Raw genomic sequence first — 144179 nt, 5'->3', positions numbered from 1 at the left:
GCACTGGGCAAAGTAATCACACTACTGTTTCACCTCTGCTAAATTTTATAAGGCTCCTCTGATATACATTCTCATCTCATCATGCCATTACATAGCCTAAATTGCACAGCCAGCTCAGTGCATGCAATTACATGCTAACTCTCATCCATGCCAGCCTGTGATGAGACCGTCAAATGGACCAGCTTCTTATATCTCAGGACATATGTAGCTATGCATCAACTATGTTTGCAGTGGCGTTTAAAAAAAAAAATCTGTTCAACCCATGGAGAAAGACACACTCGCTTTGCTAGGGGCCGATGCAGTAGAAGTCAGAATGCTGAAGTGCTCATGAGAATAGATCCATAGTTCAATTGTGTATGCAGGCAACAGGAAAGTATTTGGACTTTGGTAGTTTGTGGACTGGACTTCAGGACTTACACTATAGGTAGGGTTGCCAGCTCTTGGGGGTGGAGCCTGAGGAGGGTGGGGTAAGGAGAGGGGTGGACTTCAATGCCGTTGAATCCAATTGCCAAAGCAGCCATTTTCTCTAGGGGAACTGATCTCTGTTGCCTGGAGATCAGTTGTAATAGCAGGAGAGCTCCAGCCACCACCTGGAGGTTGGCAACCCTAACTATAAGATCTACATTGCTGGCCTAATAGTATGTACTGCTGCTGGTTCCTGAAAATGACATTACCATTATCAAAAGACGCCAGTAGTTCATTCATTCAACACTGGGAATTATAAACATCAGGATTATATTACTGAAACTTTTTATAGCGCTTTCAACCTCAGCCATTTCTGACTATAAATGTGTTTGTGATTTGACTTTGTTCAATGACACAAATTCCGTAACTTTTGAAAGTCTCATTGAAATGCATATAGATGAATCCCTCATCACACAAGAGAGGGAATGAAAACCTTACAATGAATCCCAGAAGCAGGGAATCCCTCTGTATAAAAGGGCTAGTTTTGGGCATCTTGGTCATGCCCTTTATTAAAGTGAACCATCCACTTTCAAAGCAGAGTTCAAATAGTTTTGTATGAAATTAACAACACACAAGTATGTGCCCTGCGGACAGACCCTACTCCACACCCATTTCTGTAAAAAGCAGTGGCATGCAGTGGGTTTGTCCTGCTTGCACTCAATGCTTTGATCACTTTAACAATACAGAATGGACTCGCCCCACACTTAGATTAAATTGATGACAGATGAAGTACACACAAACAGCACATCACGCATGCAGCCAGCAGGCACACAGAGAAAGCCATATGTGCCAGGGATACAGACATTGTGCGCTTCATGTCTAGATGAGACGGATTCAGTCTTGGTAGAGAACACCTTCATAGATACATCAGAAGTGCAGCTCAATTTTATAGAATTGCAGCCTTTAAGTATGATGGGTTTGACTGTTTGGTTTCCTATTTCTTTCTTAGTTTTTGTGCTAGAGATTGCTGACACAGCAAGCCAGTTGAAACTGGATTTTGACAATTGTTTAACTGTTCATTACACCAACATGTGTTTTAAAGACCTCCGATGGTCTTGCACATGGTTACACATGGTTACACAGAAACCCAGCCTCCTTATGGGAAGAAAGCTAAGACAATATTTCCTTTACATTTCTTGCAGTAACAGGAAAATCTTCATCTCAAGAACTTTATTCTGCTTTGTAGTACAGAAAAGCTGGAAACCCTCGGGACTACAGAAATAAGGCACTTGTTCTTGAAGAACCTCTACGAAACATTAGTATAGTAGGTTGATGTCAGCACAACCTTGTGTATTGATAGAGAGAACTTTTCCTTCTCCCACAATAAAAGAATTCAAGGCAGGCCACTGAAACTGATCAGTCATAGATTCAGGAGAGACAAAAAACACACACCAAAAAAACAAAAACAAAAAACCACAATACATTTGTGGGATTTGCTGGCACAACATACAGTGATGGCTACTATCTTTGAGGCTTTAAAAGATAAATTAATGGAGTGTTTTTGATTGCTAAGGAGAGCCTTCACTTGCAACAGAGGCCTGTTGCCTTTTTATCTGGTTTCTGGGCTTCCCAAGGGGCATCTGATTGGCCCCTGTGGGTAACAGGATGATAGAGAAGACAGTCCTGTGGTTTAATCCAGCATGGCTTCTTATGTTTTATGGGGCATCTGAAATGGATCATCCTCCTAAAAGAAATTTCATGGAGACAGGTTTCTCCCTCTTTACCCATCCTACCTGATTCTCATACAGCGAAATCCTGCTTGGGATCACAACAAAGTTTCCCGTGACACGGTATCTTGAAAATATGCCAGCATAACATCACTGAGATGCCAGAGGAATGTCACACCAGTGTAATCTCTTTGTCAGTGCAGAATCAGTGCAATGATACTGGGTAGGGTTGCCAACCTCCAGGTACTTGGAGCAACCCAAAACAGCACTATACTACGTTGCTAATGCAAAAAATGGTGAATTTAATAATAGTGAAAAAGTGCAAAATATATATATACAAAATGTACAACTTGAAGATACAACAGGATACAATATAATTCAAAGAAAATGACCATAGAAAGGATATAATAATCCTAATTATACAGGTAAGTCAATAATACACGTTCCATTCAGGTATTGTTTGAGAAAAAGTCTCTGGTTATTGCAAAATTTTCTTTCAGGTTGTAAATGGTTTTTTTTTGCATTAGCAACATAGTATAGTGCTGTTTTGGGTTGCTCCAATTATCCTTACAGCACTGAGCCTTATTTTTGTGGAACCTCCAGGTACTAGCTGGAGATCTCCTGCTATTTCAACTGATCTCCAGACAATTGAGATTAGTTCACCTGGAGAAAATGGCTGCTTTGGCAATTGGACTCTATGGCATTAAAGTCCCTCTCCTCCCCAAACCCTGCTCACCTCAGGCTCCACCCAAAAAATCTCCAGGTATTTCCCAATCCAGAGCTGGCAACCCTAATACTGGGTGTCACTGGAAGAAGAGTGGGGGAGAAGCAGGATACCAAGCAATCCCAGCCCCTGAAATGAGCACAATATTACACTAGCAAAAGATATGAAGCCAACCTGACCCCTCTCCCACACCAGATTCCATGCTTGCTTCTGCCATCCTTCCAGAGGATCCAAGCAGATAGTACATAAGCCCCATAGGACTTGCAGGACTCTGGTCCAATGAATGAAAAACACCTTTATGTTGAAGTACCCTTGGTTTATTGTTGTATTTATTTCTTACCATCCCTCCAAGTGACTTGGTCACTGACCACCACTCAGATATATGAATGAAACAGTTTTGCATGTGCAGAAACAGTCATTTCAGTCTTGTCCTCCTAATGAGTACCCCATTGGCAGGAAGGGTATCAATTTTGTGGGAAAGACCTATTCATGTGGTTGTTTAATTCCTAGACAGTATTCTCCTTTGTGGAATCATACTAGGAGAAACCAGATTCCACCATGTTCTGCTACAGTGTTCTGCCTCAGTGTGAAGGGGTTTTGGGAATGCAACTGTTGGAAAGCCGTCTGCATCTTGCTCCATCTCTCATTCTATATGTAAAATCACACCACTGAGCAATGGCTTCCACACTGCGTTTCCATAGGTATCAACTACAATCTGTGCCTTGTAAACAGCCAAATTTCAAGATGGTCAGGAGCTGCAGGAGATGTGGCAGGTATGGTGGAAGAGCCAGCCAGTGGAGCAGAGTGAGGCTGGTGGAGAGAGTCCGATGGAGATTGAATCCCAGGCCCTGGGCCTGTCCCAGAAGCTTCAAGTTATCTGCCAGAACCTCCTGGCTAATGTCCACATTACTTTTCTAAACATTGTCCATGGAGGGCAGCAGCCAGTTTCCATGATCAGAAAAACTGCATTTTTTTTCTAAGTAAGAAATTGGCTCTTGTGAGCTGCTATGAATCCTTGCTTCTGTTCAACTAGCCTATGGTTGGGCAATGGGGACTAGCAGTCAGTTGTGGTAACATCAGCACTATAGCTTTAATCTTAAAGGGACTACATCAGGTGACTTCAGGCTATGGCTCTTTTGTTGTAAACCAGCTTCTGTGTGTAACATCTGCTCAGTCCCGCCTTTCTGCCTGTGATTTGTGCTCTGTCTGCCTAACGAACTTGCCATCGGCCTCCCGTTTAATTGCAAACATATACAGGGTCAACTTGAACTTTCCACTACTATAGACACTTGCATGCTAGGAAATCCTAACATGCTCAGTGAGGCTTAAAGGGCAAAAATGCATGGGAGGTTTTGCCTTGGATTTTGCCTCTAAATGCACATTTCCCCCCAGCCAAATTCTCAAAACTCAAAAATGAGCCCCCATGCAGAGTTTTGAGAATTCAGATGGGGGGAAATGTGCATCTGTGTGTGTGTGTGTGTTAAGTGCCGTCAAGTCGCTTCCGACTCATGGTGACCCTATGAATCAATGTCCTCCAAAATGTCCTATCTTTGAAAGCCTTGCTCAGGTCTTGCAAATTGAGGGCTGTGGCTTCCTTTATTGAGTCAATCCAGCTCTTGTTGGGTCTTCCTCTTTTCCTGCTGCCCTCAACTTTTCCTAGCATGCCTGTCTTTTCTAGTGACTCTTGCCTTCTCATGTGACCAAAATACGATAGCCTCAGTTTAGTCATTTTAGCTTCTAGGGTCAGTCCAGGCTTGATTTGATCTATAACCCACTGATTTGTTTTTGGAGGTCCACGGTATCCGTAACACTCTCCTCCAACGCCCCATTTCAAAGGAATCGATTTTCTTCCCATCAGCTTTCTTCATTGTCCAGCTCTCACACCCATACATAGTAATAGGGAATATGATGGCATGAATTAACTTGATCTTGGTTGCCAGTGACACATCCTTACACTTTAGAATCTTTTCCAGCTCCTTCATGGCTGCCCTTCCCAGGCTCAACGTCCTTCGGATTTCTTGGCTGCCGTCTCCCTTTTGGTTGATGGGTAGAAAAGGGCAAGAGCCCAGTAGCACCTTAAAGCCTAACAAAAATATTTTCTGGTAGGGTATGAGCTTTCTGAAGAAGTGAGCTGTGGCTCACGAAAGCTCATGAGCTCACTTCTTCAGAAAGCTCATACCCTACCAGAAAATATTCTTGTTAGGCTTTAAGGTGCTCCTGGACTCTTGCCCTTTTCTACCCATCAACCGAAAGGGAGACTGCAGCCAGAAAATAGTTTTGTTAGTCTTTAAGGTGCTCCTGGACTCTTGCCCTTTTCTACTACTGTAGACAGACTAACACGGCGACCCACTGGGAATTATCAACAGGAATATGGGAATATTGCTACTGGACTCTTGCCCTTTTCTGCCACTGCAGACAGACTCACGCGGCTACCCACTGGGAATTATTTGGGTTGATGGCGGAGCCTTGGATTGGCCTCTCTCTCTCTCTTTTTTTAAATATTTTTATTGGTTTCTAAAATTATCAGGGGATACAGGAAAGGAAGAAAGGTGGGGGAAGTTTTTAACATTGTCCTCTCTCTAAATGCCCATTCCCCCCAGCCAAATTCGCAAAGCTCCAAACCCCACGCAGAATTTGGAGAATTCCGATGGGGGGGGGGGAAATGCGCAACCGGAGCGCGGCCAACCCAAGCCCAACCCTCCTCCCTCTTCCGAGCCAGCCTCCGCCAACGCGGGCTGCGCGCCCGGAGGCGAAGAGGCGCTTCCCGGGGCGGGGCGGGGCGGGGCGGGGCGGCGGCCGAGCGCGCGCAAAGGCCGCGCGGCTCCCGCGCTCCCCTCGGCGTTTCCTCGTCCTTTTCCCCGCGGCTCCGCCTCCGCCGGGCGTCATTTCCCCGGGAGCGGCGGAGCCGGAGCGAAGATGGCGGCGCTGGGGGAGCCTGTGCGGCTGGAGAGAGGTGAAGGCGGGGTGGGGGGCGGCCGGCCGGCCGGGGGCCCAAAGCTCTCGCCCAGAAGCGGCCCCGGAGAAGAAGAGGGGCGCGGCGCGCCTGCCCGGCCGGGAGGCGCCTCACCCGCGCGCCAGGGCCGGCTCGACCGAGGCTGCAGCGCCCGCCCCTCTTCTGGGGCTGGGGCGGCCCCACTGACTGGCCTGAGTGGCCATTCGGCTCCTGGCGCTGGGAAAGCCCCCCGGCCGAAGGGGGCAGTCCCTGGCACGCTTGTCCACATGCGCGCGCGCCTCCCTTTCCCCACGGTTCCTAATCGTCTTGCGCCATTTGCGCACGGGAGGTCTGGGCTTGGGTTTGCCGCTCTCTAGATCAGGAGTTCCCAACCTGGGGGGTTGGGGACCCCTGGGGGGCGCGGAGATATTGCAGGGGCTCCGCGAGTCCCTGTGCGCACTGACACGTTGATCTTTTTGCCGTTGCATATTTTTTACATGAACAGATACGAATAGTACAACTGCTATCATATGACGGGCGTGCAAGTTTTTTTTTTTTTTTGATGTTTTTAAAAACTCCATTAATTGTAGTCCTCCTATTTGAAAAAGATGATGTTGCAAGCGGTCCTCGCGCTTGGACGGGTTGGGAGGCTCTGCTCTAGATGCACGCCTTCCTCATCCGAATTCCCAAAACTCCACCCGAAGCCCCCCGTGCAGAGTTTTGAGCACTGGGATGGGGAAAATGTGCATCGAGAGAGAGGCAAATCCAAGGCGAAACCCACCCACCCCCCCGTGCGTAAATGGCCTTTGTGTCTTGCTTTTTCTGCGCTCCTGTCAAAACGACCCTCTCCTCCCCAGTTTCGCTTCTGTGCCTTGCCAGGGGTCGGAGCCAGCCCTTGTCAAGAGCGGGCATTCATAAGAAGGCGAAAGGACAGCGCTAAGCTTTTTGAAGCCGTTGCACATCTTTGAAACGATTTAGCAATGCTTCTAATTCCTTTGGACCCTGAACTCCAAATCTGGATTGAAAACAATGCATTTCAAATCAAATGTTTACGTACAGGTTGGTGGAGTTTATTGGGAAGGCTTTAAGAGGGGAGTGGACATGTTCGTGGAGGAAAGGGGTATTCGTGACTGCTAGTTAAAATGGATGGGCCAGCCCTGGTTAGTATTTGGATGGGGGCCCACCAAGGAATACCAGAGTTGCTGTGCAGGGGAAGGCACTGGCGAACCACCTCTGTTAAGTCTCTTGCCATGAAAACCCCAAAAGGGGTCGCCATAAGTCGGCTGCTACGTGAGGGCACTTGACACACACAGTTAAAATGGATACTAGTCATGATGCGTACCTATTCTCTCCAGGATCAGAGGAGCCTGCCTATTACATTAGGTGCTGTGGAACACAGGCAGGATGGTGCTGCTGCCGTTGTCTTGTTTGGGGGCTTCCTAGAGGCACCTGGTTGGCCACTGTGTGAACAGACTGCTGGACTTGATGGGCCTTGGTCTGATCCAGCAGGGCTTTTCTTATGTTCTTATGTAAAACTGATACGCATGGAAAACTAATTTGTATTGGTGCATATATGTACTTGTGGTTTTTTGTTTTGTTTTTTTAAAATCTAACCCTATGCAGATTTTAAGCTTACAAATTTTTAAGCATTGGCATCAAATTTGTGGGTAGCTTGTAATTTTTATAATCTTCTGAATGACATATATTTTAGTTTATGAACATGTGAAACCATCTCAAGCTGGGTCAGACCATTGGCCCGTCCAGTCCACAGCTATGTACTCTAAATGGCAACAGCTCTCCAGGATCTCAGGCAGAAGCCTTTCCCTTGGGAAAGTGTGTGACCTGTGGTGCTTTTCTCTGAGTTTGCACTTATTTAAGGAAAGCATATACTTTTCTCAAACTTTAGTTCAATGAGTGAGATTCATTTTCAGTACTATGACACCTCCCCCTGTTTTTATAGACTTTAACCTTTTACTTTTGCGTTATCATAAACTGAGGTGCAGATAGTTCAGCATTAACGGCACTGATTTTACTGGGAAATGCTTTTGAAGGTTGCTTGAAGTTATTGAACCGGTCCTGGTGGAAACCATTAAGCCTTTGCTTTGGCTCCTGCACTCTTGTAAAGTGGAAATATCAAAAACATGTTTCACGGTGTTACAGACATTTAGAGATTTATGCTCTGCTTTTTTCCCTAGCGGGGACCCGAAGCAATTTATGACATTGTTTCCAATGAGCCAGCGTGGTGTAGTGGTTAAGAGCGGTGGTTTGGAGCGGTGGATTCTAGTCTGGAGAACCGGGTTTGATTCCCCACTCCTCCACATGAGCGGCAGATACTAATCTGGTGAACCGGGTTGTTTTCCCCACTTCTACACATGAAGCCAGCTGGGTGACCTTGGGCTAGTCACAGCTCTCTCAGTTCCGCCTACCTCACGGGGTGTCTGTTGTGAGGAGGGGAGGGGAAGGTGATTGTAAGCCGGTTTGATTCTCCCTTAGGTGGTAGAGAAAGTCAGCATATAAAAACCAACTCTTCTTCTTTTTAACATACAATGCAACACATTCCAACAACCGGAAATGTGATGCTGGAGTAATGTAGGAGAACAGAAATTGACTGTAGGCCCAATACCGGTTGTAAATAGCAATTTGGAAACTTTCACAGCAGAGAAGCTGCCTGTTCTTGTTTTCCTCCTGAATCACAGGTAATACAGCAGTAGTTCAATTTGCAAATTTGCTCTGAGGAGGGGAAGGGAAGGTGATTGTAAGCTGGTTTGATTCTCCCTGAAGTGGTAGAGAAAGTTGGCATATAAAAACCAACTCTTCTTCTTCCCCCTCTTCCATGTTATCTGACAGCAACAACCCCGTAGGTTAGGCTAAGAGAGAATGACTGGTCCAGCCTCACCCAGTCAATGTCCATAACAGAGTGGAGATTCATACCTGGGACTCCGAGATCCTAGTTTGACATTCTAACCACTAAACTGCAGACAAGTTAATGCTTGTAAAAGTTCTGAATGAGTTACTTTAGTCTAAGACCATTGAGATCAGTGGGAATAGACTGGAGTAACTGCTCAGGATTGTACTGTCAGTGAGTTTGGCCCAGTTTAAATATCAGGCTGGCAAAGCAGAATAACTTCCTTGTGTTCAGGCTTATTTAAACTATTTTGTGACTTGTACAAAGCAGCCACATGTGCTTAGTGTGCATGCCATAGATCTGTAGGCCTTGTGGATTTGCTGGTGTGCTACATAAGAGCACACAGTTTCAATGAGACCTAGAGCCTGTGCACAAGGAAGTCCTGTGCTTTCCGAGTTTGTCATTTACACTAGGGATTATTAATATATGAAACCAAGAGGGACATTGTTTTCCAAGTCATTTTTTCCCCAACTTAACTCTCCTCTTCAGCTTCTTTAATTCAAACTATTGATATGTCAGCTCTGATCTTGATGTGAGTATTTCTTGTGCTTTCCTGGGGGAGGGGTGTCTCCAAGACAAAGGATTTACCTTCTGATGGGCAGAATCACAAGTCATGGTATTTGTATGCATAATGGAAACTAGACAGCGAAACAATTAAGCTGGAGTGTTGGATTTAATAGTGCTTACGGTGCAATTCTATGCATGTTAGGACCACCAATTTCAGTGTAGGACCACCAATTTCAGTGTGTTTAGACTGAAGTTATCTGCATAGGTTTGCGTTATTAGTTCTGCTGAAGTTACTGCAACGGAGTTGGCTTAAATTCAAGCCATTAGCAAAACACTGAGTTAGATCTAGTTTCACAAGTCAAGGCAAGTATAGAAGAGAACAGCTGAATAGAGACTAGGAGGAAATACTGGATGTTTTTTTGTTATAATTTTGCATTTTTAAAAAATTTCAGTTGACAAGGCCTTCATAGGTACTAGTTTGGAAAACAAGACTACATTTGTGTTTCCTGATTACTTCTTTGTAATTAAGATCTAATGCTTTGGTTTGTACTAAATTTAAAAAAGATCTTGCATGGAGGAAGGTGCTGCCTAAGTAAAAATGTGTTTCAGGGCTTTGATGCCTGAACCAACACGTGAACTGTTAAGTTTTCTTCATTGTGTTATTCTGTCCCTCTTGAAAACAAATCTATCAAAGTAGTTTTGTTCTTTGGGAAAAGACAGTGTTACTGTGTTAATCCAAAATGCAGGGTGGAAAACCTGTCTTTCAGGGAGAAAATTCTAAAGAAGTCTTCTTAAACTGTATGTTGATTCTTGGCTAAGGTTTCTGGGGTGTTTTCATGTAGAATTGTTGCTGCATTTATGTGGGCAATTCCTTTATTATATTAACTTTTTCTGGTATTCTTCTTTGGGGTTCTGAGGTTAGTATCTTACAAGTTTGTGATAGAAAGCTGTCTCTCAGTGTCCTATATATAGCCCAACTTGTTTGTGCTGACAGCTGCCCTTCCTTGGTCAGCCTAGTTGACATGATGTCATATTGTTTTTGAGGCTGTTTATTGTATCCCTTTCTGCATGGTTGAGATTTTAAGTAATGATGTTGGCTGATTATTTCAGCCTGGGTATGGCAATGAGAACATTATGTATAAAAAACCAATTATTCACAATGGCTGTTCCACTCACAACCCCTTTTTGCCTGATAAATGTTTACGGGATCCCAGGTATATAGGTATATAAAATAGGTATACAAATCACACATTTACTGATAATAAATCATTAAGAAATGTATTTTAAAATTATTTTTTTTCGTGACCTTCACATTCGGTTACACAACCCCACATGGGGTCACAACCTACAGTTTAAGAAGCTTTGGTATATATCGCTTTGGAGGATGAACAAGTAAATGAGACCCTAATGTTATTAGGTCCTTTAATAGTGTTTCCTGGTTGGTATGGGGATAACGTTGGTATTTGGACTTGTAGCAAGGTCCGCTGTCTGGGCTAAAACTGTTGCCGATGGGTGACTGTTGTAGACTGAGAACCGATCTATAAAGAAGCAATCCGTAAAGAGGCATCTATAAAGTTCTGTGAATGAAATGATTCAATTTTGGAAATTTGCATTTGGTTTGTATTTAGAATATGCATTCTTAAATACCTCAAAGAATTAAAGTGGCTTACGGTCATAGAGTCTCCATTCCAAAAGGTGATTGTTTGGAAGATAGAATAAGTGGTACTCATAAGTGATGGTGAAGAATTGTAATACAAAATACAGGATATCGTCACTTAAGCCCTGTTTGAAAAACAGTTATTGGTGAAGAAATGGATGACTGAGTAGATTAGAATGGATCTAAGTTTTTATAGAGCTGACGTCTCTAACTCAATGACTTTTACAGAAGAGCTGCTGTTCTAATGAAAAGCTGGTAGCTGATTAAAATGTCCTTTTTTACAGCTACGAAAAAGGCTTGGTAGCAGTGTTTACTGACCTCTTTATTAGCTGTGGAATGAGGTCAAACAGCATCAGCCATGTTGCTTGTATGGATCTTTAGCTTTAGCGTTGCCACTTGCCTAAGGTTTCCAGCCTGGCCTATACACCCTAGAAGGAACATTTAACTTATTTCCGCCAAACATGCATCATAGTGGTGGTAATAGCCTTGTAATCACTCGTATGTGAAATACCAAGCCCCTTAGCCGTGCACTGAATAAGGTAAAAAAATGTAATAAGACTTAATGTGTTCTTGAAGCCTGGGGCTGTTCTTCAAGATGGTTCAGAAGCTAATATAAAATGCAGCCGTCAGAGTCCTCACTGGATCCTGTCAGAATGAACACATAGCACCTATTCTTCTTTATGACATTGGCTTCTGGTTTGTTTCTAGACTCTTTTAAAGTCTAGAAATATTAAATCCCAAAATAGCTTGGGTCAAAAGTACCTGAAGGACTGACTCTTTATAAAATCATCCATAGGATACAATAAGAATGAGACATTAATATTATTTTAATTACTGTTGTCAGTCACATTGGGGGGGGGCTCCAGACAGGGTTGAAAGGTGGCATGCAAATCACCTAAATAATTACAAATGCTGTAGCAAATGCTCCCCCTGAAAATTTAAATGTCCCCTGAGAAGTTCTGCTGATCTCAGACTTTGCCCAATTAAGTACTTACGTAAGGGGTTGGACTAGATGACCCTGGTGGTCCCTTCCAACTCTATGATACTTGTAAATTTCTCTCAACATTTTGTTGTAGGCAGAGTTCAATGGCAATTATAAATGACAGCTCATTCTCCCCCTCCCCCATCAATGGTTGTCGCTGCAAAATGCTCACCGTGTAGTTGTGATGGTATGGGTTAGATAGCTTAAGTCCTAATCATTTTATTTTATGGAAGTACTTTTGTTTATGTCTGGTAGAAAGTGATGTAGTAATTCAGTCCAACAGCTCTTTCTTGAGCTCGGGGGCCAAATGGGCTTAGGAGGTGCCTTGACCCCTATGCCAGCGTCTGTGCCACTTGTGCCATAAAAACTGGCACGGATGCCGGCATAGTGCCGCTTGCGACGTCCACGGCGGCAGCGTGACCATTGGACACTAATGCGTCCTTCCGCCAACGTCCCGGGAGGCAGTCCAGGGAGCAGAGCTGCCTTTAGGCAGCCTCCAAACCCCTTTGAGCCCAAGAACGCCCCCTGAAGCAACAGTGGTGTTGCGCCACCTTTTTGTTGGCATGGCATCTCTGTTTTCAATGGAGCTTCCCCCCCTTTTTCAAAAAAAAAAAATTATTTCACCTTTTTTATCCTTGCAACAGCTGGGAAACCTCATTGGTAGTTCCACAGCAGTGCCGTGGCCACTCCATCCTTGACTGCTGCAGGGCTCAGGAATGAGCTGTTAATCACCCAAGAGTAATTGTCTTGCTTAAAATATAAAAATGTAAAGAGTATAACATAAAAACAGCAGTAAAACATAAAGGCAACAATGAAAAAGTCAGCAGGATACAATGTTGATTGATCTTCCACCAAAGGCCCTCTATAAAAGTGAAGTCTTTACAGATATTTAGAAGGCTAAGAGCGAAAGGGCCAGACAGGTTTCTGGGGCAGGAAGTTCTAAAAGTGGGGGCGGGGGGAGACTACTGAAAGAACCAGCGTGGTGTAGTGGTTACGAACGGTGGTTTGGAGTGGTGGAGTCTGATCTGGAGAACAGGGTTTAATTCCCCACTTCTCCACGTGAGCTGCGGAGGCTAATCTGGTGAACTGGATTTGTTTCCCCACTCCTACACACGAAGCCACCTGGGTGACCTTGGGCTAGTCTCACTCTCTCAGCCCCACCTACCTCACAGGGTGTCTGTTGTGAGGAGGAGAAGGGAAGGCGACTGTAAGCTGGTTTGATTCTTCCTTGAGTGGTTAGAGAAAGTTGTAATATAAAAACCAACTCTTTTTCTTCCTCTTTATTTAATGTGGGCACACAGAGTAGGCCACCAGTGACTGATCTTATAAACCTGCCAATCACCTATGCTCAAAGGTGGTCCCTCAGATGCCTGGTCCAAGCCCATTTAGGGTCAACATCTTTATTATGTATTTTCTGAGCTCCTGGTAGTCATTATAGTAACTTACAGTAATTCCATATTTATTTTGGGCATCGTCGTATTCTTTGTTCCTCAGTCACTCAAGGCGAAGTCAACAATACTTGCAAGAATGACAGCCTGACACTTGGACTCAGCTGCTGGCTCTGCTGCTTGTCATGCAAAGCCTCTTGTGTTTTGATTTCTAATCTTCAAAGCCTAAGCATTGGGATATATTATTTTTTTTCTCAGTTCTTTTGATGGATAACAGAAGCAATGACAGAAGACTTAATTACTTCCTTGCCCAGTGGTAAAACGTTTGGCAATTGCTTGCTAACTCAATGCTGGATCCAATGATAGATCCTGACTGTGGAATGCAGCAGAAGAAATAAGAGTTCTGTTATGTAAGACCTCTTGCCAAGCCATTTTTCTACCCATAAGCCTATTTCCAGCGCTGAGACCCTGTAGAGCCACTGCCGGTCAGAGTAGACAATACTGACTTTGATGGACCAAGGGTCTCATTCAGTATAAGGCAGCTTCATGTGTTCATGTGTGTTCAAGACTGCCATAGAAATTAATAATGGCTATTGAGTAGTAAAATGTCATCCTTCATATTATGCCCCCTTCTTATCTTTCTCCAGACATTTGTCGGGCTATTGAGTTGCTGGAAAAGCTACAAAGGAGTGGAGAGGTACCACCACAGAAACTGCAGGCTTTGCAAAGAGTCCTTCAAAGTGAGTTCTGTAACGCAGTGAGGGAGGTAAGTTTTATTTCAGAATACACACAAGTGAATGGCACAAGATATTTCCTGACTTAAAATATAACACAAGCAGGTTGTATACATGTATTTATTTAGGGAAGGGACATATTGCAGAAAGGTTGTAGCTACTGAGCAGAAAGATGTTCAGCAGCTGCAGAAGTTCAGCTAGGATCCAGGTTGGCTGGTCTCAGAGTTACGGTCAATCCACAAGTTTGTTTAAAAATGTTAATTTGACAGCTTTACGGTTTACAGTAAACTGATTTACACCTTTCTAAATCTGTTGAAAGTCAAGGGGCTTAGAACGGTGTAACTCTGCTGAGGATTGTACTGTTAGTCACACGCATACTTGCACTGAAAGCAGCCATGTATCTGAATAATTTTGTTTCCTAAAGGTATACGAGCATGTGTATGAAACTGTGGACATCAGCAGTAGCCCAGAAGTACGAGCTAATGCAACAGCCAAGGTAAGAACCCAGTTCAAGCTGACGGAAGGAAGTTTATATAGTCAGGGTAGCTTTATGAAAATATTCTGGCCTGTGGTAGCTTCAAATTAGGAATGGTATTACTGTGCGTCTTAACAGGTACACCAGGATTTACCTATTATTTAGAAAAAACATTGGGGTCAGATGAGAAGGCTGCTTGTAGAGTGTTGCTATTAATACAGAACAAAGAATGGAAAGACTTGTAGGCCTCTAGATGGAGCAGGGAAGAGGATTTCTTCGCAAAAGAAAAAGGTCTCCTAGTGTATCTTGTGTGTAATCCATGCACGGTAGCAGCTGTTCTTTACCAAGACATTCACACAGCAGCAGTAAGTGTTTGGCTAGCTCCTTACCCCATGCGGATGGGATGCTAACATGGCATTCTTGCCTGGGCTCAGGGCCAAACTAGACGTCACGGTGGCCCACACGTCCAACCCGTGGCCACCGACAGCATTTTAGAAAGAATTTGGCCATTCAAAATGCTGCAAGGGCCCAATCCTGATAGGGCCCGCTGCTCAGCTCAGCACTTGAAAAGGCATGGGGAGGGGCCAAGATCACCTGGCTTCACTGCACCATGGGCCCTATCAGATTTGGGCCCTTGCCACATTTTTAAATGGCCAGATTCTTCACCAAAATGGCATCCACAGACACGGGTCAGACACATGGCCACCGTAACGTGTAGTTTGACTCTTAGCATATTGTCTAGTGGCTGATATCCCTGAAAGTTGGAAATAGAGAGGAGCAAATATGCTGAGAAGCTTGGGGGTTGTCAGATGCAGAGTTACATAAATGTGCCTGTCCCTAGGTGATTTCTGAGGATTTTGAAGGGAGTGAAGGGCATGGTGTGGTATACTACTAGTCAGGGCCAGTGCCAGTCTTTTTTGTGCCCTAAGCAAGGCTAACTACTTGTGTCTTCCCATTGCTAACCAATTTTCAAAAACAAATGTCTTGTAGAAAAAATAAAAGCCTGAAGCATTCCTACAAAACTTTTTATAAGATGTTATAATTATTTTCCATAGCACTGTTGTGGTACTTCTCTTAAAATAAAAAATAAAAATTGGCAGTTGCATTTTCCCAAGAAACGGATCTGTTTAAAAATGTGCTCCTCAGGCCAGTTCTGCACCCCTCTGAGGTCTGTGCCCTAGGCGACCGCCTGGTTCGCCTTAATGGTAGCACCGGCCCTGCTGCTTGACCTTAATAATGATTTCAGAGGGGTAGTTGTATTAGCCTGTTGCAGCATAATAAAAGAGTCTCAGTGGCACCTTTTAGACTAATGAAGTGTATTCCAGAATAAGTTTTGTGAGTCAGAGTTCACCTCATTAGATGGAAGATCCAAAAATCCTGGGTTTTTTACAGTATTTACGCTAATCTACGCCCTGACCTGGATGGCTCAGGCTAGCCTGATCTCGTCAGATCTCAGAAGTTAAGCAGGGTCAGCCCTGGTTAGTATTTGGATGGGAGACCACCAAGGAGTACCAGGGTTGCTGTGCAGAGGAAGGCACTGGCAAACCACCTCTGTTAGTCTCTTGCCATGAAAACCCCCCCAAAAAGGGTCGCTATAAGTTGGCTGTGACTTGACGGCACTTTATACACACACACACACACACTAATCCACAGCACCATTCACAGCCCTCCCATTTGGGGCTGCTTTTTATAAAACGTTTGTACTTGTTTTCTTGTGCCAGAGTTAAAAATATATGGTATTGTGTCTTAACACATGTGTGTGTGTTAATTGTAGTCTTTGCTTTAAACACGCATGCCAGTGGGAACAAGCACTCCCCTCTGTTCATGCATCTTGAAAAGAATACATTTATAGTATGTGTTTGTGGTTTCAACTGGATAATCCGAGTCAGAGTACAAAATGTCTCCTGAAAAGCAGTGATGAGATTAAGATAAATTCTGCCAAAGCAAAAAGGCTTTTAACTTTTGGCAAGAACTGATGTTACCCATTTCGGCTGGCCTTCCAACTAGCCAAAGATCCACACAAATAAAGATAATACTTTCAGACAAGAATAGTGAGACAACCCACAACGTCGCCAAGTATGCAAGGCTAGGTATTAAGCTCAGAAGTTCTTGGTCTAACTCCGATAAGGGAAATGGAACGGGTAACTGAATGGGTACTATTAATGTAAATATTCAATTTTATTGTCAGTATTTTAATTCTAATCAATGTTTTTTAAGTATAGATATTGTTATATTTTTATACCTTTTAATCAAACCTTAATTCTTTTGAATATCTTATGAATAGGTATATTGTTAGATTCTACTTTTTAAAATCAATGTTAATTTCTTGAATGTTTGCTTTGCTGGTCAATGACCGTAATAAATTGAAATTGAATTGAACCGGCTTTTAACAAGATACTTTGAAACGCTTTGGGGTTAAAAGGGACAGTACGAAGTGTTTGAAAAAAACAAGGATTTCTATTTTCCAGGCCACTGTAGCAGCCTTTGCTGCTAGCGAAGGTCATTCCCACCCCAGAGTCGTTGAGCTGCCAAAAACGGAAGAAGGGCTTGGATTCAACATCATGGGCGGCAAAGAGCAAAATTCTCCAATCTATATATCCCGAATTATCCCAGGTGGTATTGCTGATAGACACGGGGGATTGAAGCGTGGAGACCAGCTTCTTTCTGTAAACGGAGTGGTAGGGATGGAATTTAACTTCCACTTGTAGTAGCTACTTCTGGCCACTTGGGGGCACTGTTTGTTTGGTCTTGGTGGCGGGGAAAATGCGGTTCAATTCTTTGCAAAGGATGACAGGATAAAAAATGATGTTGGAATGTATTTTTAGACTTGCGTGTATACATTGATTCACTAGTGCTAATGGCACGCTTGTATTCCATGAGGGAAGTATTCTGAATTAGCAAGGCAGATGGATTGGATATTCTGAGGAGAATTAGATCACGGGTTTATAGATTCAGTGCTAGCAAGAGCACTAGAGAGCCAGCGTGGTGTCGTGGTTAAGAGCGGTGGTTTGGAGCAGTGGAGCCTGATCTGGAGAACTGGGTTTGATTCCCCACTCCTCCACATGAGCGGCGGAGGCTAATCTGGTGAACTGGATTTGTTTCCCCACGCTTACACACAAAGCCAGCTGGGTGACCTTGGGCCAGTCACAGCTCTCTCAGCTCCACCTACCTCACAGGGTGTCTGTTGTGGGGAAGGGAAGGTGATTGTAAGCCGGTTTGATTCTCCCATAAGTGGCAGAGAAAGTCGGCTTATAAAAACTAACTCTTCTTCTTCTTCTTCTATAGGGCTGTATTCACATATAGTGAACAGGCAGACTGTTGTTCGTGACTGGTACAAAGCCTGCTGCTACTTCTGTCTGAATGCTTGCTCCCTTCCTGAGCACATGAAGCTGCCTTATACTGAATCAGACCCTTGGTCCATCAAAGTCAGTATTGTCTACTCAGACTGGCAGTGGCTCTCCAGGGTCTCAGGTGGAGGTCTTTCACATCACCTACTTGCCTAGTCCCTTAACTGTAGATGCCAGGGATTGAACCTGGGACCTCCTGCATGCCAAGCAGATGCTCTACCACTGAGCCACAGCCCCTCCTGTGTTTGGAAACCTCAAATTTAACTCCAGCTTGCTGTGGCTTCCAAGTGCAGGTGTCTGATCAAACTGCAGCTTGAGCTGAAGTTTCCAAAATGAGGAGTTGTACTCCATGCCTGAGGGAGGAGCATGACAATCAGCAGAGTTTGTGCTAATCATTACAGAGGTTTGCTTGGGGTGTATAAATGCAGACTATTCCAGCTATGAGCAAAGATATTTTGTCTCCTGCAAAGCTTTAAATGAAGGCAGTGCAGTGTTTCATTTTCCCATATCCTTTCCCCAATTTCTACCCTCTGGCCCATTCTCCTCCCGCCCAACCTAACCTACCTTGCTGGGTTGATGTGAGAATGAAATGGGTTGACCTCATATATGCCACCCTGTATCTGTGGGGGTTTGTTTATTCGGTAACATCTCTGTTTTACTGAATCAAGGCTGAAACTATAGAGAAGGTTTTCTGAAAGGTTGGTTTAGGCTGTGTGTCCTTGACTACTGTATGCAACATCACCTCTGCGTAACAGCATCCAACTGAAGCTGTTCTTCTCGTACAATACTGTTTACACGTGTATCTCCTTATTTCTTAAATACATCTGCTCCTGGCTTTAGTCTCCCAGTGGCAATTGGAAGAGCTCAGTCACAGCAACTCAAGGCCTTTCCGCATGATCTGCTTTGGCTAACCAAAGCAGTCTCTCCTATAAGATTCTGATGACCAGTTTTCCACACAGCATTGTGGGAGGGGTTTCCCCAGCTCTGCTCTTCTTAACGCTCATCCACCTGTGGGAGTTACTGTTTTCCATCGTGGACATTAGGTTGCTAGACATCCCGGCTAAGTACTGATAAAGTCAGGGGACGGATATTTATTGGAGAGTTGTATCCTACCTCTCAACCACGTTCTTCAAGGATAACGAAATATCCGTAAAAATACAGTGCAGCATTATCAGCGTTAAAACGAGCTTGTTTTAATATTGATAATTATGACTTTATTGCATTTTCTCTATTTTGTGAGCTGCTTTGATCAGGCCTGTGGAGAGGTTGCATGTAAATATTTGAAGTAATGAAATTTCAGTAGGATCCCAACCAGTGAGGAGGCAGGCTTGTTTAAATTTAATGGGGGGAGGCACGGGAGCAGACTCCAGTTTGCCAGATGGACAAAGGGTTAAACGCCCAAGAGGCAAAGGAAGACAACACGAGCTCTGGGCTGAGGAAATGAAGCAAAGCATGGTAAGGGAAGAGTAGCCGGCAACTAATGAGTCTTTTCTGAACAGGATCCATCAGTACAGTTTTAAGGTGTTTTTTTCCCCCACAGCTAATACTGTGGAAGAGAACTGAGGATTAATCTGTTGATCAGAAGTCATTCATGTTTCTCCATAACATTTGTGCCCTGCCTTTCTTCCGGAGAGTTCAAGGCACCGTACCTGTTCTCTCATTTTATCCTTGTAACTGTCTTGTGAAGTAGGGTAAGCCGAGAGAGAGTGACTGGTGTGAGCTCAAGGTGTTCATAGCCGCATTGATTCAAAAGGAGGGGATGAGCTGTGGCTCTGTGGTAGAGCATCTGCTTGGCATGCAGAAGGTCCCAGGTTCAATCCCCGGCATCTACAGTTAAAGGGACTAGGCAAGTAGGTGATGTGAAAGACCTCTGTGTGAGACCCTGGAGAGCCGCTGCCGGTCTGAGTAGACAATGCTGACTTTGACGGACCAAAGGTCTGATTCAGTATAAGGCAGCTGCATGTGTTCAAAAGTAGGATCCAAAAACGCTTAGGAACACGAGCCATGTTATCCACCTTTATTAGGACCAATCCAATGACACTTAACAGTGTGCAAGCTTTTGAGTTCAGCTAGGTCTTTGCAGATCAAGTTCTGGGTGTACAACAGTGAGTTTGTTGTTCAGTGACCTTTATAGCTGCCCATGGAAATATGTTGCTTAATTATGAAGTCACTGTATATTAACCAAAACAGAGGCTAGTTGCAGTTTTATCATAGTTATCCTTTTTAATCATGAAAGCCATCCATTGTGTGAAAGCGATACGATAAAGCAAACAGGAAATTTGGCTTGTTAAACGTTTTTGGTCTATATCCAGCACACACTATTTGAAATCTGTTTTAAGGTCATTGCTATGAATAATAAAGGCACTGCAATATGAGAAGTTGGTATTTACTAATAGGATTGTCTTTTGTGTGTGTGTGTGTATTCATTCCAGAGTGTTGAAGGGGAGCATCATGAGAAAGCGGTAGAACTGCTGAAAGCGGCTCAAGGAAAAGTTAAGCTGGTTGTCCGATACACACCCAAAGTCTTGGAAGAGATGGAGTCACGATTTGAAAAAATGAGATCAGCAAAACGCAGGCAGCAGAATTAATACGGCGCATACAACCTACGGAGAAGCATGACCTTTGCTTGTCTGATGTACCCATAGAAACTTCATCTGGTGCTGGAAAAAAAAATGTTAATTTTTTAATGCTTCCATCTTTTTACAGATCTCTTTTTCTATCACACTCTAATGCTTCCTGAGAAGAAAAGTTTACACTGGCATTTCTGTTTCTGAGATCTGACAGATCTTTGTAAAATTAAAGCCTGTAACCATCAAAACAAATTTGTAGACTTTTTAAAGTACATTTTAATAAGCTGTTTTCAACATTGGTTGCATCTGTTTTTTCTAATGACTTTTTTCCATTTGACATTGTTTAAAACAGAAAATCTTTATTTTGGATACCGATTTGCAGCCTGTCTTAAACCTTTTGGCACTGTGTGTGTGTTACTCACATGAAGTGATTCACAACTGTGTAGTTAAGTTCAGGATTTGTACTTTTGATGAACACATTTCTATGCATGTTCTAGATCATAACTTTATAAGATTAATGACATCTTGGACACTTTGTTCCTTTTTTGTAAATAATTTGTAACAAGCAGTCTCTTATGGTAATATCTTAATCGACTTGCTAAAATGTAGCTGCAAATCATTCCTATAATTTATATACTTTTGTACTAGTCACAGAACATCTGGTGAAATTGGAAGACGTACCTGTATTTATATTCAGTAAGGTAAATCATGCAGTCAGTGCGGAGAGAAAAAAAATCTATATGCCCGTTTTCTCATGTAAGTTAACTACTTTTGAATGTATTTGCTTGTAGGACCTCTTGCAAACAGGCTTGTCTGTGGTTTGCTGTTCCTTCCCAGAGCGTAAACGTTGTATGCTTGTTTGCTGTTCCCACAGTGAAATGGAAAAGCTAAAATGTTTCAGAGAGTACTGAGCAAAAAAACAGTACTCTGTCTTAGCAGGGCAGTGCTACTGTGTGTTAATGAACATCATTGCAGAACGTGCATATAGTTCTTTTAAGCTCTGGACAGTTCTTACCACTTTCATTTAAAGGGTGCACCAATTCTGATCCAGAGCCGTTACAGAGGCTTAGACTGGGTGATGAGAGAGATCAGGTATACGCACAAGAGCTGAAGGAGGCCATGCTGCTATTTTTAAGCTAAATTTTGGAGTTACTACCCTTCACGAGGAGGGCTTGTACTGAGCAATTTGTCAATAAAGCTTACAGACCGATCCTATTTCTGATGACTCAGAAATAAGAACCTCCTTGAAAATAGGGGCAAGAGAGTAAGATCCAAAGCTTGTCTTGGTCTTTACAACCTGTTTCAAATGTGTCACCTTCCCTTCTACCAGTCTCTCATTGGTACCATCCCTTGCCTGAGCCTTGGCTGTTACTTTGACTTTTCTTGCCCTCAGAATCCCATTTATCCTATGGTAGGGCGGGGCAGCACCACCACATGGAGAGCCCGCTGGTCCCTGGAGACCTTTTTAAAATGCTTTATTCACGCAGAGTTAATAATTCCACAGTTTCGCCATTTTCTCCCCCACTTCACGTCCTGCCTCAGATTTAAATTACTGGTTGTACTTCTCCTTTAAAGAGCTAAAAGGTGTTCTTTGAGTAAACTGGTTTGGTATATCTAGCGTTAGCTTGACTGTCCACTAGATGGCAGTGTGCGGCTACAGCTACCATGTCCTTTCTCTTCTCTGACTAGAACTACCTGCAGTCAAATTATATTTCCAGCATGAAAAGTCGTAAGAGTAGGGTTTTTTATGACACCATAAACATTATGCATATCTAGATGTCTTGTTGTAAAAAATCATTTTGACATCACGAGTCTGTAATAATGGGATTGTAGTGGCTGAAACCCTACACGCATGTGAATATTTTGTCATTTAGATAAAAGACTGAGCACTGAATTGCATGGTTTAAGTGTACAGCCTGCTGCAGAAAGCAACTGGTAGAATCATATTTTACGCTGTATATTTTTATGAAGCAGTTTGTATTTAAGTATTGAGACCAAAATAGGTGGTTAGGCCAATCATGACATATTTTAATTTAATTGTATAATACTAGATTTGTGTTGAAACTTTCTATATTAAAGATGGAAATAGGATTGAAGTAAAGATTATAAAATTAGCTCACCTGATGTTACCGGCATAGCAATGTGTTTTTTGATTCTAAGAAGAGTTAGTGGGGAGTAGCTAGAGCTGCTTTAGGAAAATGCTTTTGAGATATTTTAATGTTGGCTTTTGGAATTCATAGGCCTGTTATTCCAAAACCTTTTGGGCTAAAGAATGTAAAAGGCAGAGCAGATTGGATTCCTGGCAGTAAAAAAAATCAAAAGCAGTGGGTGGGGTTTAAAACCCATTTAATGCCCCAGAGCAATCTCCAGAATCACCTGGATGTAGATCTAATCTTTTTTTGATAGACCCAAAGGTTTTTAAATGGGATTCAGAGCCAAGGCTGAAAGCCAGTTTTTTAAAGTAAAGTTAGACTAGATGGAAAGCAAATAAATAAATACTACTGAATGGGTGCAGTGACTATATTGTATTGGTGAGTCTACATATGCAATAATTTAATAACCAGCACAGATTAAAGATAGACAATACTGTGTAGTCTTCATGTACTTACTGCTGCTCAACAGGTCCTTGATTTTTTTTAGGAACATAAGAATAAAGGATTTCATATTTCTTGATGTGAGAGTGTCCCATAGTTCCTTGTTGTTATATTACATCTAGCAAAAAGGTTTTCAGACTTTCTCATTATTACATGTATTACGGGGTCTTCATTTTTCCTGCAAAATACAGTTTGAAGATGATCCAATAAAGTACACACATGGAGCTGCCTTCTACTGAATCAGACCCTTGGTCCATTAAAGTCAGTATCGTCTACTCAGACCGGCAGCGACTCTCCAGAGTCTCAGGCAGGGATCTTTCACATGTCCTACTTGCCTAGTCCCGTTAACTGGAGGTGCCAGGGATTGAACCCGCTACTTTCTGCATGCCATGCAGATGCTCTACCACTGAGCCACAGCCCCTCCCCAATTGGTTTGCTTTTCACAGCCTCATAAAGTCATGCTTTGTTCTGCAGCTTTAGTTGTAGTTAAATGAGATGCCAGAAGAAAGTGTAGTGGTATCCTATAGTAGTGGCCTGCTGAAGCATAAAACCAATACTGCAGGAAGATTGCTGCTAAAGTGGAAACTTTGCTCAAGATTAGCAAACACTTTGTGCTCTTTGTTCTGTTTGCACGTAATCCACAGTGCGAGGTCCCCCCCCCGAGACGAGCACCCAGCCTTCTGCCATCCCACCAATAAAAGAGGGCATTTGGCCCAGTGACCTCAGAATTGGGATGAGGAGGGGGTTCTGGCACTCAGGTTCTCTTCCTTCCCCACACTGGCTCTCTACCGCTTCCAAATGTATTTATTTAGTCATATTTGTGTGTGTGTAAATTGCCTTCAAGTCGCAGTCGACTTATGGCGACCCCTTTTGGGGTTTTCATGGCAAGAGACTAACCGAGGTGGTTTGCCAGTGCCTTCCTCTGCACAGCAACCCTGGTATTACTTGATGGTCTCCCATCCAAATACTAACCAGGGCTGACCCTGCTTAGCTTCTGAGATCTGATGAGATCAGGCTAGCCTGGCCCATCCAGGTCAGGGATAGTCATATTTATAGCCCGCCCTCAATTCCCTGCCAAGCCTGGCTCAGAGCAGGTTACACTAAAAACACATAAGACATCAACTAAAAACATTAATTAACAAAGATGGCAGTTCATCATCATCATCATCCCTTTATTGGCAGCTAAAAACCCCAGTTGCCACTGTGGGAATGGATTACAGCAGATCACCCCCACAGATGGCAGAGTGGGGGGTGGGAGGATGGGGATGCCAGCAACAGTGGATAACTTGCGGCTGCCCTCAGTTGTAGGCCTGGGGGAATAGTTCTGTTTTACAGGCCCTACCGAACTCCTTAAGGTCTCGCAGGGCCCGGATGTCACTGGGAAGACTATTCCCTGGGGCCGTAAAGGCCCTGGTCCTTGTAGAGGACAGCTGCACATCCTTCGGGCCGGGGACCACCAGTAAATTGTTCATGTTCTCGCTCTTTCAGTGTTTGGTCAATCTGTTGCTTGCTCTCTGGCCAGGTGTGGTACTTTCCCTTTTATGGCATTCCTTGGCCCCACCCAGCCTGTATCCAATCCCCTTCCACCTGGGATACTAAATGAAAAAGGAAACCTTTCTTGCCTTTCCCCCCTGCTGCCTGTCTCCCTGCCTTGGGCCATCCTTGCTGCTCAGGGCTGCCTCTTAGCCTCTCCCATCCTGGCCTTCCCCAAGTGCGGGCTTGGCCTTGCCTTCCAACCACGCCCCTCCCTGTTGCTGCCTGGATCCCAGCCTTGTTCTCAGCTGTGTTGGTTCTGCCTGGGCCCCGACCACAACCCTCTCCCAGCCTTCCTCGCATGGGTGAGTCAGGCCATTGGCTGTCCTCAGCTCAGGTACCGAGGGTGGGGTTGGGGCTGGGCTGGCCATGGGCTCTTGACACCTGGTCTCCTGGCTACGGCTTTACTCTTTCTGTCAAAACAGGATAGCTGGGAATCACACAGACGCCTTGGCTAGTTAGATTTCAGCCAAGTAGCACCTTTTTAGACCAACAAGATTTTCAGGGTATACACTTTTGAGAGTCAGTGCTTCCCCTCGTCAGATGACTAGCGATTCTCAAAATGTAGACTAGGACCCAAAAGCGGGTAATAACTCTTCTTCAGGTAGATTGTGAGGCCAGGAGGAAAGAGGAGGAAACAGGGAGTTCAGTGGTAAATTTGAGCTTGCCTCTGCAAAATGGCCATCAACTACCCCCTGCTGGTTAATAATGCTATATGTTAATATATACTAAACATAAAATAGAAACTTGTTCAGTGTTAACTGATAAGAGATTCCTGCATTTAATTTTAGGGAGAGGGAAAGTGGGGTTGGTTGTACCAGAACTTCTCAGGGAGTGGATTTCTGCCCATGGAACATGACTTTCTCACTTCCACTGTCCTGAAGCTGGGAATGCTGCTCCTAGGGGGGAAAGGGACCCCCTTTCCAGGAGTGCATGGGGTGGGTGGGATTTCAGCTAGCAGTGTGATGGTGGAGGCAAGAAAGTTGTCTCTGCAGCTGAAAGTCTACCCACATAAAAGCTGTAGTGGATTGTTATGGTCATTGTGTGTGTGTGTGTGTGTGTGTGTGTGTATAAAGTGCCTTCAAGTTGCAGCAGACTTATGGCGACCCCTTTTGGGGTTTTCATGGCAAGAGACTAACAGAGGTGGTTTGCCAGTGCCTTCCTCTGCACAGCAACCCTGGTATTCCTTGGTGGACTCCCATCCAAGTACTAACCAGGGCTTAGCTTCTGAGATCTGATGAGATCAGGCTAGCCTGGGCCATCCAGGTCAGGGCATTGTCATTGTTACATATATATTTTTCTTCTCTTTTTCTTTTGATGAACTGTAATTGTTGTGATATGGTTTCTATTCTTTCTTTTTTTAATATTCTGTTTATAAGAAAATAAAATCTTAATAAAACAAAAAGATACCCCGACTGCCTCAGCAGTCTACTTACCAAACAGCAGTGCTGGCTTCAAACTGCAAAACCGATCCTGCAGAGTGAGTGTAACCCAATCCAGAACAGGTTGCGTATCTGTTTCTAAATCAGCTTTACAGTACTTAGGTTTGGTCTGAATTTAGCTTCAGCTCATTTACCTACATCCAGCTCTTCAGATACACAACAGTTCAGGATGTCCAGCGTGTCCCTGGAATGAGATGGAAAGGAGAGATAGGTCTGAGTATTCTCTGCCTATTGGTTTCGCACCAGATGGCCTCTCCCCAGTTTGTCGTAGTTAAACAGCATGGGAAACAAGCTGTAGCTCTGCACTATCGCATAAATAGGTACAGTAAAGCTTCTTTCTGAGAGCTGTCTTCCAGGAGGAACGGAGCTGCTACAAAACAAAGGTTCCTGGATAGGGTTGCCGGATCCTCCCTCTCCTACAGCGGGAGATTTTTGTGTGTGGGGATAACACATGCCCGACCACGAGTGACGGGATCTTGTCACTCCTGGTTTACTTCCTGAAGCACTGCAGTGCAACGGGACAATTTACCACTCAAACCCCCATTTGAGCGGTAAAACGTCCCTTCGCACTGTGGTGCTTCTGGAAGTAAACCCAAAGTGACATAATCGCATTGCTCACGGCCATGCGCGTGCACAATCCTAGCTGTAACCCAGCCAATAGATTGGTGGGCAATTCCCCGCCATTCTAGGCCACCTGGCAACCCTATTCCTGGATCTATCCTGGCAGTTTAGATGGATAGTATAGATAGTGGTATTGAAAGCTACTGAAAAGTGTTGCCTTGACCCATGAGAAAAGGCAGGGTATAAAGAGTTTTATAAATAATTTTTTTAAAAGGTCTAGAACCATGAAGGATACACTCAGCGGCAGGTAAGCGTAAGATCTCTTCCAATGGTGACTAAGGTAATTTCTTAGTCACTTCCTGAAGCACTGCAGTGACTAAGGTAATTTCTGTCCTATATCAAGGCCTGAAGCCAAATTAAATGGTATGTGGACTATCTGGATACACCCAGAGTTGAGATGCTACCCCTCTCTCAAGCACATTGTCCGAAAAAGACACTGACTGGTCATTTTTAATTTTCTTCATTCCAATGCTTTCATTTAAAAAAAAAAATCTTACAATGGCATATTTTAAGGCCAGAGGTGCAGAACCCTCCATTAGAAAAGCATTAATTGTCTGACACATCCACTAAGCCAGCCATTTGGTCACAGGACAGACAGAAGTGGAGTACATAAATGATGGGTCTCATGTCCAAATGCTACCAGACTGAATTTTCCTTCCCTTAAAATACATACACACACCTTTTTTAACATCCGGGGGAAAAATGGAGTCAGTAGGAACGTGTTGTATGTGTATCTGCCTCACTAGGGTTGCCAGCTCCTATTTCGCCACTGGCGGGAGGATTTCGGGGTGGAGCCTGAGGAGGGCGGGGTTTGGGGAGGGGAGGGACTTCAGTTCTATAGAGTCCAATGGCCAAGGCAGCCATTTTCTCCAGGTGAACTGATCTCTGTCGCCTGGAGATCAGTTGTAATAGCAGGAGATCTAGCCTTGTAAACTAGCCTTGTGAAGGCAGGAGGACTTGTTGCTACCCATGGGGAGTATGTATATTTGGAGTGCTTAGGACAAGAAACTGGTACTAACTAGAGAAATTAAGGTGTCAGAAGAGGAACTGAAGAAGAACCAGAAATGGCCGTCTTCCTCTTCTGTCTGACATCTGTGAGACACATGGATTATTAATCCTGTTATAAGACTATGATATAGGATTAGAACATATAGGTTAACATTGAGATTATATAACATGCTATTATGACTGTAATTATACTTACCTGGGTAGAGACTGGTGGAACTAGATTTGGTGGTTTATATAATATGTCACTGGTTGGTGTATGTCAATGATATATGTATATGTATGTTAATTGAGAAACTGAGAAGATAATTGATGAAAGAATATTGTTTGTGTTTATTTGGATATAACTATACTGTACACAGAAGTGTCTATTTTTTGCTAAGTACCTGGAGGTTGGCAACCCTAGGGTTGCCAGGTCCCTCTTTGCCACCGGTGGGAGATTTTTGGGGCGGAGCCTGAGGAGGGCGTGGTTTGGGGAGGGGAGGGACTTCAATGCCATAGAGTTCAATTGCCAAAGTGGCCATTTTTCTCCAGGCGATCTGATCTCTATCGGCTGGAGATCAGTTGAATTAGTAGGAGATCTCCTGCTACTACCTGGCAGTTGGCAACCCTACCTAGCCTCCACAGAACAAAGAACAGAAAACTGAATGTTACAGAGAGGTACAAAAGAAAGAGGTTAATTTATAAGTAAAACAAATTGCATTGGGCTAACTTTTAACGGAAGTTTAGCCTACGTCTAGTGAAGCTGCTCCTGGCACTAAGTGAAGCATTTTCACCACCTGCTAATGACTGCAGGCCAAACTGCTCTTTGGAGGGACACCTACCGTGACTGGTTCAAAGGTTGGCAGGGAAGCAAACAAAACATGAAGGGCTGTGACCCATCGTCACTGCCGTGGTACAAAAATGGGACCTGCTTGCTTGGCAATGAGCTTTTGATTGGAAAAACCAGACATTTTCAGAAGGGTTAGGAACACGGAGGCATTACAGCCTTGTTTTTGGGAACTCCTGTTACAGAGATGGAAGCAGGTGCTCTTACTTATCTAATCAGAGCTCGGTTTCACCTTGGATATGGAGTCAGTGTGTCTGAGGACTAGTAATAAATCACTTATTTGTTCTCCTGCCTCCAGACTCATGAATAAAGGTGCAGCTAATCATTTATCAGGGGCCAAAATAAGTAAAGTGGCTTCTGAATGGCCCATTAAAAAACCAAAAATGACCCTGAGCTATGCTGTCCTGCTCCCCAGTCACACAGTAAAGGAAGTGGTGGGGTCTGGCTACCAGGACTGACTAGTTCCTGCTATTGTATGTGTGGCTTCTTGTGATAGTGTGGCAGCAACCAAATATACTTTGGCAGCAATCAAATATACTTTGAGAATGCAAACAGATTTATAAATGCTGGAAAGTAAGAGTCAATGAAATCAATGAGAATTATGCACACTGGAATGTATTGAATACATTTATCTCACACTCCTAGCCAGAAAACCAATTTAAACAATACTATCGCTTTTAAGCCAACAGCATTAAATCCTAGCAGTAAAAGCTAGCAGCAAAAGCGCTATATGAACAATAAAATAATACCAGTGGTAAAATCAGGACATTAGAGCCAACCAGCCAGAATGATCTGTCATCAGAAGCCTGGGGGAATTTGAGGGGGGTGGAATCTTTACCTGGTGCCTAAAATTAAAAAGGGTAGCTGAGCAGGTGGTTGCAAACTGAGATGCAGTGCCTCAATGCACATGATTCATTATGCTATGGTCTGGGAATGAGTCCTTAGTGCATACACCACTAGGTGCTGCTAAAGTGCTATTACACATTTACCAAGCTACTTCCAAATGCAGATTTGTTGTTTGTATTCATATTGAATTTTTGTGACCATCCTTGAATCCTCTTTGGGGGATATAGTGCAGGGTACAATATTGAATAAATAAATGTTGGGGTGGCAGAGAGAAAGGTACTGGCTGGATATTCGGGAAACAAGTTTTTATAGTAAGAGCTGTTCAACAGTAGAATCAGCTCCCTAGGGAGATGGTGAGCTCCCCCCTCACTGGCTGTTTTAAAGCAGAGGCTGAACAAACACTTGTCAGGGATAATAGGCTGGTCCTGAATTAAGCAGGGGGTTGGACTAGATGGCCTGTATGGCCCCTTCCAACTATATGATTCTATTCTAAAGGACACACTGGAATATTTTGGACTGGACAAGAGAATTCCTATTATACTTCTGTTGTTTTCTTTTATCAAAGCATTACCCTAGAAAAATTAATTTAAGAGGGCAAAGCCATAGAAAAATCATTGTTCAGAGATAAAGTAAGCCCATATTCTGCATTTTTCACACAATACATTTTCCTTAAGTAGCTGTTATAATTAGCCATCATTGTCTTTGAATTTCGCATTCCTAGGCCTATTGGTCTGTTCATCATATTTTTTCTCTCTTTACATTTTCTCTCTCTTTACAATCCACCTTGTATCTCAGTGAGAAAGGCAGGCTATGAATAAGATAAATAAATGAATTGTTTCACATATTGGATACATACCGTATTTTTCGCTCTATAAGACGCACCTGACCATAAGACGCACCTATTTTTTAGAGGAGGAAAAAGAAGAAAAAATATATTTTTCTTCTTTTTCCTCCTTTTTCCTCCTCTTTCCCCACCGCCTCCCTTCCCAACCAACTATTTTTAACTGATGTAAAGCAAATACTTTTTTAAAAAAACCATGAAGGCTACCTACTATCTGCAGGGGGTGGGGAGGCCCCTGTGAGCTGCCGAGCCGGCCAACACTCCAGCCAGCTGGGGGTGGGAGGCCCCTGCGCCCAGGCGCCGCACCAGCAAAGGAGGGAGAGGGAGAGAGCGAGGGCGCCCGCGCCTGGAATGACAAAGGACCGCTGGCGCTGGAAACCTCCTGCTCCGCTTCCCCCTCCCCGGAAGGAGTCTTGGCTGGCTCCCGGGGCGGCCCGGCCCCGCTGCGCTCGGCAGCTCATAGGGGCTTCCCACCCCCAGCTGGCTGGAGCCTTGGCCGGCTCCCAGGGCGGCCCGGCCCCGCTGCCGCTGCGCTGGGTGGCTGGGAGGGGCCTCCCGCCCCCCAGCTGGCTGGCGGCTTCCTAGCCGGCTCCTGGGCGCTCCGGCTCTGCGCTGGGCTGCCACGGCCGGGCCTCTCCGCAGCTTTGCCCTTCTCCCCGGGGATCGGATTCCCCCACATTCGCTCCATAAGACGCACAGAGATTTCCCCTCACTTTTGAGGAGTAAAAAAGTGCGTCTTATGGAGCAAAAAATATGGTACTTCATGAAACAGAGGTAAATAAAATGTTGTTTACATTAAAAAGGTAAAGTTCCCCTGTGCAAGCATTGGATCATTCCTGACCCATGGGGTGAAATCACATCCCAACGTTTACTAGGCAGACTTTGTTTACGGGGTGGTTTGCCGGTGTCTTCCCCAGTCCTCTTCCCTTTACCCCCAGCAAGCTGGGTACTCATGTTACCGACCTCAGAAGGATGGAAGGCTGAGTCAACCTTGAGCCAGATACCTGAAACCAACTTCCGTTGGGATCTAACTCAGGTTGTGAGCAAAGCTTTTGACTGCAGTACTGCAGCTTACCACTCTGTGCCACGGGGCTCCTTATATTACAGGATCTTAAATACATTGTGACTAAATGTTGGGGAACCAAAAGAAGAAACAAAAAATATTCAGGGGAATAACTCATTATCTCTTCTTGCTCTATGGAATCAGTCTTATATTTTATCTTGCCTTATGGTGGACTCAAATTAATGATATTTTAAATAGAGCATTTTCATGGATTGTTGATAGCTAGATGCCTATGCTCTATAATCCACAAGAAAAAAAGTTCCCCTATGTGTTCCTCTGTGATTGCTATTACAACTGATCTCCAGCCGATAGAGATCAGTTCACCTGGAGAAAATGGCCGCGTTGGCAATTGGACTCTATGGCATGAAGTCCCTCCCCTCCCCAAACCACGCCCTCCTCAATCTCCACCCTCAGAATCTGGCAACCCTACTGATTCATGCTCTAGACCAGGGATCTGCAAACTGCGGCTCCCGAGCCGCATGCAGCTCTTTGGCCCGTTGAGTGCGGCTCTCCGAACTTGGTTCGGAGCCCCTGCTCTCGCACCCACTCGCGCCGGCAGCCGGGCTGCAGAGCCGGCGCGCCTGAGAGAGAGAGAGAGAGAGCAGGCGAGCGGGCGCGCTGTCTCTCTCCCCCCCCCCCCCGCCATGGAGAATGGTCGGGTCCCCCTTTCCTTTGCCCTCAATGGTTGAGAGGCTAAAGCCTTCCCTCCCCTCTAGCCGCGCGATTGCTGGGCGGGTGGCTTGGCAGTTCCTGCCCCCGCCCGCCCGCCTATCAGCTGTTGGGGGAGGCGGGCTTCCTTTGGTAGACCTGGCCTCCGGCTGAGTCCCATTGGGAGGCCAGGTCTACCCATTGGCTTTCTTGGCGGTAGACCTGGACTCCGAGGAGGGGAAAAAGTCCCCCTTCAGAGGCCAGGTCTACCAATTGGCTTCTATGGGCCTCCGGAGGCCAGATCTACTGCCAGGAAAGCCAATGGGTAGACCTGGCCTCCCAATGGGGACTCAGCCGGCTTTTATGGCGGTAGACCAGGCCTCCAGACAAGGACTCCTGACGGGGAGGGGGAAATGGCAGGGACTTACAATTTAATTTTTATCAATAAATAAGATCACTATTAAGTATGATATCAAGTTTTATTCAGTGTACCTATAGTTTAATTAAGACTTAAAACTTTAATTAAAGTTTATTAAGTTAATAAACAGTGTACCTACCTATATAGTTTAAGTTTAAGAAATTTGGCTCTCAAAAGAAATCTAAATCGTTGTACTGTTGATATTTGGCTCTTTTGACTAATGAGTTTGCCAACCCCTGCTCTAGACATTAACTCCTAGCTAGGCTGAGACCTTTGGGTTGTTGACTTGACTTCCTAACCCAGTCTCTGGCTCTGTTCTTTGGCATTCAATACATGATGCTTTCGTAGTTCATGATACACTGAGACTCCTGGACTTGGGCTGGACAGCCTGCTCATTGCTCCTGTGCCAATGCCCATCTCCTGTTTACTTGCTTGGCTTCACCCCAGCTTTGGCTTCAGACCCATCCTGGGCCCTTATTTTTAAACTGCTGTAACTTAATAGGCTTTAGCACTGATTGCTCTGAGCTTGACACTTTAGTGATGTTTGTATTTCCAGTAAAGTAACATTTACAGTTCTCTGCAATTCAAAAATCTTTTTTGCCATGTTGGCTAAAGTCAATATTAACATTACCTACTTGGTTATGAAGACTCCATCAGATGTCACTTGTGTTTTTTCTGCAAAACTGTACAGCGCAGGTCCATCTTTTCTACGTTCTCAGACTGAAATGGTCTTTTAATAGAAGTTGGGCACTTGCCCTGATCAGTGTCAAAGCTAAACGATCAGAAAGACACATGCTGAGCATGACTCTAAGGGTTTCTTGACTATCCTTATAGGCTAACAGATCAGTTCAGGTTGTTGCCCCTTCAAGGGGAGCTGCTACTACTATTTGCTACGCTTAGTGCCTCCAATGGGAGAAAGCGAGCCGGTCCTCCTCTTTGGGATTTTCAAAAGTTAATGGATATAGTGAAAAATTATTCCAATCTATATGAGATCCTGCTACAAAAACCTTATGGTCTGAATTCTCACATTATAGCAGCCAAAATTCCAAGGTCCTGTAGGCTCAGAATTGGGTTGCACTGTAGAAGAAGAAGAGGAGTTGGTTTTTATATGCTGACTTTCTCTACCATTTAAGAGAGACTCAAACCGGCTTACAATCCCCTTCCCTTCCTCTCCCCACAACAAACACCCAGTGAGGTGGGTGGGGCTGAGAGACCAGTAACTTGCCCAAGGTCACCCAGCTTGGCTTCATGTGTAGGAGTGGGGAAACTAATCAAGTTCACCAGATTAGCCTCCGTTGCTCATGTGGAGGAGCGGGGAATCAAACCCGGTTCTCCAGATCAGAGTCCACCACTCCAAACCACCACTCTGAACCACTACACCACACCTACTTGGCATGCATAGGAAGTGATGATGAGTAGCATCTCATCAAATTATGATGCAACTGCAGATTAGTCCCATCTAGGACCATCGATATTAATGGGCTTAGACTAGAGTAACTGCATAGGGTTTCACTGTTAATACTGTAAATCCTTGGGTATAATCAGTCTCTTCTACCTTTATCAATAAGTTCTCAGAAAAAACGAATGTAGCTTATATTTAGTCCTTCCCTTGCAAGTCTATAAACTGCTTGCAGTGGGACATTTACACCGCCACTGAGCCCAAATAAATGAACATTTTAAAGCTAAGCTTTAACATGCTCCAGGAAGTGGTTTGTTGCTGTAGAGGTTGTGGTAGGAGAAGAAGACTTTCATTTGCAGATTTTTGTCATTTTTTCCCTTAATATTTTTTCCTTTTGATGGCTTCCAAATTCAGCAAGACTTTCTTTGCTTTATGTGGGGAAAATGCCTTCTGACATATTTTCATAACAACATTCAAAACCTGAGGAATAACTCTTCTGACAGGATCTTAGAGCTCTTTTCTAAATTTGTCAAAGTTTTGTTGGGAATTATCACATAAACAGTGTTGAAACTTGCCCAGATATTTTCTCCTTACAAATAATAATACCTTAGTAGTCGTTGTCATATGCCTGTCTTATTACCTATGTTTCCTTATATGATGTAGACAGCTCCATGGAATATTTTATTAGGCATTGCTGTCTTTTGACTACAAATCATCCAATCCAGCTTTTTAAGGGCATTTAAGTGGTTTATTTAGATTACAGTATCAGCAGATTTACTCAACCTTCTACTTGAAGAAGAGAATCATGTCTTGGCTTGCTTTCACATAGACAAAGGTTGAATATGTTACTTGTGTTATTTTTCCACTGTTGGCACAATCCAAGCCAAGTTCCATTGATTTTATTGAGTCAAAGTTAAGCATGTGCTTAACTGTTCTACCGAAGTCAATGACTGGGTGATGTCTTTTCCCTTATGAAGGCTGTAGACTAGATTTGACTGATCTATGTGCTCAGTTAAAACTTTAATTAAATATTAACATTTGCTTACCTAATTTGTTGACTGAGTTGACAAGAGAAGATAGTGAATCAGGACTTAAGGGACTTCTGTAAGGTAGTCCATGCTGATCAGTCAGCTCATAGTCATGTATGTTATGCACACCATCTTATATTCTAATAGTGAAGTTGGCCAAATCTTTGGATACTTAAATCCAGCGAATGTAGTTGTGAATGGACAAGGCAGACCTTTCTACAAACTTGAAAAGGGCCCCAGGATTTCAGGGAGATTTGGGGGTGGAGCCTGGGGAGGGTGGGGTTTGAGGAGGGGAGATACCTCAGAAGGATATAATGCCATAGACTCCACCCTCCAAAGCAGCCATTTCCACCAGGGGAACTAGCATTGCCAACTTCCATGTGAGGACTGGAAATCACATGGAATTACAACTGATCTCCAGATGACAGGGATCAGTTCCCCTGGAGAAAATGGCTGCTTTGGCGGGTGGACTCTATGGCATTATACCCTGCTGAGGATGCCTTGCTCCTCAAACCTCACCCTTCCAAGGTTCCACGCTACTTGGAGCTGGCAATCTTAAGGGGAACTGATCTCTGTAGTTGGGAGATCCCTTGTGATGCCGGGAGTGCTGCTGCCACCACTTCTGCTGGGGGGGCGGTGGTGGAAACAGGTGGGTGGCTGGGAGTTCTGCTGCAACTGTTGCTGCTGTGGGGGTGAGAGGAAGCAGGTGGGAGGTCGGGATGATGATGGGGGAGCAGAAAGAGAGAGTGATGGGGTGGAGGGCAGAAAGAGAGACAAAGAATGATGGGTGTGGGCAGAGAGAGAAAATGGTGGGGTGGGGGCAGAGAGAGTGAGAGAAAGTGACAGGCATGGAGGTGAGAGAAAGTATGAAAAGGGTTGGCAGGAGGGAGGGAGAAAGAGTGAGAAACTTTCAGCTGAGGGAGAGGGCAGGAAACAAAGATGGGGGGATGAGATAGTCGCTCCCGAAAGTTTCTCGTGGGTCCCCACTTGTTTATTTATATTTTTTAATTTACTGAGACATTATTTTTGTTTTGTACGGCATATGTAAGTATGAAATAATAAAAAAGTTTACATAAAAGTAGCAGATAGTGTACATTTTTTTCCTGTGTGGTGTGTGTGTGTGTGTGGGGGGGGGGCTTTCTACCAACAGAAACCACAGCAGGCTGAAACTAATGCCAATCCGTCTTTTAAACCAGGACCTTTTCTTATTCTGAAAGGAAGACAGTTTAGTTTTGATTTTAATGTAATAATATTTCACGTTCCCACATACAGTAACAAATATTCAAGATGGACTTTACTTCTTGTAGTTCGACCTTGGAAATACTCCCGAGAATGAATTTGCTCCCCCTGTTGCACTTGCTTTGGCAGAGTGCATAGAAAAGTGTCTGTACAACTTTGCCCTCTTAGATCATTGTTGCTTGTACAGTAGTAAAGTATATCCCGAAAGTATAGCCAGTTACCACTTACAGTTTGCTTTCTGTAAACAAAAAGCAGCCAGGATACAAAACAACCTCAGAAAGTCACATTTTGCTATTGGAGTACTTCTTTTACCCCAAGTCCATTTAACATATTGGTGTAAAAAAAAAAAAAGCCCCATATGTTTATTAAGAAAACATGGATCCGGTGAACCATTTTAAGTGCTCTGAAGAGGTACAGATCTCCATGGCAACCTGATGACCTTAGGATTGCCAGGCGTGGCCTAGCAACTGGCAGGAGTCCAGGGGAGGGAACATAGCGGGACGTTTTGGGGCAACAGCATGGCATCTCTTCTCAGGAAAACTCAGAACTGAAGTCATGCCCCTCTGAAAGGATTGCTGGAAACTCTGTGGCAAAACTAGAGCTTCCAGAGGTACCTAGAGTAAAGTGATAGAGTCGAGTCCAGTAGCATCTTAAAGACCTACAAGACCTACAAGATTTTCAGGGTACAAACATTTCAGAGTCAAAGCTCCCTTTGTCAGTTACAAATATCTGCTCTTATGATCCACTGATATCTCTGAACCCCCATTCTCCCACCCGATATTGCAGCCGTTTCCTTCAACAGTCTAAGCTTGCCCACTCCTTGCCCTTTTGAATATTCATGGTATTTATCAAAGGTCCTTTTTCCCTCCATGTGATTAATTTTTAAAACTACTCAGTAAACTTGTGAGCATTTGCTAATAGACCATGGTTTATGGCTCCCCAAACTGCTAACAGTTTGTGGGTTAAAATATAGGAAACACTGAGTTGACCCATAACCCACAATAATGGGGAAAATGTGACACTAGAAAAATAGTAATATATTCTCTGCTACTATCCTCACCTCACCAGTACAAAAATGTCCACCAGTACAAAAATATCATTAACATATACAGATATTTTATCAGATAGGCTTCTCTCTCCCATGTGTCTGTCCCCTTCATTCAATGCTGGAATACCATGAGACTGCTTATTTGGTAAGTTTCACATTGAGTGTGGGTCAGTTTCAGACTATTGATGGAATGATGAAATGGTCACAAAAAACATTTGAATGTTTTTATTTATTTAATCCAATACTAAGCAAACTTCTTAGCCAAAATGCTCGAGAGATAGCTTGCACAGAAGCATTAAAAACAACAGCATTGATAAAACAAAATTGTCTGCAAAATTGCAATCACAACACAAGAGAATCAAATAATAAGAAGTACAAGTGCTATTAGCATATCATTCTTGGATAATGTAACAGAGCCATTGTTTCATCAGCAGCAGCTACTTACTCAATAGTAAAAACATTGCTTGCATGTTATCCAGGAAGCATCAGTAAATGTAAGATACATGTTCTGGTGTTGTACAAACCAAATTGTCTTTGGGATGACAGCCATGAGCCACCTTCTGAAAAGCTGTGCAAATAGCACCTTATGATGAAAATCTTTCCCAGAGAGGTTAAATAAGCGTCTGGCTGACTCATCATTTTCACTCCAGCAAGGTTACAAAAAGGCCCTTTGTTGGTCTTTGGTTGCTGGACAGCTTGAATCTGTTCACAAGAATGTTCTACATGTATCTGCTATGTAATGTCAATGCCAAAAAGTCACCACAAGGTGCAAAAACGTTGTTTTTATTTTTAAAGAAAATCTAGGCTGCTAGTTTCACAGAGGGAGGCTGCCTCAAACCATCTGTTTCTTCAGTTTGAGAGGCTCAAAGTTTGGAAAAGAACTGATGTTTAGGGTTGCCAGGACCCTCTTCTCTACCGGTGGGAGGTTTTTGGAGCAGAGCCTAAGGAGGGTGGAGTTTGGGGTGGGGAGGGACTTCAATGCCGTAGAGTCCAATTGCCAAAGTGGCCATCTTCTCCAAGTGAACTGATCTCTATTGGCCGGAGATCCGTTGTAATAGCAGGAGATCTCCAGCTAGTATCTGGAGGTTGGCAACCCTACTGATGTACAAAAACATCAGTGTGACATGGGGGGGGGGTATATTGGCTTACATCAAAGTAATATACACTTCAATAAACAATCTTAAAAGCAAAAATAATAATAATAATAATAAATATATAACACAGTTTAAAACCAACTACGTATATAAATCTTCTGTTGCACATGGCTGCCTCCAACAACGCAATGGTAAAATGATCCAGTGGAAACAATACCAGAATTGCAAGAAATATGCAATAACTAATTAAAAGCCTGTTGGGAAAGCTCTGTCTTGCAAGCCCTGCAGAAGCTCACAAGGTCCCGTAGGGCACACATGTCCTCTGATAACGTATTCCACCAAAATGAGGTCACCACTGAGAACGCCTTCACCCTTGTAGAGGAGAGGCAAGCCACTCGAGGACCGGGCACCACCAAAAGATTGTGTGATGAAGAACATAGGCAACGTGGGGGATCATAGCCAGAGATGTAGTCTTTCATGTATGGTGGTCCAAAACCATTTAGCACTTTGAAGGTTAAAACCATCACCTTTGATCCGGAAACCAATTAGCAACCAGTGCAGTTGCCTCAGTATTGGCTGTATGTGCGTAGACCAAGATGCACCAGTCAGAAGCCTAGTGGCTGCATTCTAGATAACCTGAAGCTTCTGGAGCATCTCCAAGGGTAGCCCTGAACAGAGCAAATTGCATATAGTCCAATCTGGAGGTGACCGTTGCATGAATCACTGAGGCCAGATCCAACAGACAGATGGGGGGTGGCAGCTGATGGGCCTCGTGAAGATAGAAAAACACAGACCTCGCCACTGTGGTGAGTAGACCCGCTTAGCTTTGCTCCCTCTCTTCTTCTGAAGAAGGAAAACAAAACAAACAAACAAAAGAACAGCGAGAGAAGCTAATTGTGGCTAACTTCAGTCCCACTGATTCAATGGGATTTATGTGACTACAGGTTGAGTATCTCTTATCCTGACTGCTTGGGACCAGAAGTGTTCCATATTTCGGATCTTTCTGTATTTTCGAATATTTGCATATACATAATGAGATATCTTGGGGATGGGACCCAACTCTAAACATGAAATTAATTTATGTTTTATATACATTTTATATGCACTTTATACACATTGCCTGAATGTAATTTTAAACAATATTTTTAATAATGTTGTGTACATTGAACCTTCAGAAGGCACCTGGTTGGCCACTGGATGAACAGACTGCTGGACTTGATGGGCCTTGGTCTGATCCAGCATGGCCTTTCTTATGTTCAAACTGGCATGCCCGTGAGGGCCTGTAAGGCCTGCATGCAGGCTCAAAAAGTCTGATTTTCGGGTCAGTCCAGATAAGGGATACTCAACCTGTCCTTTATATTGCTGTGTCTGTTTGTTATTGCTATGCTTACAGTTGTGAGCTTTTCTTTCTTTTTAATCCTAGGAGAATAGAAGAGTGATTGCTTCAGACTTATAGCCGCGGTGTTCCTGATTCCTCTTGGGAGTCTGGGTTGGGTTGCTTTGCTAGCAGAAAGGAACAGCCGCCAACACAAAGAAGAGGCCCCTGAATAGCAACAAACCACCTTCTAGAGCCTCTCAGGCGGGGAGGTGGTGTCCTGAGATGCTGCGCGGGATGAGACGCATCCCAGCAAGCAGCTCTACCTCAGAAGAGGCATTCTGCATCGGCCCTCCAGGAGAACACCTCGACCCTGCCCCTCACCATTCATCCCTCCCCTATTAGCACGCCCACACGGCGTCTCCCTTACCAGGGAAGGCCCGTTTCTTTACTAATAATAAAAAAGTGTATGTGGCTATGCATGGGAGGTTTCGCCTTGGATTTGCCTCTCTCTCGATGCGCATTTCCCCCATCTGAATTCTTAGAACTCATAGGCCATTTATTCATGGAAGGTTTTGAATTGGATTTGCCACTCTATAGATGGGCATTTCCCCCATCCGAATTCTCAGAACTCATAGGCCATTTATTCATGGAAGGTTTTGAATTGGATTTGCCACTCTATAGATGAGCATTTTCCCCACCTGAATTCTCAGAACTCATAGGCCATTTATTCATGGAAGGTTTTGCATTGGATTTGCCACTCTATAGATGCACATTTTCCCCATCCGAATTCTCAGAACTCATAGGCCATTTATTCATGGAAGGTTTTACATTGGATTTGCTACTCTATAGATGCGCATTTTCCCCACCTGAATCCTCAGAACTCATAGGCCATTTATTCATGGAAGGTTTTGCCTTGGATTTGCCACTCTATAGATGCGCATTTCCCCCATCCGAATTCTCAAAACTCTGCATTGGGGGTGGGGGGTGGGCTTATTGTTGAGTTTTGAGCATATGAATGGGGGGGGGAGAAGTGCATGTAAAGAGTGGCAAATCCAAGGCAAAACCTCCCATGCGTAAATGGCAAAAAAAAAAAAAAAACCAAGCCCCCATGCAGAGTTCTGAGAATTCAAACGCGCATCTAGAGAGCAGCAAATCCCAGGCAAACCCTCCCCGTGCGTCAACGGCCTGTGGGTGTGTATGTGTGGGTGGGTGGGTGGTGAGTTTGCATATTGATCAGGTCGAGGTTCCCTCTGCACCAATGCGGGGAGCCCAGCCGCCCCTGATTAACATAAAACACCTCGCTGTTTTGCATAGAGGGGCGGCGGGTCGGGAGCGCAGCCCCGAGAGCGCGGCGAGGGAGGCGGCCGGCCGGCGCCGAGGAGCGAGGGGAGGCCAGCCAGCCAGCCAGCCAGCCAGCCAGCCAGCGCGGGGGGGAGCGCGCGAGGGAGCGCGCGCCGCCCGGGCCGTCGGAAGGGTGAACTCGCCCTCGAGCCAGCCGCGCTCCGCACCACCCCGCTGCAATGGCAGCGGCAGAGCGCGTTGTTACCTGCTGGCGGAGCTGATTGGCGCGCCGCCGCCGCCTTTGCACGGAGCGGGCAGGCAGGAAGGAGAGCCGCCGCCGCCGCTGCTGAAGCGTCGCCTCCTCGTGCGGGGGGGGGATTGTTTTTGGGGAGGAGGAGGAGGGGAAGAGAGGCTCGCTCCGCTGACGCCGAGGTGGGAAGGGAGACCAGCCGCGAGGACTTCGCCCAGCCGGAGGAGGAGGAGGAGAGTGCAGCCTTCGCCCCGAGGGGGAGCGCCGCCGGCCCGGCCCGGGCTGCCCGGCCAGGCTCTCGCCGGCCCGCGATGCGCCGCCTGGCTCTGCTCGGCTTCTTGGTCTGGGGCTTGGGCGGCTCGCCTGGGCCCAGCGGCGCCGCCTCCCCGCCGCCCTGCCCGGCTGCCTGCGCCTGCGATGGGGACGGGGGAGTCGACTGCGCCGGCCGAGGGCTGGCCGCCCTGCCCGAGGGGCTCAGCGCCTTCACCCACTCGCTGTGAGTGCCGGCCGGCCGGCCGGGGGAAGGGGCAGGCGGGGACGGAGGGGGGGGGGAGAGCGGCGGCGCTGCCCAGGCGCCCTGGCTGGCGAGCACCTTGCCAAGCAGGTTATCCGGATGGGTCTCTCTCTCTCTCTCTCTCTGGCCATTTAGGCACGGGGTTTTTTGCCTTGGATTCGCTGCTCTCTAGGTGCACATTTTCCCCATCTGAATTCTCCAAACTTTTCATGGGGGCTTACTGTTGAGTTTTGAGAATGGGGATGGGGAAAATGTGCATCTAAAGAGTGGCAAGTCCAAGGCAAAACCGGTTTCGCCTTGGATCTGCTGCTTTCTGGATGCGCGTTTTCCCCATCTGCAGTCTCCAAACTCTGCGTGGGGCTTTTCTTTTTTAGTTTTACGAATTGGGATGGGGGGTGGGGGGAAACGTGGATTTACAGAACGGCAAAGCCGAGGCAAAACCTCCCGTGCGTACGAACGTCAGAAAGGCCCTGCTGCTAAATGGTTTTTGATGAAATTGTTCAGAGGCGGAGGTTCAATGATGTTTAGAGGGTTGGTTTTATTTGATCGGCTGCTTGATGGGATGCCAATAAAGGTACTGAAATTTGAAAGGCCCTGCTGGAGCAGACCAAGGCCCATCAGGTCCAGCAGTCTGTTCACACAGTGGCCGACCAGGTGCCTCTAGGAAGCCCCTGAACAAGGCGGCTGCAGCAGCACCATCCTGCCTGGGTTCCACAGCACCTGATATAACAGGCATTCTCCTCTGATACTGGCATAAATGGCCTCTCTTTCTCTCTGGCCACTTATTCACGGGAGGTTTTGCCTTGGATTTGCTGCACTCTAGATGCACATTTTTCCCATCTGAATTCTCAAAACTTTGCATGGGGGCTTGTTGTTGAGTTTTGAGAATTGGGATGGGGAAAACGTGCATCTAGAGAGCGGCAAATCCAAGGCAAAACCCTCCCGTGCATAAGGGGCCTCTCTCTTTGCACGCTTTATAGTCTGGCCTGGGCAAGAGTCGAAGCGAGGCGGCTCTTTCTTGTTCTCTTTTGCTGCCCTGATCGCTGAGTTTACCTTACCTGTGTGTGTGTGTGTGTGTGGGGGGGGGGACACATCCTTGCCAGTGTGGTGTAGTGGTTAAGAGCGGTGGTTTGGAGCAGTGGACTCCAATCTGGAGAACGGGGTTTGATTCTCAACTCCTCCACATGAGCGGCAGAGGCTAATCTGGTGAGCTGGATTTGTTTTCCCACTCCTTCACATGAAGCCCACTGGGTGACCCTTGGGCTTGTCTCACTCTCTCAGCCTCACCTACCTCACAAGGGTGTCTGTTGTGGGGAAGGGAAGGTGATTGTAAGCCGGTTTGAGTCTCCCTTAAGTGGCTGAGAAAGCTGGCATATAAAAACCAACTCTTCTTGCCTACTCAGTAGTAAGAAGTCCCTTCAGTGGGGCTGTGGGTGTGTGTTAAGTGCTGTCAAGTCACTTCCAACTGATGGCGACCCTATGAATCAATGTCCTCCAAAACCACCTGTCTTTAACAGCCTTGCTCAGGTATTGCAAATTGAGGACTGTGGCTTCCTTTATAGAGTCGATCCATCTCTTGTTGGGCCTTCCTCTTTTCCTGCTGCCTTCAACTTTTCCTGGCACGATTGTCTTTTCCAGTGTCTTCTCATAATGTAACCAAAGTACGATAGCCTCAGTTTGGTCATTTTAGCTTCTAGGGTCAGTTCAGGCTTGATTTGATCTAGAACCCACTGATTTGGTTGGGGTTTTTTTTTGGCAGTCCACGGTATCCATAACACTCTCCTCTAACACCACATTTCAAAGGAATCAGTGGGGCTGACTCCCAAGCAATGCTGATTCTATGACCTTAGGCAGATCATGAGAGGGAGGGCACCTTGGCCTGTAGTAGGGGGTCACTGGGGGTGTGGGGGGAGGTAGTTTGGAATTTCCTGCATTGGGCAGGGGTTTGGACTAGATGACCCTGATGGTCCCTTCCAACTCTTATGATTCTATGTACAGCTGTAAGCCCGTGGAGGCTTTTCCAGTCCTGGGAATAAGCCCCCTCTGAACTCGGAGGGGCTGACTTCCATGTGGTCCTCCAAAAGATGGGGCTGTCAGTGATGTCGTGCGGCTACTCCCGTGATGGTTAAAAGGTAGCCAGGGCTGACTCTCCCCTGCCCCCCCCCCCCGTTGGATATGCTTTGAAAGAATGGGGAAATTTGGAACTCCAGGTGTCATGAGGTTTGAGGCTAACTCTAGATTCATGACACAATACAAGGACCGGCTCTTCTTGCCAGCAGTCTTATGCATTAGGGGAGAGGGGCGCCTCATTCAAGCTTCAAGTAGCCACGCTTTGGGCTGAACTATAGATTCCAAGTTCTAGTTTTGAACTATTGAGTACTGAGCGCCGCTGTTGGTTTCTCCTCTAATTTTCCTTTTTCATTCTTCAAAAGCTCAGAAATGGGGGGAGTGGCCCTTGAAATATTACAATTATAACTAAGTTGGAAGAGACCTAAAGACCATCCATTCCAACCCCCTCCACCATGCAAGGTGACCTAAAGTACCCTGACAGAACAAATGTCCAATCTCTGCTTAAACACCTCCAAGGGGGTGAACCCACAACATTCCTGGGCGATTCCACCAATGAACTGCCCTTGAAACTTTTATAACTAAAAATCTATAGAGTGTGTTGTCTGTTTACTTTCCCATCCTGTGGTTGTTGGGTTTTTTTTGAGAGAGAGAGATGGATCTGCAGTGATTTGTCGGGAGGATTTAAGAGTGCTAGTGCAGTCTGCGGAATGCACATGTACACTTAGTCAACAAAGACCTGGTTTGGTTACGGTACAGTCAACACACACATTTTGGTGCTGCCAAATCGAAGCCTTTTGAGTAATGGCATTCTTGTATAATCAGTTGGGGGCAGGGAACGGTGATCAAGTCAGTTACTGGGGCTTAGTTTGGACTCCTTGGTTTTGAAAACACATTCATATTAAAAAATTTACTTGCCTCAGCCTTTCTAACAAAGCTATTATAACAATGATGAAACTCCATAAAAAACAATGTTAGGTGTGTACAGTACCTAGGATTTTAAGGGTGTGGACTTATATGGTATGTAGTTTTGGTGTAATCACACCGGGGACAGACTACGTAGGCCTTCATAACACTCTAAAGAATTTCTTATAATCCGGCTTTTGCTAATATTAGCACTAAATGGTGAAGACTTGCAGCACTTTGAGCAATGGTTACTCAACTGATTCAGGAGACTAGTGTTTAAAATGAGGCGATATGAAATTGGTGGAGGGGAAGGATAATTGAAATAAAGTGCTGTTGTTTTGTTTTTGAGGTGGTTGGCTGCTATGTGAAAAATGTCAGCTGAGGAGACTTGAAACAGGCAAGAGGAATCTGTTAATAATTTTGAAAAGGATTATGCATCAGTGTTGTGATGCCTAAAGATCTAGAGAAGGTGGAAGGATTAACATTAATAGAAATCCAGGTATGTGAAGCCAAAGAGGATTAGATAGGATTGCATAAAACGAGTAAGAATATTTAACAGACTTAGGTTATACGTGAACTAGTTGAAGCAGGACTATATGATTTTAACTTGGAATGCCACATGTGGGAATCCTGCAGAAAGGGGGACAGGGGAGTATATGTGCTATTGTCTATAGTTTTTCATTCAACAGCCACTGAATAATATCCCCCCAAGAGACTTTCTTGTGTAGCCAGTTGAAGCAGAAAGTGTACGTAACTATTCAGTGTAATGTTGGTAGAAAATAATGATAGATACATAATGGTACAGATTCTCTTGTGCATTTAAGATGAAATGGGAAAACTGGATTTGCAATTCAGTTACTCACCAGAGTACTAAAAGCATACGTGTGTCTTGAGGTGATCGTTCCCATTCAAGGGGGTAGCATCTTGAAATGTCTGCATTGGGAAATTGCCAAGTTAAGCAAGTCTTGCCACAAACCTAATATCTTTCACAATAGAGGACATTGGGTGTGCCTTACCTCTCAGGGAATGATTTAATAGTGAAAGGCTATAATGAGGTTTAGTTTAGGAGCTGCACTCAACTTGTATTACTAAGACTTCACTGCTTTTTTTTTTGAAGAACATTATTGTATAATATTAGCATGTTAAGAACTGTACTGTATATTTAGTCAACCCTGTACTACTCAACAGTGTGTGTAGTGGTGTGATCTAGTGGTGAAAGTATTGGATTAGGACTGGGAGACCCAGGTTTCTTGCTTGTCATTAACCTCACTCCATGATACAAGTCAGTCATTTTCTCCTGGTCTAAGAGAAAACCTTGAGTTCATTAGAGAAAGAGTGGGGAAAAAATTGTAAGAAATTCCAGCTAACTTCTAAGGAAGTCCCATTGTGATGTGTGTGTTAAGTGTCATCAGGTCGATTCCGACTCATGGTGACCCTATGAATCAATTTCTTCCAAAACATCCTATTGTTAACAGCCTTGCTCAAGTCTTGGAAACAGAGGGCCGTGGCTTCCTTTATAGAATCAATCCATCTCATGTTGGGTCTTCCTCTTTTCCTGCTGCCTTCAACTTTTCCTAGGACTATTGTCTTTTCTAATTACTCATGTCTTCTCATAATATGACCAAAGTACGATAGCCTTAGTTTAGTCAGTTTAGCTTCTAGGAACAGTTCAGGCTTGGTTTGATTTAGAACCCACTTATTTGGTGTGGTTTTTTATGGTCAACGGTATCCATAACACTCTCTTCCAACACCACATTTCAAAGGAATCTACCTTTTTTTTTTGCATGTCCAATCATTTTATTAGAAAAGGAATAAAAAAAAAAACATACAAGATTTTTTGTTTTGTTTTATGGCCACAACAAAAACACAAACTGATACAGAAGAGTACCTGTCCATTAAAACCACAACGAGCTTGAAGATCAAGGTATGTTCTCTGGGGAATGCTCTGAAGACTTCAGTCTATTTGGAATTATTGTGCAGTCTTGTAATCAAATGAATGTTTGGGTGGAACAATCCTATGTTCTAACCAGATCTGAAGAGGAGAATGGCAACTTGGCCCAGGTAGAAGTAGATGAAGTGTTTGGTCTCATGAGTCAGAGTCTTGGTGCATCTCCTCAGGCATATCTACATTCTTGATGACAGCCTTTCGATCATTCATGGCAATCGTGCTGCTTCCAAGGACCGCAGGAAGGGATGTTGGTGGAGTGAATGGCAACTCTGTACTCCTCCAGCTTCCCTGTTTCGTAATGAGCTGAGGAGACGTGTGCATGCTCAGCTGCCCTACAGCCCCTCGCCCGTGACAAGCCTCCAGTGCCACTCAGCAGACTGGCCACACCCTCCCTTCTCTGCAGCTGGCACCATGCCCCAAAGGAATCTACCTTCTTCCTGTCAGCTTTCTTCATTGTTCAGCTTTCACACCCATACATAGTAATAGGGAATACGATGGCATGAATTAACTTTATCTTGGTTGCCAGTGACACATCCTTACACTTAAGAATAGTTCTGAATGAAAAAGGGCAGTAGGATAGCAAAGGAGGGCTGGAGAAAATGTTTTTCAAGTATGTACAAGTTAGAGGTAATGGTATTGGTGTGGCAAGGAAGATGGCAACTTAATGAGTCATTGAAAACCAATATTTGGAGTCCGTATCTATGTAGTTCAGATACATTATCTGTAGAATGACTGATTTTGCAAGCCACCTATTTTCAGCAATGTGCAGAGGCCGTGACTTTGTTATTGCAACATGAGCAATGTCTAGCAAGTTGACTATGTAAACAAAATGAAATTGTGTTACAAAAGCTGCAGCCTTTTTATTGATTTCTTATGGATTACTATTTCTTAAGGGGAGAAGAATCTTGTTTCCTGACTTTCATCTTTTTCACTTGGGTTGGATCTTCAGTTTCACTATCCAGTATGACATGCTTGAGTTACATTTGCCATTTTTGCATGTCATTCAGGTGAGGGGCAACAGCTTGAAAGACCTTGGACGGACCATTCATACAAAATATGAGGTTTCCAGTTGGCGGAAATGCTTAACTACATGCACTGGGTATTAATGGATTTGAGTTGCATTAATCAAAGTACATTGACTGACAGGTGGGTGTCTGATCATGAAATGAAGGAGTCAGACATAGCAGAGGCTATAGCGAGACTAAGGGTGGGATATAAATATAATAAATAATGAGCTTAATTTTCCAGGAAGGGAATTGGCACCTTACGAAAAATGGTCCACTTCAGGATTACTGACTATGAATATGGTAGTTACTACAGTGCTGGCAGTGTGAAATATTATGTTTAGGGAAATTAATTTGGAGGAAAAAATTCCATGCATGTCTTGCCTGATGATGGGGTTGCTGTGCTTTAGCTTCACTCTTGTTTTCTTTTGTTTTTAAGAGCAAACAGCATGGTAGTTGTAGCACAGCTATACAGAGCCTGCCCATGTTTGTTTGCATTAGCTTGTGTCTTTCTCTCTCCTCCATTCTATGTATAGTAAAACCACAATTACTGTGTTCGATTTGGTTTGCTTCTTTCATACCAGTCATCTTCATTTAGCTTCCAGAGCATTCAGGTCCATAATTTTCCAACTGAAGAACTGTATGAGAGGCTTATCTTTTCAATGTAGGGCCACTCAGTGGTATGCTCAGTGAAATTGGGTCAAATGGCAATTAGAAATGTGCCCTGATTGTTGTTAGAATAAGCAAGTTATTTTTGCTTGGTTCTTAATTACCACTGTGTAAAATGAATGAATTGGTTTCTTTAAAAACTTGATATCAAATTGACTGTCACCCTGAATGAAGATGTAAATTCAGCCCTCAGTTTGCAAGATCTGAGCAAGGCTGTCAAAGATAGGGCATTTTGGAGGACTTTGATTCATAGGGTCGCCATGAGTCGGAAGCGACTTGACGGCACTTAACACACACAAATTCAGCTGAAATAAATGTTGGTATATTTAGGCTGAAATGGAAAAAAAATCCCTGTAGATCAGCTCTTTGAGCTGCTGCCATATATGTATGTTCTGCTTAGATCTAGAAAACCCAGGTACACTCTTATGTATTTATTTAGCAATTTCTAGCCTGCCATCTCTGAGCAAAGCCAGGCTCAGGGCAAGTAACATAATTTAAAATGTACATCATTGATACTAAAACAATAATAGTTAACAGCAAACTCCATATATAAAACAGCAAAATCTCATTAAAATCAAACAAAATCCCAGTTGTCACTCAAATTCCCATCCCACCCCTTTAGATTGACTCCACACATAACGAAAAAAAGGGGGTAGGGAGGTCAGCAGATGTAATACCCGCTTTTGCCCTCAACGATAGGCCTGGCGGAAAAGCTCTGTCTAAAAGGCCCTGCAGAACTCTTTAAGGTCCCACAGGGCCCTGATGTCACCAGGCAGAGCATTCCACCAAGCCGGACACTCCTTCCTGGTGCAGCCGCACATTCTTAGGGTTGGGGACCACCAGTAGAGTGTTGTCAGATGAATGCAATGCTCTTCGGGGGGGGGGGGTATACCAGGAGAGGTTTGTGGAATATCTTGTTTGTGGAATATCTTTCATGTAGCATTTTTATGACTGCATGCTGAAATGAATAGGAGTGTGTAGAAGAGGAAATCGGCCACTGCCTTTTATTGAGTAGAATATACTAGTCCCCAGGTGTAGTCCAGATATAGTCTAGATTTGTAGAAAGGACAGAGTAGTTGCAGTCTTCATTTATTTCCTTGCTTTTAATAAAAACCTTAAATCATTTAAAGTTAGGCTTTTTATTTTACTTGACCATGAATGCTACTGTCAACTCTGAGGTTTCTAAAAAGGGGGGTTTCGGCAGCATATTAGGCATTTAATATTCCTTAAAGAATTAATGTAAAAGTAGTTGAGGCGTATTATATTTTTCATGATTAGAAGCTAAAAAATGTGCCCCAGGTTTGCAGCCACAAAAAGTGGGGGTAGCAATCCTCATTCTACAGCCAGCAAACGAAATCAAACTTTAACTTAAAAGAAATGTGACACTTTTCAGTCTCTTGGAGAAACTGGTTGACTGTATGGAACAAAATATGCATTCTTGGTTTTAAACACATGCATGATAATAAATCATTACCTCTACCTCTCAGCAGTCTTCTGGGAAATGCCTGCTGTAAAATATCAGATTATTTATTTATTTACTTAAAACATTTAGGAGGCCTAACTCAGGACTTCAGAAATCTTTAATGAGAGGAGACTAAAACTATGTTGGCAAAGATGGGAGGTGGCATTAGACTGTTCTTCAAAGAGGCTGTCTGTAGGTTTTTTTTTAATATATTGAAAAACCCTCCTTAGGGTATGCTGTTGCCACATTAAATAAGGGCAGCTTTACCTATGTTTCTAAATTTTTTGAAGGTGGCGTAACAGCCACTAAAGAATTAAAAGAAAAAATAGCCTTAAATAATCATTAGGACATGCTGTGAGTGTGGGGGTCCAGGATTCTTACCTCTAATGTCAGAAGTACTGACCAATTATAATAGCCATGCATCCATAGTACAGCACTCACAATCAACGTGCTGTTTGCAGACCAGTTGCATGTGTAAAATTTTCCCAGGGATAAAGTAGTGTGGTTAACTCCTGGGAAAGTGGGAGGTCCATGCAGGAGAAACCAAAGGAAAATACAGTAATAACTGTGCATGGAGACTGATTGGGCATACACAAATATGAAGAAGCACTTAAATGTTTTGTACTCGGAAGTAGATGGTGCGGGCAAGTTACTCTTAAGTTTGGTGCTTGTGCAAATCTCAGCAAGAGGCAGGTTGCTTGGGCTCTCTGCTAAGAGGCTCTTAGCTTATATTGGGTTGGATCCAACCAGCTTCTGCTAATGAAGAAGGAAGGAAAGGTGGAATGGAGGCTGTAGTAAGAAGGGGACCTGGATGAGAGTGAGGGGAAAAGTTGGCTGGATCCAACTCATTGTATTGTAACATCTGCGGTATGTCACTCTTCCTTTGCTTGATAATCTAACAAGAATTTGTTACCCTTCTGTGGTCTTGGGCATAATATCTTGTCATTTGTAAATTGATCCAAGTAATTTTTATTTGGTGCATGCTTGAATGGGGCAGGATTCTAATCTAGTTATTCTGTATATGGATGTGATAGCTGTTCTGGGGCATTAATACTTAGGTAGTGTAATCTAGTTTGTTTGTCTTTGGAATCTTGTCATTTCAGACTAATTTTCAGACTAATGGCTTCTGTTACATATTTTATAGCTAAAAAGCATGTAAAAGAACCCATTTTATTAGAGCCAGAAGATTAAAGCTATTGCTTGCCATGGGCATGTTCCCAATGGGTTGACTTTGCGTTTTGTACAGGGCTGGGGTATATTGTTTTGTCATATTGCTGGAGGCAGTAATTCTTTATTTGTACACTAGTTAGCATTGAATAAATGACCAAACAGTGCAAATTAACTTCAGTCAACGTGTAAGCATAGGGGCATGAACTGAACAAAAGTTGGTGGTATCTTGTAGCTTGTACAATCAAAGCAATTATCTGATTAAACAGCAATGTGAGTTTAGTTATGAATAAGGGCCAGTGCTTGATGGCCTGTGACACAGCCCCTTTACTAACATTGTTCTCATTATGAAAATGTCTGAAGCTGTCTGCTAGCAAAGCCTGATGTGTCTCTTGTTGGGGTCATTGACAGAACTTCTGAATCACCCTATGTGGATTATGCTGTGGTTCATTAACCATATTAATGTCTGATGGGGATAATTAAGGCTTGCTGAGATGGCCTGTGGTGTACATGGTAAATCAGCTGATGTGATGTTTCACATGTGCTTAAATCATACACAGATGTTAACCTCTGTGGAAGTAACACATAATTTAGCACTCCTGAATACTGGGACTTCTTCACTGGTGCACACAGTCTTCTTACGATTATCATATTTGCAGTCTCCTTTTCATCTGACAAAGTGAACCCATTCTGTTCTGCTTGTGCTAGCTTAGTTGTCAGTGAAGACGCAATTTAGAAAACATCGGAAAGAAAGTCAGGAAAACAGTAGGAAAGCCACACGGGATTCCAGTATGTAACGTTACTTCCAATTTAATGAAATTGTAATTTAAAAAATATAGCTTTAAAATACTGTGGTGTCATGGTAACCCTGCAATATATAACTCAGGCTGCAGACATATCTGTGAGCCACATAACTTTGCTCTGACATATGTTTAAGGAAACAAAGCAGAAAAGATCTGCTTACGAACAGGTGATAGTGTCTGCATATTTTCCCCTATAGTCTGGGTATGGCATCTATAAAAGATGTACTTGTGTTCTAATTTTTTGTTTTTGAAAAAGCTTGATCTGTTTTTGGAAATCTCCCTATGGTGGTAGTTTCTGTCTACTGTGGATTATACATCAATGACAGTTTGTCTTTAGTTGAGTCACAGTTGGCATATTTCTGAACTGCTATAGCATTCAAGTACTTAAGCAAAGTTTGTCTTCATAAATGTGAATGGAGCTGCTAAAAAGCAATATTGTTGAGTACGCTTCAGCTGCTGAAATTCTAGATGAATCGCAGCATGCAAGACTGAAAATGTCTTGAACTTATTATGATTACCATCAGAGCTGCATTTAAGAATTACAATATTTGAAGCATGCATTTCTTACTCTGAATGTGTGTAGATGGGCATTATCTACAAGGGAGACTGAAACTGTATTTGGAAGAAAAGGCTATTTTAAGCTGCAATTTGGTCATTAGGCACATGTGGCGGTTCTCCTGGGCTCAGTGAGAATTATGTACAGAGGCTATGTTGTAGCCAAGTTCCATTGCGTATGTATAATCTCGAAGTACCTATGTTGAAACAAACTAAAGGTTCTGGTGATGAAACCTCTTGTTAGCAGTTGGCCAAGCTTCTCTGCTATCACAGAGGGCTGGGGCAAGTGTAGAGGTTGCTGGCTGAACTACTTGGATGCAGATTTCTCCTGTATGGTATCGCTAGCCGAGTGCTATCTTTTTCATATGATTCACATTGAAGATGTTAGGCCAATCTGACTGAAAGGTGTTATTTCTTTCTAAAACCAGTCTGGACCAAGTTCCCAAAGAATTATCCTTTCCTCCTCATTCTCAGGTGTTTATATATGGTTCAAGAGAAGTCTTGCCTTTTATCTATCCTTTCGTTCTTAAAGAAGAAAAGTGTATTTGGTCAGAAAACAAAAGGGAAAGAAGATTCAAGTTCAAGATGACTTGAAATAGCCATGACTTTGGCTAGGATCTCTCTAGTTTTACTGTGTTACAGTATTATTTGAACCATGCAAAACCTGGAAGTGTTGTGTGTAGCCTTGTATTTTAATACCTCGCACACTTGCTCTGTAATGCCAGTCTCTTAAGAAGAAGAGTTGGTTTTTATAAGCCGACTTTCTCTACCTTTTAAGGAGAATCAAACCGGCTTACAATTTCCTCCCCTTCCTCTCCCCACAACAAACACCTTGTGAGGTAGGTGAGGCCGAGAGAGCTCTAAGAGAACTGTGACTAGCCCAAGGTCACCCAGCTGGCTACATGTGTAGGAGTGGGGAAGCTAACCCGGTTAAACACATTCTACATGGAAAAGATGGGGGGAAAACTGCAGTTTTTTTTAAATTTCTGAAGTATTCTACCAAGACTGATTGTTTCAAAAACGCCCCCCAAATAGGCTTAATTTTGTCTTTAAATTAAAATGTAAACATTTTGAAAGTAAGCAGTGTCCTGATCAACAATGTCTTAGCCTTGTGTCTATTGTCATAGATGGAGTAGTGTTGTTGCTGTTGTTTGCCTTGTGCATTCCGGAGAAATATCTTTCCTGGCCTTCAAGTTATTGACCATTCGGTTTGTGTGTGGCAGAGGGAACTTATATCTAGTGTTTCTGTTAGTATGCCTGAAAGCGCTAGTAAATTTGGCATTGCACAAAGCAATTAAACCAAATCAAACTGCTAATGTGGCACTTCCAAGGTTAAGATCTTTTTGTAATATTTAAAATGTCAAGACCTGTGGTGTTCCGCACTAAGGTCTGATTTTGGCCTAAACACCCCTAAATGCCTTGGGAAGGTACGTAGAGTGATCTGCTTATTGACATGAAATTAACAGCAGTCCAGACAAGGCAGCTATATTTATGATGCACAGACAAGGCAGAACAGGCTCTCAGAAGTGCCAATTTTTGTTTGAGCGTGGCTGGCACTTTTGGAGAACCAGTTTTGTCTGTTGTCTTCGTTTCTGTTCTGGCGTTCCCTCTTGGTTTCCTACTAGAAACTCATCACAAACATTCTCTTACAGATACAGTTGTGTTTTTTGTCGACTTTTGCCTCAAGTGGGTGTGAAACATTTCTGTTTTGCTGTCGTCCCCCCTTTTTTTTAACGGCCAGGGAGAAAAATCTAGGATCTGAAACTTTCTCCTCAGGGTGGATGAGTATTATAAAACAACTCTCCTTGCCAGGAACCAAAATCTAGAATTTCCCAGAATGTTCAGTTCTGAATGCTTCCCTGTGGGGGGCCTATAGTCCTGGCTGGGGTTGGTGAAGAATCACTGGGCTAAAATTTGACCATCTTGGGTCACGGGGTAAATGCGCACACAGAGGACACTTGAAGAGGGAAATCAGATACAGGTCTTTTTATACGCGCCCTGACCTGGATGGCCCAGGCTAGCCTGATCTCATCAGATCTCAGACGCTAAGCAGGGTCAGCCCTGGTTAGTATTTGGATGGGAGACCACCAAGGAAGGCCAGGGTTGCTGTGCAGAGGAAGGCACTGGCAAACCACCTCTGTTAGTCTCTTGCCATGAAGACCCCAAGGGTTCAAGGGGGCTGCGACTTGACGTCACTTTACACACACACACATTTTTATATGCACAAACTTGAAGCCTCTGGCCAGAATGGGAATTTGGAGTGCTTGGTGCCAAACAAGAACATAAGGATGGAAAGTGTTTCAGAAACTTGGTGAAACGGGGAATGTCTACAGGCACTGTGAACATTCAGAGTTAGACAGTCACAATTGCCCATGTGTTGAATTTTTTTATCTGTTCAGCTGTTCCCTAGCCATCATAAATGCACTTTAGGAGACTTGGGTACAGCTTGCTTTGAATTCAGTTGAATGCCTTTTGGATGTGGGTTTTTTGGTATGTATTGTGTATTGTATGTATTATGTGTTGTATGACTGGGGACGAGGGCAGTAGCTGTAGCATAGGCAAGTGTATTAGAGCTGTTTACAGGAAGAGGAGAAGGAAGGAGGAGGGGTTCAGTGGTAGAGCATCTGCTTGGCACGCAGAAGGTTCCAGGTTCAATCCCCAGCATCTCCAGTTAAAGGGACTAGGCAAGTAGGTGATGTGAAAGACCTCTCCCTGAGACCCTGGAATGCTGCTGCGGTCTGAGTAGACAATACTGACTTTGATGGACCAAGGGTCTGATTCAGTGAAAGGCAGCTTCGCGTGTTCATGTGGCCTTCACATCTTGCACAAGTTTATAATGTGTGGCTCTTTAGCTGGTAGTGTGAAGGTAAAGAAATACTATGACCTGTATAGTTTCAGAGGGTTTCCGTGTTGGTCTGCAGTAGAAGGGAACTTTGACTCAAAAGCTGTAAGGTGCTACTGGACTTGGGATCTAGCTGTGACCCACATAGAAGCTGCTGCTTTAGTTCTTTGTGAGCACAAATATCTAGTAAGGAGATTTGTTTGAAATAATGTTTATACTGTTTCCAGGACTGAAATTATATTCATGCTGTTTCCAGGACTGAATGAGATGGTCTTTTGTGGCATGATAGCACAAGAAGGGACAAAAGGATACAGATTGGCTCTAATTACATTTGGGAACAATGGCAAAGTAGGATAGAATTCATGTACTTGTAAAAAGTAGAAAGTGGTATTATATTTGCTCTGGGAAACCTGGGTTCAAATCCCCATTCTGCCATGGAAGCTTACTAGATGATGTTCGGCCAGTCACACACTCTCAGCCTAATCTACCTCACAGGGGAAAGGAATACCGTGTACACTGCCTTGAGGTCTTTGGAGGAAGGGCATGATAAATGTACCAGATAAATACTTGTTAGCAACATTGTCATACTGTGCTTTACTTGTCACAATTACAAGAGTCTTCTTGTATGTATGTACTTGTGGATGTTAGTATCATGTAAATATTTATTTAATATGATACTTCTCAATAACTTTAAAAACGGGAATAGTCTAGATCCAAAGAATAGTGAATCTGCATGACTGTCTATTAACACTGCCAGCATTTTTTGTATATCTTTAAAATTCTATCAGCTAGAATGTATTGTGTTTCTAATGTGTTATATATATACACACATCTTGGTGTCAGAACAAGTAAATTAGTTGTTTGCATTTCTGAATAGTCTCTCCCCACCCCCCTTCTGTGGACTGTAACACTAATGTTTAGTATATTTTGTCAATGTATCTCATCTTAATTTCAGTTGATGTAAACTGACTTTAGAAATGTTAGGGAGTTATTCTAACTGTTCTCTCCAAATTGTGAGATTGTATGGTTGGGGGCGATCAGCACTGCTTTAAATAAAAGATAAAATGAACTCAAAGATCCCATACACTCTTGCTGATGAGTTCCACAGCTAAAATGTAACAGTATTCCAGTTGCAAAAGCACAAAAATTGTGTGTATCAGTTAACGTGTTTCAAAAATTTAGGCTCCTTTTTTTCTTTTGAATACGGGAAAACAGGCATGTAATGCCTCATTGAAAGAAGCCAGTGGGGGGTGTTTTGTGTAGGTCTTAATTAAGGCCTTTGAAAGATCCAACAAAGGGGAAAGGAGAACGCTGCAGGGTTATTGTTATTCCACCCCATTGCCTCAGCTTGCTGACCATTCATTGGTGCATTTTGTCCATTTTGAAACCGAATGACACTTTTGTTCATGGTTAACAGAGGTGAAAGAAGCCAATTATTGGCAGTCCTTTCCATTGGGTAGCCATAGACTGATTTAACCAAGGGCAACCAAGGGCTTTCTGCCTCAAATTCGTTTGGTTCTGTGTTTGTATGAGTGTGGGGAGGGGTGTTGGTGCCACCAGAGGAATGACATTTTTTCCCCCTCAACCTATTTGTATTTGGATAAAATTATTTTATTATTGGCAGGGCTCCCACTCTCCTTTTTACTTGTCCAAAAAAAGCTGATTCTGTGGGCTAGTGCAACTTGTCTGTTCATTCATTGACCATAGTTCAGGGAATAGGTAACCCATTGCCTTATATACATTGCTGTAGACAAAATGAGTGCCATTGTTTATGATTACAGAAGGGCAGCAACATTCTTTGTGTAGGGTAGGAGATTCACAATCCCCTTTATTTTACTGACCATTAGAAATATACAGTTGTGTTTTTGTAGACTCCTGTTTTTTCTTTCTATCAAATATGAGGCTTGACTCCCCCCCCCTACACCATTCCTCAGCCTCTCCAGACCTGTCATCCACTTTCAGTCCTCCTCATGCAATGAGTTGAATCCACACAACCAAGAGTGCAACAGAGCTCACAGTCTGAGTTATATTTGTCATGGATATGTGTGTAAATCGGTTAAGTAAACTTAAACAAACAGCATAAAATCGTTCCATTATTGGCCGAGTACTGGTTTTAGTATGTTCTTTATTTTCCAGTGTGGTGTAGCGGTTAAGAGCGGTGGTTTGGAGCGGTGGACTCTGATCTGGAGAACCGGGTTTGATTCCCCACTCCTCCACATGAGTGGCGGAGGCTAATCTGGTGAACTAGATTTGTTTCCCCACTCCTACACATGAAGCCAGCTGGGTGACCTTGGGCAAGTTACAGCTCTTTTAGAGCTCTCTCAGCCCTACCTACCTCACAGGGTGCCTGTCATGGGGAGGAGAAGGGAAGGTGATTGTAAGCTGGGTTGAGTCTCCCTTAAGTGGTAGAGAAAGTCGGCATATAAAAACCAACTCTTCTTCTTCCCCAAAATGACAACAGCAAATTATCAAATGTGTAACTAGTATTTGTATACCAATTGCTTAATATTAAAGCGCAAACAGGTAATGCTGCTTCTTTTTAAAGTCACTTCAACTTAAAACATCTTTCACCTTGGAATGGTATTTGTCTTCCCAGTCCCAGAGATAAGTATTAAAACTTCTAATTCATGATTAAGACTGCCCAAATGCTGGACTGATGCAACCAACTCCTCGTCTCTGTAGAGTTTTTTGCTTGGCTAGATTGAATGCTAACCCTTCTATGGTAATGCAGGGCAGAATTCTGAATATACCATACTCAGACAGGATCTGCCCTTGCTCTTCTGGCTCTATTGACTCATTAGCCCATGCTCTTTTGGAATGCCGCTTTTACGAGGAACTTCGATCACACTATATTTCCCCCCTTTTAATATACAAATCCAATGCCTCTGTGACTGACATAATGCCTTTTTTTACTAAGCGACAGGGACCCCAAGGCTACATTGTCAGTGGCAAGATTTGTTTCAGTCCTTATATCCCTCCAACACTAGATATATTCTGCTCAAGATCAATTGATCAAGGAGCTTCTAAGGGATAAAAAGAAGGACTGATGCAACATAATCTGTGGCTCATCTTCCTTCATGGATCTGGTTAGCTAGTCTCGCCGCTGCCCACCAACTCACTACAAAGCAGGTTATCTTGAAAAGAGTATGATGAACTAGCTAGAGCTGCAACCCAGTTTCTCGTCCTTAACATTTTTTTACGAACTCAGGTATCTTGGAGAATCAAACATAAATGGTTCTTGTGATATCTGACACTGTAATGGCTGAATTCTCTTGCTGGAGTACCAGACTCAGGTTATAGTTCTTTTTAAGAGTTTGACCCCTCTTTAAGGTCTTTGATTTCACAAGAGTTGTCTTGTACCACTGATGGGCACCCATGGATTGGGTTCTTTTTTGTGTGTGCTGCTTGGTGTGGTCTGCCCTGTCGTTGTTTTTAAACTCCATAACTTCTAACTTCATGCCTAATCCACAGTTAATAGAGCCAAGAATGCAAGCTGTTCTGTTGAGTCATCAGGGTGGCAAGATGTTCATGTATTCTCAGCCACAATTCTTTACTTCATTGTGAATTTTCTTCATTTTGCTCATTAAGTCATTTTGACATATGCTAAAAGCTGTGTAAAAAGCTGTATTCCCATCTCTTGAATTCTTGCTAGATTTCTGTATGGAATCTATTGATATTACCATGCCATTGCATGCTTTAGTCTTTACTGGGTCTAATTTGTAGCTTTAGCAGAAGCATCTTGTTTTATGCCTATTGCTTTTGGTATTTGTGTGTTTTTCACCAAACTATTTTTATGCATGGTTAGACTGCTTTACACACTCCAGTCTGGTTGGTTTACTTGCATCTAAGGCTATATTTATGTTCCAATTTTGTTTTGGTTTTATTGCACTTTTTAAATATTAGCTTTTCAAATGCCAGGCTTACTCCAACTCGTAGAGCTCATGTTGCTTTCTAAATATTGGGTGTGGCCTAGAAGAGGACCAAAATAAAGTGGGTGAAACTGAAGGAAATTTAAAACACTCAGAGTTGCTTAACTAGTCAGCTGAAACAGGAGGGGGTCTGTACAATAATCTTTTGTTCTCTCCCCTAAAAATTATTGACAGTGTTTTGTATTGGGGTGTTGTAGAAAAAGCTGTGGCACTCTAAACATGTTAACTGTGATACAGCTTGTGGTACTATATTCTGAATGTCAAAACATTCTCAGTATTTCCTGAAGACTGTTTCTGCCTTGGTAGAGGCTTATTTTGCAGTTTTCCCTGAAGACTTGTCAGTTCTTCCCAGTGCAAAAAATAAATAGTTTGGCAGAGAACTATAAAATAGGTTATTATGAAATGAGTGAAATGCTTTAAGACAAGATTTTACTCAACGTGTAATATGAAGATGTGTACATAAGCATCTATTATATTAGAGAATAATTCCTGCGTATACTACAGACATTATTTTCAGAGATGTATAGTTATTATTTAAAAGTGACAAATTTTGTCCACAGTTAAATATGCTGTTAAGTTTACGTATCCTGACAAGATGGAAGAAATGCCAGTTGGGAATTCCGAGGTCTTAAAAGACTTGTTTCCCACTTTTGGTGGGGTACAGCTGATGCCCACTGACTCCGCAAAGAGACATGGGGTTCATACTACACCCAGCACTATTTCTGGAGAAGCAAGTTAACTCAGTTGCAAAAAAAAATGCATCTTCCAGCTTCATTTAGTCTGCAAGATAGCCCCCTCCCTTGCCTTGAGTGATCTTGCCACCTGGATCTGTGTTATGATTACCCCCGAAGGCTAGATTATTGTAGTGGACTGCCCATGAGTCTGCTCTGGAAATTATTCTTAGTGCTAGCTCCCACTGTGGTGGAGGGGCAAAGGTCCTGCCCCTTTCCGTCAATCACCAGCCTTCTTTACTCCTGTTTGGTGTTGCAGAGTAGCTAACAGCCAGTCAGGACTAATGGAAGGCTGAAAGAGCCAGATGGTAGGGGGGAATTAGAGCAAAATCTGTTACATTGTCTGCTCTTGCTGAGAGGGTCTGAAGCTTCAGAGAGTGAGACTGGAGGGATCTTCTCTGAGTGTAAGCAGGCTAAACAAATGTTTTCAGATAGGGTATATAGGCCTTCATAGAGTGAAACCCTGTTAACAATTTACAGTAACTGCACATACATCCGGCATGTATGTGCATACACCAGTTTGTTGAGTAACTGCCCATACATCCAGCATATGTGCATACACCAGTTTGTTCACATGTTCAGCTGTATATGAGTTGAACTTAATATGAGAATTACTCTAGTCTCTGTGTGTAAAGTGCCGTCAAGTCGCAGCCGACTTATGGCGACCCCTTTTTTTGGGTTTTCATGGCAAGAGACTAACAGAGGTGGTTTGCCAGTGCCTTCCTCTGCCTTCCTTGGTGGTCTCCCATCCAAATACTAACCAGGGCTGACCCTGCTTAGCTTCTGAGATCTGATGAGATCAGTCTAGCCTGGGCCATCCAGGTCAGGACACTCTAGTGTAGGCACTTACAAAGAAAAAGTATGTGTACATTGTCAATGCATTGTGCATGCATTCACTGTAGCTTCAGACAGGAGGGATACTGTCTCAGGAGACTATGTTTTTGCAGAGCCTACAGTTTGGCAAAAAGCAGACTAATTTCAGTAAACAGTTTACAGAGGAGATCGGGTTGTCCAATAGCCTAGTCTCTGGGGAAAGCACGTTAAAGAATTGTTATTTCCAGGAGTTCAAACTTGTTATTGTTTGTCCCCTGTTAAGTCAATTGAAATAGCTGCTGTTTAGAAGCCACTGTAGAGCCTGCGTGTCAGGTGGAGGTTGGGGTGGTGGAGACCACATTAGTGAAACAGACAGCATTTAAAACCCCAACCTTCACAACTACCTTGTGGAATGGCGTACCTGAGCAGGTCAGGAAGTCTCCTACACTTCTGTCATTCTACAGAATGTACAAAACATTAATATTCAGGAGGGCATTTTTTATAAAGGAATTGGAACTGCAGTAGGACAGTCCAGGAGGGCACCTTGTAGCGAAAGACATAATGCAATAGGATTGTAGACTACTGCGATGATTATTGTTGAAATTGCATTGCGTTTACTACATTGTATTAGACCTGGTAATTCCCCTTGCTGAGTTGCTTACAGTATAACTTACCTCAGGTAGTTTGTTGCTGACATCATCTATATACTATTTCCCAAGTGTGCTGCCTATCTGTGGATATCTAAATCCATGAATCTGGGCCACTAGGTTTGCAAAAAAATCTGACACCAAGCCTGCCACCCACCTGCCGGAAAGTAGGTGGGAAGAGCAGCAAGGGTAGGGGCTGAGAGGGAGTGTCAAAGGTGTGGGGGTAGGTGGGAAGAGTAGCAGGGGTGGGGTAGATTGATGGAGAGAAGGTGGGGGGCAAAAGAGATGGTGGATAGGTTGACAAAGAAAGGGACGGGAAAAAGAGGGAAAAGGTTGTTAAAGAAGAGGGAAAGAAGCAAAAGCGGGGAAGGGGTGCACCCTCTCTGCAAGTTTCTTGTGGGTCCCCACATGTCTATATACTAATATTGAAGTTGGCCAATCTAAAGATACTTAAATACAGTGATTGGAACTGTAAATGGGCAAGAAACATCTTTCTACATGCCTGAAAACAGGCCTAGATTTGCAGAAATATGTGAAATCTTAAAAAATGCATTACAATTACAACTGCGCTTTAAAAACCCCAAAAATGATAAAAAGAATGCCTGTAGCTTTAAGGTGGGTGTTGAAGGTAGGGGCAGGAAAAAGGGGAAATGGGAAAATGGGGGCTTTCAGGAAAAGGAAAAATGAAATAGTGGGGTAGGGGGAAATGAGATGCCCGAGACTGGAACCATGAACAGGCAAGACAAATCTTTCTACAAATCTGGGTAACGTTCAGGTTTGCAGAAAAACCTGAAACCTAAAAAAAAGTACTTTGAGGGGTTTAAGAAACCCCACAATGATAAAAAGAACACAGGTAGCTTTAACAAATGCATTCCTTCGGTGGCCATTGCTGGACAACCACAGCATTACAGGCTTCAGTTGAGTAAAAGGGAGGGAGCAGGGCCTTTTCCAGGGTTGTTTTGGTCTCTGAGGGAGGATTCATTGGGGCCAAGCCTGGGCCTGGAAGCAACTACTGGTTGACTTGATACTACCTGACTTTCATGATTCAACTAGGCCTTGCTGCTTGCTACTGTTCAGCAGCAGCCACCGGATGAAAGCCAGTGTGGTGTAGCTGTTAGCGCTTCGGGTAGAACTTCAAATCCCCATCGTACTGTGGAAGCTCACTGAGTAATTTTGGGCAAGTCACATATTTTGTTAGGATAAAAAGGAGAGGAGAACAATATAAGCTACTTTGGTTCTCACTGTGGAGAAAGGTAGGATACAAGTAAATGATAAATATAGCTGAAGGTGGGTGAGGAATGAGGCAGGGAAAAGGGTGAGCATTTAACTTGGGGCATGGGATAGCCTGAGATTACCTTAGTATCCCAGCATGGGGTTGTCTCAAATCTGGATTTAAGGTCCTTGAGATTTTTAATCCTTAACAAACGTACCGAGGCCACCTTTTTGGTGGGGCTGAGGAGTTGCTGGCCTCTATGACAACAATGAAGATGTTCCAGGACATCTTGATTCTACTTCAAGAGCCTTTGACAGAATTTGCAAGATATAATTTTTGAGGAGGCTGTGGGTCCTTTCTCTCTGTCTCAACAATAATAGTGAATTGTATTTGAAGATAGTGGCCCAAGTTCCTTATGAACATGTGTGCGTTTTCAAGAATGGGGCGTCACGTTTCGAACTTAGCCTGGGAATAAAGACTGCCTATGCCAGTGAATTTTTTTTCAGGCGTATTGGCACAAACCCCAAACTTCAAATGTATAAAAGCAAGTGTTGTTTTTCCCTGCCTAATGATCTGGCTTAATTTCAAGGTTTTTCCATGCATAATCAATGGATAGAGATTTTCCACTTAGTTTTGGCACCTTTCTTTCCTCAAAATAATCTCAAATCTTCACGCAAATTTAAATTGAAATACAGATGATTTAGCACACCTGTTAGCTGACAGTTTGGCCTTGGCTGGGACAGTCTTAAGTTTTCAACACTTTTTCCAGGGAGCTGATATCACAGCCAGTATTTTGGCTCTGTTGTCGAGTAGGGTTTAGGTTAAAAGGAACTTTGTGCATACATGCACATTTAATGATTAATGCCATAACTTTCTTCTTCCTTTGTACATTTGTTGCTTATTAGTGTCAACCCAAATGTTCCCATCTGTGGGATAGCCCTGTTTTGCTGTGCTTAGATAGCAACTTTTGAGCCACCAATTAACACTGATGAGAATTGGTAATGGAGTAGCGTACTTTTAACTCCCACAAGAACGGTTTGCTAAGGAATTGTTTCTGAGATTTTTTTGGTATCTATATTTCCATTTTTAACTAAATATGGGGAAAAAAACATTTTGACTCGTATGAACTAGAATGTGGCTACACTGAAGCTGAGGATATAGTTTACTTGTGATTAGTTACATAGGAGTTTAGTTTTAAGGTGAAGTAAAATTAGTGCTTCTGAAGGAGTACAGAAGACACTGAAAGACTTGAGAGATGGCACCTGGCACCAAATTATTCAGCATATGAACTTGAGGATTTAAAAGGATATCTCCAAAGTGAGTGGCCACATGGCAAATGAGATATAATGTGAGACAATGTAAAGTGATTCAAATCAGGGTGAAAAATCACAATTTTAAACATATGCTTGATGAGCTAGGGTTGCTAACTCCAGCTTGGGAAACTTCTGGAAATTTGGGGGCGTTTGGGAGATGAAGGAACTCAGTGGGGGTATGATTCCATACAGTCTACCTTCTGAAGCTGCCATTTCTTCCAGGGGATCTCTATAGATCAAACAACAGTTGTAATTCTGGGAGAACTCCAGGCCCCACCTGAATGTTGGCAGCCCTAAAGATTTGAACTAGCAGTGACTAACCTGGAAAAAATAATGGATTCATATTGGATATATCAATTAAAATGTTGACTCAGGTGTGCAGAAATGGTAAAAGACCAATTCTATGCTAGAGATTATTAGGAAGGGGTTTGAAAACAGTATGACCAGTAAATCATAATATTCCTGTGTAACTCTATAGTGTGACTGCATTTGGAATGCTGTGTACAGTTCTGGCTGCTATATCTCAAAAAGTAGTTGTAGTGCTGGCCGTAGTAGTGTAGTACAGAAAAGGACAACTAGAATGATCAAGGAGTTAGGGTATTTTCCCTTCCAGGAAATACTAAGGTGTTTGGAGCTTTTTAGTTCAGAGAAAAGATGACTAGGGTAGGGGCCTGACAGGGGTTTATGAAACTAAGTGAAGTGGATACTGAGAACTTTTTCTCCTTCTCTAAGAATACTAGAACTTGTGAGCACTCTGTGAAATTTGCCAGTAGGTTCAGAACAGACAAAAGAAAGAATTTCTTTCAGAATAATTTAACTTGTGGAATTCATATTGTTGTAGGTTATTGTGATGGCCACAAATTGGCATAAAATAGTGATTAGTAAGTTCATGAGAGATACAACCATGGTAATTAAATGGAAAATCTGTGTTGAAAGGAGGTAAACCTCTGAATGCCATGGGTGGTGGTAGAGACTATGCAGGGGGAAAAGGCATTGGTCTAATCTGACAATCTGTATGCCACTTCTGTTTTTTGAGGGGTGTATTACTTAAAAAATAAAAACAACAGCTCCTGAGCTCGCAGTTCTAACTTCTAAGGGAATTTTGTTGGTGATGAACTTCTGTTATCAAAGGTAAATGGGCTTGTTTAGCGTGTGTGTGTGTGTGTGTGTGAATCTAACATCTACCATGTTGCGTCCTCTTAGGCTGGCTACTTTTGCTGTGGAATGTATTTTGATAAATCTGGAGCCATTTTGATGCACCATTTGAAATGCCGGCCTCTTAAAGATTTTGGCATGCTGAAAATACAAGATGCATCACATGGTTAGAGCTGTATATGTAGAGTGGATAAAAGACATGCCCACAGATGGGGACGCATGGCTAAATGTCATACCCCCTGTCTCATCTTGCATAAGGAACTAGTAAAGTTTGTGTATCAAGCATTAGGTTTATGTTTTCAGAATTTTTTTTGATTATACTTGAAAAAGTCTTAAATTACTGCTACTTCACAGATGTGGCTCTTAAATCCCCTATAAAGCCAGATGTCATTGCATAAAGGTGTATCTTTGGGTAGTGATTTCTAATGTTATGCAATGGATTCTACCTTCCCCCTCTCTGTTTCTGTTGACAGGCAATGTGTTGATAGAACACTAATAGGTTGGTTAATGCCTGGCAAGCAAAGGCGCACATACCAATTCCAAATAAGTCCTTTCACAGAAGTATTGTTCTAAGTCCTTGATGATGACTTGATTGATATATGAATAGGGTGCATTAGAATTAGTTGTCTTGTCCAAATGCAAGCTCAGGCATTACAGTGGAAAGTAAAGAAGAGTGATATGACATATGAATGAAGAGAGGCGCTGAGGCGCTTCCTTCCTTTTGTAAGAACACACCTGACTTTTTCTTTCTTTTTTAAAAAAGTAATCTGGTGTAGTCTTACAGGACCTGATCAATCAAAGGATCCTTTTATCAAAATAATTAGGTATCTATTCTAGAAAGTGTGTTAGGATTTTTTCCCCTGAACTGCAGTGCAGTATTTGAATATACTCATGTATTTATTTTGCTTCACTTTGACTTTCTCCCTGAGATTCAAGGTGGATTACAAGAGATATAAAACAATTATATCAGACAGCATAAGCTATCCGAAAAGCAAACAAAAACTGCCCAACACAGAGGTTCCCAAACCTTTTGAGTAATGGAGCACTTTTCAGGAGAGAAATTCATCACGGAGCACTAATTTTCACCTAGCACCTATATACTAAACCAAATGACAGTAGTATTTTTCTTTCCAATCTCTTCATGGAGCACTTGGAGATGTTTCGTGGAGCACCAAGTGCCCCTTGGAGCACAGTTTGGGAACCTCTGGTCTAAGGCATGACATACTGCAGAAAGTGAGTTACAAAGTTACATAACAATGCAAAGCAATACGAACAATTTTACTAGACTGCAATCCTATCCCATTATAAAGGTGACCTGGATCACCTGCTTGATGTCTCAGCTGTATGCTTCTTAGTTGGTTCTGTAGGGCTACTAACATCAAGTGAGGGCCTGGAGTTGTCCCAGAACTATAGCTGATTACCAGACTGCAGAGATCTTTTCCCCCTGGAGGAAACGGCAGCTTTGGAGTGCAAAATCGATGGCATCACATCCTCAGTGTACTTTCTCCCCTCTCCAAACTGTGACCATCCCAGAAATGCCCAATCTCCAGGAATTTCTCAAGCCCGACTTGTCAATCTATTTACCAGCAAATCAAACATCCAAGAAACAAATATTTGGTGTTAGAAAGTGCTGTCAAGTCACAGCTAATGTATGATGGACCCTCTCCTCCCCAAGATTTCCAAAGCAAGAGATGAACCGAGGTGGTTTGCCATTGCCTGCCTCTGGGTAGCTACCCTGAGCTTTCTTGGTGATCTCCCATCCAAGTACTAATCAGGCCGGACCCTGCTTAGCTCCTAAGATACAATGACATCAGGCCTGCCTGGGCCATCCAGGTCAGGGCAACCAGTAGTGAAACTCTCCTGTTTTGAACAGTGTGTGTGTGTGTGTGTGTGTGTGTGTGTGTGTGTGTAATGTGCTGTTTTGTCGCAGCCGACATCTGGTGACCCCTTTTGGGGTTTTCATGGTATTCCTTGGGGGTCTTCCATCCAAATGCTAACCAGGGCTGACCCTGCTTAGCTTCTGAGATCTGACGAGATCAGGCTAGCCGGAGCCTTCCAAGTCAGGATTTTGAACAATAGTAATGGCTAAACAAAATCAAATAAGTCATAAAATAAAAAGTTATACTCCTTGTGCTTCAACCCCCAGCCATGGTTTCAGCTCAGTTGCTGAAAGCTGCCAATCCTCCTTGCCCCCCTGCCCCACATTGTAGCTGTTGAAGACATTTGGGCATAACATTTGATATGTTTATAAGAAAAGGGCTTTTAGTTGTTGCATTCTCTTTCAAATAAAGACACAAAACCAATTCTGAAATAAGTGTTCTAGGTCCTTTGACTGGGCTGGAAAAGCATTGGGTGGTGAAAACCAAGGTAACTGGCTTACTCTTAAGTCTATGGAAGTCTTTGGAACTTCTCTTGAACATTTTAGTGCATACCACCAAGTATAATTTCAGTGTATTTCTCCCAATACTGTCAGAATCATTGTGTACTTCTGATACTGAATTAAGATTGTCTAATTAAGGGAACAAGAGGTCCAGGTGCTTAACTACGAAGCAAAATTGCATGGTTAGCAGTTTACAAAGCTGCATATTCTGGACCGTTCCACTAACACATATGGGATTGCTCCAGGCTTATACTGGAGTGAGCTGTTTAAGCTACAGTTTGGAAATGTATGAAATGTAAGGCAGACTTAAATATTGCTGAACTTGTTTCTGTAAAGATATATTTGTTAAAAATATGTTCCATTGTTTAAAAGAAAGCTGAAGGTTTCTTTTCTGCTTAAGGATTTATCCTTAATTCCTGTTTATGAGCTCACCCCTGGGGTTGGCGTCCTTGTGGCAGGGCACGCCTTCTAGTTTTTGCTATATTAAGTTGCTTCACAGCCAAGACAATTATGATGTAAAACAGTAGCTTTGGAAATGAAGTAATGTGTCTCTTAAAAGATAATTGTTGACCTCTTAACTATCCACAGCATAATACAGAACATCTGCAGCTTGCAATTTTTAAGCTGCCTTGTTGAAAGCTTTGCTAGGGTGTGATGAAAACTGAATTACTGTTTGGAAATCTTTGTTACAACTGTCATCTAATGAAGTGCAGTGTGGTAAAATTCACTGTATCACAGGGAGAAAACGCATGGTCGCTTTATCCTCCTTGTTCGATCCTGGCTGAATCCTGGCTGAAACAGGGATTAAAGGAGGATAAAGCGACCATGCGTTTTCGCCCTGTAGACTGACAGCTGTGGAGGACCTGTCCCCAGCATGCATACTCGCCCTTACCTGTATCTGTCTGTGTAGGAAACTTAAAATGCTTAAACTTTATCATAGCTCCTTTTCTTAATAAAATGAAGAAACACCACAATGTGAATAGCAGTCTTCAAAGTTAGCGGCTGCTGAGAGCTAAGCAGTACATGAGACTCAACAGGCCAATGCAGTTTCAAAGAGAAATACGACATGTCTGTTGGGCACCATAGTTCTTAAACCAGGGGCATTTATATGTTAGGCACTGATTTCTTGCATCATTGGAGGCCAGTGACTGGAATAGAAAATGACAGGTAATTCAAATTGGGATACTAATTCCACATAGTAGAACTCTCCTGGACCTGAAAACTGCTGGCTCCTGAAGAATCATTTGTCAGCTTGATCATGTCAAGATCTGTTGTTCTCTGTGTGTGCTGTCATGTTTCTGACTGCTCACTGTGTTTCAGGTGAATGCCACCATTTCGGCTGGCGGAGAAGGGTCATGCCCGCATTAGAATATAATCTCACCATTTGAGAGTCTAATCTTATTGAGAGGACACTTCAAGTTGTGAAGTCTTGATCTAAGATTGTGCGATGTTCGTTCTCTGAATATGCTCTCTAGTGTGCTATGATAAAGTATCATAAGAAATTACTCTGGCCATATGTTCAGAAATATTTCAGGTGTTAGTAACCTGTCCCTGACAAGATCCAAATACATGACATGGAAAATATAGCTTTTATAGCCTTATTACTGTTTTTCTGTCCATTTAAACAGTGTTCAGGAATTAGCCGCTATATCTTTATTACTGCTTTTCTGTCCATTTAAACAGTGTTCAAGAATCAATTGTCCTTAGGTATCACTTCACGATGGTACCAAAATCATTGCTAAGAGATTTGGACTAATTTATGTGCAATTTCCGCAGTGTTGGTTTTGGCCCTGTTCATCACAGCTCTGGTCATTTACTCATGGAAGTTTTACCTGAGGTTTGTTGCTCGCTGGACCTACACTTTCTTCTTTAGAAGCTATGCACCAGCAGTCTCCAAGCTCAAAACAAGAAGCCCGCCCCTTGAAATGCCACTTTGTGATTGGTTGTAGTTCTTTCTTTGAGAGAGAAGTGTCCCCCACCCCTGCGGAAATCCAAGTGCCCAGCCAAAAAGCATTTTAAAAGACAAAAACCAAACGGAGCACCCTAAAAGGATTGGGGAGGGGGGAGACCCAAGCCTCGTTTTAAAAGCCCATTCTTCTGCCCAGAAAGAACTTCCAGGAAGCAGGAAGTATTTGAATCCCTGCCTCTTTACACACTGCTTTGTAATTGGCTGTGAGAGAAACCAAGCTTGCGTGCTTTATGCATGGGGATTTCACCCAGGCTGAGCTCAGGGGAGGTGGAAGAATAAGGTTAACAGAGGAATGGGAAGACCCTGGGTTTGTGGAGGCTGGCAGCAAGGTCATCTCTAATGGAGGGAAAACTCATGCATAACTCCAAGGAACAACCGAGACAGACCGGGGGCGAACATGGGTAGAAGTACCCATGCATAAACGACCTCTGTTTTAATCCACACACTACTGAGAGCTGTTGTGGGCTAGTTTTATGCTGTAAGACATACACACTTTGGATGTCAACAGTTTTAGTAGGTTTTCTATTTACTTCCCTCCATTTGCCCAAAGTTTCTGCTGAATACTTATCAAAGGTCAGTGACTTCACAGGGTGTGAACTCTGCTCAGGACAGACCTCTGTTTCATTGTGAGAGGAGCCTCCTGAAAGGCTCCCTTGACGAATCTGTTCCAGTCAACTGTGTGGTATGATGCTTTAAACTTCTGTTTTAGCATCATTACAGAAATAATAGTTTGTGTAATATATGAATAATATAGAATATTAATATATTAAAATAGCTTAGGCCAGACTTGGCCTTGGTGTTTAAGGGGAATGTGCTTGCCCGATGATTTTTGCGCCACTGGAGGACTCCATTCAAATGCAGACAACTGCCTAATTCATTTCGTCAATGTTATAATTAAATAATTCCGTGGCAGGGGGCCCAGCCCTTGGAAAAATGACTGAATAGAGCCTTCAATATTGGGTTTTATTATCAGGAAGTAAACAGGTTAAGCTTGCTTAAAAGGCCTTGTGCAGGGTTTTTAAAGTACTTTGTTAAACATATTCATCAGCAGACTTTTAAAAAAATTCTTAATACTTTCACTAAGCAGGAAGGAAACCAAAGCTGTGAAAAGGGAAACAATTTAATGTAGAGAGTTTTTAATCCCACTAAGAACATGCCCTTTAATTTTTTTTCTGCAGTCTCAGTGCTGTTTTTGCCTTCTTACAGTAGGCTTTTGGAACTCTTCTAAAGGCCTACATTTGGAGTTGGGTGTCTGCAAATATTTTGTACAAGGCAATGAATTGGCTATACAATTCTGTTTCCCTGAAGGATCTGCAAATGTTGCCATTGCTCTACTGTTTCAGTAGAGATATGATTTTTTTTAATGGAATGGCCCACTCCTACTGGATATGTGATTTTGATATAGCTAATTGTATAAAAGGAACACTGTGGTGACTTTTTCCATTGGTCACTATCCCAGATATTGGGTCAAGCTGTGCGAATTTCAACTCCATACAAACTCAGCCTGACAGAGGTGGTTGCTGGAATGTCTCCCATGTATATAAAACTTTAAAAGAAATGGGCATATTTAGCCCGACTAGTTCTCCTCACAAGACAAGGGGTTGTGGCACCTAATCCTGTGATCACAATCCCAGAAGTCTTGAGGACCTTGGGCCAGAAAACCAAATGGCTAATAATGAACAGGAGCCAGACATGGGGTCCACAGCTGAGTCCATCACGGAAACCTGCCCTTCACCGGCCATTCCATGGGCATCCCCACAGTCTCTGGAGCAGAGGAGATGGAGCAAGCGGGAAGAGGCTCGGCTCCGACATTGGAGTACCCAGCTGGCTGCTCAGGACCTGTCCTCCATGCACAAGGCTTGCGATGATCATGATCCATCATGAGATTTTGCAGGATGCTGTATTAAGTCCAGCTGTAAACACCCACAGGATTCTGGCCCTGGTGCCAGCTGCGTGCACTTGCCTTCAAAAATAGCCTCAGTCCTGCCTGGTGGTTGTGGGATCAACAGCTTCACTAGAGATTGCTAGTGCCTGCCCTCAAAGCACCCGGACCTGCTTGAAAATTAACCTGGAAAATGTATGAAATGGTGAATCAGTGGATTCTTTTTACAAAGGCTTAGCTCTTCCTTCAGTAATGCCTTCATGGGCAGATGTCATTTTGTTTGGAAATATAGAGCTTAACTCCTTGGTGTCTTCATGGCCTCACAATCAGTAAGTAGCTTTCTTCCTAATATTTCCCACTCCAGAGTGTGGAATTCTTTGGGCGCGAGAGAATGAGGGAGCAGAATCTCTCTTCCAAATTAGCCTGTACCACAGACGTAGGATCTCTCCATGACTGGTTCCATCTTCTCTTTCCACTGCCTCTTCGATATTTTATATCTCACATAGAGTACACATACAAATACAGTGATGCTTAATGCAATATACCATTACAAACCGTATCTATGCTTTTTTTCTTTTGGTTTTCGGATGGATAGGGCAGGTGGGAGAGAATTGATTTGAAACTGATATTATTGAAAAGCATTTTGTATAATACATGTGCACATCCAGAGGGAGGGAGAAAATTGGACAGAGTCCCAGCCTACACCCAGATTGAAATGAGTCAGGGGCAGACATTTCCTCTAGAAATGGCTGAAGTTGCAACCCACTAAATCTCTATATTCCAAAAGGGGGGGGATTAGACACAGGTCAGTAATTGCCCACATCCCTCTTATCCAAAGACGACTTCTTAAGAAAGGGGGCTGATCACGTTTTTTTCCCCCTAGCTGTAAAGGGAAAACCCCTTGTAAGAAGCATGTATTAGTGATCTTTCCCATATGTTTTAGCGCCTTATTTTGGCATGATCTTAATAGCCGGGAGGGACAAAGATCCTGAATGTTCGAAGGGCCTTCAAACACTCTTGTCAAAATCAGTCAGGAAAACCAACTTGAAGCTGTCCCTAGAACTCCGACTTTTACCTGTAGTTGTCTTCTGCTTTGTTTTGCATTGCTTTTTTGTTTCCCTTACTTGGATACCAAAGGGTTAGGGTTTACTGTACATATAAAAGTTGACGTTGTGACAGAAGTAGAATAAGATTAACTAGGAGGTATGCCATCAATAACAGTTGTAGTGTGCTCGATTCAGTTTATTCGTCTTTAATGTCAGGCAGCCCAATCCTAATGGGAGGGGAGAAAGGGGAAAGGAACTGGCGTTACCTCTGTGCCAGCATTAGTGCCGCTTGCACCAGCTAAAGTGGAACTAATGCTGGCTCAGGCGCACTTACACCAGCTCTGTGGAGCCGCATGGCAGCGCCATGCTTGGGCACCGGCACAGCCTCGGCGGCAGCATTTTCCTAACACAGAGGCTCGCACCAGCATCAAAGGTGGTGTTCCTGGGGGCGGGGCTGACTTTAGTCAGCACCCTAAGCCATTTCAGCCTGGGAACACCCCTTTTTGCAGGCACAGAGTTACGCCTGCAAAAAGGCAGGCATAGCCCCATGGAACTCTATGGAGAGTCCCACGGGGTTTTCTTCAAAATTGCTTTTTCGGCTTGCTCTGCTTGGCAGCAGGCTGCTCTGGAGGCGGTGTGGCTGCACTTTGCCCAGGCTCTCCTTAACCACCTCCCTGTTAGGCTTGGGCTGTTAATCTGAGTAAAAATGGAAACATCTGTAATACTTGGATTATCCATGACTTCCTAAAAGGATAGGAGGCTTAAATTCTTGGATTCTCTGTGACTTTCTAAATTTTAGAATCTAAAACGATAGAAAATGATTTAAGAAGGCTTAAATTCTGAGTTCCCTGATGAGCTGGATAGTTCTGTCACCACGCATTTTAATCTATGCTGCCTTTCCTTCAAGGAAACAGCATCATAATGCTTCCCCCCACTCCACCCGTCATTTTATCCTCACAGCAATCATGTAAGGTAGGTTAGGCTGAGAGGGACAATGGGCTGAAGTCTCACAGTAAACTTCATGGCTCAATGAAGGTTTTAACTTTAATCTCCCCAGTCCTTGTCTAACACCCTAATTGTTACATTATCTATTTCTCTTATCTTGTGCATTTTTATCGTTAAAGATTCAAAGGATGAAAGGGGGAGAAATGTCCTTCTTCCTGAGAAGCATCTAATTATTCCTAGTGTCTAAGGGAAATCTAAGAATAGTTTCAGGGAGTGTCTACCAAAGCATAGCCCTAATTTTAATTGCAGATGGATTGCACTTGTACCCAGTTTCACTAACCTGCAACACAGATGAGTTTAGTTGCATACAGAATGGGCATACGTGCAGTACCATATCTCAAACTATTGAGAATAGATGCGTAACACTACACTTAGAAACCACTGAAATAAGTTGCTTGCCAATGTGAATGTGGCTCTTGACGGCAACTCACCACCAATTACTTTTGTAAAAAGCATCTTACAAAATGCTTTGTATGCCCACAAGGAGCCATTTGCCATGAGATTCAGTACCCTTTCATGGACCCGGCATAGTAAAAACTTTTGAGTCCTATATTAAGAAAGCGATAGGTGGTGCTTGTGACAGCAAGGCAGGCTGAGCAGTAACAAAAGAAGCTGTCAAAACCAAAGGAAGGGAACACAGAGCATCTTGACCCTTCACCCCCCAGAAAGAAGTTAGGTTCCTTAACACACTCTGTCTAGTTACAGATGATGAAATGCTGGAGAGGAAGTAAAGTCAGCTTCAGGACTGCAATGTGTCAGGGAGCCTATGGGAAAAATTTGAGTAGGGTCTGAATAGAGAATATAATATTGCAACTTACGATAACTTGTATCTCTAGACACATCCTACGAAAGAAAATAATTTTAGACACTGCTTGCATTTTTTTTTTAGCATATGGCTCTTCCTGTTCTGCGTCGGTGTTCCAGAACATATAGAGTACATCTAGCTCTATTTCAAGCAGAGCATCTGTAGTACCTTTTCTGTCAGGCTAGCTTTAGAACTAGGACAATTCAAGAATTTGCTTCAGCTTGTTTAATCATTTACATAACACTTGAATATGTAAAGTGGTGTGTTATATTCCTACCTCGCCCGACTTGTTTCCCCAAACAATGAATCTGAGAGAGGTCTTATTCACTGGCCCATTCTTTTTCATTTGTTAAGTGCTTCAGTCCACTGATCAAAAAATCTGTTGCAGATGCTGGCTTGGGGCGGTAGAACTAGATTCTTCTCCACGGTGCCTTTAATGGAGACTGTGTTTCTCTGCTCTTTCATGCGACATTGCCTCTGAGTATGTGAAGCCTGCTTTTGGTATATTACCAAATGACTGCAGCTTGTTAGGCAGGTGGTTCTAGTTGGGCTGAATCTCTGCATGTTTTATTGGCTTAATCTCATAATAGTCACTGTTGTTTCCAAAGGTGGATAAGACTAGTTGCCTTGTCTACTATTGCCCTGGGGAAACCTTTAGTGCAAGGCTGAGTTAATTTCAAGGCTGAGCCCCAACACTTTGCTCTAGGTAGTTGACTATACAGTTAATTGTTTTGGGTTTAATAAAAGCAACACATTTTAAAAAGGTTTTTTTTTTTTTTTGCTACTAGTATGTCTCATTCAGCAAAGCAATTATTTAAAAGCAACTGTTAAGCTCTTCCATGATGTGTGTTTATTTCTTACATAAAATAATGCCTAGATTTGCTGTCGAACTACATTTGGATGGGTGGGAATTGAAAAGGTCAGGTTGCTAAAATCAAGACAATAGTTTTAAAGGCTGGTCAGATTAAATGATATTTGCTTCTACTGAGTCAATGTAGCATAGTACCAAATTAGACCCATACTGATACTGGATAGTAAAGACTAGAACATTAGCAATCACTAACCTCTCTTTGTTAAGCTTGCAACATAACAAACCCATTCCTGCTCTGAGGTGATATGATAAAGCAGAGTTGTTAAATTTAAATCAGTTGGAGGGACAGTTTTTTCAGTTCTATTAGAAAGTGCCCAGATCATCAACTTTTCACTAGAAAGTGTCAAAAGATGCTGCAACTTGAAATCGTTCTCTTCAGCTTTGAGTCATTTGGCTGTTTTCATTCTATAAGTGTTTAAGAACAATGCCCAAAAATATTGTCGAAGGCTTTCACGGTCAGAGTTCATTGGTTCTTGTAGGTTATCCGGGCTGTGTAACCGTGGTCTTGGAATTTTCTTTCCTGACGTTTCGCCAGCAACTGTGGCAGGCATCTTCAGAGTAGTAACACTGAAGGACAGTGTCTCTCAGTGTCAAGGGTGTAGGAAGAGTAATATATAGTCAGAAAGGGGTTGGGTTTGAGCTGAGTATTGTCCTGCAAAAGTATTGTCCTGTAAGTATCAAGATAATGTGCTTATGAGGGTATGGTATGTTAATATGGAACCATTGTATCCTGAAGTGATCTGTTAATGTGTGTAATCCAAAACTAATCTGTATGGCTATTGTTGAATGTTGTCTTTGTCTGGAGGTTTTTCAGGGCAGGAAGCCAAGCCTTATTCATTCTTAAACTCTCCTCTTTTCTGTTAAAGTTGTGCTGATGTTTATGAATTTCAATGGCTTCTCTGTGCAATCTGACAAAATAGTTGGTAGAATTGTCCAGTCTTTCAGTGTCTTGGAATAAGACCCTGTGTCCTGTTTGTGTCAGTCCATGTTCAGCCACTGCTGATTTCTCAGGTTGGCCAAGTCTGCAGTATCTTTCATGTTCTTTTATCCTTGTTTGTATGCTGCGTTTTGTGGTCCCGATGTAAACTTCTCCACAGCTGCAAGGTATACGATATACTCCTGCAGAGGTGAGGGGGTCTCTTTTGTCTTTTGCTGATCGTAGCATTTGTTGTATTTTCTTGGTGGGTTTAAACACTGTTTGTAGGTTATGTTTTTTCAAAAGTTTCTCCATCCTATCAGTGACTCCTTTAATAAATGGCAAGAATACCATGGAAAAGGAAATTGAGGGTAAACTCCCATTTCTTGATACCCTTGTCATCCGTAAATCAAACCTTCAGTTAGGTCACAAGGTCTACCGGAAACCAACTCACACAGATCGCTACTTACACAAAAACTCCAACCACCACCCCCGACAGAAAAGAGGAATAATCAAAACATTAATGGACCATGCAAGACGGATCTGTGAACCACAGTTTCTCAAGGAAGAAACTAACCATCTAAATCACGCACTGCTAGCAAACGGCTACTCCAAGAATGAAATCAGAAGGGCCATTGAACCAAACAAAAATCAGAAAACTCAAGAAAAACAGTCTCCCATAGGAAAGGTATTCTTGCCATTTATTAAAGGAGTCACTGATAGGATGGAGAAACTTTTGAAAAAACATAACCTACAAACAGTGTTTAAACCCACCAAGAAAATACAACAAATGCTACGATCAGCAAAAGACAAAAGAGACCCCCTCACCTCTGCAGGAGTATATCGTATACCTTGCAGCTGTGGAGAAGTTTACATCGGGACCACAAAACGCAGCATACAAACAAGGATAAAAGAACATGAAAGATACTGCAGACTTGGCCAACCTGAGAAATCAGCAGTGGCTGAACATGGACTGACACAAACAGGACACAGGGTCTTATTCCAAGACACTGAAAGACTGGACAATTCTACCAACTATTTTGTCAGATTGCACAGAGAAGCCATTGAAATTCATAAACATCAGCACAACTTTAACAGAAAAGAGGAGAGTTTAAGAATGAATAAGGCTTGGCTTCCTGCCCTGAAAAACCTCCAGACAAAGACAACATTCAACAATAGCCATACAGATTAGTTTTGGATTACACACATTAACAGATCACTTCAGGATACAATGGTTCCATATTAACATACCATACCCTCATTAGCACATTATCTTGATACTTACAGGACAATACTTTTGCAGGACAATACTCAGCTCAAACCCAACCCCTTTCTGACTATATTTTACTCTTCCTACACCCTTGACACTGAGAGACACTGTCCTTCAGTGTTACTACTCTGAAGATGCCTGCCACAGTTGCTGGCGAAACGTCAGGAAAGAAAATTCCAAGACCACGGTTACACAGCCCGGATAACCTACAAGAACCAATGCCCAAAAAGTTATTTAGGGATGTGAAGCCATTCTAGTACATATTCAAAATAGTATCAATAACGTATGGTGGTATCAAACGCAAACATTTGTTCCCTTATAGCCAACTTTGCCTCGTGACCTATTTTGTGAGGAATAGGCATTCACAATGCATCCCACATCCACAGAGATACCCCATACTGGTTCATTTCAAGAGTGAGGGAATAGTACCAAGTATAAGTCAAATGGGTTCCAGCCCTGGAAAATGCATGATGACCATTTGCAGAGCACACTCCATTCAATACTGATTACTTTTAATTTTAGTTCATCTTTCTCCCTAGTGGGGAACCAAGCTGGCATGAATTGTTCTTATCTTCATCTTGTCCTCACAACAATCCTGTGAGGTAGGCTAAGGTAAGAGTTTGTGACTGGCCCCCAGGTGATCCAGCAAGCTTCCATGGTAGAGCTGGGATTGGATGGAACCTGGCTCTCCCAGATCCTAGTCTCGACCATCTTAACTACAATACCACACTGATCATTAGTGCTTGCTTGCTGTAGTCTGAGAGACAAGAAGGGGTGCATCCCACAGCCACAGAGATACCCCATACTGGTTCAGTTCAAGAGTGAGGGAATAGTACCAAGTATAAGTCAAATGGCACCAGCTCTGGTGGGGAGAAGAAGAAGGGGTGGGGAGAGGCACTCGAGCTCAACTCTGGCTGGATGATTCAATACAGATTGTGAATCTGAGCATTCCTGAAATGCATTTTCCTCACTAGGAACCTTTACAAGTCCACACACATCTTACACTGTGAAGCAGGGCTTCTAATACAAAGTAGGACATGCTGGCAGGTTTGAGCTCTGAGTACATGAACGCCATTCCACTGCCCAGCTAACCAAACATAACCTTCTAATTAAACATTGCAGCTCCCAGTTATGTACTGCTGTACCTGTTGTCCAAAATCTTTCCATGTGTTAAATATTTCTTTTTCTATCCCACAAATCCAAATATCCCTGTGAGTTACCCAGCGTAGTGAATCTGTAATCACAATAAAAGTTGTTTCGCTACAATTCTTGATGCACTTATAGCTCCCCCCCGCCACTATGTATCTGTAATCAGTATTTGACTTAATTTGATCTTTGGAAGTGCATTTTCCTTTGTATCGAGTGTATGTCCCATTCTTAGCCTGTTTGGTTCTGTACTGTTCCCTGACAGATTGGCTTTTGACAATGCATCTCGTAAATGGTTGTGTAATCCTCATGCAATAGATGCTTCTGTTCCACTCACAAAGGTTTCATTCTGGTCTAAACTGAACTGGCTCCTGTGTGAGAGCGAGACCAAAAATACTGTGAGTTTTTAAAAGGCCACTTCTTGAGTTACATGTGAAACACCTTTCCGTGGAGTTCTGCATATAAAATGTTGTTCCAGCAAGATTATTTTGTAACGAGTCTTTACAGAAAAATAAAATGTGGCTTTCAGGCATGCTTATTTCTTTCTGATTAATGAGGGACCTCCATATTTTCTTTTACCTCATGAATACATATTAATGTAAACACTGTGAGGGTTTATGGAGCTGCATATTTGAAGAAGGGATCTGGCCTGGTTGAATGAAAGAATACATTCATGGTAAATGGAGAAATTAGATTTGCAATCAATTCCCATTTTATGTGCCTGATATTTTATGCTTATCTTTACAGGAAAGACTGCCTTGTGATTGGCAAAAGTTCCTATATCTGTGTTTTATGTATAGTAAATATACTAATGATACAACTTAGTGAATCAAGGCATTCAGTACTTTATATTAGGTCTAAGTCTGGCTGATTCCCACATGTCCTTAAGTTGACCTGAGTTTGTGGAATGGCAACATTGCTATAATGCTGGGCGGTACTCATTTTGCCATTTGGCAGAATGGTCAGTCGTGTAATGTTAACAAACTTCGTAACCTCTGTGGTGGAAGTAAAAGTCTGGTTGAGATGGGGCACACTTTTAACAGCAGTGGTCAGGAAAGTTTCAGGTCCCCATTGTGTTTAAGATCAATTTTCCGGGCGGTAAGATTGTGTATGCATCATTTGCAATCCCATGCCCCCCCCCCCCGAGCATTTAGGACTTATTGTGTGTGTGTGTGTGTGTGTGTTTTGCCATCAAGTCACAACCGTAGGGTTTTCAAGGAAAGAGATGTTCAGGGGTGGTTTGCCATTGCTGACTCTGCGCGGGCTGAGAGAGTTGTGAGAAAACTGACTGGCCCAAGGTCGCCCAGCAGGGTTCATGAGGAGGAGTGGGGAATCGAACCCGGTTCTCCAGATTAGTGTACACCTCTCTTAACCACTGCACCACTCTGGCTCTCTTTGACACTTAAAAAGACAAAGGTCCCCTGTGCAAGCACCAAGTCATTCCTGACCCATGAGGTGACGTCACGTCCCGACGTTTACTAGGCAGACTTTGTTTGCGGGGTGGTTTGCCAGTGCCTTCCCCAGTCATCTTCCCTTTACCCCCAGCAAGCTGGGTACTCATTTGACCGACCTTGGAAGGATGGAAGGCTGAGTCAACCTTGAGCCGGCTACCTGAAACCAACTTCTGTCGGGATCAAACTCAGGTCGTGAGCAGAGCTTGGACTGCAGTACTGCAGCTTAACACTCTGCGCCACGGGGCTCCTCTTTGACACTTATTATCGGTTATAGTGACTTATGTTAACCTCTCTTCTTTCTGTGTCCTGCTGTCTCTCTGCTGCCCTCACTTAAACTAGAATGTTGGTGTCCAAATAACAAAATGTAAAGTTAAACAAAACCACCTACCTTGGGTGCAGTTAACCCTCCAGCTATCATTATCTGCTGTCCATATATCTGCAAAACCTGTCACCTTGGATATTAAATAATTTGATATTCAGATGTTTGCAATCCTTGAGATAGTATCTTCAATCTTGTGCTGAAGAAATTGCATTAAACGTTTTAGATCTTTTAGCTTCCACAACTCTGGCCCTGATCACAATTTACAGTGAATGCACACTTGGTTGTTGTTAGTATGTGCACTGAGTAATTCTCTCTCTCTCCTCTTTTTTTTAGAATTTATTAAGAGAAAATGAGAATATAACAATAAAAGAAATTGAAAATATAACATTACTAAAATACTCAATACAAATTCTTGAAAAGAAACTAAAACCATGCTGCTAATGTAACTAAAATACCCATAACAGTGAACCAAGCAATACTCTATTTATCTAAAATCCACATGATTATTACATCACTTCCTCTCGCGATTTACACCTTGGAGTGTTTTTTCCATCCTTGAAATTGTTAAATTCCAGCGAGTGTCCAGTTCTTCCGTATTTTTTGTTGTTTTTATAATACGTCAACTTATTTAAAGCATAGGTTTCTTTAACCTTATCAAGCCAATTATTTAAATCAGGGAATTTATTGCTTTTTCAATATCTCACAAGATTTATTCTAGCTGCTGTTAGTATATGGAAAAACATAACTTAAATATCCTTTGGTTTATCTGGAAAATAATTTAATAAAATTGTTTCCAGTCTTACTGGAATAGCAGTTTCAAGGCCGTGCACTCATGTTACAGTCAACATGTATAATAACGTGGGGTACAAACCCTATATTTATCCAGGTACCAGTCTCCAGTTTCATTTGTTAAGTGAAAGTTCACTTAACAAATGAAACTGGCTCTTTTTTACAAACAGATGTACGTGCACACAGAGAAGATGTACGTCTGTTCACTGTAACATGTGAACAAAGCTGCTATCTATTACACATTGGTCAAATACATTATTGGTGGATACAGAGAACAAAGCCAACATTTAGAACAGGACAACTTCTGTTGTGCAGCTTTAATGCCTTCAGATGTGAAACTGCGCACCCAATGTACACACACTCCTAAGTTAATGTTCTTGAATCATTCATCAAAATTATCTTCAGTCAACAATTTGCCTCAACAAAGTCACCCCAGGGTAGCAAGGTCAGTATTGCAAACACCAGTCCTTGCACTATTACCTGTGTTTGTACCACTTGTAACCTTTCTGCTGTTGACAATCGGTGGCTTTGAAGGAAGCCATAAAAATGGAAGTGTTAACCTGATATTGGCTTTACATGTAGCCTTACTAAGGATAAATAAAACTGAACAACATACTAATTCTTTGAAAATAACTATTAGGAGAATAGATCATTGCAAATACTAAACAATTAAACAAATGTTCTTCTATAGATTCCACTGTGTGTGGATTGCAACCTGGGCAGCTTTCATACTGAGGAGTTTCCATGTTTCAGCCACCTGACTTGTGTGGGTTTTTTTTTTCCTGTTTCCACATTTTTATCCCTTCCTCAAAAACAAGTACACAAAATGCTTTATTTTAAACCAGTAAAAAAAAAAAATGCTTCCCTGACAGGGTGCTGCCACACTTTGTTGGAGGACTACCCTGTAGTTGTTGGGAAATCTCCACTCCCCCACCTAACTTTGTCAGCCCCAATAAAACTTTTTTAAACAGTTCAAGGTAAAGTTAAGAATAGTACAAGGCCCTAGCATTGTTTCAGCTGTTCAGACCGTCTGTGAAATCTACAGATATGTCTCCCCCCTGCCTTCTTTCATTATTTGTCCTTTTTTTTCCTGTGGGGAAGGTGAACAGATACTACCGAGCAGTACAATTACATAATAAAATGGCAGCTTGAATGTATATCGTCTCTGCTGGAGAAAGGGCGGCGTCCTTTTGCTACTGCAAAAGAGAAAAAAAAGAGAAATTACTCAGGTACAGCACAATTGCATTGCAGGATTTCTACTCAGGTCCTATCTACTCAATTACTCTTTTTGTCGGTCATGACTGCAAGGGACCAGTCCCCTGCGGCAATTAGCATAACAAATGAGAATCTCCTACATCCCCAGCAAGTAAACATATTTACAACATTCTGAATCATAAGCCTCTCTTCAGCTGCTCCAAAGATGCCATCTGTCAAATAAGTAATCAGGAAACATACTCTGCAAGTTGTACTTGTTACTTGCTGCAAGCTGAGAAGAAACAAACAAATCGCTCTACATACCTATCATGTAAGCACTTGCCTGTATTTGTTCATGGGCTACAACTGAAATCTGCTTCAAACTCTTAGCTTGAGGACTTTTTATAGGCTTTGCAGGAAAGTACGATTGTGGTAGAGCTGAGGCATGTTCCTGCTGTTCTTGTCAGCTATCCCAGAAGCCTCATTTGCCTCTCTCTCTTTTTAATGTCAGGTCTCAATGCATGCATTTATATACTGGGGGAGGGGGAGGCTGGCAGTGTGCTATGAATGTCGGTGGGGGGGTTGCACTTAAAGCAAGTAGAAATACAAGAGCAGCTTTAGTAGAATGCATTGAATCCCTGTGTGACTGTGGACACATCTATCAAGACTGCCATCCAAGGACCATGGGTGTTATAGCTCTATGAAGGAACTGAGCAGCCATACAGGCAAATACCTTGGGACCTTAGGCTGTGTGTGTGAAGTGCCGTCAAGTCACCGCCAACTTATAGTATCCCAGTAGGGTTTTCGAGGCAAGAGACTAACAGAGGTGGTTTGCACCTCTGCATAGTGACCCTGGTATTCCTTGGTGGTCTCCCATCCAAGTACTAGCCAGGACCAACCCTGCTTAGCTTCTGAAATCTGACAAGATCAAGCTAGCCTGGGCCATCCAGGTCAGGGTGGATGTGTTAGCAAATTGTGGCTTTCTGCTGCATGAATGCATTTGTTTTTGATAACTCTTTACTTCCTTTTTTGGGGAGGGGGGCAAACTTTGGAAGTTTGCCACGACATCCAAATTGCCAAACTGTCCATTATGTTTACCCAACAAACAAAACTTCCAAAGTGGTGACGCACCTGGACAAGCACAATCTAGTTTGCAAGTTAGGATGCAGTGGCAAATGGCAGTTTAGTGAAGAAGAAGGAGGAGGAGGTTTTTATATGCCCACTTTCTCTACCATTTAAGGGAGACTCAAACCGGCTAACAATCACCTTCCCTTCCCCTCCCCACAACAGACACCCTGTGAGGTAGGTGGGGCTGAGAGCGTGACTTGCCCAAGGTCACCCAGCTGGCTTTGTGTGTAGGAGTGGGGAAACAAATCCAGTTCACCAGATTAGCCTCCGCTGCTCATGTGGAGGAGTGGGGAATCAAACACTGTTCTCCAGACTCCACTGCTCCAAACCACCGCTCTTAACCACTACACCACGCTGGCACCACTGGGAAGTAATGGATTTCGTTGTGTAATGGGTAGGTGTGATCCCACAAAGAAATCCAAAGCCTCTTCAGGGCTCATTGAGAGACTGGCGTGCAGTAGCGGAGTGTTACACATTTTTAGAAATTGCTTAACCATACATTGTACAATTGGCCTGCACCTTCTCACCTTCTCTGTAGTAAAATTGTCCTTGTCCCAGGTGATATAGGTGAAAAAGCTTCCTTAAGACTGAAGAACTTATCTATATAGGCTATATAGGCTCTTGACTTATTTTTCTCTGTGCAAATAGAATTCTGGCTGCACCGTGATTGTACTCTGAATTGTCATACTCAAAGCAGACAATGGGGACTTAGAGCACACAGCACATTGTGTCACTGTTTTTGCTTTACTTGGCTAGATAAAAATAGTCTCCATTATTGGGCTTGAACATTTAAGGTGGTAGCAGCTCTTTGGAGAGGAGCCAGTGTAACCTCTCGAGAGTTGCGCTGTCTTGTTCAGGATGGTGCCAACCCTGGACCGCTCAAATCAGATGGTTTAGATATCTGGCACCATCTTGATAGTTCTGCAAAGGTTGGAGCAGTATGGGGGGTATAAGGTGATGAGCTGCAGCAGAAGGAGCAGCCGTCTGATGTGATGCAGTTAAGCAGTGGGTTCTACACAGCCGCCCCTGCTCTCCTTCATTTATGCAAGAAAATTTGTATAGTACCTAGTTTCTTGTGCACTTTTATTTATTCTGCACATCTCGTGTACTTTCCACTCTTTTGCTGCTGTAGTCATCTTTGCAATACTTTTGATATATGGCAAACTTGTTTTTTATGATGAATACGCTTTTACCTTGTGACCATTCTCCGCCCCCCCCCCCCGCCCCCATGATAAGTCTCTCTTTTAATGCAGAGGGCAGGGTTGACATGTAAACCTCTTCATTCACTCTAGTAGATGACTGCTCTTAGGGCTTTCTTCTATTCATAAAGAGCAAAGTTCATTGATCAGCATATTTGATCACACATCTGTGTTCTTCTCCCACTCTCTAGGGACATCAGTATGAACAATATCACAAGGTTACCAGAGGATGCATTCAAGAATTTCCCTTACCTTGAAGAGCTGTGAGTATTAATCTATCCTACCTTTTTGATACAAAGAATGAGTCAAGATGCCTGAATGTGCTTGTAAAAAAATTGGTGTGAGAATAAGCTACAAACAAAGGAAGCATTGTACCTAATAGCTGTTAAAAAAAAAATCCTGTATGTACTTCTAAGCCGCGATGTGACATACATGGGGTTTTTACGGTAATTATTTTAATTATGATTGCAGTGATGACATAGTCCAATTACAGTATTATCCAAAGGTAACATGGGGACTTTGCAATTACAGCTGCTTTTGGCTACCAGTGGCTGATTGCATATGTTCTTTAAAATGTGGAAATTAACTGCGCTCTCTCTGCCTAGATTGGGGCAGATATAATTGAAAGAGTGGGGCGGGGGCAGAGATACCGGAATGCATTGCAAAAGAAATTGAGCCTTTCTAGGACAGGTTTGTTGAAGTTTTTCCCATTCACGTGGCAATCGGTATAAAGCTTTCCTGGAAGATCAGATATGCTCACAAACACATGAAGCTGCCCTATACAGAATGAGATGATTGTAATATCAAAGCTCAGTCTCTTCTGCCTGGCAGTGGCTTTTCAGGGTCTCCTTTCACATCATCTAATCCTTTTATATGCAAATGCTGGGGACTGAACCTGGGACTTTTCTGCATGTAAAGCAGATGCTTTGCCACTAAGGGCCAAACTACATGTTACCTGTGACACGACTTGAGTCAGTTTCCCCAACCTGACTGTGTGCTATTTGCAAATGGGTTGATGTTGGGGAACTAATGTTCTCAGCCAAGCCAGGGCACAATTTGGCTCAGGAAGATAACACGGGCAATGAGGGACTTCAGTGACAGCCAGTGTGGTGCAGTGATTAAGAGTGGAGGACTCTTAATCTGCAGAACCAGTTTGATTCCCCACTCCTCCACATGAAGCCTGCTGGGTGAACATGGGCCAGTCACAGTTCTCTCATAACTCTCTCAGCCCCACCTCCCTCACAAGGTGCCTGTTGTGGGGAGAAGAAGGGAATGTGATTGTAAACTTCTTTGAGACTCCTTAAGGTAGAGAAAAGTGGAGTATAAAAACCTACTCTTCTTCAACCTTCCCTCCTGCACCATTTTCCCAAGCTGAAATGGATGTGGGGTCATATTTCCCTTCTGTGCAGCTCCATTTGCTGTAGTGAGTGCACCCCAACCTGACTCATGTCACAGATAACATGTAGTTTGTCCCTAAACAACAGCCGCTTCTTCCTCTTTCATTCATCAAATTCATCTCTTTCCTCATGTTTGGTACTGAGCGGTGTTCATTACTCAGTGTATGGCAGGCACTAGGTTTGCCCCGCATGGGCTGGGAAGTGGTGGGAGACTTATCGGGTTGGAGGGACCCTCGCCGGTGATGTAATGATGTCACTCTCTGTGTGCCTGGAAGTGATGTCAGTGTGTTACCAGGCGTGCTTTAGCATTTGGGCAATGTGGTTTTACCCTAGAGCTTTTGCAGAATGCCAGAGCATCCCTTGTCACTTCTGGTTTAAACTGGAAGTGACATAGAGGCACTGGTGCAATGCCAGCACTCTAGGCCTTTGCTCCTCCCCAGTTCCTCCTGCTGGTGCCTGTGGCACAGGTGGCATCAAAGTGAATTTCCAGGAGGCCTCCTGCTATATCAGTAGGCCTGGCATCCCTAGCACAGCATGCATCTATATGAAAGGGGTTGTGAATTATGAACTGGAAGACAAAGAGGAGAGCTTGCAGCAGAAAACACTGAGCTACAGATGCCTCTTTCCCCTCCACTTGTTATGACTTCCCATTTCCTAAATGTATATTATCGACACAGGACACATTATCAACTGCTTCCCTTCCCTTCTTTGTATGTTGCCTGTTGCTTTCCGTTTTATTTCTTTTAAACCCACTGTATGAATTTTAGTGATATTTCTTCCAGGGTTGTGGGCCAGTCTAGCTAATTAATCTACTGGCTGATGTCTTTCAACGGTGACTTAGTGTTAAAACTCCTGGAATTTTTTTTAATCTGATTGCTGGTGCATAGAAATTGAATGTTTGGTTCAGGGGCAGAGAAAGAATACCTAACAATCATTTTGAGCAAGTCTGTGGTAGAATCCAGTCTCTTCACGGCATATATCGTATTTTTCGCTCCATAAAATGCACTTTTTTCCTCCTCAAAAGTGAGGGGAAATGTCTGTGCGTCTTATGGAGTGAATGCCGGCTGGGCGCGTGCGCGTTGGGACGGTGCGAGCCAGCATTTCCCGCCCCGACGGCCAGCTGGGAGGCTGGTGGGGCGCACAGAGCCGGCTGGGCGCGTGCGCCGGCTCGCGCCGTCCCGACGCGCACGCGCCCAGCCGGCTCTGTGCGGCCCATCCCGCCTCCCAGCTGGCAGTTGGGGCGGGGAACGCCAGCTTGCGCCATCCCAACGTGCACGCGCCCAGCCGGCATTCACTCCATAAGACAAGTTTTTAGAGGAGGAAAACAAGATTTTTTCTTGTTTTCCTCCTCTAAAAACTAGGTGTGTCTTATGGTCAGACGCGTCCTATGGAGCGAAAAATACGGTAACTTTGAATGTTGGAGGAGCACGGACTTTCCCCTTGTTGCTCCAGTAATCACGGTCTCCAAAGCAAAATGTTTTAAAACGTTAGGAAGGCATTGTTGGAGTGTCTTTTTGTACAGTGTATGTGATGAGATAGCAACTTTGTTATATTAATATGTGTTTTAAATATTTGGGAACCACTTACTTAAAAGGTAGTTAGAATAAGGTAGTGGCTGTAATCCTTAAACGCTTTCTCTGAAATAAATTCAAATAGACCAGCCATGTGCAGGTTGTAAAGGTTTATAGCAAATAGAAGTGAAGTGTATTAGAACAATGGAAAACAAAACCACAGTGTAGCAATTCGGTGCCAATATCTTAAGTCTGGTGTGCCATTGCTCCTGGTTAATTGTTAGAACTTCAAAGTGAAATCTCACAAAGACTAATTCAGACTACCAGGCATTTAATAAAAGGAGTGGCAACAGCTAAGAACTCTCTTCTCTTGTGTCAATGTATTATTTTAAGAGTGTGCATGCAAATGTGTGTGTGCAGTCTCATACCACAATAGCCAATTCCAGTATGTCTCCTTGAGTTCTTGTCCCGGGGTGTAACTTTCTTGCATTGCGCACACTTGGCAGATCTGGGATTTCCTTTGGCAGGTGATTCTGCCCTTTGTTTATTGCTGTGTATATATTTATTATAAGTCCCTCCCTTTTCTGAATATCAAGGGTTGGATCCCTCAAATCCATTCTGTTAGCGGTGGCTCTTTCCTCCAGTGCAAGGCTGTTGCATTGGGAGAAGTCTTGTTGCGCTGGAAGAAAGTGCTGCTGGTGGTGGAATGGGCCTGTGGGATCTAGCCCCAGGTCGGGCTGCACCTTGCCCACTTTCTCTAGCAACCCTGGCTGTTACAGCACTGTGATGTGATACACTGTCCACAATGTGGGAGGCCCAGTTTAGTCACTTCTAAGGAATACCAGGGTCGGGAGGAGGAGGCAGGCTATGGCAAACCGCCTCTGAACATCTCTTACCTTGAAACCCCCAGTAAGTGAGCTGTGACTTGACAGCAAAAAACACAACAAATAAAACCTTCCTATGCCTATCCCACAAATGGCGGTGACTAAGCTCTTAAAAGTGTAACAGCCTAATTTTTCCATTTATTGCAATGAAAACTTAAACCTTTCTTTTTAGCGTAAAGAGTTGGCATAGGTGTGTAAGCAAATTCATCGAGCTGTTTTACTACAGAGCTTAGAGAAATATCACAGTGGGTGGTGATGGCCTTATTAAAATGTGCTGCTTGGATAAAATGGGTTGGATCCAGCCAGCTTTTCTCTAAATCACCATCAGTCCTCCTCACGAGAGTGTAAGTGTGGTGTAGCAATTAGAGAGTTGGACTAGAATCTAGGATACCTAGATTTGAATCCCCATTCTGCCTTTCTGCTTGTTGGGGGACCTGGGACAGTCACATATGCTAAGCCTAACCTACCTCACAGGATTGTTGTGAGGATAAAATAGAGGAAAATGATGTAAGTTGCTTTGGGACCCCATTGGGGAGAAAGGTGGAATAAAATGAAGTTAACTAAAAACAATCACATTTGCACAATCTCTTCCTGTGTATTGTCCTTCAGATATGTTCTTGAGTCACAACTATGTCAAGAATAATTTTAAGAACCTGTATGAAGTCCAAAATCTGTATAAAGTAGGGTTGCCAGGTCCATCTTTGTCACCAGTAGGAGGTTTTTGGGGCGGAGCCTAAGGAGGGCAGGTTTTGGGGAGGGGAGGGACTTCAATGCTTTAGAGTCCAATTGCCAAAGTGGCCAATTTCTCCAGGTAAACTGATCTCTATCGGCTGGAGATAGTTGTAATAGCAGGAGATCTCCAGCTAGTACCTGGAAGTTGGCAACCCTAATATAAAGCTCTGCTTAAGGCCATGTTATCATTGTATCTAATTACATAAATTGGTTAGGAAGACTGAGTAGCTGACTATTCTCAGCACTTAAACCTAAGTGCTTTGAAATTGATTTAGAATTGTTTGCATGCTTCTTCAGTATCTGTTTTTGTCTAGTATACCTGCTTCCTTCCCTTCCCTTGTTACTTTATAGGCTTACAATAAAAATGTTTTGAGCTCCTAGGATTCATATTTTTCCATATAAGTAATGAAGCAGTAAAACCAAAGTAGGTGGGAGTGCAGCCTTTGTGCAATATCTATAAACTTGGGGTGTGTCAAAAACAGGGGAAAACAGAACCTTTAACCATCACGTACTTTATTGCACAAGGCCCAAAGTGTCTTATTGCAAAGTATAATGGAAGGAGAAAAAATGAAGACCTTTAGTCTTGCCCATGGGTTCTAAGAAATCCAGAAGAGTTCAATTTATCACTAACATTTTTTCTTTGAGCTGCTTAAGCTTGATAGTTGTTACACCAGTTCTGTTTCTTTTAAACCTGTAACATACTAACATGATTCTGCCCTTTTTGCTACAAAATAAAGAATTTAAGGTGTGTCACTTCTAGTTCCAAAACTGCAGCTCATATGAACACTGGCATCAAAAGAGATGCAATACCCTTTCTGTATTGGGGAAATCAGAAAGTACACCAAGTATACTACTGCCTTCTTCTCAGTAAGCAGTAGTTCTCCAGCGTGGGAATTGGGAGGGAAGAATCTGAAATCCCCAGAAGCACAGAAACTAACAACTCACCAACCTACTCAGTCCAAACCGTATCTGATTTTTTAAAAAAGGCTCCACCCAGGGACAAGAGCCTCAAGGAAAGCTGCACTAAATAGTAGGCATATTTTTCTGATGTATTTTGCTGACCTTAGATAACAATGTTAGTTTTCAGAGAAGGCTTAGTTGACAAGCCAAAACCATTTTCTGCCACTTATAATGGGGAAAGGTGCATGTATGAAGAGTAAGAACTTACTTTAAAAATTAATTATTTTTTCAATTTATGTGCACAGAAAAGAGAAGGGGAAAGACATTTGAGGGAAAAGAAAAACATAATATACAAGCTGACCATGCTCAAGCTCAGCTGATCGATCATACCCCCAAAGAGCTAGCTGTGGGGAAGCTGAACTGGACTAAACCATTATCATTTTTAAATACAATTAGCTAAAAGCATTACTAACTGTAGCCATTTAATTAGTGTATACCTTAATTGTCTGCTATGTCTGTTAACGCTATCTTAACTATGTAGTGTGGATATAGTTAAGAGTAAGAACACATACCTAACACTGTCACTCATAAGACATCACAACATTCTAATGTTGCCCTCAGAACTGGAGCATACTGGTGGTGGGGAGATGCTTCAGGATGCCTTTCTAGAATGAAAAAAGCTTGAATACTGTACAACTCTTACTGCAACTGAATTCCAAATGGGTGCTGCTCTATTATTGTTTCCCTCCCACCCTTTTCTTTTATCATGACAGTTATGCCATTTTGGGGTTGGGCTGCCTTCTGGCTGCAAAATAAGAAACAAACTTGTATTCACTTACTTGTTGACAAAGCCCCTTTTGTGATAGGTGTCTTCAGTCTTTGGCAGTGCTGTTTCTTTGTCTTATGCCACCTCCCAGGTTTTTCTCTCTTTCATAATCTCTTTAGAAATATGTTAATTGTGCAGTGATCCTAAGAATTGCCCAGCTGGATCAGATCCTGCTAGTTCAAAACCTTGCTTTTGGCAGTAGAAACTATACAGATAAACCTTGAGGCATGATAAGTTATCTCCTGTTGTCTGTTCCTAGGATCTGGTAATCAGAGATATATTGCCTTTGTTAACAGAGGTTCCATTTAGTTGAGATGGTAATTAACTGTTGGTGACACAGCCTAACCTACCTTTCGCAGGGTTATTGTGAGGCTAAATTGGAGGCTTTCCTAAACTCTTTAGAAAAAGGGTGGGATTAAAATGTGCTAAATAGAAGTCTTGTCTGGCCAGAGCACTTTTTTGTAGATCACTGACTGTAACATTAATGTAGATCTGCTTATTTCACATTCTCTATAACTAAATTTTTTATTCCTTTCTTTGTGGTGTTTTGGATAGGTGATTAGTGATTGTGACTGCTGATTATTGCAAGGGCAGTAGAATCATAGAATCATAGAGTTGGAAGGGGCCATACAGGCCATCTGGTCCAGTTCCCTGCTCAATGCAGGATCAGTCTAAAGCATCTGTAACAAGTGTTCCTCCAGCCGCTGTTTGAAGTCATATAGAGTTTTAGCTTATACATGGCTGAAAATCAGGATGTGTATTCGACTCACACATCTACTTTGCTTTTAGTTACTCCAGACTTTCAGTAAGGTGTCCCTAGAAATCTTAAAATATTTATGAAAGTAGAGAGATTTCTCAAATTCCTCTGCAATGGATTTTAATCTGGAAGTAATTTACAATGGCTGAAATGGTATTGGTCAAAGTCTATAAGGAATGACAGACCACAAACTGCTTTTCCATAGCATTTAATGAGATGAGTTCTCCGTAGAAGGTTAACGTGAATACACAGCAGTCTTGAATGTGATCTGGAAACTAGAAATCCTGGAAGTGTTTGGCCACATTTTCTTAACCTCCTTTACAAAGTGTTCATAGTTCTGTACAAGTAGTGGTTGATGTATTTGTTCTAAAGAGAATTAAGTGATATAAAATAGCTGTAGCTACTGCTGGTATTGGACCACGATCTTTTAATGTTTAATGTTATGAATAAGAACTCACATAACTTGAAAGTTTGCAGAATTCTACATTAGCAGACATAGGCTACATAAAAAATACCCCCACTTCATTATTGCAGGTTTGAATGTTAGAGCCCTGACTTGGCCCAGTCAACAAAGCAGAATCCTACACCTGCTGCATTAAGGCCTCTAGTCTTGTTCAAGCCCTCCTCTCCTGGTCAGACAGAATGATCTTGATCCAGTAATGGGAGAAGGCATGCTTCAGGTCCAATTTCTGGTATGATGGCTCATAGACTTGGCTCTCTCTGGGTGAAGCCTGCAATGGTGAACCCACAAAGACTGTAGACCTCCTTCTATGTAAATGTATGCGCAGGATTGCAGTTTAAAACGTTTAATCAGCTGATATCATGTCAGGTTTATCCAGAATACTGCTTACCAAAGATCTAATGAAGATTTCACATGGCTTATAAATAGAAGTAAAGAAAATTCTAGTGTGGTCATTCCTGCAAGGTACACTGAACTGACTCAAATACTGGGTGTAGTAAAAATTGTTTTTGTAAACTTTCCTTTACCTATAGACAAGATATTTATACAGCTGCAGAGCTCACAAATGCTATGGGAGAGGGCCATATGTTGATGTAAGAGGTCACCATGTGATTCAGAACATACAAAAGGACTCTTGGAGATTTGGCAGCATGTCAGAATGAGGAGGAAAAAAAGGCAGCGTATGAGTCCGAAGATATTCCATCATTGTCTGCAAGGCAGTTGATGAACAGAGCACTATCAAAATCATTCTACGGTGCTTAAACAGCTTTGATTGAGAGGGAATCGAACTTTTCCTGTGAGTGTAGACATGTCTGTTGGCCCAAAGAAGTAAGTAATTAGGCTAACCTCAATAAAAGCCAAATGACTCAATTTAGGATTGCCATGTGATACGGCTGTTTCTGGGCCTGTACCCCTTCAGATTATAGGTGGGGTAGCAAGTGCAAGTGTCTTCCTTGTGCTTTAAAACACACACACACACACACACAGAAAAAGTGGCACATGAAAGGGAAGGGCTCGGCTGGCCTGCTTTGTTCCCACTGGGCAACTTTCCTCAGCCAAGGATTTGCTGCTTTGAAGGCTCTCCTATAGCAACCAGCCATGTGGTGCTGGACTTGCAAGCCCTTGTCTGTCTAAGGCTCATGACAGTTTCAGGGACTGTGTGTCAAGAAACTGTCCTCGTCTGGCCATTTCTTGGCCTTTCAAAATTGGGTTCAGGTTTTTGAGCCTAGTCAATTTACGGCAGGTGTCTCTGTGGGAAATTAATGTCACGCTGACTTGAGACCAGGGGCGAGATGGAGCCAGGCACAGGTCAAGTAAGATCATGGGCCTGGGCACGTCAAGGCCAGAGACTCAGAGGGAGTTTTGCACTCACATCCCATCTCATTAGTACAAAGAACTGTGGGCACGGGAGCTGCTTGACTTGTGAGTACATGCTGGCTGCAGAAGTATGTGGTCATGTGTCTTAGCAACACACATGACTGGCCAAACAGGGTGGTGCCAACTGCCGTTAGTCTCGTGTAAAGCAAGACCATTCATTCTAGTTCGGACTTCTTTTGACTGTACATTTGGCCTTGTGTGGCCAGAACACCTGCTTCTTGGACTTTGGTATTCTATTTGGACTTTGGACCTTCAGTCTAGCATCTGGATTATAGGACAAATGCCTGAATAAGTATTCTAGGATAGTTATTTAGTTTTATTATTTTCTTCTCTGCTTTGCACTTTTCTTGTATTTGTATACTTTTGCACACTTGAGCACATGAAGCTGCCTTATACTGAATCAGACCTTTGGTCCATCAAAGTCTATATTGTCTACTCAGACTGGCAGCGGCTCTCCAGGGTCTCAGGCAGAGGTCTTTCACATCACCTACCTGCCTAGCCCCTTTAAGTGGAGATGCCGGGGATTGAGCTTGGGGATGCCGGGGATTGAGCCCTCCCCAGTGTGACTTCTTTGAATAAACTTTTTTAGAAGCCTTTTTATTGTCTGGTTTTGAAATGAACTTGACCTCATGGAAACTTATTCGCGGCAGTGTAATTGCACACTTTTTAGAATGCTGTTAGGTGCTTTCATTTTATTCTACTGAAAGGCCAAAGCCAAGCACCCTAACGAGGAGGGCTAAATGTTTGGCACACTGACTAGGAACGCCTTTGCACATTTGGCCAGTGGTATCCTGTTTCCTGGAACCCTGCTAGATTGAAGCAAAAGGAAATGTTATAGATTGCAGTTTTATGTTAGTTGGTTGCAGTGAGCTGAATTGAATAAACAGTAGTAGCCTTGTGGTAGGCTCTACAGTCCTTGTCCAAAGTCACACACAATTTTTCTTTTATATAGTACGTTCTTGTTTCCATCGTACACTGAGGTGTGCTTAGTGATATTGCCTGGAACTGTTCGGCTCAGCTTGTTTTAAAAGCAAACCAGCCTTAAAGTGTTCTAAAAGTTTGTTTAAAGTGTAACACCTTCTGATCAACCCAAGTCCAAAATACGTTTCTTTTTGATGAATTGGGTAACAAGGTTTACTTTTGTAATATTTAAAATAGTAGTTACTAAAACAATCCAGAGTTTTTTGTGTGCATGAGAACCTGATTTGCTTAAATTATACCCTGTACTATCCCATAGGTTCTTTACTTTACTTACTTTAATGATATTGTTCATGTGGCCAATTTGGCCCTGAACAATGTCTAACTAACCCATAAAGAAATTAATATTTTTTTAATCTTAATTGTCTGGAAAAGAAATTTGGCAACTGCCAATGTAATATTAAAATCCACCCCTGCTAAAATAACCCTCAAATTTTCCAATTTGGAGACAGATTCCCGGATAAAAGGCTTTATCCATCTGTCTCTAGCCTCGCTGAGCAAGTCACAGCTAAACAAAGCATGCTAAAGAGGGTCTATTTGGCCAGAATCACATTGACATACTCTCTCACAATACGGTACCCTATTTAAACAACCTATTAATTCCCCTGATGGAATGGCATTCAGTCTAGCCATAGGTTCAAGGCTACAGACACTTAAATGAACAAACTGCCATTGTGTGGCTCTGTTCCTGCCTTTCTTAATTAAAAATAATGCTCCTCCTTGGATACATTGCTGCAAACTAAATTTCCAACCAGGCTCATTCTGTTTGATCCTTGAGTCTCTTGTCCCTTATACAAAACTACCTTGCTTGAATCGAGTTCCTTACTCGTGGCATCCCCAGGGGATCTTGTCTCCCCCTGTGCTTTTTCAAGAGCTGGTACATTCTCCTCATGGCTGTTTTGGGGCTTGAAAAGGAAGGGAAGGGACTACAAGATTGGGCCAATGTTGCAGCAGTACCAGGCACTCAGGATCCGGCCCTCGTATCAATTTTTAATGGCTAAATTTTCCTCTAAAATGGCTGTGGTGGCCATGGGTTGGACCCATGGCCGCCATAACATGTAGTTTGGATCAGAAAAAAAGACTGGCCAAAGACTAGCAAACAAGCTTCATGGCAGAATGGGGATTTCAACCCATATATATGTCTGTTTCTCAGGTGTGGGTAGATCTGTGGATATCTAAATCTGCAGATCAGGCCCATACTGAGAGAAAGGATATATTTTTTCCAAACTTGGGGGACACCCCTGGCTTGCAGAAAAATCTCAAAATATTTAAAAAATTAAGAGGGTTAATTATCTCCCAAAATGGTAGTGTTATCTGTGCCCGTGCAGCAACTATACACCTCCTGAGGCGGCAAAGCTGCAGCTAGGTGGGGGAGGAGTTGCTGCTCCTGTTGAGGTGGCAAAGAGGCAGGTAGCCAGGTGAGAAGATGAGGAGCTTCCTCCATCGTTGGCACACCGGGGGCCAGCTTGGTTTCATCTGCCATTGGTGCGGGTTTCTCCATTGCCGGCATGGCCGGCATGGCTTCTTCCATCATGGTTGGTGATGGCGTGGGGGTTGGTTGGTGGGGAGACAAGCGTGCAAGGAACTGATCTAGCTGAGGCTGGTGGATGGCGGGGAGATGGCCAGGCAGGGCTCCTACTTGCACATCCTTGGAATTTCCTCAAAGAAAAGAAATGAAAGTTGAGGACGTTCAGCCTGTGTGTATGTGTATGTGTGTGTGTGTGTGTGGAGGGGGGCCTTCTGGAAGGAAAGGATGGCCAACGACAGGGTTATCAACAGACAGGATACAAGTGATGGGGTGGGGAGAAAGAAACCAAGAGTAATGGGGTTGTGTGTGTGTGTGTGTTAAGTGCCGTCAAGTTGCTTCCGACTCATGGTGACCCTATGAATCAGTGCCCTCCAAAATGTCATCTCTTTGACAGCCTTGCTCAGATCTTGAAATTGAGGGCTATGGCTTCCTTTATTGAGTCAATCCATCCCTTGTTGGGACTTCCGCTTTTCCTGCTGCCCTCAACTTTTCCTTGCATGACTGTCTTTTCCAGTGACTCTTGTTATCTCATGATGTGACCAAAATACGATATCCTCAGTTAGTCATTTTAGCTTCTAGGGTCAGTTCAGGCTTGATTTGATCTATAACCCACTGATTTGTTTTTTTGGCAGTCCACAGTATCCGTAACACTTTCCTCTAACACCACATTTCAAAGGAATCTACTTTCTTCCTATGAGCTTTCTTCATTGTCCAGCTTTCACACCCATACATAGTAATAGGGAATACAGTGGCATGAATTAACCTAGTCTTGGTAGCCAGTGACACATCCTTACACTTCAGAATGGGGTTGGGGAGGGAGAAAGGCTGAAGGAGGCAACAAGCCTCAAAGACTACCCAAGGGAAGGTAACGTTCACTGATTTGTGGGAAGAATATGTAAATAAATCATATTGCTGATCACCTTAAATAAAGTAGCCCTAGGTTAACACTGTATCCTCTTACGTGGTTTAAGGTAACTAACTTTGGAACCACTGGTGTTATGTTTGGAAGACTCTGTTTTCTGTGTCCTTTTAAAGTATTACTTCAAATGCCTCTGGAGCAGTTACATAATTACTTTTTTCCCCCAGTTTTGTAGTACAATACTTATTTTGTATAAACATTCCCACTGTATCATTTTCTGATGCATTCTATAGTCCATGCTGGCATCGTAGCCAAGGTATGAAAACAAACAAGGAAGCAACTAATTTGTCTGAAAATGATCTATTCTTGTTAGCAGTCACAGATTACCAGGTGCTCGGGATTTTGTTATCTCTTGCTTAATAAAACATCAAAAGCATTAGTGGTTGACTGTAGTTGGACCATATAACAATGACTTACAGTAAATAAGTGTTTGAACAGGGTACATGGAAAAGGTAAACGGTTACTCCATTTCCAAGCTGTTTATGTTCTGTTAGTTGGATGTGCGGGGCAGGGGCGGACAGGACAGTTTGCCTTTCTTGTTTGGAAAAGACTCTTCTATCCATTGACGGTCAATTAGCTTACAGTTCTGATTTAGGCACATGCAGTCATATTGCAATAACTCTTATGCAGATGTAGTTCTGAATGTGACAACAATTGAGGTTATCTGCATAATGTTCAACTATATAGGAAGACCGCCACCTTTAGCAAGAGCAGTTTTCCAAGTATATTGAAAAAGGGTGTGGCAGTGGAATTACATGGCACGAAAAGATAAGAAATCCCCCAGTAGTTAAAATATTTGGAATGGCAAAGAGAATAATCTGCTGTGGACATGGTGGCATTTTTAAATAAGAGGCATCTTTTTAGGCATAATGTGTTCTGCCTTCATGCGGGACTAGATGTGAAGTCAGAGAGATTTATGCTACTACCCATACTACCCATTGTTACTCCAAAAGAAAAAGATTGTGGACCTCATGAGTTGTAGACTGCATGTCTAGTGTGCAATTATGGCAGCTACAGTTTGATGCTTATGGTTTAAACATTGCTTGCAAATGTAGACTTTGATAACATAGTTCATTAAAAACATGCGAGTTGCATGAGTACTAATACATGTGAAGCATAAATGCCTTAAAATCTCATTTGGAGCATGTCAGTTGCTTCTACATTTTGATCCACTGATGATTTAGTCTGTTAGACAATTGGAAATATGCTTTATTTTTGCATTCCATTATTATAGTTGTTGTTACAATCTTTTCCAGACGGCTGGCTGGCAATGACCTTGCGTTTATTCATCCAAAGGCCTTGTCTGGGTTGAAGGAACTCAAAGTTCTGTAAGTAATCAGATGCTAGAGCTTCATTGGGTTAGCACTTTCCTTTCTTGCCCAGTCAGCATGTTCACTGAAATGTAGAATGGGAGGAGGGGGGGGGGGTTCTGAATTTCTAAACTGTCCTTAGTAAGATGAAAAACTTTATTAATTACTGTTTTAAAACAGGTTTAATGGAGGTGTTATCTTTTAGGAAAGGTAGAATATAACTGCAATTGTGTTTAGATGCTTATTGCTGCATTTGATTGAAATCCAGGTGTTTGATCCAAAGACTGGGCATAAAGCATTGTGGTATCACTTTGAATTGGAACATAATGGAAGTTGCTCAGTGTGGAGGCAATTAATGTGTAGTAGCCTGTGTGATTCTTTTGATATTTTTTTCACCATGCCCAGGGCTGAAGGGCTGTTTAACTAACAGGAAAGGTTTTGGTTGGGCCACAGGCCACCAGGACCAAACAGAGCCAAGCCCTAGTAGCTCTGTCAACACTGCAGATGGACCACTCAGCCTCGACCATGCCTTTCCGAAATCAAGCCCCACCAGCATTTCTGATGACAAGCTAAAAATGACCCGTTAATTATTCACAAAGAGCTTGCTGTATAGAACAGGCCCAGCATGGTTCTGTCTCAAGTGACCACCGTGTATTAAGCAAAGGAATTTTTCATGTGTGCCTTAGAACATAGGATTGCACATTAGAGCTTTTGGATCAGTATTCTAATCTCTAGACATCAGGGTGCACCTCTTTCTACTTTTAACAAAATGTTTGTGTGGGAATCTTGGAATGGGATAACTAGAGAAAGATATGATCTCTGTGTAACATCTATGTAAATATCTATCTGTGCAAAGCTGCTGGAGAGGTCATCCAGAGATTTGGGCTGATATGCAGGTGACACTCAACTCTATCTTGTGCTCCCAGCACATGCTGGGGAAGCTTTGGAAACTGTGAACAGTTGCCTGGAGGCAGTTTTGGAATGGTTGAGGGCTAACAGGCTGAAACTTAATCCCAACAAAAGGGAGGTGCTGCTAGTGGGGGGAAAGTCTGTCCCAGGGAATGGGTTATCCTTTGTTCTCAATGGGGTTGCATTCTCCTTCAAGGAGCCGGGTATAGCTTGAGAGTGTTCCTGGACACGGGCCTTCTGTTGGATAAACAGGTGACAGTGGTGCCTTTTACAAACTACGGCTGAGGAGCCAGCTGTGGTCCTTCTTGGACAGGAAAGATCTTGTCACTGTGGTGCATGCCCTGGTAGTATCTAGATTAGGTTACTGCAATGAGCGCTACACGGGGCTGCCCTTGAAGACTGTCAGGAAGCTGCAGTTGGTACAGAATGCTGTGGCCAGAGTACTGGAGTAGGTCATAGAGACCATATCGCTCTAGTCTTGTTCTACCTACACTGCCTTCCAGTTTGCTTCCGGGCTCAATTCAAGGTGCTGGTATTGACCTTTAAAACCCTTTATGGCTTGGGACCAACATACTTTAAGGAATGCCTTCTCTCATATGAACCTACCTGTTCACTCCAGTCATCCCTGGAGGTGCTGTTTCCATTGTACCGCCATCTGAGGCTAGACTGGTGGTGATCTGAGAAAGGGCATTCTCCATCATGTCCCTTTGGAACTCCCTCCCCAGAGAAATTTGTCTGTCTCCCTCTGTCAGTGTCTTTTGCCAGTAGATGAAGGCTTCTTTGGTTTTGTCTGGCATACCCGCAACAATGGTTTATGGCCTCCCTTCTAGTGTTGTTTGTCTACATGTGTTTTAATTGAATGTTGTATTTAACTGTATTTTAATTGTTTAAATGTTTTTATGTTTGCTGCCTTGTGAACCCTGATTGGGTGGAAAGGAGGAATAAAAATGTTTTTAAAATAAGGTTCAAAGAGGATATGGAAGTATCCCCCACCCCCAGTAGTCATGGGGCTCAGATTGCAATGAATGGAATCGTTCTGTTTAGAATGGCAGAATGCAGGCGGAAATGGGATGTGTGTAAGTAATGTGTGTGGTTGAGAAGGTCTTCCAAATCTGCTTACACTACTGATGTTCTTTTACAGCACTCTGCAGAACAACCAGCTGAAAACCGTTCCTAATGAGGCCATCAGGGGACTAAGTGGGCTACAATCTTTGTGAGTTCTATTGTGAATGGTCTGTGCCTGCATCTGTCTGCTTTCTGATTTGTTTATTTGAACACACATATTTTTTGCCTTCTGGAAACTACTGCAGCTGTAACAATTCCCATAACATGGCATATGAATTTAAAATGTATTTTTTAAACAGGTCTTAAAAGGTATTGCCTATACTCGTTGCAAATGTGCACCTTTCTTAGACACTACAGTAACAGAAAAACTGTATAGTACATGAAGCATAGGTATGGGGCATTCAACATAGGATTGTTATAGATCACATTTCTTCTCTTTATTTACATATATAATATAAAATGGGCAGAATTGCTTGAGGAGCTGAGATGGTAGGTTGTATCCTATACTACTGCAAATTGAAGGAGTTCTTTGAGCTGATTTTTGCTGCCTTCTGCTCCCCATTTTAGTCCCCTCTCCCATCATTTAAAAGCTGTTCCAGAGGGATGAGTGCCCATGTGAGAAGGAGGGGGCTAGTGCCAGAAGAGGCAACTGTAGAAATATTCTCTTTATTCAAGTCATGGAAGAGTGCACATGGGGAGAGGATTTCCACTGATGTTCTCTGTTCAAACAGCAAACGGCCCCCGGCCCCCAGTCAGTCTAGTGTTGTTCTCTGTTTTCCAACTGGCATGAATTACTTTTAGAAGTGGTCTGGGAGCTCTGTTCATGGTAGTATAGATTCCAACACCTAGCTTATTACCTTGTAAAAGGAAAATGTGATATCCCCCATGATATCTGTGATCACAGTTTAACTAGCCGGGTTATGGGCTGCTTTATACTGGCCAGATGGACAGGTTAGATGAGAAAACATGGAGGTCTTTGGAAGTCTGTTTGCACTTAGGCCGACTTATTCTGTTGTAGGTAAAGATCCTTAGCAGACTCACCTAAGTGTTACCACAGCAGTCTAGCCCTGAGTTCGCCAGTATATGAATGCTGGTCAGAGGACGGTCCATTTGGCAACAAATGCTGTCTTGGCAACCTCATCTTGTTCATTCTATGTTTGGAGAAATTTCAGAGGTAATCGTATACATGGCCTGAAGGATCAGCCTAAAAACAACCTAAAACTCTTTGATGTATCTATGCTATGATATTAGTAGAAGTTGACCTTTTGAATAAAAACAGAAAAATGCTTTGAAGGTCTATGAGATGTGCGATCTTTATCTAAAGCAGAAAACTTATATGTAAAATAGCAGAAAATTGCAGCTGCTTTAAAAATGATTTATGTAGTTGTTATGTCAGTCCAACATCTTCAAGTTTAAACATTACCTAGCTTCTTGCTTGGCAGTATTTCTGGCTTGATGTGAAAGAAGTTTTAGGGGGATTTCTTTCTTAGTGACCGAACACATTTCTCGTGTTTGGAACACCTTGAGGTATTATTGATAATAATTTGCTACCCTTGCATGTGTATTTTCATTGCCTTTGACTTAGATGCAGGTTGCCTAAAAGCCAGCAAATATTGTTGGGACACTTTTAATACCTCTTAAGGATCTTTTTATAAGTATTTTATAAAGGCTTTGTCGTTCCTAATGTGTTCACTGTTGATAGCTAGTGCAGTTGTAGATTTATAATTTTGCGTTTCTTTGCTGAAAGGGGCTAGAACAGGGGTGGGAAAACTTTTTTCTGCCAAGGGCCATTTGGATATTTATAACATCATTTGCCGGCCATACAAAATTATCAACTTAAAAATTAGCCAACAGAGCCGCAAGAACTCCCCCACCATGCATTCTGGCCCTGCCCCTTTTAACTCCTCCATTGTCACCACTTCTGCCCCCAGTCCTCTTGTAGTACAGAGGAAATATGTTTCTCCATGGCCCGGGTGGGAAAGGGTTAACACAGTTTCTTGGGTGGTCCTAGCAGCTCCTTAGCTAACGACTCTTCTGCAAGGGGGAGAAAAAGGTTCCTTTTCTCAGCAAAACAAACTTAACATCTGCCTTGAATAGAGGCTATTCCTGTCCATGGGAGGGGGCGGATCACCAGTCTTAGATCCTTCTGAGCTAGAGATCTGCCAGGACCCATGAAGGGCCAGACCAAATGACTTTGCGGGCTTTAAACGGCCCCCGGGCCTGACGTTCCCCACCCCTGGGCTAGAATGTAGCTGTTGTTTTGTTAACCATGGGGTTTGCTAAAGGGAAAAACAGCAGTTGTCCGTAAGTCTGCTTTTTAGTACTGCCACCGTAGTTATTTGAAAGGAGGTATGTTCACATCATCAGATCCACTAAAACTTTAGGAAAAACAAGGTCATATGATATCAGTGGCATACATTTTTGTTCAGCCACACCACGCCTGGCTTTAGAGCAACCTCCTAACAAACAGGGAATCCTAATTAATGATTTGCAATATAATCTGTGAAATGAGGCTGCAAACCAGACTTATCTACTCCAAAATGTTTTCGTTGCCAGACCAACCTACTAATGTGCTTTCATTGCAGGGAGCTCCCCACCCATTTTTCCATTTCTTCCTGCCCCCCCCCCCGCCCGACCATATCGCTCCAGTCTTGTGCTCTGGTACTTATCCAGGTTCAAGTAGAGAAGAATTGAAGGTATAAATCTCACAGAATGTTGGCCTAGGTGATAAAAGCAGCTGACGTCTCCCATAGTTATACTCCCTGTCAGACTTGTTGAAGGTAACACTTGTTCAGCACAGGTAGTGGCTATACCTATAGACACACATTTAACCCACCTGTATCACATTTTATAAGGATTTTACAGATACAATTGGCTCCTAGTGTCAGAGAAATGTGTCAGAGAAATGTAATCTGTGAAGTAGTCCCGTAACTTCATAAATACATTGATTTGCACCCTTTTTCTAATTGCTGTAAATGTTCCAGAAAGCTGAACGAATTACCTTCTAGCATTCTGCCCTTTGTCCTGTGTATCTGAAGAAGTAACCTCTGACTCATGAAAGCTTATGCTAAAATTTTGTTCGTCTTTAAGATGTCTTTTGTACTCCTGTTTTATTTTGCCCTTTGAGGAGTCTTTCTGATTTTTACTGACAATTGAGTGAAGGCTTAACATACATCCCTAATATTTCAAAGGAATTTACAGTCACTGTGTGTACAAGACTAGTCATTACACAAACATTTGCGGGAGGGGGATAAATGGAAGCTGTTTATAGAATTAATCAATAGCATATTGATTCTTTTATGCCTTTAAACATGTATTTGTATTCTAAGTGGAGCGTACACATGGTGTTTGCTTCAAGTGACAGTTAACTTCCAGGTGCAGTACATTCTTGTAAGTGTCATTATTTAACATTTTACATAGTCTCTCTCTCTCCCCCACCCCCAAACCTGGCCTACACCACTCGGGTTCTCAGTGTACTAAGATACGAGTACACTACTCAGTTGGGAAAGTGCCTGTTAACTCAGAGTGGATTTGTTGTCTTAGTCATAAACCAATTGTTATTGTATCAGCCTTATCAGTGCTTCCCTCTGAGATCTAACAGCTACTTTGCAGCCATTCAAGTGATTTCCTTGTGGGTTTTGAAGTAGCACTTTAAAAGGACAAAGTTCACTCCAGGTTTCAGTTGTCCCAAAGTGGTTTATCTCAAATGCACACTCTGAGATGACTACTTGCGTTGATATCCAGAATTCACTGCTATAATAATGCTGTTGGATTTCCTGAACTGTGAATACTGTAGTGGAGAAGCAAGAGAGACTGACAGCGCAATCCTGCAGATTTTCTGCAGTCTAACCCCACTGAAATCAGTGAAATAATTCTATGTAGAAAAGCAGCATCAATCATTCAAACCTTTATTGGCATACACAATACCTGCAGGGAACAATCATACAATTTTACTCAACAGAACTCGCCTGTTCCCGTTTACAGTGTCTTTCGCGGATCCACATTGCATATTGCAAAAACTTGGCTACATGGTCAATTGTGGCCACATCCTGAGTAGTAATAACAGTATAAATGGCAATCTAGAACAAAAACCAGAGCATATTCCTTGGAGACAAGGATGCTGTCATGCCCCTCAACGCCCCTCTACCCAAATGCACACTCATCCTCCTTCCTTGGCCCCCATTATATGCCTCATGAAGGCGTCACTTTCTTCATATATCCTTCTCCTCTTCCAAAAAGCTGTAACTGCTGTTGTAGCCTTATTTTACTGTCTGTTATTCTCTTGCTTTCTTGATGCCTGATTTCTCTCCCCCCACCCCCGTGTGTGGGGCTATATACTAGGGGTGTGCATACTGAAATTGCCGAGCCAAAAATATACATGGAAATGGTTGGTTTGGGCCAATATGATGATTTCCTGGAATGTTAATACAAATCCAGGGTTGTTGGTGTATCCCCTCCCTGAAGCAGTCCCTAGTTGTTGTTGTTTTAGTTTGCATGCATACCAGGAAAGCAGCATGTCTCATCTTTTTATTCATGCCACTGATTTCATAGGCAATGGCATTTCTCCCTCCCAGCCAGATCCTTGCAAGGTGGAGCACAGAGCACTCCAGCCAGTCACCTTTGAATACAAGCTGCAGCGTTCTCCCTCCCTCACTGATCTATAGGGGGATGAGGACAGCTTGTTCAGGGACCCGTAGAATTCTAGCATTTGTTCCAATTTGCTTGAAATGTTAGGGTTCTTAAAGGATAGGCAGTATCTTCTCTGCTGCAATTTTGGGGTCATTTGGTTGAAAAACAGCCACTCCAACCTCCCTGAAAGTTCTCCAAAGGAAATAATGGCAGATTGAGAAGGAAGGAGGGAGTTCTGTGAAGGAAGGGATGTACAAAAATGAATTACAAGAACGCCTGTTGGGAACAATGGGAGAGGCCTGTCGCCTGAAGGCCCATTGGATACAGTTGGAACCATGAATGCCAACTGACTTGCATGGGCTCCATTGGAATAACTTACAGCACACAAAAATTGCAATGAAAATGTAGAAAGTGTGTAGAGAAACCTGTACCTGGGCCTGGAATGACTACCCCCAGAGTGGAATGACTGCCCAAGGACTGGAATCTATGCTCAGGAACTGAAATGATGGTCCTGGGACCATATAAACTGCTCTGGGACTATAATGACAGCCCCCAGAGCACTAATTCCAGTCCCAGGGGCTGTCCTTCCACTCTGGGTGCTGTCATTCCAGGCACAGGGCAGGTTTCCCTCAACCCTCTTTTTGTGTGCTGTAAGTTATTCCAATGGAGCTTGAGTAAACCAGTTGGCACTCATGGCTCCCATTATATCCGGTGGGCTTCTCTCATTGTTCCCAATGGGCATCCTTGTCTTTCAGTTTAGTACACCCCCATAGAGGCAAACCTGACGGAAAAGGATGGGAGGATGTGCAAAGGAAGCCACCTTTACTTTGTGAAAGGCAACAACTAGGGCATCAACAAGGAAGGATGGCAAATGCAGTGAGTTTTCTGTGGAAAGGCAAGAAATTTTATTGTCAGCCAGTCTCTGTAACAGTAGAAAAATCCAGACTCTTTTTTGAAATGCTGCGGCTTGCCTGCGCTCTGCTGTTACTGCCATTGTAGGAATTAGTGTGGAGTATTCTGTGAGGCTTCTACTTCAGGGGTCTGTAAAATGGTCTCTCTTAGTCCAATTCACTTGAAACCTGGAGGGTCTTTAGATTACAGGAGGAACTGTGTTGTATGCAAATTTGGTGGCATTTTCTTTATAAACAGTTGCTCCAGAGACCCTCATATCCCTTCCCCGTGGAAAATAATGGTCCCCAATTCCAAAACAACACGGATTTGAATCCTGAGAAGTCCTACCTGAAAATAAGGAAATAAAAATAAGGCCAAGGCCAATGGTGCAAAATAGGTTAAAAGATTTTTTATTACTCAGAATAAAAATTCCCTACACGTTTCGCCCAAGGGGCTTCAGTCACAGAATTTATGCTCATAAGGACTACTGCAATAGCTACAGATTCCCCTAAAGAAGCTCCTTGGGCTAAATGCGTAGGGAGTTTTTATTCTGAGTAATAAAACATCTTTTTACCTATTGTGCACCATTGGCCTTGGCCTTATTTTTATTTCCTGTTACTGGTGCGGCCCTTTTATTTCTTTTTGCTACCTGAAACTAAGCAATCACAAAAATGCCCTCCCTCCAAATCCCAGATGTAGAATTACAATGATTTTTTCCTGACACACACCCCTAGTATATACTTAAAGCCGCAGCCATCAAATTCTGCAAACTCATATTACTTACATTCTGGTTTGATGCTTACCTCATGCTTTTCAAAGAAATATGATGTATGCTTTTGTTCTTGCTGCCTTTACCTTTTTTTGTGTGCGTGTTTGACCTGATGTGAGAGTAAAGTAGTAAATGAAAATGGCAATTTGCTATCCAAGTATGAATGTACAGATTGGAATTTAAGTTGGGATTTTTTTTTTTAAGTAATGCCATGGGGAATGAAGGAAGCTGGAATGAAATTATGAAAAGTTCATATGTGTGCCAAAAGGAACATGTCTTACTGTCCATACTTTAATGGATAGTAAAAGCAGATATGTATTCATCTGCCATCTCAAAAAATGAGAAACTACTATTTGTACAGTACTGTTTGTTAGTATTCGTAAACTCCCCCTCCATCCTCAGTTTTAACGGTAGTGTTAGCTTTTATTGCCTCTAAAACATGTTTTCCTTTCTTTAACAGATGAATAGGCTTTCAGCTTTTGCTGACTCTTCAAAGTTGCGTTGAGTCCTGTTCTTCTAACAGTAAAATGCAATAGCTTCATTGCCATCTGGAATGAGATTGTGCGTATTAGATCATTGCATTAGTTTCAGCTTTGATTCTGAGGTCAGTTCAAGGTGCTGGCTTTTCTCTTGGAAGCCTTCAGTTGTATACTTGGTGAACCGTCTCTCCCAATATAACCCCTGCCACAGCTTTGATCATCAGGGCCTCCTTTTCATCCCATCATGCAGGCATCTAGAAACTGCTATTGCTGGTAGGATTGCCAACCTCCAGGTAATTAGTACAGGAGTATAGCTGTTACCAAAGCCAAATATATTGTAGCTGTATTTTTCACAGTATGTGGTAACACAACCACCCTTAACAATTCTATATACTATAACAAAAGATGTACAATTTTACATAATGAAATGTCAAAGCAAGTAACACATTAATTCCTCCAGCAGGTAAGTAATGAAGTACAGTTTGCAAGAAATGTTCTTATAGGATGCTCTATCCTTATAGCAGCAAGATGTGCATAGAAGGAGAGACACGAAGTCTTCTCTTAAGATGCTCTTTGCTCACACAACAGCAAGTTATGCATAGAAGGAGAAAACGATCGTTTCAGGGCCTTCTATGCAAACTGGGCCTTTCTTGCAAACTGTACTTCATTACTTACCTGCTGGAGGAATTAATGTGTTACTTGCTTTGACATTTCATTATGTAAAATTGTACATCTTTTGTTATAGTATATAGAATTGTTAAGGGTGGTTGTGTTACCACATACTGTGAAAAATACAGCTACAATATATTTGGCTTTGGTAACAGCTATACTCCTGTACTAATTTCCTCATCTTTCTGATACGTGTGCAGAGGTGTCTTTATTTTCCTTAACCTCCAGGTAATAGCAGAAGATCTCCTGCTATTACAACTGATCTCCTGCCAATAAAGATCAGTTCACCTGGAGAAAATGGCCACTTTGGCCATTGGACTCTATGGCATTGAAGTCCCTCCCCAAACCCTGCCCTTCTCAGGCTCTGCCCCCAAAATCTCCCGCCGATGGTGAAGAGGGACCTGGTAACCCTAACTGCTGGGTCTTGGGCTTTCATCGCAATGGCTCCAGTGTTGTGAAATGCCCTTCCTGAACATTTCTTCTAACAGAGCAATCCAAGGGGGGGTGGAGAATGGACTAAGGAACCAGCATCACCCCTGCCCCAGAATTAGTGATACTTGTGCCAGCTAAATGGGCACTAATGCTGGCGCAGGGCCACTTACGCTGGAGCTGGGGAGGTGCACAACGGTGCCCCACATGGGTGCTAGCACAGCCATCGTGGCAGTGTTTCTCCGGTGCAAGGGCTCACCCCGGCACCAAAGGAGGCATTCCTTTTCGCGAACTTGTGCCTGTAAAATTGGTGGCGCAACCCCATGAAACTGCATGGAGCATAGAATCATAGAGTTGGAAGGGACCACCAGGGTCATCTAGTCCAACCCCCTGCACAATGCAGGAAATTCTCAACTACCTCCCCCCCACACACCAAGTGACCCCTACTCCATGCCCAGAAGATGGTCAAGATTCCCCCCCCCCTCATCATCTGCTTAAGGTCATAGAATCAGCATTGCTGACAAATGGCCATCTAGCCTCTTCTTAAAAACCTCCAGGGAAGGAGAGCTTACCACCTCCCGAGGAAGCCTGTTCCGCTGAGGAACCACTCTGTTAGAAAAATTTTCCTAATGTTTAGACAGAAACTCTTTTTATTTAATTTCAACCCGTTGGTTCTGGTCTGACCTTCCGGGTCAACAGAAAACAACTCGGCACCCTCTTCTATATGGCAGCCCTTCAAGTACTTGAAGATAGTTATCATATCACCTCTCAGTCTTTGGAAGAAATAACATTTTCGGCTTGCGGCACCAGGCTAGCAAGCCACTCAGGAGGCAGCACAACTGTGCCATCCCTGGGCCCGCTGCAACTACCCCCCCCTTAGGATTGCATTGCCCAGCTACATTTTTTAGGAGGGTGTTCAGAGATGCCTAGCCAAATTGATAAATCTTTCTTTTTCCGTTCTGGCTTTGTTACTGATTTGTGGTGTTTAGATTGTATTTTTAAAAAATTGTGACCAGTTATGGTCTTCTTTGTCGGGTTGCCAACCTCCAGGTGGTGGCTGGAGATATCTCACTATTACAACTGATCTCCAGGTGATAGAAATCAGTTCACATGGAGAAAAATGGCCACTTTGGCCTTTGCACTCTATGGCACTGAAGTCCCTCCCCTCTCCAAACCCTGCCCTCCTCAGGCTCCGCCTGCAGAATCTCCAGGTAGTTCCCATTCTGGAGCTGGCAACCCTACTTCTTTAGGAGAAAAAGGTCAAAATGTTATAAATAGGTACAGTAGACCCTTTCCATTTGCAGGTTTGTGGTTTGCAATTTCACTTATTCACAGTCTGCAATCTGACTGCCTCCTAGAGTGCATGGATTTTGCCGTTCACGGTGATCCCAGGCGTGGATCATCTGAGAATGATGAGGGTCTACTATATTATTTTTGAAAGGGTATGTATATAAGAAGGTCTTACTTTGAAAAAAAAATATTGTGTCACTGCTCACTGTGATTAATGTGGGAGGAGGAGGATGGTTTCCTTGGGGCAAGCAGGCTGTTGTCACTGAACATTTAATTTACCTTAATGTTCCATTTCCAACAGGTGCTAGATATTAACAAATGAGAAAATCCACACCTCTGACCACAGGGCAAAGGATATGCAGTTGTCATTGGGTTTTTTTTTCCAGCTGGCAGTGTTTTGATAGTAAATTCTCTCCTTCTCTAGAAGAATAATTACAGCCAAAATCTTCCTTGAGTCAGCTCAACAGTGGAATGGCTCAGGTCTAATTATGTCCTTTGAGTGGGAGGTTAGGTGGGTAGTACAGTCTGCTCAGAGTTGTGGGGGTCATTAATTGGTACACGTTTGCAAAATACCCGTGGTATTCGACCATGCACTTTACTTCTTATTAAATTGGCCATAGGCCAATTTCTAGCCATGTACAATTTGAGCAAAGGGAACACTGTGCAAGGCACTCTCCCTTTATGTGAATAAACTTATTTTTACTGCTTTTTATTTCCATGTTAATAAATAAAACCATTTAACGTTGACATGAATCCATATTGCAATGTGCTAAGGGATTTCTGTGTGTGGCAGTGATGAAGACTCTTCCTCCTGTTGGTTGAACTGATAGAATACCTATTAACATTTAAGGTTCCTTGGTTCTTGTAGGTTATCCAGGCTGTGTGACCGTGGTCTTGGTATTTTCTTTCCTGACGTTTCGCCAGCAGCTGTGGCAGGCATCTGTGGCACTGCCACAGCTGCTGGCGAAACGTCAGGAAAGAAAATACCAAGACCACGGTCACACAGCCCGGATAACCTACAAGAACCAATGAACTCTGACAGTGAAATCCTTCGACAATATTTAGGGTTCCGTTGGAAGATGTTAAACATGAGTTGGATTGTAGGAAACCCCAACCCAATGTGTGTTTAATGTGTGACCTTAAAAACGTGCAGGGCAGCTAAACTCTGGCATTCCTTCCTTTCCACCCCACAGTCTTTCACTAGCAGAAAAGGGCCATAATGGGGCTGACTGTATGCTTTACTGCTGGTTCCACATGTTGTCTGGTATTCTGTCAGTTCAGCCAACAGCAGGCGAGTCTAGGGTTGCCAATCTCCAGGTACTAGCTGCAGATCTTCTGCTATTACAACTGATCTCCAGCCGATAGAGATCAGTTCATGGCCGCTTTGGCAATTAGTCTCTGTGGCATTGAAGTCTCTCCCCAAACCCCGCCCTCTTCAGGCTCTGCCCCAAAAGCCTCCCGCTGGTGGCAAAGAGGGACCTGGCAACCCAGGGGAGTCTCTATCACTGCCACAAACAGTATTGCCTAATCAGGCCTTGAGGCACCCCAAGTACTGTAGCATGAAAACTGAGTTGTCAATATTAATACTAAGCACCAAGTAGCCCAGAAGCAGGGAACCCAAAGGAAGTGGTCTGAGTCAGCAGGAACCCAAGGAAAGGCTAGACGGAGAAGAAAATAAGTAGAAGGGTGTAGGAAGAGCTGGCAAAGGTCCAAGAGTAGCAGGAGCTACGTATTGTTGGCAGGGAGAGAGGTAGAAAGGTAAAATGAATGCTGCTCAGTGAAGTATGTTGGTTGGGAGCACAGGCGGCTGAAAGAATTGGTACAAAGTAAGGTATACAAGGAAACAATGGGTGGTAGAATCATCTAGTTAAGACCCAGTACAAGGTTTTTTTTTTTTTGGGGGGGGGGAATCAGGCCAACATCCATACTGGGCTGTTGTTGCCATCTTTGGGGGGGGGGGCAAGCTTCCTGTGCCTCTGAAAGCTACATGACTGGCTGGGCTACAAAATGTGCAGCTTTCTCATTGCTGCCTGTCTTTGCTGAGAAAAGCTGTAGCTTTTCATTCCTGCCTGTCATGTAGCTTGTGCAGGTAGGGTTGCCAACCTCCAGGTAATTAGCAAAACAAGAAAAGAGCACCTCCATGCTAATACCGTCAGGTTTGGAAACTGGCACGGGAAGAAATCAGTACAATAATACAAAAAGTGTATATTGTGTTTCAAAACATTTCAACAAGTACAATGGGCTACAACAAGTGACAATAAACGATATATACAAAATATACAAAACGTGTTTGATGCAGTCTATGAATAGTACAGTCTGTAAATAGTAGAATCTTAGTATAATAGCTGGAGATCTTCTGCTATTGCAACATATCTCCAGCTGATAAATATCAGTTCACCTGGAGAAAATGCCGCTTTGGCAATTGGGCCTTATGGCATTGAAGACCCTCCCCTCCACAAACCCCGCCTTCCTCAGGCTCCACCCCCAAACCCTCCTTCCAGTGGCGAAGAGGACCTGGTAACCCTAGGCACAGGGTCGTGCGAGAAACGGAAACAGCTCCATACACACCTCAAGGACCAGAGGGTCACTGATCTATGGAGACACTAAGTCGAATTGCTATCTTCCACCCCCACTGCCCCGGTCCCGGTCCCGGTCCTGCAGCTTAAATATAATCACTGATCAATCCTGTTTCTGACTACTTTACAGGATGAAATGTATTGTTTGTGGCACTCATATGAACATCCTTTCTAGCAGGCTGTTTAAAAGCAAGCTGTATCTACGATTGACTTCACTTCAAGCGAACCTCTGCCAATGCAGAGTTCCACTAACTGAAAACTTATCATTAATCAGAGCTTGTTTAATAAAAATACAAAATGGCATAACTGGCTCTAGGGCTGTGGTAAAACACTTAAGCTAAGAAGCATGCTAAATACATTAAGTCTGCAAGAAGATTTAACCTTGGCTTTCCCCCCTTTGTTGCCCTGTGTACATATTTCATGTGGAAAGAATTTAAAAATAGAATTCTCCAGAAGTCTCTGTGAACATTAGATAGGAGAAAGGGAAGATGTGGGTCTCTGTCACCGCAGAGCTCTGATGTCAAAGAGAAGCACATGAGCTCCCTTTGTCCTTGAAGTGAGGAAATGGAAATTCACTCATTTGTACCAACGTCCATATTAGTATTTCCTCCAGTGTGAAGAGGGACATGCCTTATTCCTACGTTGTACAAGCAATGATGTAAGCTTCTTTGGGTCCATGTTGTGGCGAAAGGTGGAGTATAAATGAGGTAAATAAATATTGCTGAAGATGGGGGACAGATAAAAAGGAGGTTAGTTGGTGGGCTGGAAGGAGAAAAAGATGCAGGAAAGGTGAGGATATGGAGGTTGGCTGCAGCAGGGAAAGAGAAAATAGTGTGGGGAGGTGGCTACAGGAGGAAACGATGCGCCCCTCACAAGGGCTTACAGGTTACCCACTGAGCCCAGCCCAGTGACCAGCATCGCTCAACTGGGCCATAGTTTTATCAGGTAGAGCCTGCCATGAGAGGGTAGGAGGGAAAGCGGAAGTCAGGGTGGGCAGATAAAGGTAGGATGGGTAGGAAGGAGAGAAGAAAGCAGGAAAACGGGAGAGGGTTATGAGGGCTTAGGGAAGCAAAAAGGAAAGAGTGGGGGAGGGAAATGAAGATGGTCCCCTGCTTGGTTTCTCTTGTAGAGACCACCTCCCAGATTTATCCATTAAATCACAGCTCTTCTCCCTCTCCAAGAAAGCCCCGTGGAACGATACTGTTTTGCACATTTTGCAAAATGATAGAAGCATGGGACCCTTCCTAATAGCCTTAGGCAGACTGTTCCATAATGTGGGACCCACCGCAGAGAATGTGTGTGAAAGGGCAGTTGCTGGTTTTACCTTATTGCAGGGTAGCAACTTCAGAAGGCTTCGCTCCGATGAACAAAGCTGTATCAGCAGAACAGAGCAGGAGAGGCAGCACTGCAAGTACGTGGGCACATTGCCAGTAAGGTCTTTGTAGGTGATAGTTAGAACCTTGCATTGGTCAAATGTATCATGGGATATGAATTACCAATGTTAGGCATTGCTGTTCGGCATTGCTGTTTTGAAGACTACTATTGTATCTGATGGCAAAGAGTTGGCAGAGAGATATATTGCAGCTGCATGGAAGAATCCGCCATCAAGAATGGGTTGGTTCAAAAGGATCAGGACTGTGGCAGTCTTAATAAAATTCATCTATTATAAAAAAAGAAGAAAGGCAAATTCAGGTAAATTGAATCGTGCTTATTTTATTAGTATTTCATTTTTACCCCACCCTTTCCCAGCCTAAGACAGGCTTAGGGCGATTAACAACATATAATTTACATCATGTATTGCTTAAAACATGAAACATAAAACTATTTAATTGTAAATATATACCTGCCGTCAATAATTAACATTAAAATTCTAGGTTAATTTAAATTTAAAATAGTGCCCTAGGAATACTTCCTCATTATATGCAGGTTTAAACATTGTATATAATTTGAATGGATCCATAGTGTGGGTGAGGCTAGTCCCAGTGAGCAATAACATGGAGACCTAAGGGACCACAGAGGACAAAGATCTAATAAATCCAATAGGGTCCATCAAAAAAGGACAAGGGAAGGAACAACAGGGAAGGGGGAAATAGAAAATGGGGGGAAAGGAAGGGAGGGGGAGGGGAGGGCAAAAGAGAGGGAGGGAGGCCAGCTGATGTAAATCATTGCTGCCCTCAACCATAGGCCTGGCAGAACATCTCCGTCTTGCAGGCCCTGCTGAACTGAGCCAAGTCCCACAGAGCCTGGGTTTCACTCGACAGAGTTCCACCAGGCTGGATAGCCAGATATCTCTTGGGCTGGGGATTACCAGGAAGTAGTTACTGTGTGTGTTAAGTGCCGTCAAGTCGCTTCCGACTCATGGTGACCCTATGAATGAAAGTCCTCCAAAATGTCCTATCTTTGACAGCCTTGCTCAGATCTTTCAAATTGAAGGCTGTGGCTTCCTTTATTGAGTCAATCCATCTCTTGTTGGGTCTTCCTCTTTTCCTGCTGCCCTCAACTTTTCCTATCATGACGGTCTTTTCCAGTGACTCTTGTCGTCTCATGACGTGACCAAAATACGACAGCCTCAGTTTAGTCATTTTAGCTTCTAGGGTCAGTTCAGGCTTGATTTGATCTATAACCCACTGATTTGTTTTTTTGGCAGTCCACGGAATCTGTAACACTCTCCAACACCACATTTCAAAGGAATCTATTTTCTTCCTATCAGCTTTCTTCATTGTCCAGCTTTCACACCCATACATAGTAATAGGGAATATGATGGCATGAATTAATCTAGTCTTGGTGGCCAGAGTCACATCCTTACACTTCAAAATCTTTTCTAGCTCCTTCATGGCTGCCCTTCCCAGTCTCAATCTCCTTCTAATTTCTTGGCTGCAGTCTCCCTTTTGGTTGATGGTGGAGCCAAGGAATAGAAAGTCTTGAACAATTTCAATTTCCTCATTGTCAACCTTAAAGTTGTGTAATTCTCCTGTAGTCATTACTTTTGTTTTCTTGATGTTCAGCTGCAGTCCTGCTTTGGCACTTTCTCTTTTAACTTTCAGCAGTAGTTGTTTCAAATCTTCACTATTTTCTGCCAATAATGTAGTGTCATCAGCATATCTCAAATTATTAATGTTCCTCCCTCCAATTTTCACTCCATCTTCATCTAAATCTAATCCAGCTTTCCTAATTATATGTTCTGCATATAGATTGAAGAGATAGGGAGATAAAATACATCCTTGTCTGACACCTTTGCCAATTGGAAACCATTCCGTTTCTCCATATTCTGTTCTAACTGTGGCCTCTTGTCCAGAGTACAGGTTGCGCATCAAAACGATCAGATGTAGTGGCACGCCCATTTCCTTTAAAACCAGCCATAGCTTTTCATGATCCACACAGTCAAAAGCTTTGCTGTAATCTATGAAACACAAGCTGATTTTCTTCTGAAATTCTCTCGTACGCTCCAGTAACCAGCGTATATTTGCAATATGATCTCTAGTGCCTCTTCCTTTTCTGAAACCAGTAGTTACTAGCTGAGCTCAATTCTCTTTGGGGGATATAGGTGGGAGAGGCCATCCCTCAGATACGACTATCCCAGACCATTTAGGGCTTTGAATATCATTACCAACACCTTGAATTTGATCCGATATTCGACCTGGAGCCGATGCAGCTGGTGGAACACTGGTTGTATGTGTGCTCTCCAAGGAGGCTCTGTAAGGGTTTGTGCTACTGCGTTCTGGACCAGTTGTAGTTTCCAGAGCAGCTTCAAGGGTAGCCCTGCGTAGAGCAAGTTACAGTAATCTAAACTGGAGGTGACCACTGCATGGATCACTGTGGCTAGGTCAGGTAGGGAGCCAGCTGTCAGACTTGGCGAAGGTGTTAAAATGCCGTCCTGGCAGCATTTGTGACCTGGACCTCCAAAGAAAGGGAGGTATCCAGAGTCACCCCTAGGCTCTTGATGGTGGAAGATCACTGAAATGTGCAGTTTTCTGGTTCTGTACACTATTGTTTCCTTTGATATAAAAAATTAACAAATATATAGCATAACAAGTAGGTAACAGGGTCTTTTACAATGCTGCCATAAGCATAATGAACCTATATAACATGAGGGAAGAACTTTGTAATTGTAAAGCTTTTGTAGAAAATATATATGAACACAGTTGTTTTAGATCCGACCCTTCCATACTAATCAAGACAACAGCAAACCAGGAAAGCTACAGAGAAGGCAAGGGTCTGCAAATATAGGGGGATTCCCAAGAAACACAGGGAAATATGCCTTTGTAAGTTAATCAAAAGAAAAAGACAGTATCTTGCCCAGTGGCCTGAAGAGGACTGAATGTGTTCCCAGAAATATAGAATGTTCGTTAAAAGAGGAGAGGGAGGAGCAAACTCGTCTACTCACTTCCGTGAGAGTTTACAGAATCCAGAGAGGGGAGGTGATGGAGGAGATTTCCAAATTGTTCACCCTCTATAATTCATCAAGGAAAGCTTGGAGCCTGTGCGGTGCACTATATTTTCCCTCTTTGTAAAAGGTGAAGGTCCCCTGTGCAAGCACCAGGTCATTCCTGACCCATGGGGTGATGTCACGTCCCGAAGTTTACTAGGCAGACTGGGTTGACGGGGTGGTTTGCCAGTGCCTTCCCCAGTCATCTTCCCTTTACCCCCAGCAAGCTGGGTACTCATTTGACTGACCTCGGAAGGATGGAAGGCTGAGTCAACCTTGAGCCGGCTACCTGAAACCAACTTCCATTGGGATTGAACTCAGGTCGTGAGCAGAGTACTGCAGCTTACCACTCTGCGCCACGGGGCTCTAATTTTCCCCCTTTGACCCTAGGGTTATTCTGCCCCCTAGATAACTGCATCCCTTTTGTGACCGCGGCTGTATTGACCTGTCTGGTTAGGCTTTTGCTTCCTGTGGAGAAGAGGGGAATCATTACTGGGGGTGGCCTTGCATTAGCCTGTACTTAAATCTAGCCTCTCACTACATAGTTGTGCAAGAGCTTGTTTGTACTTTCTAGGCATCCTAGAGCCTGAGCACACCAGCTGACCAGCAGCTTGCCTTGTATACATAACTTTGTTGTTTTTCTTATGAGATACAAAGTTGTTCGTTCATTTAACTCATCATAAGTTATACTCAGTTTCTGCTGATCCTTCCCTGGTTTTCAAGTGCTAACTTCTTTCCAATTTTTATCCCCACCCCAAAACAAGAGTGTGTTTCATATATGTTGATAACTATATTGTTTCTCTTTAGGCGCTTAGACGCTAACCACATTACTGCTGTTCCGGAAGACAGTTTTGAGGGCCTGGTCCAACTGCGCCACCTGTGGCTAGATGATAACAGCTTGACCGAGGTCCCGGTTGTTCCGCTCAGCAACCTTCCATCCCTGCAGGCCTTAACCTTGGCTCTCAATAAAATCACCAACATCCCTGACTTTGCGTTTACCAACCTTTCAAGCCTTGTCGTCCTGTAAGTCTTTGGCGCTTGTCGTCTCACTGGATCGTTCAGAGTTTTAGAATAAAGGTTGGGTTTGCACAGGCTTTTCATAGAGTGGAACAAACGCTGCTAAGTTAAAATGGGTAATTGTGCTCTTGACTGAGATTGTCAGACATAGTAGAGGGCTGCTCTTATACTGCTCTGTGTGAGAATGTTATTGCTGAAGCAGAGGCTGCCATAATCAGCTTTGACAGCTCAAAACGCCTGTTGGCATGAAAGGACTGCCTTGAAATATACTCCCCTTCCATTCTAACAGTTCAGTGTTGGCACATACATGATGTGGGAACAATTCATTCACTCTCATCGGAGCTGGTTGCTTGCCTTTCACTGTGCAACACCCTTTGGTGCATGGAAGGCTGCATCCAGAATCCTGTTTCCACTCTTTAGAATGGGGTGCCCAAGTCTGCCATGTGGCATACTTTAGATCAGGGGTGTCAAACACATTTGTTATGAAGGCAAGATATGACAGTCACTTGGTGGGGGCCAAGCCATGCCTCGCCAGCCCAGATTGAGAGTAGAGGGGGTGGCTGCTTCTGCTGGCTCGCGAGCTGGATAAGAGCTCTCGGGGCCGGATCCAGCCCTCGGGTCTTATGTTTGACACTCCTGCTTTATATCTTTGTATGACATCTAATGGATTGGAACAATTGAGGCCTTTTTGTCCTGGCCTTCATAGGTAGGGTAGTAAAACGTGGGCCTTTCCTATCATCTCCTATCAAGAAATGTTGTTGGAAGAGGGGCATGGTGATAAGCTTGGAAGCAGAGCAGTTCTGAGTGAATTCATGTGAAATTCAGGAAGGGCCATGGCTCAGTGATAGAGCATCTTCTTTGTAGGTTCAGCCTCTAATATCAGGTAAATTAATATCTGTAGCAGGTTTGGGGAAATAATGTCCGAGAGCCACTGTCAGTAAGAAGTAGACATTGAAACATATGGGTTACGTGTGTTGCAAGATCCTGTTCATGTTACCTGATGCTTGACTTTTGTGCGCCCAAGAGAGAAGGTATTGCTACTGTCCTTCTCAGGGTGGGAGGGGGTGTAGGCAAGGGTCTGGTCAGGTCCATTTTCTAAACCAAAAAACAATCTTCCATTGTTCAGTGGCAAAATGGGACATGAGCACTAACAACCCGCCAGCCTGGATATGCCATGTGAATCCCATACATTTTAACCACTAAGCAAAACATCATTTTGAAAACTCGATTTGTACAGAATGATTATTTGTTTCTAAACAGATTTTTCCTTCTCAGGCATCTCCATAACAATAAAATAAAGACACTGGGACATCACTGTTTTGATGGCTTAAACAACCTAGAAACTTTGTAAGTATTTCTCCTTTGGAGATCTCTAATTGGATAGAGTATATTGCAAAAGAACTGATGCTATTGAATATAAGACATGTTTTGCTGTTAAATGCTCTGGTCATAAATGATTTGCCTTTCCCCCCCAAATTAGTCGTTGTGGGTAGAACCTGTGCAGCAACAGTAGATGGAATTCCTGGGTTCAAAGGGTTCCACTTCCATCCTTGTTGATTCTTAGACTGAGCTGGTTTTGGTTCCTTTCCCTGTTTCCCCATAACATAGAAGTGACAGGCAAGGAGAGATACAGAGAAGAACAGGGAGAAGGTATAAAAGGGAGGATATTAAGGGTCTCTTTACAGTAATGCATTAAGAGGTAAGAGCAGAAATGATGGTTGAGGGACTGGATTGGATCTAGACAGTATTATATAGGGGAGAATTCTGACCCACAAATACTGATTCCTCCACAACTGAAAGTCTTGTGAAGTACCTTGACTATGCCTACATATTCCTGCCAAGTATGTACATCAGGGGTGGGGAACGTCAGACCCGGGTGCCGTATAAGGCCTGCGAAATCATTTGGTCTGGCCCTTTGTGGGTCCTGGCAGATCTCTAGCTCAGAAGGATCTAAGAACAGCGATCCGACCCCTCCTGTGGACAGGAATAGCCTCTATTCAAGGCAGATGTGAGTTTGTCTTGCTGAGAAAGGGAACCTTTTCCCCCCTTTGAAGAAAAGTTATTAGCTATGGAGCTGCTAGGACCGCCCAACAAACTGTGTCTTGTGTTTGCTGCCTTGCCTGAATCTCTGGGAAAGGCGGAGCTCAAAAGCGAGTCGCTCTACATGGCAGATACTCGGAGCTGTCTCCGGTCGTGCCTCTTGGCTGAATGTTTGACCAAATATAGCAGGCTGATTTTTAAGTTAATTTTGTATGGCCCGCGAATGATGTTCTAAATATCCAAATGGCCCTTGGCAGAAAAAAGGTTCCCCACCCCTGATGTACACGAATTGGTCAATAAGGGAACACAGGACCACAAGTTTCACACTTGTATTGGTGATGGGGATGGTGGTAACTAAGTTTTAAAGTAAATGTGAATGAGACCCTAAGTACTTGAAGAGGGTTATATACTTGTAGCTAGAACAATTTAACATATGACGCGCAATATAACTTAAATACTGTGGGTTAGATCCTATAAACAATGAGTACAGGGTGTTCACAGAGATGGAGCTTCCCTTTCCTTAGCAGCTCGCTTTACCCTAGCAGCTCCCTGTGACCCTTGAAAAGACCATTGGAGGGAATTCAGTGAAACAAGCTTTCCACTAGCCCTAGTGGAGGCCCAATTTTACTCAGCTTCCTCATCTTTGTTATAGTCCCCTGTGATGTTTTGTCCATGAAATTCCCCCTGCTCTCAAGGGCAGCTTTTGGGGGCTCACGGTTGTGCTGTGGGGAGAGGAAGGCCGGAGGTTGGCCTCCTTGAGGACCTTGTGCCTATATGTTTGTAGGCTCCAAGCCCATAAAATGTTGACAGTTAACATATTTCTTCTGGCAAAATCTCTCATGTTGATCTGATTTCATTTTTTTAAAAAAAATTCTAACTAATTTCATTTTAAACTGTTTATTCAGCTTTGGCTTTCCCTTTTGTTGTTGTTGTTGAACAAATATGATTACTGAGAGTGCGTAATGCTGGCATGGGTGTTTTTTTTACAGGGATTTAAACTATAACAGCATGGTAGAGTTTCCTAAAGCCATAAAAACACTTCCAAGCCTAAAGGAGTTGTAAGTACTACTGGATGCTTTTATTTTTATATTTCATGAAAATAAATTAACAGTAGATTAGGGAATATTATGCTGCAGTATTTGGGGATCTAAAATGAATTAAATTCAAAGAGGAGTTGTGTCCTCTCTCTCTCTCTCTGTGTGTGTGTCGCTCTCTGTGTCGTTCTCTCTCAGGGCCTTTCTGGGCTCCCATAATTATGCAGTGGTGCCTTTGATTGAACTGGTATCTTAAATAGTGCCCTATGCCCTCCCCCATATTCCTGTGATTGCGGCAACACTTCATTTTTCATAGAGTTTGACACTCTATTAAATATTGCATTTAACAATAATGTTTTCTGTCTTTTCCTAAAGAGGATTTCACAGTAATTACATCTCCATGATCCCGGACAGTGCATTTGTTGGAAACCCACTTCTAAGAACTATGTAAGTTTTTGTGAAATGTACTTTCAGTTCTGGATTAATGGATCCAAAAGTAATTCTGTGGACTGAGACAACTTGTCTGTAATTTTTGTTTTTCAGACATCTGTATGATAATCCTTTGTCCTTAGTTGGGAACTCAGCTTTTCAGAATTTATCAGATTTGCATTCATTGTAAGTACTTATACAAAGACGTCTAAAATATTTTGTACTCTAGCTCCTCCATGATATATTAACTATAAAAACCTTAATTGTATTAGGCCTGGCACCCAATCCTAAACACATATATTTGCTTGGTATTCAAGTAAATATGCTTAGGATCTCAGGTTTGTTATGTTCTCATAACTATGGCTAGTTAATTCTTGAGGAGAGCAAGCCTGAAGCATGGTTCCAGGTTTCCAGTTGGCTTAGTTGTCAATAAGGAAATCATTATGGGGAAGCTACTATGTGTTTTGTTCACTCTTGTAAAACCAGAAAAAAATGACAAGAGCACTCTGTGAATGTATAAATTGTGATTAAACAATGGCCAAAGCAAATTTAAAATCAAGCACAGTAAGACCATCCACTCTGTTCCTATAAGGATGGGTCTCTAAATTACAATCACTACACCTACCCTGCCCTGACCTGGATGGCCCAGGCTAGCCTGATCTCGTCAGATCTCAGAAGCTAAGCAGGGTCAGCCCTGGTTAGCATTTGGATGGGAGACCACCAAGGAATACCAGGGTTGCTGTGCAGAGGAAGGCACTGGCAAACCACCTGTTAGTCTCTTGCCATGAAAACCCTAAAAGGGGTCACCATAAGTCGGCTGCGACTTAATGGCACTTTACACACACACACACCTACCCTCACATTTTTGGCTCTGAGTGTCCTTTCCCTTACTTTATTTGACTTTCTTATTGTAACTCCACTGTCAATACACCACTCTTCTTAATAGATTTTAAAATCGTATTTATTTTAATCATTTTCATTTCTTCCAGTCTGCTAAAGGTGCTTTCAAACAATGAAAACAATAAACTACTAAAATTACCAGCAGAAAATAATTACATACTAATACAGCAACAGTAATATATATATAATTAAAATACAAGTGATAACAGTATATTTTGTAGCAGCCTCGTAATAAAAGCAGTTTAAAAAAACCAGCATAATTAGGTGCCCTCTCTGTTGTTTTTCCTGTGCTTTCTTGTGAAGCTTGCCTTCTTTTCCTTATTGTGGGGTTTTCTCTTGCAATACCCAGAAGAAGCTAATGGGTCATATATTTTTATGTGTTTATGTAAGCTCTTCTAAGTGCACAGATCTTTTAAAACTATAAGGCTGGAAGGTTTGATAAAAAATAAACTCTTCTGAATCTTTACTGAACTCATAATGTGTTTCATTCACAATGTGTTAACTGTACCTCAGGATGACTCCAACTTGATTAGAATATTCTCACTGTTTCACTTAATCCTAGAGTAAGAGATTTGGGTGTTTTACTTGGAAACAACCAGTATAAAAATGCTGTTATAGTTTTCTAGAAGCACTATGGTGTTGTCGTAGGTTGTTCTCTGTCCCATATATTGAAAAATAATAGATAAGTTTATCTTTTTGAGTCCATTGTTAGTTACCTACAACGGCTGTAATAGGTCCTGCATAAAATTAAAATACATGTAAGACACTACGTTCACACATTTCTTATTCAGTGACTTGACTTTGATGAGGGGGAGTTGAAGAAACCCTGGAAACGAACCATAGTACCATCTGTGGAATATTAGCGTATTAGCAGGACTCCAAATTCCAAACATCCTCAGCAAATAACAAACACATTGAGCAATCTTTCACATTCTGCAGTATTTTTATTAAGCATGTTTTACTTTAAGGTGTAATCCAAATATCCTTAAAATCTGGCATACGTAAATCTCAGTGGAGGAAAAAAAAGAATTAGATCTATATAGACCTCTAATGAAAACCTCCTTTCCTTAACACTTGTCTATCCTTCCACCAGTAAGGCATATTTGTGTTCCTTTTTTCTGTTTCTTCTGTAGGGTCATTCGTGGGGCCAGCATGGTACAGTCATTTCCTAACTTAACAGGGACCACTAATCTGGAGAGTCTGTGAGTATCTTGTATTGAGTTCTTCAAGTAAAAAAAACATAAGCTAAGACAAATACTTCCCTCTGCGGACACTTTTAAGGGAAGAATTACTACCACTGAAAAACATTTTTGTTGTAAGATTGCAAGATCTGATTTTGTTACCTTTACCTTGTGCCCCCAAATTTAATGAGTTCCGTAAAGGCAGGGGAGTTCTTTCTACTATTGTGAAATGTATGCATTGTTCTGGCTAAAGCTGAGGGGGGAAATTGCCCTGTGACTGTTTTAGATTCTGACAAGTCAGTGCTCCTAGGGCACACTTAAACTAGAAAGGGACCTTTGTACTGTCCAAGAGATTCCCAACATTCTAGATTGGTTAAATACTAATTCGGCTGATGTGGTTTGATCAATATTCAATAGAATGCTTATGTTTTATAAAACAGGACTTTTACAGGCACCAAAATTAACAGCATTCCCATTGATCTCTGCCAAGAGCAAAAGATACTTCGAACTTTGTAAGTAGAAACCTTCAAATTCTTCTTGTATTATAAATGTATGCTCGGTTTCAGATATTTTTAATGTTATTGCAACAGAAGATAGACCTCTGCTTGGGGTAATGTGTTGCTTTGGTTTTTTCCTGGGATATAAAGAGCCCAGTATTCTACCTGTGCTGGCTGAGCTTGCTTAGTGAGTTTCAAAAGTCATGTCAATTTAAAAATGATATACAGGCCGGTCATTTCCACCATGATGCTTTTCCTCTCAACGAGTGAGTGTTCTTGGACTGGTCCATGTAGCTCTAGGCTGCAGGAAACACCATCCCAATGACGTTACCTTTTGCCAGGAAACTTGAAATGGGAAACACCTGGTTAATGTGCTGATGACCTCTGGAATATGTCTTTTTAACTGAATGTTTCCTACTTCTTTCTCCAGTCTGCAACAATTATGCAACTTCTGTTAGTGGGTTCCCCTCCCACATCTGCACCATATTCCTTCCTCAGTCCCCCTGCAGCTGTATGCCCCTCCTCCAGTGGAGTGGTTTCTAAAAAGAAAAAAAGGCAGTTTACATATCTCTATAGCATTATAATTATAATGATCTATTTTCTAGTTCCTCTGAGTGTCCAGTTTTTACTTTTTATAAAAAGTATAGCTCCTCATTGAAAAAGGATAGATAATTACTTTTTGTAACAAACAAAAACTAATCGGCAGATCATTATAGTCTGCATTGGTCAGACCTCACTTGGAATAATGTGTCCAGTTTTGGTCTCCACAATTTAAGAAGGATGTTGACAAGTTGGAGTGTGTCCAGAGGAGGGCGACCAGAATGGTCAAAGGTCTGGAATCCATGCCCTATGAGGAGAGACTTAGGGAGTTGGGTTTGTTTAGTTTGGAGAAAAGAAGGTTGAGGGGAGACATGCTAGCCATGTTTAAATTTTTGAAGGGATGTCATGTTGATGAGGGAACTAGCTTGTTCTCTGTTGCTCCAGAGAGTAGGACATGGAGTAATGGATTTTAACTAATAGAAAAGCGATTCCACCTAACATTAGGAAGAACTTTCTGACTGTGAGGGCTGTTTGATGGTGGAATGCGCTGCCTCAGAGGGTGTGGAGTCCCCGTCTTTGGAGGTCTTTAAGCAGAGGCTAGATGGCCATCTGTCGGGAGTGCTTTGATTGTGGGATCCTGCATGGCGGGGGGAGGGTTGGGGTCACTGGGGATGTGGGGGGAGGTAGTTGTTAATTTCCTGCATTGTGCAGGGGGTTGGATTAGATGACCCTGGTGGTCCCTTCCAACTCTATGATTATATGACTATAAATAAAGTTAAACTCATGATCAAACCACCACTGTCGGTATTTTGTGCTCTGACTGGCAGTGGGTTTCCAGAATTTCCAATAGAGGTTTTTCACATCACCTACTGCCTGATCCTTTTAGCTGGAGATGCCGGGGATTGAATATGGGATCAACTACATGCCAAGCAGACACTACCTCTGAGCCACAGCCCCTATCTGCCACATGATAGTGATTTGTCAATAACTGATTTAAAAAAAAACCCTGCAAGCTCTACAGTGGCACAGGATGGGGGAACAGCAGCCATGGGAGGCTGAGAGAAGGAATGTGTGGGGGAAATTGTCATACAGATGCCTCAAATGCCTCTGCTTCTTGGGAAAAACTGCTAGGCAAAAATAGATTGTATGTGTGTGGGGGTGTGCTTTTGTATTTATGAACCTGAATCGGAATCAGTAATCTTCATCTAAAACAGTAAAATTAACTCCCTTTCTCATTGCCTTTCAAGGGACTTGTCTTATAACAACATAAAACAGCTTCCAAGTTTTCAAGGCTGCAGTTCCTTGGAAGAAATGTAAGTTAAAAACAACCACAACCACAAATGAATCTGATCCCCATATCTGTCCCACAAACGAAGAGACACCAGAGTTTGTCTGCAACTTGTAGCCCGTATTTCAGAATGAGATTGCACTCATGTCATCTTTGCCTCTCTTGCTACCTGCCTGATGCAACATCTAGGTCTTGGTCTTCTATTGCTGTACTCACCTAGTCCTTCAGTCTTAACCTTCCATCTTCCGTCTGTCATCTCAATATGCGTGCAGTTGTTGGTTTTAGTTTTTAAGTGGTGGTGTTAGAGTTATATAAGTGATACCTTCCCATGCTTTCTACGATGAGTCTTGCCATCTTTTTTGAGCTTGGGAGTAGAAAACAGACTGGTTTACCTCTAGTTTACCTCCGATCATTTCCGCTGAACTCCTTCTCACCTTAAAGCACCTTAAAGACTAATAAAATTTCTTGCAGGGTATGAGCTTTTGTGAGTTGCAGCTCGGTTCTTCAGATACCTTCAGGTGTTTTTTTCCCCTCAACTTCTTCAGTAGCTAACACAGTTGATGTAGGGTTTGTTCTCACATGATAGAATACTATGTCATTTCATGTCTGAAATGTCCATGTCACATTTCAGATATTTGCAGCATAATGAAATTGAGGAAATCAAAGAAGATGTATTCCAGGGTCTAACTTCTCTGCGTACTCTGTAAGTATATTCTCCTTAAAAATGTGTTGGTTTAAGGGAGAGGTTGAAAGCCAACACCTGTGTTTGCAGCTTAGGTACTTTTAACCAAAAGGAAGCTGTCATCTGTAAACTGGCTATCTTTCCTAGGCTATCTCCAGATCAGCCCTCCTCACTGTTTAGCCTTTCATTTTTTTCTCCTCCCTGTACCAGCACCCCCTTCAGGTATTTCCTGCTCACTATAGCATTCCCAGCCTACAGTTAAACACATTACACACCCAAACACTAATCAACTAAATGGTGTGTGCCAAAACGTTATGCCAAATGGGGTGTAGCAGTAAGATTTTGAATTCATGAAGTGCCAAAAATTGGCTTCTGCTTAAAAATTGGTAGACAAAAACAAATTAGTTTTTTTAGTTTTTACCCCACCTTGTCACTTAAAAAAAAATCTTCAAAGAGACGTTGATTATGATGTATAATTTCATCTATTTTGTATGCTGCTCTAACCATGAATTAGGAAAAAGCATATAAATTTTTACAATTAAATGGTTTCTGTGTGAAGTGATGCACTGAGAAAGTTAGTACAACTTCACCCTAGAGAGGCAGAAAAAGGGAAAGGTTATTTATGATGATGAAGGACAAGACCAAGAAGGGCGAAATAGAGAATATTTACACCTTTTTATGAGGTGCTGTACGTTTTTTGGCAAAAGGTCTAATTGGGAACAAAGGATGCCAGGCTGCAGCATGGATTTCACTGCTCCTAGAACACTATTTAATAGATTTCATACAGTCGCTGTTCTGGATCCACCCTTCTATGTGTAGTTTTAATGTTATTAATTTTACAACTTGGAAACCATACACTGAAAAAAAAACCTGTATTATTTACATAAATATCTCCATTATAAGTGTGTGAATATACATATACATAAGAACATAAGAAAGGTCATGCTGGATCAGACCAAGGCCCATCAAATCCAGCATTCTGTTCACCCAGTGGCCAACCAGGTGCCTCTAGGAAGCCCACAAACAAGACGACTGCAGCAGCATTTTCTGCCTTTGTTTCAAAGCACCTAATATAATAGGCATGCTCCTCTGATCCTGGAGAGAATAGGTATGCATCATGACTAGTATCCATTTTGACTAGTAGCCATGAGTACCCCTCTCCTCCATGAACATGTCCATGAACATGTATACGTGCACAGGCAACTTGCTTAGAAAAAATATATCCATATTTAAATAAAAAATGTATGTGAATTTTTCTTCCTAAGTGCTTCCTTGTTGTGGTCTAGGGTTGGGCCAGGCAGGGAGCTAACACTTTGGAGTGGTCTGAAATCTGACCAGGTAGCTGAACTGACTCTCTAAGAAAACCTAGGTGCAACATCCAATACATCTAAGCTTTAGTTGCACTGAGAAAACTACTGCTGCTTTCTGCCCTTGATGGGCCTTGCAGAGGATGGCAGACTTCCACCATTGACTGCCTGACCAGAGGGAGGAGTCACAGTTCATGTTGTGTGCATATCGACAATCTGCACATGCACAAATGTCTTCTATTTATTTAAGGTGGTTTGATGTTTTGGCTGCCATTCTTCTGCTGTGAAGGCACTCAGGGTGGCTTACAAAATTTAAAAATAAAAATCAGTAATCAGTCAAAACAGTAGACATTGATTATAAACGTTCATGTTTCGACAAACTTTGGCATGTGTGCAAGTTTTGAGCCAGCCCCCACCATATTATACCCTTAGTCAGAGCAGGCAAGTGGTGGATTGAAATATATTACAAAGCCCACGTGTGCTACACCTTCTAAAACAGTAGCTGAGGAAGTGAATTTTGCATAACTAATCAGGCGTCTTATATGTATATCAGCATAAGACAGTGTAGCCAGCGTGGTGTAGTAGTTAAGAGCGGTGGTTTGGAGCAGTGGACTCTAATCTGGACAACCGGGTTGGTTTCCCCACTCCTATACATGAAGCCAGCTGGGTGACCTCGGTCTAGTCACAGCTCTCTCAGCCCCACCTACCTCACAGGGTGTCTGTTGTGGGAAGGGGAAGGGAAGGTGATTGTAAGCTGGTTTGATTCTGCCTTAAGTGGTAGAGAAAGTCGGCATATAAAAACCAACTCTTCTTCTTTTTCACAGCACGTTAAAACTACTGCCTTGTAGTCCTGCTAAGCCAGTAGCATATGCTTTGAGAACCTCTGTGTTCACCTGAGATCCCATAGAACTGGATTGAACCTTAGCCTTGTGTTAATTTAATGTGTCTTGCAGAAGTAACTGAACACAACGGGGGGGGGGGAGTCCATTGCAATGCCTGCTCCGCATGCACACCAAGGTGTCATGGCCTTTTTACATTCTTTTCTCAGTTGCAGTTGTCTGTGTCCTGCTGTAAATGGTTGTGCATACCCCTGCACAAGTTTCGAAAGTAAATTTGAATCCAATGCAGACAAGGTGCTGTCCTAGAGAAAAGAAATCGAGTAGAGCCTTGTAGCCTTGCACCAAATGGTCATGCCGTTCACTCAGATTTTCCTGGCATGAACAGTTTAAAGAAAATTGTCATAGTGACATTGTAAATGCAGTTAAGCTGCAAGTTGGTTACATGTTTGTCACAAGCTTTGTGTGACCTGAAGCATAATGTAATAACGGAGCTGCAAACAATGGTCTCTTGGAAGTGTTGATATAAATCATTAACACAATGGTCCTTCTTAAAATTGCAGTGATCTCAGCAGAAATTTGATCCACCGGGTCTACCCGGCAGCATTTACTTCGCTTGATGCTATTACCAATCTGTAAGTATGCCGTTTGGCATAGAAAGCAATTCTTTCATAGTAGCATTTTCCTTCTCAAAATCTCTGTCCTGTTTCCTTGAATTCAATTTTTTTTAAATCAACACCCAGTGTAAAGGTAAAGGTCCCCTGTGCAAGCACCGGGTCATTCCTGACCCATGGGGTGATGTCACATCCCAACGTTTTCTAGACAGACTTTGTTTTACGGAGTGGTTTGCCATTGCCTTCCCCAGTCATCTTCCCTTTACCCTCAGCAAGCTGGGTCCTCATTTTACCAACCTTGGAAGGATGGAAGGTTGAGTCAACCTTGAGCCAACTACCTGAAACCGACTTCCGTCGGGATCGAACTCAGGTTGTGAGCAGAGCTCGGACTGCAGTACTTCAGCTTACCACTCTGCGTCACGGGGCTCTTAACGCCCAGTGTACATATGGAGAAAGCAAAAATAACACACTCTTGCCGCACGATTGCTGCATTTTAGCAGGGAAATGATATAAGCCAAAAAAGTAAAATAATGTGAAACAGGACAATCTTTTCCTCAGCTTCCCTTCCAGGTCATGTGCAGAGGATGCAGAGATGGATGTAACTCCACACAGTGAGATGAATGTTCCAGTCCACGCATTATGAGAATGCCATCTTTTTGGAAAAATTGTATATCTCCCACCTTTGCATGGGATCAGGAGAAGAGGGGACAGAAAGCTTTGATTCCTGTTTCTTCTGTAGCTGCTTTCATGGAACTTTCCAAGCCATCATCATCATGGGGTCTTTAATGGCTTAGCCACCTTGAGACATGGAGAATACGTCTGTGTCTGGTTCTTCTAGTATTACCCCCCCCCCCACACACACACACACTGTTTAGTGACTGCTTTGGTTAGTAAAACCATTGCATTGAGCAGTTAAATGCTTTGCCAGACTGGCACTAGCAATTAGGTTTGGGTGACAATAGCCGTGCCCTTGGGAACTTGCAAGAATGGGATGGTTAATGGCTATCTTCTTTTTCTGTGAAAGATAATGGCTGGTCCTGAGTTGTACAGTCGCACTGGCGGTAGGAACATCTAGAAGATAGAATAGTGTGGTGGACAGAATTTGTGTGGGGGGGGCAGAGATTACCCAAATTCAAATCCCTGCTTAGTCTTGAGACTGAGCGAAAGGCCTTGGCCAGCTCATTATCTCTAAACCTAAATTACCCCAAGGATGGTTTTGAAGATAAAATGGGATAATCCATCACATGCTGTCCTGAACTCCTAGGAGGAAGGGTGGAGTCCAGATTGAACGAGCAGCGAAGAAGATGATTGTGTAATGCTGCCTGCAGGACAGCAGAGCATTCCCTTCATCCAACAAATGGAATGTCTGACTGCCTCTACATTTTTAGATAGGCATGTTCAAGTTTTTAATATTCTGCAAACTTACACAAGTATTTCTGTTACACTCTTTTTTTTTCCTTCCACCAATCTTTTTAGAGACTTAAGTTTCAATACATTGACTTCATTTCCAACTGAAGGCCTGAGTGGGTTAAACCAGCTTAAACTTGTAGGCAATACTGAACTGAGAGAAGCCTTGGCAGCAAAGGATTTTGTGAAGCTTAGGTAAGTCAAGTCAGTAACTAAATTAGACTGCCTGAGTTTTTTTAATATACGGTAGCATTTATGTGGACTAAATTTCCCCCAAATCAGGTTAATTCATTTAAGATTGCCAGTTTCCTGTCTGTTTGTTCTTACAGTAGCAGGCAGTACTCATCGTACCATGCTGTTATTACCTGCCATGCTGAAAACTCTGGCAGCTAAAGCAGTATTCTAGATTTTACTTGTGGGGCAGAAAAATCTATCTTTGCCAGACTTATCACTAGAACACCCTTTCTGCTGAGGCTGTAGTACAGCTTCTGTTCTGTTTTTTGGTTTGTTAAGTGGGCAGAGAATAAGCCCAAATTGAAATATGCATTTATGTGCCGAAAAGCTCATTCCTGCCCTTGTGTCTTGTTGTTTTATAACATTCCTCCCATTCAGTCTGGCCAACTCTCCTATCCTTGTCTTTAAGAGCTGAAGCTATACCCTCTGTGGGAAGAATTAATATTTGTACTTGAAAATATGTGACCAATCTAGGCTACGGGCCTGTTCCACATAATATGACATACAAAATTTAACTCCCTTGTGATGTCTTGATGTAGGCATCTTAACATGGTGGTGTTCCCATCTGTCCGTCCCCCCGGTAATCATGATTCTAAACCAGGATTAAACCATGGTTGAGAATCCTGGTTACAGGGAAAGAGATCTCAATTTGATAAGGACGTCACAACAAACTGATAAGTCTGCTGGATCTGTTTTCATACACCCAAGAGTTCTTAGGGAACTCAAAAATGAGATAGGTTACATATATGGGTTAGTAGATCAATTATCACTAAATTCAGCCACTGTACCAGAATATAGGAGAGTAGCAAATGTTACACCAATTTTTTTAAAAAAGGGGTCCAGAGGGGAACCAGGAAATTACAGGCCAGTCTGCCTATCTTCTGTCCCAAGCAAATAAATAGAAACTGCAATCAAAGATAAAGTTATTAGGTGCTTAGAGAAATAAATCCTGCTGAGGAAAATCACCATGGCTTCTGCAAAGGGAAGTCCTGCCTCACCAACCTTTTGGAGTTCTTTGAGAAAATGAACAAGCATGTAGACAACTGTGACCCAGTAGATATTTACTTGGACTTTCAAAAGGCTTTTGACAAGGTACCTCACCAAAGACTCCAGAGTAAACTTAGCAGTCATGGGATAAGAGGGCAGGTTCTCTTATGGATTAAAAAATGACAGGAAACAAAGAGTAGGAATAAATAGGTCTGACAATGGAGGGCAGTAAGCTGTGGGGTCCCACAGGGATCGGTACTGAGGCCAGTGCTATTTCATTTGTTCATAAATTTTCTAATGTGCTCTGTAGCATGCTCTGTCAAGATTCAGCAAGTTTCCCACCATCGTCTTTCTACACATCTTCCTGCCCTCTTTAGGTCACCCAGTTCTGCAGTAGGCCATGGGGCTGGCTTTGACCTGAAGGGTGGGAGAGGCCAGCAAGGAGCAATCTTGTCAATGGCACCGAGGAACTTCATGTTCCAAGTTTCCACTGCTGCCTCAACAGGGCAAGTGAATGGAATCCCAAACTCCCAGGGCATTTTGGAACCCTGAAGTATCCATAAGCCTCTGAGGGAGGATCGTTTTAACTGGGCCCCTTTTTTTCTGGGGTGTCGGTGTCATAGTCACCCTTGCCTTCAGTAGATAGTGGTCAGACCATGGTTCAGGCCGAATCTCTAACCCTGAAATAACAGCTCCATTCAGAGGCTCAGAGCAAAATAAATCAAGTCTAAGGTATCACCTTTTTCATGGGTTGGTCCCGTCATGATTTGAGAGGCCCAGAGCTGTCAACGAGGCTATAAAATCTTGGGCCAGCCCTAGAGAGGAGCAGTCAGCATGAATGCTGAAGTCACTTAAAACAATCAGCCTGGGGGTCTTCATTGGGACATCTGAGAGCACCTTTGCCAACTCCAAGAGGGTTAATTAAATTGGATCAAAGGTTTTGCGAACTAGGAATTAGTTGCATCTTTTTGCACTGGGGGAGAGAGCATGCAAGCCCAAGAATAAAAAAAAAAGTTTTTTTTATGCAGCTTCAATACAGCAGCTTTTAAATTAAATATTTAGCATATCTGTATATAGTTTCTAATCCAATTAGGTGCCTCAGTTATAGTTTTGTAGAAGTGGGAAAGAATGCTTCTTGAGAGGCAGATATTTAGAGAACAGGTTGATTGGTGGAGGTATGTCGGTTTCGGACATCACAGCTACTTTGACCTCTCAGACTTGTCAGAATCTGTTGTTCATCATTGTTTTAAAAATAACTTTTAAAAACATCTCTTCACCCTCCCCCCCATATTTAAAGTGACTTCTCATACTCGTTTGCATCTCTCCCCGCCCCCTTTCCTCCTCATTCCAGAAGGAAAGTGACTGTAAATATTTAACCTCGAGAATGTGACAGATTCCGGGTTGAGCTGACCTGGTATCTGATTTTTCTGCATCATGGTGGTTGATAGTTTTAATTGTGGTGTGCTTTACTTAGTTGTTTATGGTTATTTCACAACCGAAAACAATGGCAAATACCCATAAACCTTTCAACTAAGTAACACCCCAAAATATATTATATATGTGTGTGTGTGTGTGTGTGTGTGTTTTATTATATTAAAAAACATCAGCACAGAGGAACTTTTATTGCAGTAATGAACCCCGAGGGCCTTTTTATGGCCATGTGGTGGGATATAAATAGAATAAAAATGTGTTTGGCCCCTTCTTCTGGATGAATGAGACTTTCTGGCATGTCCTGGAGTGCGTTAAGGGAAGGATACAGAGCAGGAAATCCAGCCTTGCAGCTTGAGAGAGTTCATATAAACAAAGCAAACAATGAGAATGACAGGTGTGTACTTAGCACTTGCATGGGAATTCACTTGTGCAACAGCACTACTCTTCAGGCAACTTGATGAGTTTTCATTTTAGTGCACACAGGTAATAGCATGATTGCTCTTAAAATCTTCTTTGCCTTAAGATGGCAGTGCTTTAAAATAACCTTGGACTTCAACCAAAGAACTCTTTTTTTAAAAAATCTCAGAACTGACACAAATACCAGGTACACAATGCAGTTGTTTAGACATTCAGAACTTCTCTTGCTAGCTTAAAACCTATTCTTTAGGAAATCTCATAGCTAATTTCTTTATTAGGAGGACTTTCATAAGGAGAAGCAAGTTCTAAACTTCAGAAATAATGCTGCTTTTTTAAAAAAAGCAGAAAAGCTGTCAGTTACGACCTCCTGTTTCTTTGAATCTTCAGATCGCTGTCTGTTCCCTACGCCTACCAGTGCTGTGCATTCTGGGGCTGTGATTCTTATTTAACCCTGAATACAGAAGACTCCAACCACCAAGATCAAAGTCTGCCAGTTGCTCATGACCGTGGTAAGTGCTTAATTGGGAAAAAAGAGTGTTCTCAGAAAGCACACAGCCTTTTACACAAATGTAAGCTCCCTCTAGGCATATCTGGAATTGGAGAACATGGCTGCTTCTCATGTGTTATGGATGAGCTGTTGTATTCCCCATTGTGGGAGAAATCGGTTACATGACTCCATGCAACATATTTTGAATTGTCCCACAGATTATTTACACACTGGCTCCTTTCAGAAATAATGCAAAACTATGCTTATTCTACACATTTGTGAAATTAGGTCTATAGGTGATTGCTGAATCCTAGTTTGCCTTTACAAACCCTGGTTTTGGAATTTTCTCTCTCTTCTCCCTCTCTCCTATAAAGCCCTGGCTCTTTTCTCAGTTGATTGCATCACCCGGCTAAAGGAAAGCTTCACTATGTTGTCAACTTAACTTTCAACTGGCCAGCATTACTGTAAGGCCATAGAGCCACACATCCTGTCCCAGTCAAGTTGTGTGGCTTCTAGCATTAACACTTTGCTCACACCAAATCAGAACACAATCGCATAAAACTACACCCTTTTCAACACACAAACATGCAATGGTCCAACAGAACACTCCCAAGTTTCCTCCCAAAATAAGCAACCTTATTCTGCTGCTATGGCAGCAAGTTAGGTCTGGGTGGTGGTGGTGGTGATGGGCTTCCCAGATCCTGCTGGCAGTGTTATGGGTGATGGGGAGAAGGTGTGTGCCTTCCAGACCTAAGCCTGTGCTACTCCACCTGCCTCCGGACTTGCAGACTTGACCTTGTCAGTAGTGACACAGGTGAGGGGGAGACACATGCTCCCCAAATCTACTTCATCATGGGTAACCCACCTCCCACACCTGCCCCACCACCACCCTGCTTGGGACAATGAAATGATGAACAAGCAAAGCAACCTCTATTGCTGCATTGGACTTGGTGAAAGAAAGGAGCATGCTCACATTCCTGGACCTTTAACAGAGAGAAGTTCTAGCAGCTGAGCAAGGGACTGCTAGTGAGAGATGGTGAAAGGTCTTAATTTTGAGCTCATCTTGCCAGTCATCTCTACAGCCCCAGGAATGCGAGAAATATTGGTGGGAGGCAAGCCATGACGTCTGCATTTTGTATGTCGCATGAAACCATAGTTAAGACTTAATTGTGGTTAATAACCAATTTCAGATCCAGGCTTCATATATGGTTCTTAACATATTGTATCACAGCATAACCCTTCTAGTGAAGTTGGCCCATTTTCTTATGCTTCAAACTACCACTTTCTTAACTAGTGCATTTACCCCACTTTATTGTACTTCTGTTTATTTTGCCACACGTGAGAGGCCAGAACCTCTGACCTCTCCCATCATCCATTAAACTACCCAAGGTTCAAGTCCCGACATACAGAATTTCACTTGATTTACTATACCAGGCTTCTCTACTCAACCCATCCCTTTCTCCCTCCCTTTTCTACTCCCTTTCTGTAATTTTCTGTAAAACTGAGCTAAAAGGTTTTCTTTCTCCTATTGGGTCTAAAGAATTATTCTAATATGAGCTTTCATTTGAACAAAAGGTGTTCATCTGTAAGGTGCCACTGTACTTCTGTTATGTTTTGCTACAATAACCTTACATAGCTACCCCACTTGAAACTACCTTTCCATTGTTTGAACTCATCCCTTTCTACTAACAAGCAGCTAACCATTGTTAATTTAATTGTGTGTATGTTAAGAGCCTTCAAGTTGCTTCCAACTCATGGTTACTTTATGAATCAATGTCCTCCAAAATGTCCTATCATTAACAGTCTTGCTCAGGTCTTGCAAACTGAGGGCCGTGGCTTCCTTTATAGAGTCAATCCATCACAAGTTGGGCCTTCCTTTTTTCCTGCTGCCTTCAACTTTACCTAACACTGTTGTCTTTTCCAGTGACTCCTGCATGATTTCTGAAGCAAGGCACTGAGAATTAGAAGTGCTGCTTAAAAGGGCTCTTCAGGGTTTTATCTTGATCTCCTAAGTAGAATAGTCCTAGGGTTCCCAACTCTGGGTTGGGAAATACCTGGAGATTCAGGGGGTGGAGCTTGAGGAGGGTGGGGTTTGGGGAGAGGAGGGACTTCAATGGGGTATAATGCCGTAGAGTTCACCTTCCAAAGTGGCCATTTTCTCCAGTTGAACTGATCTCAGTCGCCTGGAGATCAGATGGAATAGTGGGAGATCTCCAGCCACCACCTGGAGACTGGCAACCCTAAATAATCCCTTGAGATAGTTTAATATGAAGGCAAAGGGCCATTTACTAGGCTGTATTTTTAGGTAAAACATCATCAAGTAGTTTCATATTTTAGTGTTTCTCCAGGCCTGATCTTCTGCCATTTTTATTTAGGTGCGGCAGATGCAGATGAACTAATCAGTGATGATAATGAAGAACTGGGTCAGACAATAATACATTGTACCCCCACAACAGGTAAATGGGCCCATGGGTTAATGCTCTAAGCAACAAACTTTGTTTTGCATTATAAGTCTTGTTTGGATAGTGAACAGAATCCACAGATCTGATGAAGAGGGCAGTCTTCACGAGGTATGATGCAGTAATACAAAAACAGGACTGGGGTGTGGGGTTTGAAGTCAGTACACTGTCAATTTCTACAGCTATTACAGGAAAGTATATTAAAATACTGGTTTTAAAAGTGCCAATGCAGCTTGTAAGGTTTAAAGATTGTTTAAAGATATATTGGGCTCACTCCTACTGTCCTAGCTGCCTCTTCCCTGCTTTCTTCACATTGGCATCATCATGTTAGTTGCTTTTCCTTAGTCTTCCTGTTCCTGCAGCAGGCTAGTAATTTCATACAGGCTTCTCCATCACCCACAAGCTGCCTGCAGGGAAAAAAATTGCTGGCTATTGTACCATAAATGGTGTTAGTAGCTGCTTACATGTTTCCTGCCTCAAGCTCTGTGTTTACTTTTTTTACATCACTGTCATGTTTGGGTATCTCAATTCCTGCCGTCTCTGTGAATTCCAGCTGAGGGCTACAGCCAGCATGTCTTTTGGGGGCGAATGCAAGGTAGCTTCTGTGGTATGGAAGGCTATACAAGCCAGTACTGCCCATTCCATTCTCCCCCATCTCTGAGTGAGATGTGAAACCTTTGGTGTTATAAAAATTTGAGAGGCAAATAGTCTCCTGATTACCTACTTGAAATGTCATGTGGGTCAAGGAACACGAATACTTGGTAATAGAGCCAAAGCTGTATTAAAAAACATCAAACTAGATTTGCATATATTGTGTGTGTAAAGACGCAGCCACCTTATGGCGACCCCGTATGGTTTTCAAGGCAAGAGACTAACAGAGATGGTTTTCCATTGCCTTCCTTTGCATGGCGATCATGGTATTCGTTGGTGGTCTCCAATCCAAGTACCAACCAGAGCCGACCCCGCTTAGCTTCCCCGCAATGTGGTGTTACTCTGAAAGCTGAGGTGGTTCACGGTAATAATGTCATTCAGGCTTTAGCTCAGGACACAATCACTTGTATTTTTCAAGTTTGTCACCTGCCTTGTTTTGTCACTAGCCTTTCCTATCTTCCGCTTGAACATCTTGAACATCTGTCCCACCTCCTCTCTGGGCACTGACTCATGGCATATTCATTCTCCATGTTCATTTGCCCAGCCCATGGATCTGAGGTGTTGAGAAAGTTTGAAGAAGTAGAGCCAATTAATCTTCTGTTGCATCTTGGAAATCCTAGTTGCATTTATTTTTTTAACAAACCATCATTTCCCTTGTTTAAAACTACTTGTAGATGGTGCTTATTTACAAACACTCTTTTTCTAAATAGTAACAGAATACATGTGGCTCTATAGAATTGGTGGGGATTGCTCAGTGGTAGAACATTTGCTTTGGATGCAGAAAGTCCTAGGCCCCATACCTGGCATCTCCAGTTAAACGGCTGGTCTGATCCAGCACGGCTTAATAACATACCTTATTGATAAATTTTCTTTTTGACCTCCAAGAAGGAGACCACTGCCAGACAGAGCAGATGAATTAGATTTTTCCTGGTGATTCAATGAATTGCTCTGAGGGCCCAGGTAAAAAATTAGGATACAAATGCAACATGTATCTCTGCAATAACCATTGATGGGTTTTTTTTTATGGATCCCTTTCTCTGGGCTCACAGCCGATCCATGTTTGATTCCTGAAACACACAGAAGACACATTCAAAGTATACAACAGGCTGTAAGCCGAGGCCAGTTTAAAACTAGTCTAAATGAAAAGACTAAAAACGAGTAAGCAGCTCCTTTTTATAATACCCAGAATACAAACTCATTTAAAAAAAGGGGGAAAAAGAGATCCTTTCAGGTTAAATGCACATATATTTCCTTGTGCTTATATTCTTACTATGCCATCCATTTGAATAAGTGAGGTATACTCCTCGTGTTTGGAAAAAGCACCTTGTCCTGTAGCTACCCAGGGATTTCTTGGATTGATGAAGCCTGAATAGGTGAAATGGGTATAGATACCGGAAGCCCATGGCATCTTGGAATCCAGTGGTATCAATGGTGCATTTATTGAGTATATGAACTTGTGTAGACTGACACAATTGTGAATTTCATTGTCATATTTAATTGGACTTTCAACTGTCACTTGTGTATCCATTGTAGTGCTGATGTTTTACTGTAACAAAAAGCAACTGCATAACAAAGAAAACTTACCTATAAAGAATTTATTATTTACACACAAAAATTATTTGAACCTTAAATATTGTTACATTGATATACATTGGACCACCAGTGCTGTTTCTTTGTAGTAAATTCTATAACTGGCAATCAGTTGACCAGTAGAATAGTCATTGCAGCCTGCAGCCTGATTTATTTTTACTTGTGTTGATACAAATGTGCTCAAGTTTCCCATCATTGGGATAATTATCACTTCGTGTGTAGTCAGTAAATTGCTCTAGCTGCAGATCTAGAGGTAGATCTGTGTACTAGGGTTCTTAAATCCTGTTTTCAGAAAATGCATACATTTTACAGTAATTCTAAAATGTTTAGACTAACAGTCCTTTGTCATTTGCTGCATTACATATGTTTCTTTCTTTTTCTCTCTTTTAAATTAGGTGCTTTCAAGCCTTGCGAATACTTACTAGGGAGCTGGATGATTCGCCTCACAGTCTGGTTCATTTTTTTGGTGGCCTTGTCTTTCAACATCCTTGTCATGCTAACTATATTTGCTTCTTGCGTTTCAGTGCCTTCTTCCAAACTATTCATTGGCTTGATTTCTATGTCTAACTTGCTTATGGGGATCTATACTGGCATTTTGACTTTCCTGGATGCAGTCTCCTGGGGACGGTTTGCTGAATTTGGCATTTGGTGGGAGACTGGCAGTGGCTGCAAAGTCGCTGGGTTTTTGGCTATCTTCTCTTCGGAAAGTGCCATTTTTTTCCTGATGTTAGCCGCCATTGAACGGAGCTTGTCTGCCCAGGAAATAATTAAGAAGGGTAAAAGTAATCATCAAAAACAGTTTCGAATCGCTGCCGTTTTTGCTGTCCTGTGTGCGCTGATTGCAGGATGTTTGCCGCTGTTCCATAAAGGGGAATACTCTGCATCGCCCCTCTGCCTGCCTTTTCCCACTGGAGAAACTCCATCCTTGGGCTTCACAGTTACGCTGGTACTCCTAAACTCATTAGCCTTTTTGCTAATGGCTATTATTTATACCAAACTTTACTGCACCTTGGAGAAGGAAGACCTGTCTGAGAACTCACAAGCCAGCATGATTAAACACGTTGCTTGGCTGATCTTCACTAACTGCATCTTTTTCTGCCCTGTTGCCTTTTTCTCATTCGCTCCGCTGATCACTGCAATCTCTATCAGCCCTGAAATCATGAAATCTGTCACTCTGATATTTTTCCCTCTGCCTGCTTGTCTGAATCCAGTCTTGTACGTCTTCTTCAACCCCAAATTCAAGGAAGACTGGAAATTACTGCGGTGGCATATTACCAAGAAGAACGGAACCGGGACAGTCACTGTTAATACGCAAGGTGGCTGCGGGACGCAGGATTTCTACTATGACTGCGGCATGTACACACATCTGCAGGGTAATTTTACCATGTGTGAATGCTGTGAATCACTTCTTATATCCAAGCCTGTGCCCTGTAAGCACTTAATAAAGTCCCACAGTTGTCCAGCGCTGACAGTTGTGCCTTGCCAAAGGCCAGATGGCTATTGGTCCGATTGCGGTACTCAGTCTGCCCATTCCGATTATGCAGATGAAGAGGATTCTTTTGTCTCAGACAGTTCGGACCAAGTACAGGCCTGTGGACGTGCTTGTTTCTATCAGAGCCGAGGCTTCCCTTTGGTTCGTTATGCCTACAACATCCCAAGAATTAAAGACTGAAAGGCTTTTATTGCAATCCATGCACTAAAACGGACGCTTCATACACCATGCCTGTTCTGTCCCTTTTACCTGGAAGCACTTTTACAATCATCTTTTGATGTTCATAGTAAACAAGGGATGTGGGCGGTAAATATCTATACGTTTAAAGCAAGAACTGTTGCTCTTACTGTAAATAATTGGAAAACCAAAATTTATAACCCAGGTTTTTTTTTTTTTTTACTTTTTTCCAAGCAATTATATATAATGTCTATGATCTTAGACTGTATTTTTGTATCATTATCCAACTGTAATTTACTACTTGGGTTGTGAAGTGAATCCAGTCCATTTTTCCAGTTAAGCACAATACAAGCAACAGCTGTTATTAAGGAGTTATTTTTAAATGTGACTTTATATCGTTAAAAGGAAAAACAACTGTTGCTAACTTTTGTATAGCATTTCTGATTGAATCTCAGGATAATTTACTGCAGGGCCAAAAGAAGGGAGTACTCTTCCCATATACAACTGTGAGTCAAATACAGGCAAAACATGTTATATTTTTCATTCTTCAAGCTGTTGCTCAATTTGATTGGGATATAAATGTTTTTATTCCAGCAAAATGTAACGCCTTTCATAATGTATAGATTCTGGATGGACTGATACGGTAGCAGGAAAAAAAGCTGAGTACTGTTTGGAATCTTTGGGCTTTTGTGAGCAAACATCATAATCAAGTTTACCAGACTTACATTGGCCGGTAGTCCCAATGTGTATTACTCCACTTCCTAGATCCCTATGGAGTTTTACCATGACTGTGATTTTGTGGTTGTTGTGTTCAATGAGGGCAGCATTATGCATGTGGAACTCTGTGCATTCTGGATCTGACCTATTCTTGTAAAGAAGATGGAGAATATATACACACCACATGATTCCCACCTGCATGCACAGAACATTTTTAACACAGAAGGGAAATACTCTGTTCTCCCCCTCCACACATACACCCCCTTGAGCTCCTTGTGCATGTTGGAGGGCCACCGAGTTTGTGTGTGTGTGCTCCGTGTGTTCAAATATGTGCAGGCTTGTTTGTGACAGCAAAGTCAGTAGAAAAGTCATGGAAATCTACCTTGTAAAATACAGTAAGGACATATAGTCTGGGGTGAAACAATATTACACAGTGGCTTGGATCCAGCAATGTGCAAGCAGAAACATAAATATATGGGCAGCCCATTTCTGAACGAGGAGCCACATAGGAACCGGCATGACCCCTACTCTGGTGTCCATTCTACTTGCACCATGCAAAGTGGCACGGATGCTGGTTAAGGGTGACTTTCGCTGGTCTCAGGGCGCCAAGCAGCAGCGTGAGCCTCCTGCGCCTGTGCTGCCTTCCCAGTGTGTATGTCCAACCTGAGTGCTTGCACTGGCATGCTGGGAGGCATTCCTGGGGCGTTCCCGGGGAAGGAGCTGCCTTTAGGCAGATTCCTAACCCCTTTCAGCCCCCAAACCTGCAAATTGTTGTGCAGCCCCGTGGAACTCTGTGGGGAGTTCCATGGAGTTGTTTTGTTTTTTTTAATTCTTTTTTTGGCTTGCTGCATTGGCAGCAAGCTACTCTGGAGGCAGCGCAGCTGCTCCGCCTAACCAATTTCCCTTTCAGGAATGGGCTCTTAGTGCAGTTCTGTTTCTGCAAGAACTTGTGCAACACACAGTACTTTCCTCTCTATATATCATAGTGCCCATAAATTGGTTGCCCAAGATCTTGCACTAGCAGAAATGCAAGCGGGAATACAATATGTTTGACTTAAGTGCAAGCAGATACCATAGTCTTTCTTGCATTTCTGCTTGCACAATAGCTCTAGCAGAAGTGGAAATCTTTACACCAGAGCCAACATACGACTTTGTATCTATTACAAAGTTGCTTTGGAATAAAAGGCTGGTATGTTAAAAGAAATGTGAAAACCTGCACTGCAACATTTCTGCTTTCCTGCCATTTTACAGACTGGGCAAATGAACTGACTTTTATGAAAACATTTGAATCTGATACTTGATGCCCTGATGTTTGGTAATTACCTTTATCTTTGTCATCTCTCCTTAGTTTGAAAACTCAGCGTAAAGTTATATATGCATCATTAAGCTAGATCTTACAATTCTTGAACAAAATATTAAATAGCAGTTCCACTGCCATACTAGTAATTATTGTGCCATTTTTTGCAAAAAATAATAATAAATTTTTAAAAGGCTAGAATACAGTTAGGAAAATTTAAATTGTACATAGTGTGCATAAAAATTTCTTCATTTGTAAATTATTTTAGAATACATGATGGGAAATGTGGCTTCAGTGCATTTTGTTTAATTAAAGCTACCTCCTGAAATACAGCAGCTGCCAGTAGCAGATTGTTTTAAATTGTGTTTTATATACTTTTTTCATTGTAAATAAATATTGGTTGTACATTGTTGTTGTAATAAAACCCAGAAGCTTTGTATATCGAAATTATTTAGCTTGTACAAAATATGGGATGGTATCATTCTTGTATACTGTAATTTTTGTAAGCCCAAATCATTCATAGTAAAATCAAAGGTAATGAGAGCAAGGGAGAGAAGTGTATCCTACATTTTGTGTTTTTGTTCTGTTTAAACTTCTTTAACTGAAGTGATAGTTAAGATGAAAATTTCAGTGGGGAATATTAAATATGATGCATGTGTAAATGGGTGCTGGTTTTATAGTGTTCACAGATGTTCTGGGAAATGTTAAAGCCAGTGTAAAATCACTCATCCTAATCCAGATGTGGACACAGGTAGCTTCTGCTTTCCCTTTTATTTCCATGGAGTCATCCTCTGTGCATGTGGATCTGCTCTCTCAGTTGAAGGAAATGGGGAAGCCTGCACAGAGAATCAGTTTCATGCATATTCCAGCAACTTCCAGAAATCTTTGCACTGAATGATGGTGTGACATATTGTTTATGCTATATAAAAGTTTGGGGAAAGTTTGGACCCACAGAATTAGGTTTGGTAATTCAGTTTCATTTGCTCAAAATATTTCTGCTTCTCCTTACATTGAAAATAGTTTCAGAGGGTATCTGTGTTGGTCTGCTGTAGATTCGAGTCTAGTAGCACCAACAAGATTTGGGGGGTTTAAACTTTCAAGGGTCCAAGCTCCCTTCATCAGATACTGAAGCGGGCTTGGACCCTTGAAAGTTTATACCTCCAAAATCTTGTTGGTCTCTAAGGTGGTACTGGATCTAGCTGTCCTTACACTGAGGTGACCATAAGGTTGAAAATAAGAATTTAAATAAAATAGGACTTAAAGGTCAGGATATTTAGAAATGTGTTTAGGTGTTAAAAGTTTTCTTTAAAAAATTGAGTTTGCATCATAAAAACCTTTTGTGCCATCTACCAGGTATGACTTTTGTACACCCTTCATTGATATCAGTGCAGTTTCCATATAAAATTGAACACATGAAGTTGCGTTATAGAGAATCAGATCTTTGGTCCATCAAGATCAGTATTGTCTACTCAGACTGGCAGCAGCTCTCCAGGGATGTCAGGCAGAGAGATCTTTCACATCACCTACTGCCTGATCCTTTTAACTGGAGATGCCAGGGATTGAAGCTGGAACCTTCTGAATGCAAAGCAGAGGCTCTTCCACTGAGCCACAGCCCATCCCCATAAGTTAGTTTCTTTATTGGCACTGTTTAGCATTCTTCATGTATTTAGATTACGGGAGGAGTTGGGCTCTATAGTGAAAAGAAATCACTATTCAGCTACACAAAAATAAGCCAAATTACAGTTCAGAGTTGTTTTCCACTACTGAATAAAAATAATTGTATACCTTACTGCATGTTGCCAATACAAACCCTGTACTTGATGTAGTTGATGGGGGGGGGGGGGGAGTCAAATAATAAAAAGCTGTTCATTTTTTTAAAAACTAAGTTCAAAATACTTTTGAAGCAAATGTGCTGATAAGCTTTGTCTGAAAGTGTAATTGCTATTGAATGGAGCTCTTCTTTAGGGCCTTAATCATTAGATAGAACAAACTATGGTAAATTTCTGCTTTGTTCCTCTGCCTGATCCATGAGTAGGATTCCACAAGTGCTGCTATACATACCCACTTGTTACAAAAGCTGTGTGAATACTTTGCTGTGAACACATGAAGCTGTCTTATTCTGAATCAGAGTCCATCAAAGTCAGTATTTACTCAAACTGCCAGCGTCTCTCCAGGGTATCAGGCAAAGGTCTTTCACGTCACCTACAACCTGATCCATACTGGAGATGCTGGGAATTGAACTTGGGACCTTCCGCGTGTGCTCTACTACTGAACCATAGCCCCTCCCCTCCTGTCAGCAGGGCATGGACCCAATTATGACTTCAGATATAAACAAAGCTAAGTGTTGAGAAATCTCTTGCTATTGAGGAGGGCTGTTTTTCTGTGATCAGTCCAATCTTGTACATGCATATTTCTTTACATCACTAATTTAAGTGGACTTTGAGCTGGTAGAGGAGCCATATGACTGTGATAGAGACATGCTTTGTATGCAGAAGGTCCTATGTTCAATCCCTGCTGCCAGCAAGAGTGGATAAAACTGGGTAGATGGACCAGTTGCCTGACTATTACAAGCAGCTTCATAGTTTTGTATGGCTCCCTACTATAAGATTGCAAATAGTAATGCTAAATACACTTGGGGATATACCTTTCTGAATTCATTGGCGCTTACTTCAAAACAAATATACATAGGCTTTCTTAGTAAAGTAATATATGCACATATACTACCTATTTTGTGGTAGCCACAGTCACTCACTCTGGGCAAACTACATCTGTGTATGGATTGGACAGATATTC

General features: G+C 42.7%; 2 protein-coding genes across 2 annotated transcripts; both read left to right on the top strand.

The window, feature by feature from the left end:
• Positions 1–5751: 5751 nt before the first annotated feature.
• LIN7C (lin-7 homolog C, crumbs cell polarity complex component) lies at positions 5752–20417 on the top strand. Its single transcript, XM_056851297.1, has 5 exons — positions 5752–5809; positions 13875–13993; positions 14386–14457; positions 16905–17114; positions 20216–20417. Exons 1-5 carry the CDS (start codon positions 5773–5775, stop codon positions 20369–20371), a joined length of 594 nt encoding a protein of 197 aa, XP_056707275.1. The 5' UTR covers positions 5752–5772; the 3' UTR covers positions 20372–20417.
• Positions 20418–41161: 20744 nt separating this feature from the next.
• Positions 41162–139587, top strand: LGR4 (leucine rich repeat containing G protein-coupled receptor 4). Its single transcript, XM_056851333.1, has 18 exons — positions 41162–41346; positions 84156–84227; positions 97490–97561; positions 99594–99665; positions 116483–116698; positions 117968–118039; positions 119722–119790; positions 120142–120213; positions 120310–120381; positions 122229–122297; positions 122717–122788; positions 124561–124626; positions 125233–125304; positions 127990–128061; positions 129517–129642; positions 132904–133025; positions 135379–135459; positions 138099–139587. Exons 1-18 carry the CDS (start codon positions 41162–41164, stop codon positions 139373–139375), a joined length of 2859 nt encoding a protein of 952 aa, XP_056707311.1. The 3' UTR covers positions 139376–139587.
• The last annotated feature ends 4592 nt before the right edge of the window (positions 139588–144179 follow it).

This window comes from Euleptes europaea, chromosome 6 (assembly GCF_029931775.1).
Source record: "Euleptes europaea isolate rEulEur1 chromosome 6, rEulEur1.hap1, whole genome shotgun sequence".
In the NCBI taxonomy this organism is placed as follows: Eukaryota; Metazoa; Chordata; class Lepidosauria; order Squamata; family Sphaerodactylidae; genus Euleptes; species Euleptes europaea.
The sequence above is the reverse complement of the archived record's forward strand: the minus strand, read 5'-3'. Positions and strand labels throughout refer to the sequence as shown.

Excerpts from the sequence above, each read along its gene's own strand:
- LIN7C (XM_056851297.1), top strand. The coding sequence starts at position 5,773 with ATGGCGGCGCTGGGGGAGCCTGTGCGGCTGGAGAGAG. Across the intron at positions 5,810-13,874 it reads GCCTGTGCGGCTGGAGAGAG|ACATTTGTCGGGCTATTGAG; the intron begins GTGAAGGCGGGG and ends ATCTTTCTCCAG. Across the intron at positions 14,458-16,904 it reads GAGCTAATGCAACAGCCAAG|GCCACTGTAGCAGCCTTTGC; the intron begins GTAAGAACCCAG and ends TCTATTTTCCAG.
- LGR4 (XM_056851333.1), top strand. The coding sequence starts at position 41,162 with ATGCGCCGCCTGGCTCTGCTCGGCTTCTTGGTCTGGGGCTTGGGCGGC. Across the intron at positions 118,040-119,721 it reads TTAAACAACCTAGAAACTTT|GGATTTAAACTATAACAGCA; the intron begins GTAAGTATTTCT and ends TTTTTTTTACAG. Across the intron at positions 119,791-120,141 it reads CTTCCAAGCCTAAAGGAGTT|AGGATTTCACAGTAATTACA; the intron begins GTAAGTACTACT and ends CTTTTCCTAAAG.